Source organism: Melopsittacus undulatus, chromosome 6 (assembly GCF_012275295.1).
Source record: "Melopsittacus undulatus isolate bMelUnd1 chromosome 6, bMelUnd1.mat.Z, whole genome shotgun sequence".
Taxonomy (NCBI): domain Eukaryota; kingdom Metazoa; phylum Chordata; class Aves; order Psittaciformes; family Psittaculidae; genus Melopsittacus; species Melopsittacus undulatus.
The window spans coordinates 26,991,186-27,135,364 of record NC_047532.1 but is presented as its reverse complement, the minus strand read 5'-3'; the positions used below and the strand labels follow the sequence as shown (position 1 = coordinate 27,135,364).

At 39.5% G+C, this 144,179-nt stretch overlaps 2 protein-coding genes across 4 annotated transcripts; one reads left to right on the top strand and one right to left on the bottom strand.

Moving 5' to 3' along the window:
• Positions 1-23,993: 23,993 nt before the first annotated feature.
• PTGS2 (prostaglandin-endoperoxide synthase 2) lies at positions 23,994-30,909 on the bottom strand. The gene is made up of 10 exons (XM_005147107.3): positions 30,756-30,909; positions 30,204-30,320; positions 29,949-30,092; positions 29,344-29,487; positions 28,812-28,993; positions 27,915-27,998; positions 27,485-27,731; positions 26,190-26,476; positions 25,879-26,026; positions 23,994-25,733 (listed from the first exon to the last, which is right to left on the bottom strand). The coding sequence occupies exons 1-10, from the start codon at positions 30,805-30,807 to the stop codon at positions 25,327-25,329; spliced, it is 1,812 nt and encodes a 603-aa protein (XP_005147164.1). The 5' UTR covers positions 30,808-30,909; the 3' UTR covers positions 23,994-25,326.
• Positions 30,910-61,095: 30,186 nt separating this feature from the next.
• On the top strand, positions 61,096-140,029 carry PLA2G4A (phospholipase A2 group IVA). 3 transcript variants are annotated; one of them, XM_031047263.2, is made up of 19 exons: positions 61,096-61,204; positions 78,547-78,649; positions 78,835-78,972; positions 84,889-84,970; positions 96,485-96,633; positions 99,173-99,286; positions 103,482-103,519; positions 105,692-105,833; positions 114,163-114,299; positions 119,637-119,859; positions 121,536-121,650; positions 124,445-124,582; positions 124,911-125,003; positions 127,138-127,209; positions 128,170-128,412; positions 134,730-134,914; positions 137,356-137,551; positions 137,760-137,917; positions 139,365-140,029. In XM_031047263.2, exons 3-19 carry the CDS (start codon positions 78,940-78,942, stop codon positions 139,491-139,493), a joined length of 2,247 nt encoding a protein of 748 aa, XP_030903123.1. In that variant the 5' UTR covers positions 61,096-61,204; positions 78,547-78,649; positions 78,835-78,939; the 3' UTR covers positions 139,494-140,029. The 3 variants fall into 3 exon arrangements, with proteins under 3 accessions (XP_030903123.1, XP_005147167.1, XP_030903124.1); XM_005147110.3 differs by having other exon boundaries at positions 78,547-78,645; positions 139,365-139,612; XM_031047264.2 differs by lacking the exons at positions 61,096-61,204; positions 78,547-78,649; positions 78,835-78,972 and adding an exon at positions 84,711-84,764.
• Positions 140,030-144,179: the final 4,150 nt, after the last annotated feature.

Below are 144,179 nucleotides of genomic sequence, written 5' to 3'. Positions count from 1 at the left end.
GTGCAGTCATATAGACTAGTGACAGCAGCTGTGGGAGAAAGCTCCACTTCTGCTAGGAAGCTTGACTTCAGCTCAGGCCCCCACCTTGGTCCAGCAAGGATGGCTTTGATCACCACCATGGGCTTGTCCTAGCCTTTCCTCCAGCAAATTGGTCTTCTGCAATGATTCTTCGTAGAATGATGGAAATAGTGGAAATTACTTAAATCTTTAGTGCTTAATTATAGCATATTTCAGCAAATAAAAATTATCTTAAACACAATGGATCTTCTGCTGGTCGAAGGGTTGTAAAGGCAGATCCATGGAAGCGAAATATTCTTCACAGTGTACTAAACTGCTCATACTGTTTCTTCAGCTTTGTACTGTCAAAGCTTTGGCCAGGGCTATTTGTTCAATAGCTGCTGTGCACTGCAAAATGCTTTGCATTTTTTATTTTCCTGGGTTTTATTTCTCTTCATTTTTTTGTGTCAGCTGGTATTGGCAGAACACCCAACCTTTCTGCACTATCTTGGCATCAAGATTTCCTTAATAAAATGGATTAAACTACTGATTACAGCCCAACAGAATACTTCCTTTCACTAAATTCCAAAGCCTAGGGATGCTTCTCTTCTATCTGTATGCATTCTTACTTTCTTAAAAAAAAAAAAAAAAGAAAAAAACTTCTTCCAAAAGAGAGTTTTGCTTCTGCAGATGGAATTTTATGAAAACCTATAAATCTCCTTACAAGGTACATTTAACTAATACTGACTAAAACCTGAGGTAAAATAGACTTTAAGAGTTGAGTAGTCTCTTCATAAAAATTAATTTTCGGATTTCTTCTTTGGTATTCATAATATTTTTTTCTACTACATCATAAACCTGCATAGTTCAAACACTGGAAAATCTTGCAGATAAAATCCATCACTTTTTCTTGTTTTGCTTAAAATAATGCTGAATGCTCAGTAATTCATAGAACCACTCCAGGTGTAAGGGGCTCAAGTCTCTCTTACTGACAGCAAGTGTCAACACTAAGCTCAAAGCAGGTTACTCAGGGACTTATCCACTTGCTTCTTGAAAACTTTTAAGAATGAAGTTGCAACTTAGTCCCCTGCTTGACTGTTTGAGTGGTCAAAAAATTTATGCTTATATCCAGTCTGAATATCTACTGATTCAGTTTACGCTGGTTGTCCTTCCTCCTGCCAGGCACCACTGTGAAGGGCTTAATGCCATCTTTTCATCCACAAACTATGGAAACTGAGTGCTCTACCTTCTGTTGCAGGTCACTGAAGCAGGTATTAATGAGGACAGGTCCAAGGACAGACCCCCGTGGTATCCCACTGCAGTAGCCTTTAAAAGTTAAGAACTTTTATGGCCTGCCCTGCATTCACAGATGTAAATATTTCACCATAGGAGGCAACCAGGCTGCATGGTCAGGTTTAACTCACCCTTGGTCAGGCCATGCTGTTCCCAGTCACCTTGTTCTCCACACACATTCAGAAGTATGAACCAAGAGGTTCCCACCACGGCTTTCCAGGGACCGAAGAGAGGGTGACTAGCCTTTATTTTCACCATCCTCCTTTTGCTTTTTGCAGATGGGTATAATGTATACTGGGAGTGACAGCTGTCTTTTCAGTCATCTGGGTCCTTCCCTGGTGTTCATGACCTTGCAAGGACACCAGCCAGCACACTCAGCATCAGTGAATACGACATTTGAGGTCCCATGGACTTGCATGCACTAAGATTTCTCAATCAAGACTTGATTGTCTTCCACCACTTCTAGATCCTCTCCTCCTTGAACTGTGTCTCTATGCTTGAGAGCCTGGGAAACCTTCCTGGTGAACAGCACCACAAAGGAGACATGGAGTGTCTCCACATCTGCAACAACTGTCTCTAAATCATCTACCCCACTCAAAGTGGGCCCACACTTTCTTGGTTCAGCATTTTAGTACCCATGTAGGGATAGAAATTCTTCTCACTGCCCTTGACATCCTTGCAAGTCTCAGCTTGAGGTGAGCTGTGGCCTTCCTGATGCCATCCCTGCATGCCTGGGCCATGTTTCCACATTCCTCTTTTGTAGTCTGTCCCTGCTTCTAGCTCTGTAGGCTGTCTTTCTCAGTTTGGAGTTCAGTCTAGGCAAGGTTGCCTTGGATTACAGCATCTCCAAAACACACTTCCTTTCAGTTTTGAGTAGACTCCTTCTGTGTTTAGATCTAAAAGCACTTTGTGAGTCTAATTTTGGTTTTCTCATACTGGGAAAGCACAGTGTCTTCAGCTTCTCACCTGGATATTAACCCTGTCAAATATTCAAGATGGCATTTGGATGACTGTCACCCTAAGTAATGCTACTGAATCATAAGCTGCCAGGAGAGAGTATTTATAGCTGCCATTAATGTTTATAGAAGTGAAGAAACAGGAAACTTTGCTTACACGTTAAAAAGAAAAAAAAAGTTTTAAAAAGTGTTTATTCTAGAAGGCAGGGTTTAACTCCAATGTGATTACATGATGCTGTTGATATTCTGCAGGCCTGGGCAGATCTCTGGATATTTTTTCTAGGGCCATGGTGACCTTTACATGCTGTGTTTAATGGAAAATTAGAGAAAAAGAGACATTATTTGCACACACCATGGTAGAATAGATTAATCCATGTTTACATACATAATTTGTGAGTCACTAGATAAGTGCCAAAAATCTGAGGAGAACAGAAGATTATGGCTTTGCAAAGTTCCTTTTCAAGGTAAACAGTGCTCTGCTGCTGCTTGGTGTGTGATATTTTTATTTCCTTTGTATTGAAAGAAGGGATATTTGAGAAGTATGTGCTCAACCATCGAGCAGATTAAAGGATTAAAGGTTTTTCTGTGCTCTGTTACCTTCCATCTCTTGGGGGAGTGAGTGTCTATAAACATTTTATTTTTAGCTCCTAGTATGTGGTGCTTGGACAGATATGTCATATGTTTTCATATACTTCTAGGTATTTATTTCTGTTAGCTTCTCAGATACAGAGAACACGTACGCAGTTAACCACAAAAATACTGGAAACTGGACATTTTTGTTTACCCAGATATGCCTCTTAGGTTTGAAGGCTATTAAGGGAAGGCTCAGTATCTTTGAAAATTTGACATATATTCTGATCAGGAGACCTGTGAGGTACAGGTACTATGTCATATTAAGTTGTAAGTAAAAGTATGCAATTTCTTGATCAGTTTTAGAACAGCTTCCTAAATCTCACTTTGTCCTTGTGAGTTGTAGATGGACACATAAATGTGAATATGAATTTAAATTAAGTAAATTTTTGTAGAAAGTCTTGTTATGGGAAACCGTAGAATAGGATCATTACTGCACAACCATAGCAACAAGATGATGACATACATCTTTCAACAGCCATTGATCTACCCACTATTATTTTTTATGTTATTCCTGATGTTGGTATTTCTGAAATCACCTTTCACAGAATTACTACTCTACAGGAAATCTTTGAATTGCAACAAACCCAAGTTGAACACAAGTTGAAAATGTTGAAATTCTTTACAAATTGGAAATGCTGTGCTTTGATGTGCTGTATGTGGCAGTCTTTTCTGTTGGCCATACAATACTGAGTCAACAGTGAGGTTCTGTGACAACGACAGAAAAACAATAGTAAGCAATGGGAAAGGTCTTATTTGGCTGTTGGTGTGCGTGTGTGTGGTAGGGTGTTGGTCGTTTTTTCCATCCCAGAAACCAGTAATTCATTTCAAAGGCTTTCTCCATTTCATGACCTTGATGGAGATGACTCAGATGAGAATATTTCTGAAATTTCCCTTGGCAGGTTATTACACAGTTTTATAGCCTGTCACCATAAACAATACTTCTGTGAACACATTAAGCCCTTAAAAATACGCATTTGTTAAAGTTTTGTGTGAGCTAATGTGTGAGCTAATGTGGGTTCTGTAATAACATGGTGGCATAAAATGGACTTTCCCTGAGGTATGGCACTGGGGGTTCTTCTCATCCAGGGAGGGGTTATTTGCAAACAACTAGACAGGCATCACTGCAAATTGAAGCCCCTACACAGCATAAGTGTGGTCATGGTGTTAGCTCTCACTTTTCTGCCTTGCAGGAAATCAGAATAGCTAATGTTGCAGACAGTTAAATTTCTTGGGTTTTTATCTATGCTAGCAGTTCTTATTAGCAGATTTTTTTTTGTTCACATCCCAGGGTTGATGTTTTGCTGTCACTTGTATGGCTGGTTTTGATGGCACATTAAGGGATACACTAGCCATAGAATAATGGTTACCATTGACTTGCATCTATTTATGTTTACTAATCAAGGAATGACCCTTCTCCCATTAATCTAATTGTTAAATCTATTTACACTTTGGGTTTTTCCAGTATACGGTGGCAAAATGTTGTGTAGTTTTACAAGTTGCGTGGAAAAAGTAATTCTTTTGTTTTAAAATTGCATCAGATAATTTGAATAGGTCTAACGCTTGGTAGTGAGAAACAGTGACTACTTCAGTGCTAGTCACCTTCCAAACACCATCTGGTCACATCTGCGTCATGGATCAAAACCTGGGCAACCTGGTCTGACTGTACAGCTGACCTGCTTTGAGCCAGAGGTTGGACCAGATACTTTTTGAGGTCCCTTCCAGCTTGAGTTTTTCCATAACCTTGTTTCTCTCACTTCCCACTTGCTATCTTCAAACTATCTTATCATCTATCTCATCTCATGTCATCTCATCTCATGTCATCTCATCTCGTCTCGTCTCCTCTCATCTCTCTCCTTCTGTAGTTGCTTTTCCCTTTTTTTTTTTTTCCAATAATTTTTAACGATAGGAGGGGAACTGGTAAAAAAATCCAAGGGTCTCAGTTGCTTGCATTACATTTTCCATAGCACCTCTTCCACACAAATCTTTTGTCTACTCCTGCAGATTGGCTAGCACCCAACATTGAGATTGGGTCTCTTCAGACAACTTCATGAGTTTTGCTGTCATATTTGTGTCAGGAGTAGAAGGTAAAACTGTGCTTATGAAAAGAAATTCGGTTGCCAGAACTTTGCTCTGAAGGATTGTCCTGTCCTAATAGCACTTGTCCACACAGACAGTGCTCATGAAGACAACTAATCTGGAGAACTGCACAAACTGTATAATGGTGATGTAGACAGTGTAATGCTGCCTGGAAGTAAATCACTTCAGGTCTTTAATAGCTTCTCCCACACTTAAACTGACGATCTACCAGAGGATTTTCTTTTTTTTTTTTACTCTATCACCAGTTTCAAAAGTTAGGCAGTCCTTGGTATTTCAATTAGGGTTTTAAGTTTATGAAGAAGCCGTTATAGATTATTCCATTTCAGCATGTGGGATGTCTGCAGAGATGCCATATAAATACCAGTGGCATGGGTTTTCCCATCAAGAATGAGTGTAGGAATATTTGAATGGGTTGCAGACTTTAGATTCAGACTTGCCTTGATGTGCTAAACTTGTTTACACACACCTAAGCTGTCTGTTGGACAGACCTGATGTCCGTTTCTGGTAAAAGGCAGAGATTCAGGATTAATGATTCATAGAAGACAGATGAATCAGATATAGAAGTCAAAGTTTCTTTTAATTCAGACTATTAATGTATGCAATATATAGAAATAAAATGGGTCAGGAAGAGTGGATTACATGTACATATGTAATTGCATTACATTACATTACATACAATAATCCACTCTGTTAATGTCTTCAGAAACACTTCTGATGTCATTGTTAATTCTTTAGTGCTTGTATGAATTTTGCTTTAGATTACAATATGTATGTACTTTTTTATATATATACTGTAATACAGTACTTCTTTAGGAGAAGACAGTATTTCAAATGAAGATAGTAACGGACACACATATGATAGACAAATCACACGAAGCCAGACAGCTACAATTAGTTCAGGCTACTACAGACTTTTTCATGGGCCTGAGGAGAAAATACTGGTTTGTCCTGCGGTTTCAGACAGGTTTGCGTGCTCCTGTGTTAGTGCTGCCTCTCAGTGTGTGCAATGAGCACAGAAGCAAATGGAAAAACAATTGGTCTGTATGGCTGCATTTTTCTGAAAGTAACATTTTTTTACCATCAGAGTCCAGGAATTGGGAAAAAAAAAAGAAATTGCTGCTGTTCCAAAATGCTGGAACAAATATGGTGTTACGTCACTACTCAAGAGCTAGACAAAGAAAGATGTGGTTGCAAAAGCTTTTTGAGCATTGTAATACAAGTCCTGGCTATCTAAGCATGTATGCCTTTCACAAAGTCTTCCTAGATTTCATTTTGCAGTGTTTTGGATGCAAGCCAGAGGAATTTCACTTTGTTGGAGTTCTCATAGTAGTACTGGCTTACAATGATACGATTATACAATACGATTATACTCTTCTTACAAAATGCTTTACTCTCTGTAGCTTCTTCCTGCCTGAGTGACAGCGTTAAGGCCTGAGAGGGCAGAAGCAGTTTCTGCCTTTACAATTTTTATCCTTTTTGGTTATTCTACATATTCAAATCCCTCTAAAAGCCAGGAAAGTTGCTATTGCACATTATGCAAGGAGGAATAATTAATTTTTTATTTTATCCTTTCACTACCAAGTGACTCAGTCCATATTTCTCCCTCCTGTGCTTTAGTGTAAGTCATAGATAATTTAGGTAGCCATAGGAAACTTTATGATTTCAGACAATATAGGAATATTTTCCAAAAATCAAAGGGCTTTAGACATCTGAGATTCTCTGAATCATCCTTTGTAGGTGCACAGCTCCGTCCACTGACTACACTGGGGAGAAAAAATTCCTTTTTTGAGTCTTCTGAGTCACGGATCAGTCAGATTCCCAAAGGAGCAGCAGGAGGAAGATCAGACGGGAGGTGGACCATGGGTTCATCTCCTTCCTCAGAGAGGAAAAATGCATGGGATTTGTCAAAAGGAGCCCCACTGGTCCTCATGTCAGGTGGGAACTCAGCAGCCAGCAGTGCAAAGCAGCCTCATTCAGGGCCCATAACACAAAATCTTTCTTTCTTATATGGAATGTGGTCTCTAATGATCAGTAGAGACTCTTGTAACCTATCAGTGTAACTCGAGGATGGACACTTTGTTTTAGACCAAGGGTCTTTTTAGGGACATACCCATCTTCTCTGGTGGTGCCTGGGGAAGAACAGCACAAGCCATTTCCACCCTGACGTGGTTCCCACCAGCCACCTTTAATAAATTTTTCTGAGTACTCCTGCAGCCCCCCCCCCCCCATATAACACTTCCAGCTTGTTTAGAGATTGGAAGTTAACAAACATCTTCTGCCAGCCTTTCCACGAACCTCTTTCTAATCCTCAGTGCTTCCTTATGCCCTTTTTTGGAGCATGGTGACTCCAAAATTGTGAGTTTTCTTACAGCAGTTTTCTAGCACATCTTACTCAGGTGGCTTGCCAGTGAGCTGCAAAGAGAAGAGCTCCTGCTAATAAAGATGGGGAGATCCCAACCACCAGCAGGACAAAGGGCTCTTTCAGATGTTCTCTGCAGCTGGAAAATCTGTTGTGCTCATAGGAAAGTGACTACAATGCTTGGGGCCCCTCATATATTTATCTGAAGGAGATTTCGTTAATCTATGACAGAAATGCACCTGTTAAAAAGTTGACCTTTGCCTTAGAATCCTTTGGCAATCTTGGTCATAAGCTTGGAACAGTCAATCACATATGCTCAGCATTCAAGCATGAAACTGCTTCGTGGGACATTGCAGGCACCTCCAGGATTCAGTCACCCTTTAAAAAACATTATCTGGGGTGTTTTTTCTAAATTTTTCCCTCATGGCTTTCATGGTTCAACTTCCTTTATCAGAGCTGAGCTGTCATCTTCTAGGGAAAAACAGCTTTAGTAAAGCAATCAAAACAAAGGGCTCTTCAGTAAAAGAAGAAGAAAATAAAAATCAGGGGAAAGAGCTGGAAAGCAGAGGCAGTGGAGGGAGGGCAGGAGTTGTGGCCCCACAGCAGCCCTACAGATGTGCTGGGCAAGTACACCTGCCCCCAGGGGCAGCCCTCAGACACAGCTGGAGGTCCACGTCATATCTGCCGCCCCTTCCTGCTCCAGACGAGCATGATGTCAGGCTCCTTGCACAGCTGGGAATCTGGACACCAAGCCCACTGATGGCCACTCATGCTTGGTGCCTGTTTACGCAACCTCAGGCTTTGCTTCTCTCCTTCCCAGACACTTCCATGTGCTCTCACCATCCACTTGTGTCTCCTTTTACTATGCTGTCTTTTCATCACTCCCTTCTCCTCTTTGTGCCACTTTGCTCTAATTTTAGAGCATGTCCCTTTGCTCTATTTTTGACTCTTCCTCCTTGTGATATTTTTTGTTTCCTACACAAGAACACAATCCACTACACTGCTGATGCTTTGCTTCGCTGCTGCGTTGTACCTTTCTGAAACGGAAGCCCTTCACATGAGGGTCTGTGCTGTTTCTTTTGTTTCTGGACCACAAAACCTGCTCCACATGGAGGCCCCTAGGCACCATGAAAATATAAACAGTGATAATTAATGGAGCACTGACAGTGCAAAAGAGGTAGGAGAACTGACAACATGGGACTGATATTTTGGGAACATGTTCTGCCATTAACAAAAGGCTGCTGAGATGTTTCTCCTGCAATTTGTAGAATCACAGAATCATAGAATATTTAGGGTTGGAAAGGACCTTAATATCATCTCACACTAAACCATGTCACCCAAGCCTTCATCCAACCTGGCCTTGAACACTGCCAGGGATGGATCATTCATAAATTCCCTGGGCAACCCATTCCAGTACCTCACCACCCTAACAGGAAAGAACTTCCTCATTATATCCAATCTAAACCTTCCCTGTTTAAGTTTTAACCCGTTACCCCTTGTCCTGTCACTACAGTCCCTAATGAAGAGTCCCTCACCAACATCCCTGTAGGCCCCCTTCAGATACTGAAAGGCTGTATCCTTCCAGTATGAGGTCTCCACGCAGCCTTCTCTTCTCCAGGCTCAACAGCCCCAACTTTCTCAGCCTGTCTTCATACGGAGGTGCTCCAGTCCCCTGATCATCCTCAAGGCCCTCCTCTGGACTTGTTCCAACAGTTCCATGTCCTTTTGATGTTGAGGACACCAGAACTGCACACAATACTCCAAGTGAGGTCTCACGAGAGCAGAGTAGAGGGGCAGGATCATCTCCTTTGACCTGCTGGTCACACTCTTTTTGATGCAGCCCAGAATATAGTTGGCTTTCTGAGCTGCAAGCGCACACTGCAGCAGGCTCATGTTCATTTTCTCATCGACCAACACCCCCAAGTCCTTCTCTGCAGGGCTGCTCTGAATCTCTTCTCTGCCCAACCTGTAGCTGTGCCTGGGATTGCTCCCACCCAGGTGTAGGACCTGCACTTGGCATGGTTAAACTTCATGAGGTTGGCATCAGCCCACCTCACAAGTGTGTCAAGGTCCCTCTGGATGGCATTCCTTCCCTCTAGCATATCAACCGAACCACACAGCTTGGTGCCATCAACAAACTTGCTGAGGGTGCATTCAATCCCACTGTCCATGTCACTGACAAAGATGCTGAACAAGACTGCTCCCAACACTGACCCCTGAGCGACACCACTCGTTACTGGTCTCCAGCCGGACATTGAACCATTGACCACAACTCTTTGCATATGGCCATCCAGCCAGTTCTTTATCCACCGAGTGGTCCACCTATCAAATTGATGCCTCTCCAATTTAGAGACAAGGATGTCGTGTGGGACTGTCAAAAGCTTTGAACAAGTCCAGGTAGATGACATCAACTGCTCTACCCCTGTCCATCAGTTCTGTAGCCCCGTCATAGAAGGCCACCAAATTGGTCAGGCAGGATTTCCCCTAGTAAAGCCATGCTGGCTGTCACCAAGCACCTTGTTGTTTTTCATGTGCCTTAGCATGCCTTTCAGGAGAATCTGCTCCAAGATTTTTCTAGGCACAGAGGTGAGACTGACTGGTCTGTAATTCCCCGGGTCATCCATTTTCCCCTTCTTGAAAATGAGGGTTATATTTCCTTTTTTCCAGTAGTCAGGAACTTCACCTGACTGCCATGGTTTTTCAAATATGATGGCCAGTGTCTTAGCAACTTCATTTGCCAGCTCCTTCAGGCCCTGTGAATGGATTTCATCAGGGCCCACGGACTTGTGCATGTTCAAATTCTTAATTGCGGAAGCCTTTACTACTTCAGACTGGTGTTACCTCCCAGCAGTTACCCATTAACACATGAGCAAAGCACAGAACCACAGTTATTAAAATATAGAAGAAATCTATGCATAAGCAAGCTTAATGAACAATAGCAGCAGATGGAAGTAAACATATAAGGCTAGATCCTTGTATGGTCTGCCCATTTGCCGTTGGCTAAAGTAAACACCAGCCAAGGCTTTAAGGACTTTAACTTGCTTTTCCATACAGCAATGCCTATCAACATATATCCTCTGGCAGAATGTGACAAACAAGCTCACAATGCAATACCTTTTCACATATCTTTCTTCCAAAACACCCCCACCTGAAAAGAGATATTTCTCTGTTCCTTCCAGCATAGTGTGTTGACATGCACTGATGCACCACTAAGTGTGTTTGGGGCACTCTTTAAAAGACACTGAGCTGAGCAGTGAAATCTGGGCATTAAGACATATGTTTGCGTTGCACAGACATTACAGGAAACTTCTTGATGTGCCTGCAGAGAGATCTGCTGGAGGAGAGGGGAGTGAGGAGGTGTGGGGGAACGGCAGGAAGGAGCAGGGAGCTCTTCCACCCATATCAGGGAGTTTCTTCCCTTCTCCAGTCAAATCCCAGTGCATTTAATTCAAATCTACACAGCACAGTTAGGCTGTCAGTGCAGTGTCTTGCTGCAATGACATCTGAGATCTGCCCCATTGATATTAGACAGCATCAGGTCTCCCATTTCTGCTTCTCCTCATATTCCCTGATGCCCATGTGCACATTGCCTGACATTTAACTTGGTGTCCTGCATGGATATCCTTTTAGAGGTGTATAGAAGATGTCAGGAATTTCCCTACACTTTGGACATACTGGAATAACCCTCTCGCCTGTGTTGTAACACCACAGCATTGCTATCGCTCCACGCTGGTAGCCCCAAGGATCATGGCATCATATAAAGGTTTTTTTTTCTTATTTATATTCCAAAGTTTCTCATAACTCTGAGATCATTTCCAAGCACGCAGGAAGCCTGACTCTCTGCTTTCTGTTGAACAAAAGGCTGTCTAGTTTCCTGTGCGCAGATCACTCTGTGACTGAACTTTCTTTGTTGTGGGCTCATGATCAGCCTGCACCCCTGGCACTTCAGCACTCTGTTTTCCACCAGCCTCTGGGAATGAAGGGGAGGAGGGAGGTTTGATGGCATGTCAAAGTTTACGCTCCTTGGAACCTGCACCTGTGTGCCCGGAAGTGGATCAGATAGGCCATATATGACTAAAATAGATTTGGTATAAATGCTTAACTGGTTGGTTACTGTATCTTCGCAAGTCTACGTAAGAAAGTCTAACATAATAGTCTAGAAAAAACAAATAGTTTCATTTTCCCTAGCCAATTTAAATATATTTATTTTCCTTCCTGCAGGCTCTTTTGCTGTGCTGCCAGCATGACTTTTTGTGCCTGACAATGACTCTACTCTACATACAGGGTGAATTTTAAAACCTTTTACTTGTCCTAGTTCACTTGAGGGCATTATAAAATATCTCCAGCCTTTCCTTGGGCATCCACCCCCCAAAAAACTTATATACATGATTTAAACATATTTTTTCCTGTGATAATTTAAGAAACATCATTCAAGTGGTGTGATCACATTTTGGCTAGGGTGCTTCTTTTTAGAGTATAATAGACCTGGGATTACGCTGTCATGTCCAGACAATGCTACCTTAGTCAACTGACCCCAGTAACTATATTACAGATTATCCTTGTACAATATTCATAGCCTCTTTTTGCTGCAAAAAAAACCAAAACCCTGACCTTTTGCAAAGCCAGCATGAGCACTGCTTCTCTCTAGACTCCACTCTTTGGCACTTCTGCTCAAAAGGAGGGTTTCCCCATAGGAGGTGGGTGAGGTGGGTTTGTCAACTTGCGAAATTCTCTGCTGCCTGCCACCCTCTAGCAGGTCATGGAGAGTGTGGAAAAGGGAGAGGAAAGGGAGGGGAAAGCCAGGATACAGCAGGTGGGTCTTTAAGACTTACAAAATGGGGTAGTTCCCTTTAGGAAAGAAAGGCTCCAAGTGTAAATACTGGCATGAAAAAGGCAAGTTTGGTCACCAGAAGAATAAAGGCAAGATTTGGCTACTTCCTTGTTATCTTCTGGACCTGGCTAGCAACTAACTACATTACAGCTTGGAGGATGGGGAGATTATAAGAGGCTCACCAACAACCAGTGACTCTCCAGAGTGTTTCAATAAAGGACAACAGGTTGATCCTTGCACCTTTTCTATAATTGTAGTGTCTCATTAACTTTCCAATCCCAAATTGGTGTTCATGCTGAACTCTGCATTTTTCTTTTACAGGAAAGCTGCTTCTGCAGACAAATTAGTTTCTGTTAAGTACAAGGCTGATAATGAAGTGAGAAAACAATTGCATGGACTAGTGATAGGCAGGTAAAGATTTGTCATCCTACAAAAATTCTCCCGTTTTAGGGTGAAAGAGAAATGGAAACTTAAAGTTGTGCTTTTTTAAAATGAAACAGCAAGGAAGGAATCAGTGGGGAAGGAGTGATCCTACAACAGAAAACCTATTGGTAGCTAATGTATTTACCTGGAGGATTAAGCATTTCAAAAGTGTATCCCAAGCACTTGCCTGAGAGCCTCCATAAGAGTGTAAACCTCTGCACAAGCTATCAAATGAAGGGGAGGGGAAAGGTCTCAGCTGTGTTTTGACCAAGAAATTCCTTCCTAGACCTGAGAAATATTTCCCAAAGACTGTTCAGTTGAACTTGGCTTGTTTCCATAAAAAATGCTACATTCTGACAAAAGACAGATTTGTCTGGAAATTTCCACTGGGCTCAAGTGCAGACACTTTCTGGCTTCCCCAAATACAAAAGAGATGAAAACAACCTCTTATTTTCTTTGGAGGTGAAAAAAGGTGTCTTCCAGCTCTGAATGAGTGTGGCACCTCACGTCCACTCTTTAGTCATCATGGGTCCACTCAATACATTTAAAGCAAAATAAACTTCCCATTAAAGATGTTTTTGTACGAGATCAGGAAAAGTCCAGGACCCAGCCTGAAAAAGGTTACAAGCAAGTTTCTGCAAAACTGGTCATGGCCCAGTCTGAAGCTACTTTAATATTTGTGCCTGCAAACATTACTTTTTTGTTTAAGAGCTGTGTTTATGGGAGGGTTAAAACTTGGCTAGCAATATAAGGACTTTACCAGCAGGTCAAATGAGATGATCCTGCCCCTCTACTCTTCTCTTGTGAGACCTCACTTGGAGTATTGTGTGCAATTCTGGTGCCCTCAACATAAAAAGGACATGGAACTGTTGGAACAAGTCCATAGGAGGGCCACGAGGATGATCAGGGGGCTGGAGCACCTCCTGTATGAAGACAGGCTGAGAAAGTTGAGGCTATTCAGCCTGGAGAAGAGAAGGCTGTGTGGAGACCTCATAGCAGCCTCCCAGTATCTGAAGGGGGCCTACAGGGATGCTGGGGAGGGACTATTCATTAGGAACTGTAGTGATAGGGCAATGGGTAACGGGTTGAAACTTAAACAGCAGAGGTTTAGACTGGATATAAGGAAGAAATTCTTTCCTGTTAGGGTGGTGAGGTACTGGAATGGGTTGCCCAGGGAGGTAGTGAATGCTCCATTCCTGGCAGTGTTCAAGGCCAGGTTGGATGAAGGCTTGGGTGATATGGTTTAGTGTGAGGTGTCTGTGCCCATGGCAGGGGTTGGAACTAGATGATCTTGAGGTCCTTTCCAATCCTAACTATTCTATGTTAAAAAAATTAAAAATCGAGAATGAACTATCACATTGTTTATCTAGATGTTAAATTCAACCAAGGGAACCTTAGCACTGCCTTTTCATAGATTTTTCCTATTGTGGCCCTCTGTTATCATCAGTATATTTATTTAAATATTGATTTCATTTCACCTGTTTTGTCTTTGTGTGCATATCATTGTGAAGTAGAGCTAAAGTCATTTATTGCCCAATGTGCATTTCTTTATCTTAATAGGTTTATATTTGTTTTAAACATTAACTTTACTTTTATCCATTACAACATTCCTACATTTTACTGTATTCTAAATTAGAGTTGTTCTTTTTCTTATAATATATTCCTGTGTAAACCCTTAAGAAGTTTAAAAGAAGTCTTACTATATGCTGCTCTGAAGTATTTTAAGTTATGAAGAATAAAACTTGGAAGATGCTTATTATAACTACTTCAGTTCAGAGATGCAGGCCAATTTTTACTGAAAAGCAATAAACAAAACAGTGAAATTGGTTTTGCAACTGATTTTTGTTTTGCCAGGGCAGTAAATAGCCCTAAATACACTATAAAAATAAGACTGTTTTCTTCTCGTCTTTGTGTTGCTGCACTCCCTAAATATGAATGCACCCTCCAGCCTGTGGGATAGTACCTCTTTAGGATGCAGGCATGTACACACATGCATGTATATGTGTACACACGTTATCTGTAACATCTGTTGAGGATCTCTGGATGAATGGGCAGCTTTCACAAAAGTAATTTTTGTAGTTATAGTTTAAACCTGGAAGTTTCTTATTTGTGGTTGATTTGCTTCTCCTTGCAGTTATGAATGATCATCATATTCCTTCTTATAAATAGGTCTGCAGGCAGGAACTACCTTTGAGGCAGGGCAGTATTTTTATAGTAGAAGTGAAGGTACCTATAATGATGAGAAAAGATTTTTCTTTCAGGCAAATGTAAAATGCATGCAGTCTAAATAACAAGAATATGCCATATGCAAAGAAGGTGCTACATGGCACCTTCAAACAAAAGTCTACTTCACTACGACTGTCAGAAACCCACCCTGGTCTCCCTGCCCAACTGATACCAAGGTCCTCTGTACTGTGCTGTGAGATTTGCAGATCGAAGTAGCAAGCCCAAAGACCAAATCCCTGCAGACGACTCCAGTGGATCACCCTCCCCTTCTGACAATAAATGTGACTCAGCCATAAATTAGACCAATTTAGATTATACCAGCTTTATCTGGAAAAAAGTGGGCTGCAAATCCGAATTTTCACATTGATTACAACAAGCTAGAAGCTTGTATTAGCAGGATATTGCTGAACAAAGAATTATGTTCAAACTTGGGTTCAGTCCTTGACAGGTTATCAAATTTCTATTGGTTGTCTTCTCCCAGTAGAAAACAAAAACTGGAAGAGTTATGGACTGCAGCTAAAACCAGTAAATAACAGGCTTTTAGAATGGTAAAAACCAGATAAATAACAGGATTTAGAATAGTAAAAACTGGCTGAATAAAATAAGCTAAAATGCAAAATGTTCAGAAAAGTTTATTTTTATGCAACTCATTTTATGGTAAATGCACTTTATTTCTTAACCATCTTAGAGTCTGTGCCCTAAAGGTTATGAGAAACAGGGAGTGCAGTAGGGAAACAGGGAGGGATTTTGTTAAGGAATTGAAAGTGTGCAGTCATTAAATCCTTTTATATTAAATGTCAATAGTGGAGTAAGAAGAAGTTGACCAGTTTGAGGAGAATTGAGTGTGGTTGTGAACTAGAAGGTGGGGCTGGCTTTGTGCAAGTCACGCAAATCTAGACTAGCCTAAAATCTGATGACGGATTGCTCTGTCAAGGCTTTATTCAAGTGGGTGCATTTATGGCCTTTTAATAATAAGGAATCTTATTCATAATCTCTCATGTTGCCTACCCATTAATGTGTTGAATCATAAGTAATGTAACATTTTGTAAAGGAAGTATCTTCCTGTGAAAATGGAACTAGAAGCAAATAAATAAAAATCTTATTAGTCACTCAAGAAAATTTACATCTTTTTCTGACTTCCAGTTCCCCCAGTAAATGTTATAGTTATTGAGAATGAGCAAGCATTAACGTGGTGGGGAGTAGTACGTCCCTCTGCAAAACATTTTTTTTCTCAAGCCAATCATTATGAGAGTGCTGAAGCAAAAGGATCCTCAGTCTATCTCTGGCTCCTGGTATGTAAGTGAAAGTAAAAAAAAATAAAATCTGTATTAGAGGCTGGTCTTGTAGTGTCTCACTATGACTGAAAGCAGAAGTGACAGAAATCTCATGGGAACCCTTTCTAGTGAGCTTCCCTGTTATTTCTGCAGCCAGGAAAAGAAGATAAGCACTAGGTTTTCAGAACTTGATTCTAAATCTGATATGCAGTCACAGGCAATTTTTTTCAAATTGCTTCATAATACTGAGCATCCCAAAGTGCTCTTTCATGTTGAATGATACCTGCAGATTTTTTAGTTCTCTAACAAATTACATATGAAAATTGCTTTGTTATTCTACTGCATCCCACTGAACATGGAGGGTGGAAAGTACCATTAAAATAACTTCCCCTTGTTTCTAGGAAAGGACATAAACCTTGCAATTATGTTTGCAGCAGAACAACATTTTTCAGATCATGTGCAACTTCACCAATGTCAAATTTGTTGTAATAGCTGAAGTCATTGCAGACCTGACTATCAAATAAGCAAATATGGTGGTAAATGTTCACTTGTTTGCATAGAAGGTTTAAAAGGGGTTATGAGAAACCAAGCAACCAGGGGTGACTGAGGAAATTACTTTAAAAGGGAGATGAACTTCCTAAAAAAAAAAAACAGGGAACCTTGGAGATTTAATTCTCTATTCACAAAGCCTTGAGAAGTGAGAAATTAGAATATTGAAAACATCTTTGAGATATGAGAAATGGTTTTATTTTTTCTGTTGCTTTAAAAAATTATTTTGTGAAACATTACTGATCTTGGCTTACTGGAAAATCATTTCTTGCTTCTTATTTTTTCTGCATCTTATTTAAAATGATACTTTAACTGAAAAGCCTTGCATATTTGGCGAGTATTTTCCAGCACCCTGAGGGAGCCCTGGTCTTCAATATCAAACAGAAGATCTCTAGAGATGCTTTCGGAAGTGCTAAAAGAATTGCGGAAACCAAAACTCCGGGGTCGCTAAAACAAAGTTGTTTTTTAAAGTCTCATCTCTCATTAGACGTTCTGATATTTGTTTAGTTGTTATGGGAGACTAAATTGGTCTTCACAGAGGGCATTCATATGCCTTTTAAATTTTCCCCAAAATGAGGAGAGCAATCTTTTTCTTTCTTCAGTTTGAGGAATAATGTATAGAAATTTCAGTACAGTATTTTAGCCCTCATTGTCTATTGAATAGGAGAACTTTGTAATTGAATTAAAATATCTGATTTAGAGTGAAAGAACATTCAAGCTTACTTACTATACAGTAATGTGAGATTGCTTTTGTGTTGATTTTATGTATCATAGAATCATAGAATGGTTAGAGTTGGAAGGGACCTTAAAGGCCACCTAGTTCCACTCTTGTGCCATGGGCAGGGACACCTTCCACTAGACCAAGTTGCTCAAAAACGCCAGCCTGGCCTTGAACACATCCAGAGATGTCACATCTACAACTTCTCTGCGCAACTTGTGCCAGTGTCTCACCATCCTCAGTGTAAAGTATTTCTTCCTAATATAAATCTAAGTCTCCCCGCTTCCACTATAATGCCATTGCCCCATGTCCTATCTCTACTTGCTTTTATTAAACATCCTTCTCCAGCTTTCTTGTAAGCCCCTTTTATGTACTGACAGCTTCTGTAAGGTCTCCAAAGAGCTGTGTCCTCTGTAGGCTAAACAAGTCCAACTCCCTCAGCCTGTTTTCATAGGAGAGGTGCTCCAGCCATCTGATCATCTCCATGGTCCTCTTATGGACCTGCTCCAACAGGTCCATATTCTTCTTATGTTGAGGGTCCCAGAGCTGCACACAGTACTCCAGGTGGGGTCTCATGAAAGCAGAATAGAGAGGCAGAATCACCTCCCTCTAACTGCTCCTTTTGATGCAGTCCAGGACACTGCTAGCTTTCTGGGCTGTAAGCTCACAACTCCAGGTCATGTTGATCTTTTCATCAGTCAACACCCAAGTCATTCTCCTCAGGACTGCTCTCAATCCAGCCTCTGCCCAGCCTGTATTGGTGATTGGGATTGCCCTGATCCAGGTGCAGGATCTTGCACTTGGACTTGTTGAGCTTCATGACGTTTGTACTGGCCCATTCTCCAGCCTGCCAAGGTCCCTTTGGATGGCATCCCTTCCCTCTAGCACATTTTGGTTGATCTGTAGAAGGACCTTCCATTTCATGGTCAGGTTGGGAAATCTTTTATTCACCATTAAGAGAGTCATAAGGACAAACACCAAAACATTTCACCTAATGGTGAAAAGAAGCTGGTTTTATTGTCCCAGGTCTGGAAATACATCCCGATTTTTTCTGAAATTCTACCAATTTGTTTGACACTGAGAAACTTAAGTCAATTTATAATTCAGAAATGCATTTTTCTTTTCTGCTTTCACAGAAATTCTCTATACTCAAAAATATTCAGCCCTGATTTACTTGGAATGGCCTCTACTTCCTTGCCTCATTCAACATATTACCTTTTTTACAGCTTCTCTAAGATGTGATTGGATCCTCTTATATTACATCCCAGCCTTATGTAAGAACTAGTATTTCACAGCTGAGCAAGCTCAACGCAGTTTTGTTTTAATTATTACTTATGACTGCTACTTAGCAACTCTGCATTATTTGTTATGCAGGATTAATTAAAATTGTCTAGGCAACAGGCTTGAAAGCCACAACTGAAAGGATATAGAGTTGTGTCAATTCTCAGGGCAAAGTTTTGAAGGTGCTGGAGAACATAGCTGGAGTCAGCATTGTGGCTTTTAGTCATGATTTATTGTGCTGTCGTGGTTCACTGAAGCTTTTCTGGGATTAAAATCAGACTGAACAATCGATGCTTTTGCAGTCTTACAAAGCTGGGCTTTTATACCAAAGTAAACTTACACCAAGTCTCAGGGTCTTTGTCTCACCTCCCATCTTTGAGGACTGGTCAGCATAAATTCGGAAATACCCTTATTAGCAGCCACGCATTACGGCATTACGCTAAAGCCAGTGTGACTTGCACAATGTTTCCTTGATGAATGCTTATGAAAATATTTTCTTTCGGTAGATCTTCATGGTATAGGGGAAAGCAAGATGAGATGACACATCGTCTGGGGAACATGCCATCTCCAACTGCCACCTGGCTGCTCCATCATGCTCAGTGTGATGGGCATTGATTTCACATTTTTGTCCATTTCAAGGGGTGTGTGCTTAAAAAGTTTCATGTGCTCTCATAGCGAAGACTACCACAAATGCAGTCCTTTTGTGGAAAATGAATGGGTGTTAAAATTATCTGTCAGCAGGGCAGGTTTGAACAAAGATGCTTGCACACACCTATATCCACTACTGTGTAAGCCTGAAGTAATGAGCTACACCTGGTTACTGTGAAAGAATAAAGTCCAGAGCAAGAATTCATTTCCCGCAGGATACTCCTTTTCTTTTTGCAAGTATTTTTGGCTTAGAGATGGAAACATAAACTACTACTGTCCTACTGCATTAAACAAACATGTGATGGACTTCGCAAGCAGGCTCCTGCTAGTTATGCGATACTTTGTATTTTCCCAGTGCCCTTGTGGTAGCAGCTACTAATTAGCAACAACAAAACAGGAGATTACAGTTTGTTAGAAGATACAATGTATTTTCAACTTTTTGTAGACATGCCCTGTGGTGGGCAAGATCCTCAGATGGTATGCAGTAGGTTGGTTTTAAAGTAGATGCTTTGAATAGTATTTGACTTCCCCCTCCAGGTTTGGGGTTTCCATGTTTTCATTTCTATCTGATGGCTAATATCCACTTGCTCAGAACTGAGGACAAGCAACCAGCATGAGTCAAATCTTGAGTGCTTTGTACTCTGCCCCCTCCCAATGGTAAACTATTGAGATCGCACAAGCTTTAATATCCTGTCTCTACTGGTGGCGCTCAGCTCCCAGTTTGCCCAGGCCACCTGTGACTGTCTGGTTTCCCATGAGGCTTTAGTGTGGCTGTAAGTGAATGCTGTGATTTTCAGTATGGTCTCAGGATTTTTGTTAAAGAAATGTAAGGAAAATTTGTGAATTTTCATTTTCCTTCTCACTTTGTTGACATCAGTGTTCTTGTTTGTCTCATTCCTGAACAGCAGAGGAGTAATGTAGTGGTTGGTGGGTTTTTTGGTTGTGATCAGTTTCTTGACAATATCAGTGAAAATGTCTAGAGTTACAGAGTAAATAAGAACATAAGTCACAGGAGATTTTATGCTAATTTCAAAAAATAAGTACCAAAGGGAAAAAAAATTACAACCTGAAACCAATCATGTTGCCTCTCAGTATAATGTTATTTCCAAAGCGAAGTTCCACATTAAAGGAAGTCGAGCACTCTGCTCTTTCCAATGAGATTTTTTCCCATATGACTTTTCTTTGTGATGCTGCTGTATTTCTGCCTTGTGTGGCTCTTTTCATGCCTTTTAGCAAAAGGTGTAGGATCTCTCCATTCACCTCCTTTTCCATATTTAGAGTATATAGGTAGAGCCTGCTCCTTTCTGTCATATATGTATATATATATGAGTGTGCATATATATAAGTATATATATTCTTACAACTTGCAGATTCTTTTCCTTTCTGGTCTTCCAAAGGAAAAAGCACATCTTTGCACTAAGCTTTTCCAGACCTATTTCAGTAGGTGTGAGAAGTCAAGGAATGAGTGATATGTCCATTCCCCTCTACATGGGTTTCCCCTCTCTCCTTCCTGTCCTTTCTACACCTTGGTCAAACTGTTAGCTTTTCTGGATTGCTGCTGAAAGCTGAAGGAGTACTCTCTTGAAAAGCTGAAGCCACTTATGATAGAACTATCTCCTGAAATCTGGGTGAAGCAGATGTCTTGGGAGCATTAGCGCTCCTATCAGTGCACCTCTGGTGAGCATATCAGAAATAATAATCCTGGTCAGATGCCTGCGGGGCTCCGACTCAGCATCCATAAAGACCTCTTACACAGCAGGCAAGCAAGCCAATGATGAAAGGCAAAAGCCCTTGATAAAGGTGATGGTGTATAGTTACCTGCTCCCAAAGCACAGAGCTCTTGTAGTCTTTGATGGACTTCCCCTCCAAGGGTATGACTTAAATGCTGAGCCCCCCTTCTTTACCACATTGCCTTGGGTGAAACAGTTACCTCAGCCCAGGCTGGAGAGCAAGTATCTCATAGGGCAAGTTTCCTCTGAGGAACATTCTTGCCTTTTGTATCATCGGACATGCCCCTGCTCAGAGGGAAGGAGGAGCTGCTCCACGATCAAGCTATCTCATCCATCGTGTACTGAATCCATCTAGACTGGCCCTTCCCTAATTAGGGCAGCAGTCACCTGAAACACCTTCTGTGTGGATGACCTCACTGCTGCCTTCATGCTGCCACGCTTCCCCATGCAGCACCTTGCCATGCTGGCAGCAGCAGCCAAACCCATGCTTCTCCTGAAGTTGTCTTTTCTTTGCTCACTGCCTTGCTCCATTTCCCCTCAAAAAAGAAACATGCAAGGAATGAATCAACTTGTCAAGTAAATGCATTGGCTGGCTATTAAAGAAAAATAAAAGCCACATTCCTCATACATGGTCTGCATGTGCCTCTGTTCACCCATAGCCTCCGTATCCAGCCAGCTGAGGGACTGGAGTGATGGTCTTGGAAGGGTCCTCAAAACATTGCTTTTTTGGAGCTGAAGATGGTCACTGAAGGGAAGAAGACTGAATTTTAAGCTGAGGGGAACAGCTGGAATTGTTTAGGTTCCTGGGTACAATAAGTAAGGGAACTGTACAGTGGCTGGAGTACTGTTGGGTATATAAAGCTGTGTGTCACTGGGATGAGCCTTTAGACCAAAGACCATTTTGTGTGGCTGGAAGGAAGGTGACTCTGGGTGAAGGACTGTGGCTATGGGATTGATCTCTCATGAACAAGCTATGAGAAAACAGGGCACCAATAGTGGGATGGGGGAGTATTTGAGACAGTTAACAGTGGGATGATAGTGGGACCTGAGCACAAAAGGGTGCATGAGGTGATATTTGCTCAGTGTCTGGGTGGAGGTGGTAGGAGTTGACTGAAACAGTACAAGGTGCATGAACCCCTCAGTTGTCTCCTTCACAGCTTCCCCTCATTCCTTACCAGAGATGAAAATATAAGGAAGAAATTGATGACCTTGGAGATGCTCCTTGTACAAGAGGAATACATTGCACCAAGTCATTCAGTTCCTGCTTCTGTTATTTTATTAAGCACACCACTGTTTCTCTTAACCCCATTGCCCACCTTTCTAGCTTGCATGACTCTGCAAAGTTAGCCAGTGATTGCGATGATGATAGCAAAGCAGGACCCTTGTGTAAAGGGAAAGCAATCAGTGAAGAAGTGGATGTTACAGGTTCAGAATTTCCTGTCTGAATACAGGGACAAGCTACCACTGCTGAAAACACACTCAAGTGCAAAGGACTTGTCCAGTGGTTGCTTGCATGTAGAACTGGTTTCACCTCATGAAGGTGAAACCAGGTTGGGTCAAAGATAAGTGACTGTTGAAATGTGGCTGCAGAGTACAAAACACAGTGAACATGATTCTGTTCTAAGCTTGAAGAGAAAGATCTATGGCCTGTTCTGGCTTAGGAAAGTCTTAGCACCTACAGTGGTAAAGGGAGGTTGGTTACACCAACTTGCTGCTGTGCATTTCTGATTTTGTACTTCCCCTCTAAATCACCTACATCCTCAAGTGGCACCATTGGTGGCATCTTCACTGTTGGGGAATAGCAGCTGGCTTCTCTGGCTCTGTCATAGTGAAATCCTACCCTCTGGTCATCAGTGAAAAGGAAAAACCCTAGACAACATATTTGGATGATTTAAGTTACAGGCACCTAGATCTGAGAATTTATACAAGATAATTTAATGCTGTTTAATTGCCTAGAATTCCCCATTTAATATTGAGTGGCAAATAATGTGAAAGAATTATTTCATACTAAATACAGCTGAAGGAAATCACACACAAATAAGCCCATACAGGAAATGTTTTCAATTTATTTATATAAACAATTGCATTTTAAAAACATGATTGTCCTACAAAAATAAAATGAAAAACAATTCACAGACTTTAAAAATAAATAAACTCAAACATATATATTTATCATAAGCAACTTGAACCCAGCCAAACCCAGCAGGTTGGGTCAAAGATAAGTGACTGTTGAAATGTGGCTGCAGAGTACAAAACACAGTGAACATGATTCTGTTCTGAAGCAGCTTATAACTCAAATTACATGGTCTGAGGAATTCCTCTATTACATGCCTGAAAATAACTAGATCTGTCCAGACTCGTCTTCCTTTCACTCTAAGCCAAACACTTTTCCTTGTTACTAATAGAAGGGTGCTCTGAAGTGTGCTCCAGAGATGGATCTGAATAATAATTACATGTTTATCAAGTGTTCAAGCAGTTTTCACTTATAAGCAAATACAGTACTAACCACCTTTTAATACAAGGTTATTGAAGATTTTCCCTTCTTCATGCTTCAAACAGAAGAAGGAAAACAAATGCCCTTCTTTCTCTCAAAGCATTCATACCAAAGACCACCTCAAATCACTCACTCATACTGACTGCTATAGGAGATCTTGATTCAGCTATTCACACTAACAATTACAAACTTACACAGCAGAAGGTAATTTGCCTCTTTAAATAAATCAACAGAAACAGAAGTCACAGTCAAACTATACTACTGCCATAGCCATTACAACATAGAAGCCTCTAGAAATGTTTGAGAGATTCACGTGAAATATAAAAACTCAAGTCCTTTTCCAGTAGTCAAGAAATTTTGGGCAGAGGCACAGAATAGCAGGTTGCTGCTCTGTTCCAGTCTGAAGTGACTTTTCTTTTTATCTATAGTTCCCAAGCTGCTTTTATGGGAGGATCATCTTCTACATTTCCTCTCTAGAAATTAGAAAAAAAAAAAAAATACCCTTACAGGCAAAGTTTGAAGTGGTGGTACAAGAACCTGTGTAACTCCTTACGTACTCAGGCAGGACTACATAGTTTAGTGCTGGATCAGGACAAATATGCCTAGGAGATTCTGTGCTAGCTAGCCAGTTTTAAATAAGCTTAAGTCACTTAAAATGCCTCTGTTTATAAGTTATAAACAAAACATTATCCCTCTTCCCCCCAATAAATAGAACTATAAGTCACAGATATAGCTTGTGTACATAGACATAAGCTACCTTCAAGTCTTGGTGCCTTGAAGTTTTGCTAGACCTACTCTATATGAATTTCTCTGCTGTGCGAGTTTACACAGCTTCTCAGTTTTCACTATTCCCCAAGAATCTGGGGTTTGGGTACTAAAAGCTATCCTATAGTCACATCCTTATCTAAACCCATACTGTCCATTTATCCTTAAAGTGACAAAGATTAAAATTATATTATCAAGTAGACCAGAGAGATACAGCTACGATACCAATAATTTGGACTAAGTTTAAGACCTCCCCAAGCTTGCACAATAAAACATCTGAAGCAAGGTACAAGCAGCCTTGTATTGCAGCACGACAGTTATTTCTAAGCTCAGTACCTATTATTATCTTTTTACATAAATAATACATCTGTGACATATGCTTCAAGAACAAGTAGTATCCAAAAGAAGTTACATTTTCTTTAAATAAATTAAAAAAGTATAATGCCACATGAAAGTAGATTTACACATAAAACCAAACGTAAGTTACTACACAAAGTGCCTTATTTGCAATAAGGGAGAGGTAGTATCAACAATCAATGCAACACATTTTGCGACTTGACATGATTAAGTCTCAAGTATATGTATTTTTGTTAATCTTTGAGTGCTCATATTGAATTCATAATCTTTTCCAGCAGTTTTCATTAAGGAATTTTTTTCTTGTACTTTTACTTCAATGGCCTGTTCAAGAAGTTGCTGAGGAAGTAACCTGCTTTTGTAGTGTTATGTGACCTATCGAGTGAAGAGACAAAAACCCCACTAACACTATTTGTCAAGTATTAAAACAACATAAAAAAAATTGGAACCTTTGTCCAGTTTGGAATACATAGTTCTGTTACAGAAGACTTTAAACAAGGGATTCAGCACTGTAGAGCTCAAATACAGAAAATCCCTTTTGTAAGTAGAAACCTTACCCAAGTAAGGCATCTAGGGCAACCTCCAGAATGAAGATGCTCAAGTTTAGGGTATTTTTTTTGCCCCCCTCTTTTTTTAAAAAACACTTTAAGCCATAAATAGAATAAATTATACAGTTAAATAAATAAATAGATGGGTTTTTACAACTCAGCAGATCGTTCTTTCAGTAGTAGTGTGGGATTGATGTCTTCCATTGTTGTTTTTGAGGTACTAACATTAATGGTTGCCTCTGTGGGTTCAGGATTTAAGATGTGGAAAGCTGTGAAGGGACAGCCTTTCACATTGTTGCAGATGAGCTTCTGTAAGGATGCAGTATTGATTATTTCAAATCCAACTTTTCCACCAAAGGTGCTAGGCTTCCAGTACTCAGGGGAGCAGATAGCATTTCCCATGAGTCCTTTCAGAGAGAATGGTGCTCCAATCTCCACCATTGTTTCACCGAAGATGGCACCTGGTCGTGGCTTTTCTACAAGAAGGCCTGGGTACAGCTCCATAGCATCAATGTCTCCATAAAGCTCTTCCAGTTCAGCTGCCATTTCTTTTTCTCCTGTAATTGATTAATAAAAACCGTAAGTGGAAAAACCCTATTTTCATTTCAAGACTGTCCTGTTCAAGCCAGTAACAACACTGTAGGGCTCTTAGTAATTTTAAGAAGAGGGCCCTTGTTTGATAGAAAGGATGAACACTGTTACCTGTAAGTTCTTCAAATGATTTGAAAGGTTTCAACATGAAGCGTTTCCTGTACTCATTCAAGGACTGGTATCTCATTTGTCTGCTTTGGTCAATTGAAGCCTTTGCTACTTTCTGTACTGCAGCAGGAACGTTTTTCCCACCAGCAACCTATTTAATAAAGATGAAAAGTAGTAAGATCTCCCAGTAAGAGTAGTGATGAAGTTGTGCCTTTATAGTATTTGATTAGTCTTTGATAGCTTTATCTTACCCCCTTGTCCCACCCCTAGTTTACATTTCTGTTGGTTCACTAGCAACTTCAGAGAGTACCTACCCTGCCAGCACTTTGCTTGGAGAAAGATTTCACCATATGGGAAAGGCCATGTTCCAGCATTATGGAGTTGTTGTAGAGAAACTGCTGGAAAGTGTACTCCTGGTCATGTATTTGGAAAGTGTCAGGCAGAAGTGGGTGCCAGTGGTAGAGAGTATTGAATTCGGCTGCAATTCTGTTCTGGTATTGAAATCGCTGGTTGAACAGCAGCTCAGGATCAAACTTGAGTTTGAAGTGGTAGCCACTCAAGTGTTGTACATAGTCCTCAATAACAATCTTGATTGTTTCTCCTGTTGGTCAATGAAACAGAAGAGAACATTGGTACCAACTGCCTCACAATATTTAGGTGATTCCCCTGCTCAGAGAAAATACCATTTCTGAACTGTTCTTAAAAAAACCCCTCCAGACCTATAATTAGCAGGGTAACATGGTCTTCAACATTGTTATCTCTTCTAGAAAAGAATTCATCTATTTTACATGATTAAGGGGTGAAGCAGTACTTCATGATTCCAAAATTTTTTTGCTGTGGTGGAGAAGCATTTTCTACAGGCTGCTTCCCCCACCCCAGATACACTTCCTTGTATGTTCCACAGAACAACACACATCAGTATCTACATAGTGTTCAATTATACACTACTCTCTAGGGTGGATGTAAGGGATAATGAAGAAAGTTGGTATCTGAAAGCAACTTTCAGCTTCTGAGCTGCTTAATAGCATTGCCTTGGTTTACTGTTTCAGCCAGTTTGGGCAAGGTCTTTTCAAGCTTAGTGTACATCAGAATGTACAGAAGGCTAAACACCACTAACAGACAGACAAATATGCAGAATTACATTTTACATAACTTCCTGAACATTAAACAAACACAGCTGTTCTTTTGAAGCATACCTGAACTGACCCAACCCCTGGGAAAAAAAAAAAACCAAACCAACAACAACACAAAAAATCCACACAAGATCCAAGAGACTGAGGTCACCTAGCTTTCCATGCTTTCTCTGAGAAATGAACCTTATCTTCCTGCTTTTTCACAGCTTTCAGTTCTGTTTCCATTTGATAAGGGAATTAAGTATCACTTAGCTCAGTTTTATTCAGTTCTCTCTTTAATATAGCTATACAGGAGGAAACTGTATCTCAATACAATCCCAGTGACAGGTCAGGCAGGCTCAGATGCATGCCCTCATGTGCCAATTTAAGTAATAGCTTTGCCTTTTACTACACCTACTGCATCGGCAGTAGATAACAGGTAGAATTGTCATGCACAAGAGAAGGTTAGAGTTGCATGTAGTAGAAATGACACTCACCTATCAATATGAGTCTAGTAGTTTGGAACAGCTGCTCATCATCCCACTCTGGGTGCTCCTGTTTCAGGATGTCACAGACCCGGTTGTGCTCCCTCAGCCATATTGTAGCATACATCATCAGGCCTGGGACCAAACCAAACACCTCTTGCCCAACAGAAAACTGCAAGTGTTCTGGTATGTGAGGAGGGTAGATCATCTCTGCCTGAGTGTCCTTCACTGTTGGTGGATACATTTCTCCATCAATCATCTGCCAGGGGTAGGGAGAAAGAACAAGAGACTTGTAAGCCATGATGCTCTGAGTTAACTTGTGTTGACTGTTACTACCAACTTTAGGCTTACACTTTAGATCAACTACACCATGCACAGATCACTTGTTTTAAGAAGTATGTGTCATGCAGTAAGAAGGCAGGGATTCTGAAATAAGACATACCTGGTATTTTAGCTTTCCATCCTTCAGAAGTCTCAGTTTAAGTTGCCTCTCCAGAGTCTCTCCATAAATATGGTTTAAGTCAACCTATAAAATAAAATCATTTGCAACATGAAGCCAGCTCACATTTCTTGCTATTTTAGGATATGTCCCACTTCTATGGATGCCAATAGGAGTTCATCCCTTAGACGTTTACCCTTTAATTCTATTATTACCTTTTAAGTATCATGCAGTGATATTTAAGATGAAGCCAAATTATTTCCTGGCAACTACAGCCATCTCTGCATAATAGTAAGTTTTTAAATTGACTGGCAATTTAAAAAGGACTCTGTTTAAAGTGTCAGCAGCTTTCTATTATGCAGAAAGGTCTTTATATACACACATATTTTATTGCTTTGTTTCAGACATACACATTGCTTATATTGAAGAACTCTTTGTCCAAAGGTTGCCTGTTTTATAGATAAAGATCCTAAACCAAGTCTGCTTTTGAAGTTCTTTTTAAACTCTCTTTGATTAGCAGCAGACAACATACTTTACAGTGCTGGGTACAGCTCTTTGCAACCGAGAAGTTCTAGGTACTCAATAGACCTAACATGCTTTAGGTGGTAACAGATTCTTGGGAATAATAAAAAAGTCAAAGATCGATATGTAGATATTTTAACCAGAACCATGTGCTTTACATAAGTGGTTCTGACCCAGGGTGAGATGCTGCCAGGTGCTAGAATTTTGCCTAAGCAGAAATTAGAGAGGAGATAAAGCCATTAGTTTCTGGCAAACAGTGCTGCACAGTATGTGCACTGGTATTTGTATACCCTGACAACCTGCAAGATAGACCTTTATTGCTACTGAGCAGCTATAATGCTAAAGTACTGTGTTCAAGTTACAGAGCTATGATCATACCCCATGGCCGAGACCTCTGGTGAAGCCAGGTCCTTTCTTGTGGTCTGTCTTGAAGAACTGATGAGTGAAGTGTTGGGCAAAGAATGTGAACATCACATTTGTACCTTGTGGGTCAGGAATAAATTTTTTCCTTAGCAAAAACTTCTCCACAATCAGCTTTGAATCTGGGAGCTCTTTCTTACCTGCAAGAAATAGTGAAATATTCCAGACAACTATGTTTATGCAACACTTAATTTTGTTCCTAACAAAAAGGTTTAAAACTGTCAATAGATTATCGAGGGATAGCAGCTTCTGTATAATTATTTTCTTGATTTTGTTTGAAACTTCTAAATTCCTCAGTTTTAATATGTAACTCAGTGAGAGCCAGCATAGTTTTCTTTTACGTCTTTACAGTGTATCCAAACCAATGGCTATTCTTACAGTAACCTACACTGAAAAAAAAGCTATAAAAAGCAGGTCTGGTGGTATTTTCCAAGATAAGATACATAGAAATTCCTAGAAGTGAACATTATGCATCTGGTTTATTCCTTACCTTTCACACCCATTGGTGTTGGACAGTCAAGTCCTACTGGTGGAAGGCTTCTTGTGTAATAGGAAAGGTTGGAATAAGCTTCCCAGTTTTTGTAATTATAATCACTATTGTAAGTTGGTGGGCTGTCGATCAGGTGTGATCTTGCTGAAAAAGAATATTAAAAATTGTTTGGTTGTTTGTTGGCTTGTTTTTTTTCCCCAAGCTGTCTCAAAAAGTCATAAGGCCATATCTTTTCCATGTATTCTGGAAGAAGCTGTATTCATTGAGAAATTACACACATATAGGCTACTGATGGTAAATGGGATTACAGTTGCTGAATAACAGTATTGAGTCTCTGATTACTGAATACAGCTATTAGTATGAGTAATTTAGTGCAAAGTTTATGCTGGCAAAATCCTGAATTCTATTAGAGATCAGAGCAAAATGCATCTCCATTTCAAAGCATATTTCATACAATTCTGCATCATGCAGAAATCTCAAGTAGAGTGTTTTTACTTCAGTGCGATTTAGGTTGCTGACTTTATATACAGACTAATCAATCATCCTGGAGTTCTAGGAATGAATTCTGTCAGTTAAGAGGACTAGAAGAGAGAACTCATACTTACATGTTAATACATATCTCATAATAGCATCCCGTAAGAAAGGTATGTTGTTGATGATATTCCAGGCTCCTTTGAAGTGGGTGAGGATGTAGTGGACAGTATTTGGTGAAGGTTTCAATGTCAGCCTCAGCCACGTGAAGAATTCCGCTGTGAGCATTAATGAAAAGATTATTGTAAATTAGCTATTGAGGATGACCTGCAATACTGGAATTTAATTATCAAATTTCAGTTCCATGAAGAGAGATTTAGGATACTTACGTGTTGTACAGTTTTCCCCATAATACCCTGTCCTTGTACAGTCACATTCATACTGATCAAATCCTGTTGTCATACATACTCCTCTGTTCTGACAAGGGTTTGAGCAGCAAGGGTTGGCTGGAATGAAACCAAATGCTCCGATTAGCATTTTATATAGCTATGTCAGTATCCTTATCTCACTAAGATAACTTATCAAACTTAGGCAGGCAATATCCTGAAGTTCAATGCTTATTGGAAAGATAGAGACCTCACAATAATTCAACCTACCCTTTAAGCTGCTACGGATAATTGTTATTAGCAAAAGCATAGGAGTTTTTTTTCGTGGCAACAATAAATATCCTCAGAAGCGTTGGATTATCTAGCAAGAGGCCTAACATACTTTCTACCATATAGCAAGCATAGGAGAAATCACAAGAGAATACAGAACATTAGAAACCCCTATAAATTTTAATTCATCCGCAGCCGAAAAGAAATGCTCATCGATGGCTTAGATCAAGATTCACTCGCCGCCGAACGCGCTCCTGCCCCCGTGAGGGGAGGGAGAGCACTCACCTGCGTGGCTGGCAGCTAGGAGGACAGCCACCAGGGCGCACAGTAGGATCATCTCCCGGCGGGGCTGTGGCGGGGACTCTTGCTGTGTCTCAAGCTCTGCGGGTGCTCGGCGCCGAGAACCCAATGCCGCTCCCAGGTAGGCGCCCGCCTATTTATGCCTGGCGCGGCCAGTGAGTCACCCGCTCTGCGCCCGCCCGCCGGAAACTATCACGAAATCGGGGATTTCGCGCCGCTTCTCGCCGGCCCGCCCCGCCACCGCCACCGCCCGCTGCCACCTGCCGTGGGCCAGCCCCCGGGGTGCCGTCACGCTGCGGCGGGGGGCGCTGAGGTGGCGGCGGGCATGCGGCGGCCCCGTTCTCTTACCTCGGGTAAGGCTCAGCCGCGGAGAGCCGCGGTCTGCCAGCCGGGAGCAGCGGGGGCTGAGGGGAACCCCGGGGGGTGGGGAGGACCCTGCGGGCGACCCCCGCCCCCTTTGAGTCCCCGGTGGCTTTGGGGAAGAAGAAGAGGGGGAGGCGCTTTCGCGGAGGCGGCTCCTCAGCGACCGGGGTTGGCCTGTCGCCGTCGCCGCCGCCGGCGTCTCCTCAGGGCAGGGAGGCGGGAGCCACCCACGGGCGCCCCGGGGCTGACGGCGTTTCTCGGCGGAGCGACACGGGTGCGTGGTGTCTAGAGAGGTGCTGAAATCCCATCCCCTATTCCCTCCTCCCCCGCCCCCCAAACTACCCCTTTTCCGAGTAATGTTTCTTAATGCCTGTTCTCGCACCTGCCCGCTGTCGCCCCGTTTCCTCGGGAGAAAACGCACTTTTCTGACTGAAAAAGTGCCGTGAAAACTGTCACCCTGCAGGAGAAATCTAATGGTCAAAAGGCACGGTGCCGTTAGTATCCTGCTGACTTCCTGGTGCCCCCCCAGTGTGACACAGCACTGAGCACTCTGGGGAACGTGGGGATTAGCTTGTTAACGAGGTAATTTTAATATGTACATTAAACAAGTGGTTGGAAGACTGCTTTTCCCCATATGCATGGAAGGAGGCTCACTGCAAGACTCTTGTGTTGCAAATGGATGTATGGGGAGAGGGGGATTAGAAAGTAATACTGAATGTATTTCATTTTATTTCTAGGTACGTTATGATGATACCAAATCCCATTATTAGGCATCTTATTTTGAAATCACCAGTGACTTCTCTGCAGGCACTTTTGCTTTAAAGTACCCCCCGCTGGTCTGTATAGTTGTTCTGTAAACAGATATTTGCTCATTTCCGTCAGATTTTGCCATCTGAAGATTCTTTACCTTTTTGTCATAGGTTATTTATTTTTTAATCAGTATGTTCTACTACTATTTCTAATCTTCATTGTGCATGGAAAATGTCTTATGAAACAAGTAGAATGTAACGTAGTTGTGTAATTCTCTACAGCGTGGTGATGGGGCCTTGCAGCAGTCTTCCCATTGCTTGTACTTTCTCAATGTCAGTATTAAACAACAAAAAAACCCCATTGCTGTTTCACTAGCGATATCTTTTGAGGTTCGAAGCTGATGGTGTTTAAAATTGCAAATCAGTGACTTTACAGAAAGTGGAATGGTCCAGATTAAACAGAATCTTATTTTTGGCCCAGAGCTGTGTTGTGGTTAGTGAATAATTCGTATACATCAGCAGTAGGTCATCCTGGATGTTTTAGAGGATAGTGTACGAATGTCTGTAATCACACGATGCTTCTGGCATAGGAAAAGGCATATATTATATATTTATATATTTATATATTTATATATTTATATATTTATATGCATATGTGTAAGAATACTGGCTTTGGTCATACACTTGAAGCAGAGGATAGCTGTCGGCAGCCTGTTCCTGTGTAAAGCATAAGTCGCTGCAGGTTGCAGCTACATCTAAGTCTTGTAACTATTACTCAGACTTATCAAGTGTGAAAGGGGAATGTTTTATTTTTGCACTATGAGGGGTCATTAGCCAAATTGACTAACACAACACACTGGTGGAATAGAGTATAGAAAGGGATGTGTGGTAAACACAACGGTGTAGATCAAGGGTTTTGCTTTGTAGAGTTTAAATGCCCATTTTACAATGATTTTATTCTGTCTTACAAAGTTTTTATTGATGCTGTTAGATAATAAATTTTTACTGAAAATACTAGGTGAGATACTACATTTCAATAAGGATCGCAGGAAAATGTAAATGCAGAAAATGTTTCTAGGGTGTAGAACCAGCAATGTTAAGGGGGGAAATGAGCTAATTATGTGCTGCAAGAGAATTACCCCTAACATGATACTACAATGCTAATTATGTTATGATTTGGAGTACCCTGAGGATATAGGTAGCTGGTATTGCTTAAAGTTTTCAATTATTATAAATAACCAATGTGCAAACTGAGCAATAGAGCAAAACTTCAGCCTTGGCAGATGTTTCTCCTTAGGAAGCGGCAATTTTTGCAGCTGAAAAAACAGTCAGCACACTTCACCTTCCACCCCACCCTACATATGGTACAGCAGGAGCTCTTTGCAAGTCTGTTTTTGGCTGGGGAACATCAGTTGCACACCTGATAGCTGCAGTATAACTGGATGAATTCTTTAGCTTTCCAAGATGATGGAAAATGGGGGAAATATGGTAGTGCTGTTTTTTATTCAAGGCTGCCCTTCCCCCTTGTTGTTTTGGGACTGTCTATAATAAAGAACTGGTTATATGTTGGAATGGGAATTTCTCTGAAAAGTTTACTGTGGCAGATTTCACCACCAGGTGGAGATTTTATGCATCAACCAACAAATGCCATTTTTGGGTTTTTGTTTTTTGTTTTTTTTTTGCATATAAATCATCTTTGAAAAAAAAGACCAAAACCAAAACACACACACACACACACACAAAAACCAACAGAAAACCCCGCCACCAACCAGTGTTATTTTTACTTCTGCAATAGTCATTTAAGTACCCTTTTGTCCAAATGAAAGCAGCCTGTTGAACAAATGTAGCTAATTTTATGTTTGCTGAAATTTCTGGAGGAGATGATTCTCTGAAAACTCTTTGTTCCTTTCCTATTTTAGGTTTAACTGCCTATGGAGGTTACATATATAATATATCGAATTCGCACTTCTGCTGAGATCAGGTTATTGCTTCCCTAAGGTGAAGTATCAGGACAGTATTGACAGAAGATACAGCAACCCGTAAGGGTCAACATGCTTCAGTAATGCCACTAAAAGAAGGTGAGGTGGAGCACCAGGCAGAAAATGTTGTCCCATGGCACTGGTGCTACTCCATTTTTGCACTGACTCCCGTAAATATAAGGCAAATGCCGTTGTTTTCATAATACAAATTTTTCAGAGATGGCAGTTCTGTGGGAGGGAGCTGAAAGCTTTGTAAAGCCTATCATGTGTCCTCTTGCAAGGTATCAACAACCTTTAAGCACATGTTTCTAAGAAAGGTCTTTCCAGCAAATACGTTACCCACTCCCCCAGTTTATTTACATTAATATTATCATGTAGCTATGCTTCAGTGGGAAAAATTAGCAAATTCTTCACTTCTCATAAATATTTTTCATTATGACTTGAATGAAGAAAACCAAGTTTTCTTTATTGCCAGCTGGCTACCAAACTTAAACTGTGAACTCTGCTATTGTGATTCAGTTCTCTGGGATATTTTTTTTAGCAGAGCCCTTGTTTTTTTTTTCCCATGCAGCCTCAATATGTTCTGCATTTCTTATGTAGACATTTGATCACAGTTAGCTCTGAGAAACACGTCATGAGGTTTTGTAGCTGCTTTACAGAAAGAAGCATCAACTGACATTTTATGTGCTTTTTATCTTCTCAGAAGTTGGTTGTAACTCAGGGTAATTGCTTCTGTTATGCCTCTTATAATAAGCATTGTATATCAAAACAATCAAAAGGCTATCTTTCTGTGGAAAAACTCCACAGAAAATCTGTCCTTATACAGATTTGCAAATATTATGTTCCTCATTGCAGATGCTGGAATTTTCTGTTAACTACTTCCTGCTTAACTTTTAGCAAATTCTTTCATCCAGTCTCACACTCTTTTGTTCTGCAGCTGAAAGCTGGCCTGTTGTTATGCAGTTAATATCATGCTTTGTAATTTTCCATTGCTTTCCAGCACAAGGACTTAAACTGGATAAGGGAAACTGTAGTAGGTTCTACTGAGTAGAAAATAGTTATCTCGTAATGCGTTTTTACATAAAACACCTCTTAGGGTATTGAAGTTAATTAAGTTTTATTCATTAGTCCCTTTTCTCATTCAGCAAAAAGATATTTATTTTTTTTCCTACAAGAGCATTTACCAGATCAATTTACAACAGTGAAAAAAATGCTGGTCCATCTAGTAAGCTCTACTAAGCAGGGTTTTATAATGTTTTCTGAGAACTCATTTCATAAGGTGAGATGTCTTTAGTCACTACAAGAAGTCCACAGATCCTGCAGATACAACATACATTCGTATCAAATGCTTAAATATAAGACGTGAACCCAGGATGTGATACAAATGCTCCTTTGTCACGTAGTTGAAACTCAGTCTTTTGTTATGGAGGTGTGTATCATCTCAGATACAATCACTTCCCAAAGGAGAAAAAAGGAAAAAAAAAACCTCCTGCAGCACTTTGGCATAAACTGCATAAAGCAAACTATAATAGAGTTTACTGAAGAGAAGATTGAATCTAAAGCCACTTAAAACATCCACATACGTAACTACATACAGTGCATATAGTTATATGTTATCCACATATATAACCATATTTATAATGATATATAATGATAAATTAACTGTATTCACGGAATATTATCAAACACTCAAAAGAAAAGAAAAAAATGAAGCTGCATAAAATTAGCACTGCTTAAGTGCAGCTCATGTACTTCTAATGTAGACATTTATCTGATGGGATGCTAAGCTGTTTCCTGGAAGGCTTTGATGTGTGAGGCTATGCAGAGGTATAAAATTCTGTGGGCAGTTACACCTATGAAGGTATGTGATTCCCAGTGATTATGCAGAGATGGATTTATTAACTCACAGTTCATTGTAAACTTCTGTCCTTAAGGCAATTCTTAATAGAAGTTTGAGGAAATTTTTACAATGTGAAGTACGTAAGTACAACATTTCACCATTTTTCACTCTCTTAGCTATGGATGAGTTTTCATCAAGGTATAATATATTGCAATAAATTTTCTATGTGTGAAACTCACATGTGAATAATAATTGTGAAAGTGCATGCATACAGTGCAGTAAGACTTTGTTACGGCTTTCGCATTTTCAATACATTATGGGATTCTGATGATTAACAGCAGGATCTCACGAGGTGGATACACCCACCATGTGTATAGTAACATTCAGTGGAGATTAATTTTGGTGCAAATAAATGGATCCATGGAGTGTCCTCAACTTGTCCTCTGGTTTTCAAAAGCTGCTTTTGGTTGCTATGTTGGTTGCTGTGATGCGGCTGTACTTACTGTGATCAGCAAATTAATTTTAAAGTAACTCAGTTGGGGGTTGTAGCATGATCAAACACTACTTGTTAAGTAATAATATTCAACGCTTTGAGAAGAAGGCAGCTCTACTCTGTAACTTCTTGTTGTGAGCCTTCACTCACTGTTGAGTGCTTACAGAGGAAGAAGCCAGCACGGTATATTCGTCGAGGACTGGATGTGCATTAAAGTGTTTATATTAAGATGTTGAGTCCACTAAAACTGGCTTTAGCTCTTCACAGCTGAGAGGCTGGAGGAGTCATCTGGTGTCAAACCAACAAAAATGTTCCATGACACAGATCCATGGCAGCCCTTCGGGATGGACAGTGGACTGTGCCTGCACAAATTATAGTAATAGCTTGAACTGGGGTGGGAGGTTCCTGGAGTATGTTGTGTCCAGTGCAGGCTACCCAAAATCCCAAGTCTTCTTTCTAATAATTTCCATTTCCAGAGGTAAATTGTGAAATTGTGAGTGTTTTCCAATGTTCTTGTAATGGCTTGCTCTTCGGCTACACTTCCAATATACCCCTACAATTAAAAAAAAAGGGAAGAAATTAAGAAATAAAAAGGTTGAAATTCTATTAAATGAGCTTATTACTGGTGAGTGAAATGGACTCAGAGACCAGATAAAAAAGTGTTGCCCATGATCCTTTTCTTTAAAAGGCCTTGAGAAAATCAATCATGTGGATAACTTGGTGTAATTATTTGTAGTTGCCAGTAGGAATTGAAGGCACTTTAAAACATATTGCAAATTAAACCATTCAGGTTGGAACGAGTTTTAATCCAGGAAGATTCTGCCAAGAAAATGTACATCTCAGAAGAGAAAATCTGGAGGAATTCCTGCTTTTTTTCAAAGTGAAATTAGATGATTGTGAAGGAGACATCACATCATGTTATGTCTTGCCAAGGCATATGACTCTAAGCAAAGGCAAATAATTTAGAAATTGTTCAAATGCTTTTATGCTTTTTGAGACAGCCAATTATGTAATGACATAAAAAAATGGCTGGCTCACTGGGCTTAAAACTGAGCCTCTGAGGGAAATAATGCCATCACAATACTTATCAGGAAATAAAGTCTTACTGGTTTTAATTTCTTTTCCCTAGAATTTTCAATTAAGGAAAATATATAATGATCAAACATATAAAAATAGAAAACTATTAAGGAGTTACAAACACTGCAGTGGCTGTAAGAAACCCACAGCTCAGATAGTTTAGTATGTGCCAGGGAAAACATCTGACATTTCCTTTTAGTGCTTGAGCTGTTACAGGTTTCAGCTTGTGTGCTGTGAGCGGAAAGTCATCCACTTATCATTTCTATCTGTGTATATTAGGGAACCAGAACCTGGCAAACTGCAACACTGCAGAGTACCTTTTGCCTGTAAGAAACCCCCTTTACAAAAAGCAAAATAGGGGAATAATTGAAAGGCTGTTTTCTCAGAAAATGGCATGTGTTAATTTGATCCTGACTTGTCAGAATACAGGTTAAAGGACTAACTGATTTCCAACTTAACATTTCATTACTGTTTGTAATAGCAATGCAAATGATCTTGTGAACAGTTTTTATTATTGCACTCCACATGATTCATCTTCTATCATGACTTTTGATGGCATTTCTTTGTGGAGGAATTGTAAACTTAGTTTAATATTGACATGACTCTCTTCCACTATTTTTCTGTTTATCCAGTGGTGGTCTCTAATGTAGTTTTGGATTTATTTTTCATCTTAACTCAGTGAAGAGAAGATAAATCATACAAGTCCAACTGAAAACATTTCAGCTTTCCTTGTTTGTTTTTTTTTTTTTTTTTGCATCAGCTGTGGAAAGTCTGTGCTGGTGCCACTCTGTACCTTGCTGTGTGCTTCTTATAGGCAGTTCATTAAGTCAATGAGGGCTTTGCAACATGTTCTGGCAATGCATGTTATTTTGGTTTTTCATTTCACATGACAGTTTTCCTGGGATTGTTTTGGGGAGAGTTGCCAGAGACCTCAGGCCAGTCAGCCCTCAGCTTTGGCTTGGGGACAGGTTTGGCTGGAAATAGCAGGATATGTTGCACCATTATAGGGTTCTGTCTGAGGAGCTTATTCTGTGCTGGTGCTCCCACAGAGCCATTGTTTCTTTGCACCACCCCTAGTTCCTTTGAAGCAACTGGTTCCAGACCATTACAAAGGCTATCATAATCTTGTGATAAGCCTTCAAGTGGTTTCTAGGTCAGCAGATGGTGGCAGGGCCTGTTGGCTCCCAGAGAGCTTTCCTTCTTTGCCTGCAGCTCCTTAAGATTTTCAGCTGCTGCTGAAAAAAAAAACCTGCCTGACATGCAGTGTGTGCCTTTTGTCTTTACTTGATTTTTGTAGGGAAGGGCCATAGTGCATATGCAAATAGTTCCCCCGTGGTTTGTTCTAACCACAAACTCCACTCCCAGAAGGCCCCTCTACTCTCTCTCCTGGACTCTGTGAACTCAGATGATTCCAGGTCAGGCCCATGGGCATCTTGGGGTAGCTGTTAATGGCAGTATGGATGTGGCAAGCAAGACCTTGTGAACTTCCTCTTGGTGAACTCATTTTAAATAGCTGGCACTCCTGCCCATATCAGTTAAATATGGAGCATTTAATGCAAAGTAGTTCTTAGGTGTTATAACGTAGCTCTTGGGGATTTTTAAATGTTTATGGACTTTCCAGAGGGTAGGAAAGAGAAGAAATATTTATGTGTAGAACATTTTGTTGTTTCACTTGGCTGGTAAGAATGATTAGCCCCCTTGCCCAAGGCTCCTTGTCCCCTGCTCATTAACACTAATGAGTGTAAATGACATAAAGGCAGTACTATGAGAAGTAATTTATTATTATCACATTATGAGCAATACTGAATGGGGAAGAAAAAAACCCAACAAATGCAAAGCACTTTGCACAGAAGGAATTATGAGGTAATCTGGGTAACATCCTTTTTCTGTTGCTGTACTTCACATGGTGCATTATGGTATAATTTGATTTGTTATCCACTCCCAAATAAATCTCTGCAGCTCCACAGAGATTTACATTGCAATGTTTTGGATACTCTATGAGTTTTGTCCTAGGGATGGAGTATTTTAGTGATTGTCAATTATGACAGTTACCTAGAAGTCCTCTTCAGCACAAGGCAGTATAAAATTAATGTGAAAGAATTTACACAACATCAGAATTTGGACAGTGAAAATGTTTGTGGTGAATAGGAATGAAACAAGCCTGTAAGAAGAAATCAAATTAAAATCCAAAATATTTCTTACACTGATACAAGCCTATCAACTGGACAACACTGTAACCTGGGACCAGTTCCTATGCAAAAACCGTGATTTGAGGCATCAGAAGTAGGGTTGATTGAGATAATGTGTTTCATTTTACACCCTAAACCTATTTGTATTTCATACAGGTGAAAATTTTAAAACCTCCACTTTCCAGGGTGTTCTGATTCCAACTTAATTAGGCTTGTAGTTCTAATTTTCCTCTTGCTAAACTGTTCCTTTTTGCTTAGATGCTTAACTGAAATACTAATGAATTGTTAATCTCCTGAGGATTAAAACCAGACTTTTTCACCTGGCATAGCTATTTCCTTGTCTTAAGGTAAATCTATATCTCTCGCTTTGAATTTCAGATTTCATATAGACTTTTTAAACCATCTTTTAAAATTACTAGTATCTAGCATCAATAGCAGTATCACTCCAGGTACTGGGATTGAATGTTGAGCCCTGAGTTCTAATCCTATTGAGGTTTTTGCCCATGATCAAGCCTTCATGAACAGGAACACTATTTCGAAGGCTTCCATTAGCATATCCATATTCATATCCAGGTCTAAAAAAGTATATTTGAAGCTTGCAGAAAAACAATATATTCCTCATTTGCATAATTTTTGTTTAAAATACAGCACAATACTTTCTCAAAACAAAGCACTTTGTTTCGACAAGAGCTGAAAGTGTTTTAGTCCAGCCTGATACACAGACTCACCCCTCTGCTCATTCCATGCCTCTGTCATAGCTGAGAAGCATGGCTCCCTAGAGAGGGTTTTTAGGAGTATGGCTTATGTTTTTTCAGTTCTTTGCATTGATGCTGGATGACAACAGGCAGTTAGGAAAGCATGAAAACCAGAAACTGTACAGACAGATTTGGAAGAAAACTTGCTGTTATTTTATATCCATTTAGAACAGGAGAACTATCATGGTATGGTAGTGCTGCATGTTTTTTCAGACACAAGCTGAACTGTAGCTGAAGTGCTTCCAAACTGACTTTCATGAATTTGTGTAAGGACTTACATAATGCATTTCATTATGTTTTGCACTGAACGGAAGATTTGAAGGATTTCTCTCATCCTATGCTCACAAAAGTTATGGAACAAGAAGCTGCCCAGCATATTTGATAATTTGTGCCTGATTCCTTTCATGGATTTCATTGTCCAAGAGCTGGTTTATTTGCTGAATTAATAACTTCAAAACTGAAGTTCTCTGTTCCTGCTACTTTGAGAACAAGTCATAATTTTGTTGAGTTCTGTACAAAATGGAATAGATACCCAATCTCCTTTTTTCACAGCCTTCTAAGTTGTACCCTTATCTTTCTCCAGTGAGAAAAAAAAGGAAAATGATGATTGTGAGAGTTAGCATACTTGCTGGGTGTTGCAGCTGAGGGGGAACATACATATAAAAACTTGTGGGGAAAAAAAAAAAAAAAGGAAGCAAACTTTATTTAGGTAATTCAAAACCCAAAAGATTATAATTAACATTAAGGTAAACAACACTAACAGAAATAAATGGGGTTTTTTTGGTTTTTTTTGTTTTTTTTTTTTAGTTACTGAATAAAGTAGCATTAGGCAAATTGGATTACAGATTTGAATTGACATGAAATTGCAGTAATGGTAGCCAACTTTCTTGTTCTTTGAATTCACACCACCTCCTTTTGCCCATATGACATGACATGGCATTGGAGTTGCGTGAAAGATGATAGTTTGCCTTCTCTGGTTACAAGGAGTGTTTAATTCAGAGGTTACCAAAATCCTCACCTCTTGAAAAGCTTGGGGATTATAGTGAGCTGCAAGCTCTGCAACAGCAGAGTAGCTGGGGTAGTGTCGTCAGCTCAGAGACTGTACTTAATAAAATATGGGCATGGCTAGTTGATAATTTTTGGCTTGCTGTTGGTCTTTTGTCTGTTTCACAGCCTGGAGAATAAGGGTGAAAATTAAGTAAGACCAAAAATTATTATCTGTTTACAGATCTTCTGCTGTTGTCTTACCATTTCTTTGTACACAGATGTGATTCAGGTACCTTTTTGGTGAAGTTCATGAGAGTGTACAAGTGTTGAATAGCAGTCTGCATACATGCCCTCTTCAGTCTTGTGTCTCTGGTTCTGACCTCAGCAATCTCCTTTCCAGGTTTCTATTTTTTCATGTTTTATGAACTCTACTAGGCAAATATGTGTAAATTATTAAAAATGTTTGTTGGTTTTTTTTTCCCATTAGCTTCATGTGTAACCTGGTGAGAATTGTTCAGGCTGCGGTGCTAAATTCTTAAGCAGGAGAACAGGATTTGTCACCTTTGCCTTGTCTTCTGGGCAGGGGCACTCTTAAGTCCCTGCAGAATTAACACCTGGATTGCGGTGTCAGTGGGAGTCTGTGGTATTGTAAATTACAAATAATCTCCCTAACAAGATGGATTGAAATTTTATGATTGTAAACTCTTGACATGAGGTGTGATTTATGCTCATTGGGTTGGCCCTTTTCCTACATGTTCAATTAAGAGAAGTGTTTGGGTCCCTTTTAATACATGCTGAGAAGAAATCTGCAAACAATTGTGTTTGGAGAAAAAACCGGGGGAAGTGTTCAGTCTAAATTTAAAATGTAGATAAATATTGTGCCTGATATATGGCTGTTGTATCTCTCTTCAACAGGTGTAGGTGTGATTTAGTGATTCAGCTTTCAGGCTAATGTGGGGTATTTGGTTTTTAATAGCAGCACTAGGTGGCACACACAGTCAGGTCAGAGCACCTTCTCCAGCAGCCGGGGTTTAGCTGCTCTCTTGGCTAACTATTGAAATGACTGCACTGAGCCTGTGGCTCTCAGTCCAAGGCCCCTTGCCCAAGTTTTCCAGCTTACTGCAGAGTCCAAGAGATGCTGAAGCTGTTCTTGATGACATCTGCATTTATGTGCAATAGCTATTTGCCACACCTGAGAGTACTGTGCTACCTTCTTACAAGCACAGTTAATTCTACTCAGATTTTAAAATGAAGAGTCACCTGAGAGTGAAGTGCATATAATAAACAAAAAGCAGCCTCAATGTGGAAGTTCATGCATTCTTAATTCTCATAACTTGGAAGATGAAGGCTTGGTGGTCTGTGGAGTTGCTTGGATGCTGGATGGTTCTTGCTAAGAGAAAGCTGTGCAGAGTCTGTGCAGTGAACTCCTGCCGTAGCTAGGTGTGTACAATCAAGGTGAGATCCTGGTGCCGAAGAGCATCAGTAGGGGACCACGGGTTAACACCACCACTTTGACAGAAGCTGTTTGCTGGCTCCATTGCATGTCATTTGCATTGTTTTCTTGCACCTTAGTTTACTAGTACCAGTCTTGTAACATACTTCAAAATAAATCATAGAATCAGCTAGGTTGGAAAAGACCTTTAAGATCATCGAGTTCAACAGTTACCCACGTGGGTAACAGTTGGGTAACTGCCAAGTCCACCACTAAACTGTGTCACTGAGGGCCTCCTCTACGCAGTTTATGAACACTTTCAGGGATGCTGATTCCAGGTCTTCCCTGGTCAGCCTGTTCCAATGCCTGATCACCCTTTTGGTGAAGAATTTTTTCTTAATATCCAGCCAAAACCTCGCCTGGTGCAGCTTGAGGCCATTACCTCTTGTTCTATCATTTGTTACTTGTCAGAAGAGACCAGCCACCTCCTGTGTCTATCCCCCTTCAGGAGGTTGTAGAGAGCAATAAGGTCCCCCCTGAGCCTTCTTTTCTTCAGACTAAACAACCCCAAGTCCTTCAGCCATTCTTCATATGACTTGTTGCATTTCTATTAAGTAGCTGGCTTAGCTATAAAGACTTTTTTTTTTTTTTGGCCTCACTATCTTTGTGAAGATGTGTATATTTTTGTGTTATACCGGTTGGTGCTGAGAAACTTGCAAAGAAACTCCTCAAAACACCTGCACTCATCCTGCCTCAGTGCAAAAGGGTGATCAGCATGAATCCAACAACTGGCAGCCAAATTTGCTGAGGGCTCAGCATGCTTCAGTACTCATGAACAAAAGGATGAACCTAAAGGGGTGAAGAGCCAAAGTCTGCATTGGCTCCATTGGATGTGGAGACATCTTTGTTATGCAGAAGAGCAGCTGGCTGCCAGAGAGTGATGAGTCTCCTGATGGAAAGCACAATTCTTAATCTTCCTGCTCTGTTAACAAAAACTTCTTAAACCTGAGCAGCTCCAGCTGTGTAAAGAAAACCTCAGCTGGTAAATATTTCTCCTTTGGTTTCTTTTCTCTTTCTTGGTTGTGAGTAATTGATATGATATATGATGCAGATTGTGTTTGCCTTCCTTTTTTTGTGTCTTTCTGGCTCATACTATAGTGGACAGATATGTTTATATAGACACAGACGGTGTGTGTGTGTACACATGTGTGGCACATCCAGCCATATAAACAGGTACTGACTGGATTTTTTGAGAGTCCAATGTGAAAAAATAATTTGGTGCATTTGAAACTCTTGATTTGATTCCAATCTAGATAAGAAATTTGTAGCATGTAGTTTCTGAAAGGTCTGGCTGTAGATACAATTTTTGAAAAAATGTAGATAAAATCTTTACCATTTTTTTTAAATTGTGGTCATCTCAGTTTAGATGTAGATTATTTGAAGCTGATAAACCAAGTGATCTATGTAGATGCAGAGGCTTTGTATGGTGCCAATAGTTTCAGAGTGTCACCATGCTCTATGGAGCCCATTTGTACCAGGTGCCTGTTGCACTCAAAGAAGGTAAAATTATTGATGGTAAATCGATTCCCTGGTCTTCCTTCTCACCCTTTCCTTCTCATTTCATCCAATCACTTCAGTCTGTGGATTGGAAAATAGCACAGATATTTCTCTAATTTGGGAAGGAAGTGTAAGACTGTATCGATGTGTGCTGTGAAGCATAATTGGAGGCATTGCAGAATGACATTTAAAACATACAGAGCTGTTCTGGAATTGTCAAAGTTGGCATCAAAGATAAACAGTGTGCTTTGCTAGAACAAACAGTTCCCTAGTAAGACACGGTGTAAGCATAGGGATGTCCTCCTCCTTGAGATTCTTTCAATTCTGTGGAGCATTTACCACTGTGCTAAATTTAAATTGGGAATATAATTTCCATTTAATTATTATGGAAGGAGCAGTTAGGTTTTTCTACCTAATCTTGCCTTGTTAATGACCCTCTGTGTCTGCTGGACTACTTGGTGTTTTCTCTGAGTTATTGTACCTGTCTGGCAGATGAGTAAAATATACTGTGTATGTATAAAACTTAAAAATCTACTGATAATGGGTATTCCTAGCATGAAATAACTGAACATTGTGGGGAGTAGGAGTTAGTTATTTCCGTGCAAAATTTTCCTAAATTTCAGCAAGCACACCAGAAAAAGCGTATTCCCTTTGGCAGCCAGTGTTTTCTGACAAGAAAAGCAAGCACTATGAACCTGGATTTAAAAACTGAGCTCATTTTAAACTGTAACAGTTAGGACCTTCAAAAATGTTAGAGTTATTGTTCAGTTCTTAGAAGCACTTAAACATCTGGATGTTTTACACTGAAAAGTAAAAATTTCAAAAGAAAAATGTTTAGATCAAAGGGGTCTGGATTCAGAATATGTTTTTAAGACTTGAAAAGTGTATCAAAATTTCAAACCTTCTGACATTGTATGGTTCAAACCTTTCTTCTTATGGGAGTTTTACAAAACTAGTAGATGAAGAGATGACAGCATATGGCTATGAAAGAATGTTCTAGTGAAATATTGTCAAATGAAATAGAAATTAAATCTTGATATCTCAACTGCAAAACTCCTTGAAATTTCCAGTGGACTGATTATAGGCTAATGAACAGTAAATTAAAGATAATAAAAAATAACTGTTTTGTTATAGAATTAGCTACCTACTCAGTTGTTCTTAGTAAGTTAATTGTCTATGAGTGATTGCTAATTAAATTTTGGATATCTAGGAAAAAAAAAGTAGTAAAGATTGAACTGATCTGATGAGTATTTGTGGTTTTTCTTAAACTCATAAACTTCTTACTAGTGGTGGCTTCCTAAGAAGATGTTCTATTTGTTTGAATTTTTGGTAATATGAAAAAGGGTAGAAACTTTAAAAATATCATAATATTTCATTATGTTTTCCTGCTACTTCTGGTTTTAAGCTTCATATAGCTAAAGTGTTACAAAGGTCTGTACATGGAGAAGCCTGAAATGACACTCAATGGCAGGAAGCCTTCCAGACAGAAAGGCATAGAAGTTAACATGCTGTGGTGAATACTGAGGACATCATGACAAAAACATTAAAAAAATATAGGATGAGAAATACAAAGATTTTCAGGGAAAGAATTATTCCATTGAAATTGCAGTGTAACAATTCAGAGCAAGATTCTCACAAATCCCCAGAGCAACCCAGTATGATTTTTAGGTTGGTCCCATCACATACCAGAATGGGAGATAGTAATTTTTAATGCAATTACACTTAGATCATGGCATTCCTTCTGAGCAGAGGAGAGCTGGAAGAAGTTAAGATCAGATGCAGAAATAAAAAGGGTAAGTGGCTGGAAGGTTTGCGTTATGAGAAGTTATTGAAGTAAGTATATATACTGCATAACTTGGCTAAGTGACAATTCACTGGATAGCTAACTATCTATGGACATTGGAAGGGTATATATAAGAGGATGAAAGAACAGTTTCAGGTGCCTTCAAAAATAGCAGGCAACGTAACGGGGGAAATGTTCATCTTGCTAAAAGGGGATCGTTTAACAATAATGTCTTGTAGGCCATTCATGGTAGTGGAAACATAGGAGAGTGCTGAACAGCACATGAGGAACAAGGAATGGGAAGGAAGTGAGAAGTAAAGCAGGCATAAACAACAGGCAGGAGTGGTGGGAGAAATGTCCTGTTCTTTCCTCTTCTCAACCATGCTTGTCCTGTCCTCCTGTTACTGCACTGACTTCTAGAGGACTATTGTTCTGCTGAGCAGAAGGGGTTTAATCTGCTAGAGCCTTTCCAGGTCTGTTTTTTTTTTTAACATTTTGTCTCAGCAACTGAAAATTCATTGAGTCTTGCTTAGAACATACATTCCATATGAGTGACAGTGGATTTTTAGTTAGCAGCAGCCACCTTAACTGCCTTTTTTCCAAGTGACTGGTAGCAAGGAGCTCTGATGTTAAGACAGCCTGAACTCAAGGTTGGCATGGGACCAGATGGGATGCATGCCCATCCAGAGTAGTAAAAGCAAGAAATTCTGGTTCCCTACAGTGGAGAAGGACTTGGAGCTGTTAGACCAAGTCCAGAGAAGGGCCGTGAACATACTCAGAGGGCTGAAGCATATCTCCTATGAAGATAGGCTGAGAGAATTTGGCTTGTTCAGCCTGGAGAAAAGAAGGTTTAGGGGAGACCTTAGAGCAGCTTTCCAATATCTAAAAGGGCCCTACAAGTAAACTGGAGAGAGACTTTATATAAGTGCATATAGTGGTAGGACAAGAGGGAATGGCTTTTAAGATCGAAGACCAGAGATTTAGAATAGATATTAGCAAGAAGTTCTTAATTGTGAGGTTGCTAGGAAACTGGAATAGGTTGTCCAGAGATGTTGTGGCTGCGCAGTCTCTGGAAGTGTTCAAGGCCAGACTGAATGGAGATTTGAGCAACCTGGTGCAGTGGGATGTGTCCCTGCCTGTGACATGGCAGTTGGAAATAGATGATCTTTAATGTCCCTTTCAACCCAAACCATTCTATGATTCTATGATACAGTGACAGCAACTAACTGGGTAATTGTTTCAGAAATTTTAATATTCCATGTCTATTCTTTAGTGAAGTTTTATGGGCCAACAGAAAAGAAACCAAAAGGCTTGAGAACATAACTGGTAAGAAGGAATATGAATGGGAAAGGTTTATGGCAGAAGGATTTGCTTGCTGACCTTTAGCCACTGGTAGTGTTAAAATAAATTCTAAGGAAATGCACCTAGGAAATTGGTTGTCTGAAACAAATAATGGCCTGAAAGAGCAGTTTGCTGCCTTAGGCAAAGCTTAAAACCAAAGACGTAGTAAATTAATCATTAACCACAGTAATGATTTGTTTTCAACAGTTTATTATAAGAAAAACAGTATTTTAATGTCATGTCTGAGAATTATTACTCAAGATTTAAAAATTTCTCCTAGTTAGGCTTAGGATAATTTACACATACACAATGGAGAAAGGATTTTGTCTTGAAAAATGAATGTGTGAGCACGAGAATTAATTCCCCTGAGGGAAATACAAGATCCCATAGGATTTTGAATGACTGTAGAAGGTGGCCATCTATGACCCATTTCACACCAACCTTTAAGCATACAAGTAAAAAAACACATATGCTTAAATTTCTTTGACGTCAGTAGGGCTTCAACAAGGCTTAAATGATGTCCCTGTTAGAGAAGCTTCCATTACCTCTGATTTCTGCTGATTTAAAACAGGACTGAAATGAAAGTCCTTCGAGCCTGTGTGCCCTTTTATGGGGTATTAAAGTTCTATTTGCAAATATGTGCACAATAGAATGAAAATGCAGCTAGGAGTCATATTCAGAAGCGGAGGTAGCTGGATTGTTTATTGCAATTTTTTATCTAGCTGTTCACAAATTTCAACACAGGAAGCTTCATTTGGGGATGTACAGTAAGGTGTTTCCTTAGGGGAGAGGCAGCAGGAAAGATTTTTTACATTCATTGAATTTGATGCCGTCCTGCCACATGAGAAGGGAGGGAAGAGGTATCCAGTAAGGAAACAAGAGTTTTACTCTGATAAACAGATAACCAGTGACAGGCTGGTTTGTCTTGCTGAAACATTTCACTGTCACATATTAACAAAAAATGTTTATAATTTACTTTCCAATTATTTTTATTTCACCTGTTTTACTTGGCAACTTCACAGGAGTAAGCCCTGTTGTATTCATGGTAAATATGGAGCTATGTCCTTTAGGAGAATTTAGTTTGGGCATATCAGGGATGTAAAGAATTATAATCTTTGAGGACTAAGCTGTTGCACTCATATAGTCATTAATAATGAGGATTATGCTCTATCAAATAACAACATTCTCTACTAATTCATGTATAAGGTTTGTTTTATTTGACTGTATATTCTTTTCCATTAGACAGTGATACTTGTAAGGGGCAAGTAAATGGGAAGCTAAAATGTATTTCAAAAATTGCAACACTATCCTCTGATACATTCAGTCTGCATTTACTGAAATGGAGGTTTGCAGTTTTGTTCTTTTCCAGGCAAGAAAGCTGTTTCTCTGGTCTTCTGCATTATGAGTTTTGGTTCTAACCCCAAACAGTGAGACTTGCAGTTTAAAAGAAGGATTAAGGGGGTAGGGCCTCCCAGAAGAGTGAGAGACACTACCTGGTGGGGTTAGGAAGCCACTGTATTCTATGAGATGGTTGTGCCTTCATTCACTGCCACCTCATTGGATAGGTCAGTAACATATGCCGGAGAAAAGAAAGTAAGAAAAGGTAAAATATCGTGTCCAGCATTCAGCAAGAAATGTTTTAAGAGCTTACTGATGCTGAGGTAATTCCTGTGACAAAGCATTTAGTGTCTGTACATGGACATATCTTTCATGTACTTCTCTAAACTCTGAGTTTGCTTAGTATTTGGACCTTTACAGTATCTTCTGTTAGGGATCTCCAAAATTTTGTTATGTGACAAAAAGCTACCTCATTCTAGGAGGATACAGTTCATTAGTATAAGATGTAATAAGTGAAAAGCACAACCAGTGTTTATTTAGGAATCCCGCATCTCAGAGATTTTAATTCTGTATTCATTTAGCTACAATAGATTCCGCCTGATCACTTTATCCCAGTGCAGAGCATGCATCTTTAGAGCTGCAGAACAAGGTTCATAGGGCTGAAATTCTTGTCTTGCGTTGTACAGACATGAGCTGCAGCATTAGGGATGCAAAACTGGGGTGTGGCGACCCACTTTTTGCTGTTACTGACGTATTGTTACAGTCTGAGATCAGTCTGCACTCCACACTGCACAGCACTCCTCCCCTTTCTTGTCTCATTAGACTAAATTATTTGAGGAAACACATCTGCTAGCTGTGCTTTTGGAGGTCAGTCACACTGGGGCCTTACTCTTGGTGAAAGCCGAATAACTCAAATAACAAGAAGATAATAATAGAAACGACAACTCTTTAGAGGAAATATATATATATATATATTATTTTGACTCCAGAAACTTTCAGTCTGCTCTGGTGTTGCATCAATGGCACAAGGCACATGTTGTGTCACTCTGCCTGCAGGTTGATATAGCCTCTGCTGTATAGGTTCATGCTTTAGAGTATCTCTAGAATTAAAAAATTAAATAGAAGTTTAAGAGAATGAGGAAAGCTATAGGAAAGTTACCCAAAGTGCATTTGTAACTCAGCTGTGCAAAACAGCAAATCAAGATATTCCCAAGCCACAGCTTCTGAGCCATGCACTGCAGCCTTTTTCTTCCTATGTTGGGTTGCCCAGGATTGTCTGTAGGGTTGCAAAAAAAATATTTCTGAATATATCATGTGTTTATCAGCTCTTCTGTGTTTGTCTCTGTTTGGATATTTACAGGTTTTACTTCCATTTCTTAACTTCTACTTTGTTATTTTGAGGAGAGTGACAGATTGCCGCTGGGGTGACAGATTGATGATGTGTGTTTAGTTTTAATGTTTTCCAGCCATTTATGAGAGAAGATACCTTTAATCATTAGAATACTTTGCTTCAGAAATAAGTAACAGAAGTATTCATAACAGTGCATATAATTAATTGCCAGGATCAATTTGATAAGTAACAGCAACTCAAAAATTCAGCTTTCAGACAGTAAGAAGTCTTTGGGTTTACTCTTATTCTGGAGTGCCTTTGACCATTTTTAAAGGCAGGATTACTTGGGTTCTCAGGGAGAGATGTGTAAGTCCGTATAATCTCTGAGAAACAGCTGGCTTCTGGAGTTCTTAGTTTTATTTATATATTAAGACAAACATTTGAGACATGTTTAACTTACAAATGATCTATTCCTAGTGGTGCAAAACAGAAACAAAGCCAGAAAAAGATACAATTTTCTCATTCTGCAAATGTAAAAATTGATTATGTCTGAGTGTGTTCTGCAAATTTGAACTCAATTCTTCCCAAGCTTTAAAAATTGCGGGTTGAGAGATTGTTCCATACAAGACTTATTTTGATTATTTGATGCCTAATACCAGATAGCATTTGTACTTTGAAGTTCAGCTGTCCTAGAAGTATTCTGAAAATTCACATTCAGCCTCAGTACACCAAAATGCTTGGTTTCCTTGTAGTGGAAAAGTAGGGCGGGTCCATAACTCTTACAGGTAGAACAATCTCCTATTTGAGTTTAACTTCTTTTATAGAGTGCTTCTTCATGGTTAGAGAATATTTTTATGTGCTTTGCAATTGCCGTTAAGAGTATAATAGATTTAGGGCATAAGGTTTTCTGATAGCTGAAGATTCTTTGATGATATCTGGAGTCTTTACTGAATATTAGAACATATTCAGAAATAAAGACATCACTCTGCCTTGTGCAGTTTCTCATATTGGTCTTTGGTGCAGGTTTTTTATGTCTAACTTGCTTTATGGACATAATACAAAGTAATACTCAAAAGAATGAATGCAAACTAACACAAAGAGATTAAAGCAGAATGTATCAGCTGATGATTCAATACTTAGCAAACACATTTCTCAAGAGCTTCTTAATGTTGATCTTGCATACCTGGATTCTTGGGCAGTGAACAGTCCCTGGGGATGTCTCTGCTCTTTAGCAGCAGAAGTCACATTTTGGAAATAGCACCTGAGATTTTCACTACTCATGGGTTACGGTTATAATTTCTGATATAATTGTAGAGTCTCTTCTTGTGGTCACACTAAAGCTCAGATTGGTTTTAGTCAAAGAAATAGCAGAGGAGTAACGGACATTTGGGGGTGGAGGGCGAAAGGAACCCCCTAAAAATCACTTTCTTAACTGCCTGAGCAAATAATTCTGCTAAAACCAGAACTGTATTAATTTGAATAAGAAATAAATTTCTGGAGTATTTAAAATATTTAAATGAAACAAACTATTGCAGAAGAAGAAACAAACAAAAAAAAAAGAAGTGAGAAGAAAAATTAATGCCAAAATGAGACATTGGAGATTTTCTTACAGTGCAATGTTATAGTAGTGGAAATTTTGTTCTAAATAACATGATGAGAATCTTCACCATCACAACAAAAGAAAAAAAAAAGAAGAAAGGAAAAAAGGAAAAAGGCCATTATAATAGAAATGCACTCATTTAGAAGAGGAAATGTGCAAGTTACCCTTTAACTGGAGTGTTCCTTTGAAGAACCTGAACAAAATATGCAGAAAACCAGTGACCTGTGATGTCAATAATAGTGTGTCAAGAGAATGTTTATTATGCAATAATTCTCAAAAGGGCAAACAAGGTTGTCTAAACACTGCTTTCAACTCTTTAGCAGAAATATTTTATCTCCTGAAAAGTGTTTCTCAAATATAAACTATGTATTTCTTTCAAGATTTTTGTGATACTTATGTGAGTTCTTTGGAGAAAACATAATTTGCTTGATTGAACCCTTAGTCCTCTCCAGTACCATCTGCTCAAGCACAGGAAGTGTTCAACCTGCTCCATCCTTTCGAAGTCAGAAACTTATTTCTCAAACTTCCTTTTTTTTTTTTTTTTAAATCATGCATTTTTTCCATACATCCTCTTTGCACATAAAACACTTAAAAAGAATAAGAAAATACACCCTGCATATACCTATTGCCAAGAGTAGTAGAATTTTCTTTATTTGAATGAATTTCATGAGTAAAGATTTGTGATAAAGAACATGACAGTAAAGGACGGGACATGATGATTTGTATTCTTGTTACTGCTGTGATAAACAGAGTACAGTCCCTATGTGTGATTATCTGCTTTTCACTGATGTGGCCTTCCACACTCCTGGATATTTTTCTTTGGATATTTTGAACAACTGCTGTTTAGTAGTGAGGTTGACTTAACTTCTTTTGATTTCTGTGTTGATGCAGGTTTTTTCAGATCACAAAGTCTTAGTGAGTTACTGATTTTTAATGTATTTCATAGAGTTTTCTGCTTGCACTGTCTTTTTTTATTCTTTTAGATGCATACGAGGCGTAATAGGAACACTCAAGGATGATAGCAAATTGTAGGAAATCTAAATAAATTTAAAGCATCTATCCTCCATACAGCAGAAGTCAATAAGATTCCCACAGTTGAGTCATTCATGGGATGGGGTTAGAGGGAAAATCTTAGTAGATGAATTTTGTAACAGATTGATAACAGAACTATAAGCATAGCTCATGTAGCAAAATTTCAAACTGCTAATTTGGATGTGTGCACCCTATCACTCGATTCAGTTTCACCATGAGGCCAGTAGCTGGTGTGCTACTCATTTTTTTTAACAATGGTTGTAAGGTAGAGCCACAAGATTCCAAGGGGAAATCATGCCTTACAAATACACCTTGGAGATGTCAACCACCTTTTAGGTGATCCAATTTTATAAACTGGGCTTTTTGAAAAGAAGGTCGAATATTCACAGTCCCCTTATGGGTTAATAACTAGTTAAAAGAAGGGAAAAAGTATAGGAAGGAGTGTTGACTTTTTGTAACAGAGTGATAACCAGTGGAATCTCTTGCTGGAGCCCATGTAATTTACTTTATTCATTCAGGGAAAAAAAGATTTAATAGTGGAGGAGCCAGCTTCTAATTATTCCTGCAGCTAGAACTGCAGCACATATACACAGACGAATATTCAAATTCAGTATTATTATTTAGGAAGGAGATCTGGTAATCACTGTGGCTAGCTCAGCAGTCAGCAAAAGGCAAGTAGGAAGTTAGGAAGGGAACTGAAAACAAGCAAAGCCATTGTTACTGTATGAACTCACAGCTAGCCCATGTTTTGAATGAAACATCATTCTACTCCACTGTCTTACAAAGAATATAGAAGAAAGAAAATGTAAATGAAAGACCAGTGACTTACACACCTCAAGAAAAAAAACAAAACAAAACAAAACATGGATTCTTCAGATGGAAAAGAGGTAACAGACATAAGTCTGTAAGTGATTAGTGATTTGGAAAAAGTGTATAAGAAATTACTTGCTGTTAATTGCAGCATGACAACTCAGCTTCCGCTAATAAACCTGTACACAAACAAGGAAAAGAAAGTAAGCTTTCTATCAACTCAAACTGTGGAATTTCTAGACATAGGAAGGTATAGAGGTTGAAGGTATTCCATCAAAAAGATTAGACGGGTATGATACGAGTAACGTCCACAAACAGATATTTAAAAATCAGGGTCCTGGTGCAACACAAAGGGGAGTAAGTCCTTAGTCTGCACTGTCACTGTCAGGGAAAGGAGCACATTACACCTTTTCTCATTCCTACAGTTTTTCTTTAAGTCCCACCACTGATTACAGTTGAAGACAAGGTACGGGAAAATAAGGAAGGTTGGAAATTATAATAAGGACAGCAGATCTTCAGAGTAATGAACTCCATACAATTCATGTTATCAAAATGATTTTTCTTTTTGTCTATTGCTTCTTTTTGTGACTGATTTTTGTTTAGATGGAGGTAACTTTATTTACTTCTATAATATAAATGGTACTCTATGGTATAATTTAATAAAATATTTGGTGGCGTCATCGTCTCCTTTAAAATGAATAGTCCTAGTATAAATAAAATCAGCCTTAGTGTATAATTATTCTAATTTTTTGGAAAGTCACGTGATTTTCCTGTCAAGCATGTGGCAAAGAACCATGTATGAATTTTAAATAATATAAAACTACCTTGAAATATCAACTGCTTTGAGATTACTTAAACTGACTTGATAACTCACAAACTGGCTATGTGCCCATTCAGCTGGCCTTTTGGGTTCCATTGATTTGGGAGAATCCAAGTAATGTGTCACTTTGTGATAGACATGGCTGTTCGTCAGCTCAGGATCTGATGTGAAGTAGATCAGAATGGGTTCAATCAAGCTCTGCCTGCTGGAAGGTGGTCGGGAGGATGGAGCCAGGTCCTGGGTGGAGCAAGGTCCTTCATAGGTACATGATGGGGAGAATTTAGATAGTGGGTGTGAATAGAAACAAGAGGGGTATGTAATGGGTTTGAAGACAAACTTTTTCTACAGATCTATTACAGCTATGGCACAGGTTGCCCAAAGAGGCTGTCAACCGTGACCAGCCTTGTCTGACTCCAGAGGTGCTTTGAGCAGGAGGCTGGACCTGAAGTCCCTTCCAGACAGAGTTATCCTACGATCCCATCATTTTGTGAGGTCAGAAGTTACAGATATAATAACAGACAATTACAGAGACTAACTTCTCCCTTAATATAAAGGTTTCACCCGACATGCTGTACTTCAGGCTCTCAGAAGATATTTCAGGATCGCAGGATTGTGTCTGAAAGTTGTGTTATTTTAGCCCTTCATGTTTGTTTCCATAACTGCCATGGGTGACTTGGTCACAACTCCAGAAAACCACAATGTAGGTGGAAGGAGGGACAGAATGAAGGGGCTTGCCAAGGAGTCAGATACCTGAGCAGAATTCCCTTGGAATTCAAATTCACCTCATTCACAGTGGAAAGTCCTCCAGACTTTTTAAGTGATAGGAAAAATGTTTGTGTGTGGATGCAGGTGAGTAAATTCAGAGGTAAGCTTGCTTAAAGGAAATTTCACCTTTCTGCTGTACCAATATGTCTGATAAATCATCTTAGAGGAAAAAAAATGAAAATTAAGAGTGCATTTATTCCACCAAATGTCAATGATAGGAGGTACTGGACAGCTGCTGCAAGCTGAAAATCCAGCTTTGGGACAGGCCCCAGCAGCACCATTTGAAGTTATGCAATTGATAAGCGAATGGCTATTTTTCACTAGAAGCAATCTCAATAGTAAGATTTACCATTTCCCCTGTGGAGTTTGTAAGCTAGAGATCAGAGTGATTTTTTTTTCTGATACAGTGTGAAATGTCAGTGCTTAAAAATTACTTGAAGAAAATACTGGATTTGTGTTAAGCATCTGACAAAACACCTCTGTTTACTTGCTTGTTTTTTTGTCCTAGTATGCTCACTCTCACTATTCTACGGTTTGCCCGAAGTTGCATCTGAGCTTTCATTCTCTTGAGCAACACAGTAAAACATCCTCTGTAATTTCTCATTTCTTTCCTTACAAATCTGCTTCAGAAAAGACCTTTGCTTTGTACTTCTCAATGTCATTTCCCACACCCTCTAATCTGCAGTTTCCTCACTGCAATTCATAGCTTGTTTCCACAGTGGACCAGTCACTGCCAGGGAGGCAGCTCATGGTCTGGGGAGGCAGCTCATGGTCTGGGGCTTCTGGCAGATCAGAACATATGGAGCATGTCTTGATCAGTGGAGGGCAGAAATGACATCTCACACCATGGGAGCAGGTCTTTAGTGAGTTAAAACTGTCTGAAATAAAAAAACAAAGCAAAACAAAACTTCACATAAAAGAGAATGGAAGGAGGATTCTGAACCCTTATCCTTCACAGATTAGTTGTTGAAGCACCCCACAGAATCTAGCACAGGCACAATGAGTTAAGTAAGGACCTGCAGTGTGCTGGGAAGAATGAGAGATGGGGAAAGGCATCCGCTAAACTTGTTTGTCATAGGAAAAAAGATACCATAAAACTCTACCCATCGTTTTCTTGAGGACATAGTATTAACACCAAAAGTAACTTTCATAATATTATATGAAACAACAGGAACAGTCATAATGTAAAAAAAAACTTTTTATTCTTGTATCAAAAGGGAAGAGGAATTTTTGCTTACTAGTTAGTCAGCTGCTTATCAGGAGTCTGTGCTATTTCTTTGGACAGGGAAAAATTATAGTTTGGCTACTCAGAACTTAAGTTGGGGAGTTTTAATAGAAATACTGGAGTTCCCCTACTGGGGTTTGTGTTTATTTTTGTATTTGCTATCTGTAAAACTACAAAGAATATAAGCAGAGCCATACCCTGGGGATGTTTTACATAAATTTAAAATGCCAAGAAAGAGAGTTGGAGATTAGCTTTGGTTTACAGACAACCCTTCCTTGGCACAGTTCAGGGACAGATAAACACGCCTGTGAGCAAGATATAGTCCACAAAAGTTTCTGTGTGGCTAGAGCAGGACTGTGCCAGAGTGGAGATGCCTGGGACAAAGTCAAGCAACAAGACCCCTAGGAACACAGCTCATATCTGTGCTGGAGTGGTGGGTCCTTAATGTCACCTCTGGGACAAATGCAGCTTCTGGGAAATCTGCCTTTCCAGTACTCAGCAGTATGTAGTACATGTCTTGGACACTTCACAATAAGAAAATCTGGGAGATTTAGAGCACAGGAAAGGTGGTCATACCCTCTACCTTGCCAATCAATCACCAGCCAAAGGGAAGAAAGTAACTAATTTCCTAAGAAGCAATCATACCCATGCCTCTTGTCATTTCTACATGTCTCAAGACTATTGCTGAGCTCTTCTGACACGTTAAAGAGTACTCTTCTACCAGAAGATGATTTGATGGTGTTCTTCAGACAGTAGTTTACGTGGAAGTCAAAAAGGCCTGAATAATGACACCATAGTGGTTTTGCTGCATTTTTTTCTGGTAGATGTTCCCTCAAATAGGCATGATGAGGAAGTGGGTGAAGAGGCTGTCCACATCAAATAAGTGCTTTCTGAGCTGGCAGTCCTAGTTTTGTTTTCTAAACATAAACTTGCCCTTCTTTGTGTCAGTACTTACAGGACAGCACTTTCTTACCATGCTTTTTTTCCTTAGAAGATTAGATGGAAAAGTAGATTAAAAGTAATGGCCAGAGTTGCTCAGCTCTTGCAGTGCATCATAGCAGGAGACCAGTAAGATGGAGAAAATGAGGTTTCTGGCTTGCATTGGTTTGAATAGAGGAGTGGCTCGCTGTCTTCTAATTGTGGCTACAGTTTAGTGCACATTAAGGAACCTTGTTAAAAGAATGTGAATTGCAACTTATTTATCTCTCACTTGTGGAGATGTGCCCTTTGTTTTTCTTTGCTTTGAGGAGGTCCTAGTTGAGTCATTTAAACAATTTTCTCTATTTTTCCTTTATCTTTGCTTTTCTTATGGCCACATTTTTCAAAGAAGTTAGTTACTATTTAGATAAGTATGTGCAAAGCCCCAGCAAATTCCCAGGAATTTCAAAAGAGCTTGATGTCAATATCAAAGTGAAACTCAGTCTTGTCTTTTGGTGCATCTAGAGAACTAGCTGCTTTGAGTACACAAATTGTTGTGGTCAATGGCTCAATATCCAGTTGGAAACCAGTAACAAGTGGTGTCCCTAAGGGGCTGGTGTTGGGAACCGTCTTGTTCAACATCTTTGTTGGTGACATGGACAGTGGGATTGAGTGCGCCCTCAGCAAGTTTGCCAATGACACCAAGCTGTGTGGTTCTGCTGCGGAATGGACTCAGTCAAAGATCAATATGATCAGACAAAAAGCCATTTATTGCAAAGCATTAACTCCTTATCTACTACTGCTTACACACACAGCAATTTGGCATATCATGATTGGATACTTGTCTTGAAGACCCTTAGTGACTAACATGTAATTGGTTAAGCACAGGTGTGAGAACTTGACCTTGAAAGCTTGCCAACATTCCACAGTTCTCATAACTCGGTGAATTCCAGCTTCTTCTTATCTTGCTTGCTTAGGCTTCCTTGGGCCTCTCATGGCCTTGCTGTATCCCTCAGAGTTATTCAGAGTTCATGTACCAAATATCCATTCTTCTGTGAGGACACTGTCTCCACATGGTTCAGTTAATATGCTGGAGGGAAGGAATGCCATCCAGAGGGACCTTGACACACTTGTGAGGTGGACTGATGCCAGCCTCATGAAGTTTAATCATGACAAGTGCAAGGGCCTACACCTGGGTTGGGGCAATCCAGCTACAGGTTGGGCAGAGAAGAGATTCAGAGCAGCCCTGAGGAGGGGGACTTTGGGGTGTTGGTTGATGAGAAAATGAACATGAGCCAGCTGCAGTGTGCACTCACAGCCCAGAAAGCCAACCATATTCTGGGCTGCATCAAAAGAAGCGTGACCAGCAGGTTGAAGGAGGTGATCCTGCCCCTCTACTCTGCTCTTGTGAGACCTCACTTGGAGTATTGTGTGCAGTTCTGGTGCCCTCAACATAAAAATGACATGAAACTGTTGGAACAAGTCCAGAGGAGGCCACGAGGATGATCAGGGGACTGGAGCATCTCCCATATGAAGACAGGCTGAGAAAGTTGGGGCTGTTCAGGCTGGAGAAGAGAAGGCTGCGTGGAGACCTCATAGCAGCTTTCCAGTATCTGAAGGGGGCCTTGTTGATGAGGGACTATTCATTAGGGACTGTAGTGACAGGACAAGGGGTAACGTGTTAAAACTTAAACAGGGGAGGTTTAGATTGGATATAAGGAAGAAATTCTTCACTGTTAGGGTGGTGAGGCACTGGAATGGGTTGCCCAGGGAGGTGGTGAGTGCTCCATCCCTGGTGGTGTTCAAGGCCAGGTTGGATGAAGGCTTGGGTGATATGGTTTAGTGTAAGGTGTCCCTGCCCATGGCAGGGGGGTTGGAACTAGATGATCTTAAGGTTGTCTCCAACCTTAACTATTCTATGATTCTGTGATTCTAAGTTGAGAGTGCTAGATATGGGCAAGCAGCAGCTGAGTTTCAGCCTTCCAGGTTCTCTGACTGACTCACTGTTAAGTCCACACACCCAGGTGGGAAATATTTTTTGGGTGTTAATGATGCAGCAAATAATACAATACTCTAATTTATAAATATGCTTCAGTTTATTTCAAAATGCTCCAATTTTAAATTCCTTAAGGAAAACAGAAAATGCGTAAGGAAACTTTTAAGTTCATCTTAATTGTTCACGAAGGGTGAAAAGTGATAGAGCTAATAAATATTAATGTGTTGTAGTAAAACCAACCAAAACCAGACAGCTGTGTTCCTTAATCCCCTCCTCTGAAATTCCCATTCCTGCAGGAAAAGCCATTGCACACAGCCAAAATCTTCAGCTTTTAATTTTGCATGTATCAGGTGGGAAGCCAGTGGCATAATTTGAATAAGGTGTATTGGAGGTGTTGTTCAGACTGAAATCTTTAATAATGCTGAAGTGTGAAGGGAAGCAGTAGCCTGACAGTGAAAAGATATTGACAAGGAATTACTTCCATTTGTATGAGCTCAGCTGCTTTCAGCTGGTAAACCTTAGGGTGGTAAAATGCTACCTTGAAAGTCCGATTCTGCACTGCGGAGGCTTTCTTATCACTGAACTGAAGGATTTCCATGTGGACCAAGACACAGAGGACTTGCTGGTAGCTAGCAAGCCCATGTGCACAGCTCAGTGCAGAGCCATGCAGGTACATTAGGCTGGGAAGTATAGCTGTATGGGGCACTGATACGAAAATAATACACTGTGTCTCTGGTTGCTAGCATACACTCTTCATATAGAGCTTCTGGATTCAGACTCTCTGCTTACTGATTTACTATGCTACCAGTTTAGGTACCTCTGCATGGAAGTGGGCATAATTTCATCATATTGGTCTCCCACTTTTGATGCCTTTTTTTGTAATTCAGGTCTGTGAAAGGGAGGGGAAGCCCTTTTAAAAGGAGATTGTGATGAGGCCCTGCAGCAGGTTGCCCAAGGACATGGTAAATGCTCCATCCCTGTCAGTGTTCAAGGCCATGTTAGACAGTCGTGGGTGACATGGCCTAGTGTGAAGTGTCCCTGCCCATGGAAGGGGGGGTTGAACTAGTTATCTTAAAGTCTTTTCCAACCCTAACCATTCTATGATTCTGTGTTGTGCTTGATGGACAGAATTGCCATTCCTGTCTGTACCTCTGAGGATTCTGGATACTTTTTGAACCCTGATAAATCCCTGGTGTAAGGCCTGAAACATATTGCTGGCTCATGGACAAAAGCGCTTGTGATCCTCCACCTGCACTGTGAAGCAGTCACAGGCTGAGGAGTTAGAAGATTTACACTGGTGACCAGCAGGACTCACTGCAGCCTCTGGGGCACTGCTGAGGCAGGTACCAGTGTCCTAATGCACAGAGACTGGCTGCTCAGCAGGGGTTTGCAGTGCCTGTTCCCACAGCAGCAAATGCAGTGCTGCTGCAGGTGCTTGGGGAAGCAAACAAATGTAGTGTGAGTTAACACCTATTTATTTCCACAGGGATAGCCACAACAACAACGAAAGTCGTGGACTTCTTTTTTTTTTTAAGTTATTTCAATGCAAACTTCCATTTAGCCCCCTCTGCGATATTTTTTTTCTTGGGGGGGATGTTTTTTTTTTTTGTTGGCCACACTCGGTACCTGGTGGCTTTCTACGACTTCACCTTCACACTGCTCGTGAAAAGCCCCGCGGAGAAGCCAGTGATCTCCTGCCGGGGGGCCAACATCGCCCTTGCTGCTGCCTCTTCTCACAGGGGCGAGGCCTTTGGGGAGGCAGGTCGCCCTTAAGGCTACCCCCCTGCCCTCGGGCCTGCCTTCCAAGTGACCACCGCCGCCGACCATGGCTAAGCGTACGTCCCACCCCGGCACAGGCACGGAGCCGAATCCAATCTCACCTCACAGCCATCCCGACCAGCCGGCCGGTCCTTCGCTCCTCCTTAAGAGGCGGTGGTCAGCTGACGGCTGGCACCTCCCTCCCCGCGAGCTGAAAAGTGCCGGATGCCTGCAATGGGGACCGCGACCGTGCGTTAGCTGAGAGGGTTGGCCGAGCCCGTCGGACCCCAGGCAACTGTAAGCGCGGTGTCTTCTTATGCATTCAACAGCGGCTCCTCGGCGGAGTGAGAGGGGAGGGCGGAGGGGTGTGCGGCTGCTGCTGCTGGCCCCGCGGGCAGGCAGGGTGCGGGTGGCCCGGGCTGAGGCGCTTGGAGCAGTCGCAGGAGAGAGCTCGGCGATGAGGAGGGATGTTGTCCGCCCTTCCTCTCGCAGGGCGGGCGGCTGGTGAGCCCCCTTCAGTGAGGGGCGCCAGGAAAGGTGACTGGGGCCGAGGGGCATCGGGACGCCGTGTCCAGTACCTGCCGCCGTCGCCTTGGCCATCCGGCAGCTCCGGGCAGCGAGGCTGTGGCTGCTGAGGAAGGCGCGCTCCCCGCTCGCTTCCCTGCGCTGTACGGCGTGCGTCCTGCCCTAGGACATACGCACTTAAAACGAAGCTTTCATAAGACGAAAGAAACGGAGCAAGGGGTAAAAAAGCGTTTGCAACGCTCAGGATGGGTGCCAGAGCAGTGCAAACGTGTGCAGCGAGAGGTACGAGGGCATGCCCTTGGTGATCGTGCAGCAAATGGAAAGAGAGACTGCTAAAGTTGCATAAACTGCGTTACTCATGATGAGTCCCTCTTGAGGTGGTATGTTCATGCTTGGCCTTGGCCCAGTGTCACTGGGACTGATTTTGGCAATGAGTACTGCAGACTCTCTCTCTTTTGCTTACCCTTGCGTAGCATGCATGATGAAGCAATCAATTTTGAAATGTATAGGGAAGTAAAACAATACATCTGTTGAGGAAAAGAATTCATAAAATGCCTGCAATAGGAGATTTTCATTTGGGTCTGAAATGAAAAAAAAAATATATATATAAGCTCCTGTCCATGATTTATAGACAGGTCTCTGTTATCATCATATATCGGAAGTATGATCACAGGCTGTAATCCCTTGTTTTCATGGGGTTACATCTTTCTCTTTGGAACCAAACTTGCACACTTGCTGGTAGAGGTTAATTTGTTGTCCTGATTGACCTGTGGTCAGTCCTGCTGCATCAATTGGAGAAGCTGCTGTCTCAGTGGTATGATCATTTCCTCTGCTGGTGTTTGTGCTTATCCTCTCGAGTAGCTTAAGAGTTTGCATTGGTGCAAAGTCTGTCAGCTTCCCTTGAGCAGCCACTGACAGTGAGTTTGAACTACCGTGAAATGGAGCTGCTGAGGCTATATGGCTCCTGCAGAGCTGTGCAAGAGCTGGTCTGTTGGCACCTTGTGTCATACCTTTGAAGAAAATTACTTTGTCTACCTGTGCTGCAGAGTGTGAAACTTTCAATTTGGAGCCTTCTTGCAGATGAAGGCAAGCAGAGTGTGAAAATAGATAAAAGATCTAATCCGAAGTGAGGAGACATGGTGCAGGTAGGACTTCTAATGGCAGTGGATGCTCCTGGCAGAAAGATGGTTTTCTGCACTTCAGTAGGCTCAGATACTTACTGTAAGAAACAGTTGATTGGTAGGATCAGCTTTTTTGTGGTTACCAACAGTTATTCAACCTACTAAGAATTTCAGAGAGAAAATGTGAACCTAAACTTGAGGCATTTTTTTTTTCCTGTTAGTGGGAGGTTTTGAATACAGTACTCTATATAGTGCAATATAGACTTTAGTGTTCCTCTGCCATTGTTGTTTCTCAAAATCTCCATATTGCCCCTTTATGACAACCTTTCTGCACTCTCTTGTTCTGCTATGTCAGGGATAAATAACAAAAGAGAAATGGAAATATTTATTCTGGAATAATGGCATTTAATCTCCTCTTACCTGGCCAGTTAAACCGCACTGGAAAAATACCAGTATAACACTTGGCACCAAGTGCTACTTATGACTTGTTCCTCTTAGAAGAATTAGAGGAGGAAGAAAATAGAAGTTCAATATAGTTGCATACTTGATTTAATCTTAACCTGAATGTGTTTTATTGAATATAGTTGTCATAAGGTGCCCTTCCTGTATTTTCATGATACTTTGACTAATTACTTTTGTTAGCTGGCTTAAAATAGCTAGGATGGGAAATGTTTCAGCCAGTATGGCTTTCCCTCTGTATACTTCAGTTCATACCTTTTAGTCATACATAGGGGAAAAATAATCAGTGTGGGTGAGCACTGTTTCCTTCAGAGTTATTCCTGCAAAGCCATTGAGCAAGCTTCACTGACATTTTGGTAACTTCTACTCTTCCCTGGCATGTATTCCTGACAAAACCAAAGGACTCAATCCAGTGCAATGTAGCAATGACTTTGCAGGTGCATGTTACTTCAGGAGCAATAGGAATGTCTCTGTTTGAGTCTATTTTAATTGACATGCCATATTCGAGTATGTAACTATGGTGACTTCCCCATAGTTTGGAAAAAGATGGCATTGGCAGTAGAACTGACACCGTTCTAGAAACCTGGGAACAGCGAATTCAAATTGAATTAAGTAAATTGAATGGCTTGGGCTGGAAAACATCATACAATCATAGAATAGTTAGGAATTGAAAGGACCTTAAGATCATCTAGTTCCAACTCCCCTGCTATGGGCAGGGACACCTCACACTAAACCATATCACCCAAGCCTTCATCCAACCTGGTCTTGAACACCACCAGGGATGGAGCATTCACCACCTCCCTGGGCAACCCATTCCAGTGCCTCACCACCCTAACAGTGAAGAATTTCTTCCTTATATCCAATCTAAACCTCCCCTGTTTAAGTTTTAACACGTTACCCCTTGTCCTGTCACTACAGTCCCTAATGAATAGTCCCTCATCAACAAGGCCCCTTCAGATACTGGAAGGCTGCTATGAGGTCTCCACGCAGCCTTCTCTTCTCCAGCCTGAACAGCCCCAACTTTCTCAGCCTGTCTTCATATGGGAGATGCTCCAGTCCCCTGATCCTCCTCGTGGCCTCCTCTGGACTTGTTCCAACAGTTTCATGTCATTTTTATGTTGAGGACACCAGAACTGCACACAATACTCCAAGTGAGGTCTCACAAGAGCAGAGTAGAGGGGCAGGATAACCTCCTTTGACCTGCTGGTCACGCTTCTTTTAATGCAGCCCAGAATATGGTTGGCTTTCTGGGCTGTGAGTGCACACTGCTGGCTCATGTTCATTTTCTCATCAACCAACACCCCAAAGTCCCCCTCCTCAGGGCTGCTCTGAATCTCTTCTCTGCCCAACCTGTAGCTGGATTGCCCCAACCCAGGTGTAGGCCCTTGCACTTGGCATGATTAAACTTCATGAGGCTGGCATCAGCCCACCTCACAAGTTTGTCAAGCTCCCTCTGGATGGCGTTCCTTCCCTCCAGTGTATCAACCATTATAACTGCATCTTTCTCACTAGTCTGAAAAACAAATCCCAGAACCTGTCTTAGTAATGGAAATGATCTCATCACTGCCCTAGGTTATAACGTGATGTAGTAACAGCATACTTTTTCAAAAGAACTCTCTTTTGTTTCTTTTTTTATAAAAGGCCAACAAAATCAACAAGCTAAGGAAAACCACCTCAACCCACCCTAGTATTCAGACTTTCCTTTCAGGCTTTCATCTACTGTTTACCTCAGAGCAATGATATGAATTTCCCGACTGTACCGATTTCCAGTAGCCTGTGTGTCAATGTCTGGAGCAGGGTTACTCAGCCCATGGTGCAGGAATGGGAGGTGGTCCCTAGCACATATGAAAATGACCCACAAAGTGAGAGCAAACAAAGCACCAAAAACCTAGAAGGAATGATTTTTTATTATTTTTTTAAAGCAGGTTTTGAGAAAGTAAAAGTAACTAATGAACATTTAAACCTTAGCCTAACTTTTGGGAAATGGAATATGTTGTGGCAATACTGCATGTGAGAATTGGCAGACTCCCCTTAGGAAGTGTGGTGTCCCTCAGGGATTGGTGTTGGGACCCATCTTGTTCAACAACTTTTGTTGGTGACATGGATAGTGGGATTGAGTGAGCCCTCAGCAAGTTTGCCAATGACACCAAGCTGTGTGGTTCAGTTGATAGGCTGGAGGGAAGGAATGCCATACATGGGGACCTGACAAGCTTGTGAGGTGGGCTGATGCCAACCTCATGAAGTTTAACCATGCCAAGTGCAAGGTCCTACACCTGGGTTGGGGCAATCCCAGGCACAGCTACAGGTTGGGCGGAGAAGAGATTCGGTGCAGCCCTGTGGAGGGGGACTTTGGGGTGTTGGTTGATGAGAAAACGAACATGAGCTGGCTGCATTGTGCGCTTGCAGCCCAGAAAGCCAACTGTATCCTGGGCTGACATGAATGACATGAAACTGTTGGAACAAGTCCAGAGGAGGCCATGAGGATGATCAGGGGCCTGGAGCATCTCCCATATGAAGACAGGCTGAGAAAGTTGGGGCTGTTCAGGCTGGAGAAGAGAAGGCTGCGTGGAGACCTCATAGCAGCCTTCCAGTATCTGAAGGGGCCTTGTTGATGAGGGACTATTCATAGGGACTGTAGTGACAGGACAGGGGGTAACAGGTTAAAACTTAAACAGGGGAGGTTTAGATTGGATATAAGGAAGAAATTCTTCACTGTTAGGGTGGTGAGGCACTGGAATGGGTTGCCCAGGGAGGTGGTGAATGCTCCATCCCTGGTGGTGTTCAAGGCCAGGTTGGATGAAGGCTTGGGTGATATGGTTTAGTGTGAGGTGTCCCTGCCCATAGCAGGGGAGTTGGAACTAGATGATTTTAAGGTCCTTTCAAACTCTAGCTATTCTATGATTCTGTATCCATTAATTCTTTAGCATGAAAGTGTTGTATAGAATGAGATGATTTCTATAAGAAAGACCACAGTGTTGGTGAGGGGGAAAAATATCAGATATGTATTTATAGATGATGGAGCCATCACTGTACAAATTTTTTTCCTTATTTTTGATGTTCATAATAAAATCCATGGGCTGTACTGGTGGTATCTCTGAAGCTTGTGTTGGTCCTGTATCACCTGGCAGGTGTGGTGGGGTGCACAGACACTGAAGGCTTTCTCACAGTATGTTTTCCTTTCCTGGAAAGATCATTGCTGAGATGACACCTCCCATTTCAGCTCATGCTTTTGCTGTGTGCGGGGGCTTCCCAATCTGTCAGCATGTATAGTGATGGAGCTTTTGGGATCTGGATTAACAAATAAAGATGTTGTAGAAGCTGATGTGTGAGTTGTCCAAGTAATCCCTAGAGGAAAACCAGGGGCTTCCAGGATGAAATTAATGAAATTAAAGCAGATATCTAAGAGGTCACATAAATTACGTGCTAGGAATGCTTCTTTCTTATCTAGCTAAGCACAGATGGTATGCATTTGAGGTTAAGTGAGGTGAATCCTACCTTGGGTGTCTGTGAGTGTGCTTCACACGTCTCTTCCCAACCACTTTTAAAATTTTGATATTCAGGCCCCTCTCAAAAGAGTATTACTGTTGGCAGTGATGCATCCTAGAACTTACAGCAAAGAATACAGAACTTCTTTTTGTCTGCTGTTAACAAAATTACTGTGGCAGATGCTTATAGGCTCGATTACTAACCCAAATATTGCTTATTATTTATTTTCACCACTTTAGGATGCTGAAAGCATGTTTTTCAAAATATAAAGCAGGCTCTTTGCGAACACGGATCATTGTCTCTGTTGTTGCAGCTTCCATCCTTAAATATGCAGATTTAGCAAGGATATAGAAAATACAAAGTCAAAAGCTTCCATATAGACAAGTTCAGAGCTATACATGGCTTGACTCAGTCAGATTTGTGTTTTTTGTGGTTATCTGATAGTAAAACCACTGAACTGACTCATCTTTGATATTTACCTAATGTTTTCCTTAAAATTATCTCAGCATAAATCAGTAAAACTTTTATTCCTTTTTCCACTAGTATTATCAGTCAGTTATAACAATGCTTATATATTTAGCCAAGGTCTGTAGGAATGTGTACTTCTATAATAAATTATCCTTTCATGTTTATAATGATTATAAAGCTATATGTTTGTATACACAGAGATTGGAAGATCATCTGTACAAATATGCGTTTTCTGTCATAAGTGACAGCTGCAGCCCCCAAGCGACTGCATTTCTGAAGACATGCATGATGAACAAGAGTGGTAAGGTGGAATGCTGGGGTAGATGGAGATTATGGAGTAAGCAGCACAGTGAATGTATAGACTGTGTCATCCTGTCTAGTCCATTGCATTGACCAGACTATCAAACAGAAAAATCTGTGTTTTGGAAAGACTTGTAGATTAAGTGTGTGGCTTTGGTTTCATTTTGAATTTTATATATATATATATATATATATATAAACATTTATAATATTTATATTTTTGTAAATAATATATATATTTAGTTTTTAATATTTTTATTTTCCCTGTGTGTCTCAGGTTTATAGATTATATATGGGTCTTAACTACTAGAACTGTATTTTTAATGCATATAACTTACTGGATGCTAAAAATAAATGCTCTGAAATACAGGATTCATTTTGGCCTATTCCAAACTTTATTAGCACCAGTGGGAAAACAACACCTGTGGGCAGTTGTACCAAATACGAAGAAGTTTTCCCTGTTGTCTGAACCATTGTTTTGCATACTCCATCAGAAAAATTGTGCCTTTGTACTCTGCATGGAAAAATGTAACTTTATGCAAAATCAGCAGCTACTGCCTAATTTTGTAGTCCTGTTAGGGGAAAAAGAACCCACAGAGCTACAAATCATTTTGAAGAGTAGGTGATTGTCTAGACCTGTGGAATATAACTAATTTTAAACTGATTGTTACTGTTGTGTAATATCTTTTAAGAATAACCCATAATGGAGAATTGTAAAAGATACTGTGCTTTTAAAGGCACTTCTATTTAAAGATTCATAAATATGAATGCCTTCTTAAATGAACATCTGCATCCTATCTCAACCTATGCAATTCTGTAAAATATGGAACTAGGCAGTTTTCTGCTGCATTTTTGTTTGAATCTCTCTTTTTCCTCCTAATCCAAGGAGAATTGATAATGAGTTTTTAATCATAGCACTAAGTGCAACACCTCTTTTTCTTTTGGTAAAGGCATGAATCTGCTAAGATTTCACAATCATGATGTTTTTGGCTGTTGTCTTATGTGGAAAAATACTTCTTCATGTAACCAAAACCCTGCAGCTACAAATCGAGGACCCCGTGAAAATGCTGTGTGTGTTCAGTGATGATACTGGCAAACTTGTTTTTTTTTCACCAGGCAGTTTAAGATTCATGTAGGATGTTGGCATGATGTCTGTGCCGACAGTAATAATAGCCAGTTCTTTACTAATTGCAAAATTTTCCAACATCTTGCATTTCTCTGGTATTTTCCACTTTGAATAGCACATACCTCCCTAGTAAATGGCTGATTACATTTAACCATGACATACTTCCAGTATTACTTGGCTTTTTATACTTAAATTGCTTTCTCAAAGAATCACAAATTTATTAATTTAATGAGCTCTTCAACTTTCTTGTGGCCTAGTAAATATAGGTTTAGTTTTTATAAGGATGTTTTTGATATAGAGAAATTAAATAGCTTCTTCCTAGTCATTAAATTAAAAAAAAATGTATAAAACACTGAAACCACTTTTCATAGTCTTCTCTTATGCATTTTCCCCTCCCAGAATTCACACTGTTGTGAAAAAATAGCCACTATGATTACAAAGAATTTTATTAGGTGGTATTGTCTGGAAAAAAGTAGATGTGGTTTTTTTTTTTTTTGGCATATCTTTTATATGCCTCTGAGGATTATCTCTTGTAATTTAGGAACTAAAATAATGCAAGTATGAAGATGTTTGGTATGCTAAAGCTGAAGGAAAACAGGTTTTGTTGCTTGTGAAACTTTTTTCACCAGTGAGTGCAAAGTAAGAAGGATCATATGAACCCAGGCTAGCTTCTCTCTCCAGTTCCATCTCCTTTTTAAAATCATTGCTTTACATAGGCCTGTCTATGATCAGCTATAATGTATAAATGTTTCTGATGGAAACTGATGGGTGATGATGGGGCTAAGTAGAGCAGAGCAGGTGAGTGTTGGCAAACACATTGGTGTGTGGAGGGGGAAAGGAGTGTTCAACCTGTTTTCTGCATATTTCAGAGGAGTTTGTTCCTGAATTTTATGCATGTTAGAGTAGAATATGTAGTTGACTGTGGGTCAGCCCTGCTATTTGGTATTACATCGATGAATGGCCAGCAAAAGGATTAGCATCAGGGATGAGGGAGACTAAAATTAATATGTCTGCTTTGAAATGAATAATGTGGAAAGGTGAACTTTAGTCTTCTCTAAGAGTGACTTGGCCACATACAAGCTGGCTATTTTGAATAAACTTCGGTTTTGAGCATAAATTTGATTAAACTCTCCCCAAAAGAGTTTTAATAAAACTGATGTAATTCTCTGACAGCTTTTTGTCTTGATGAGTTGACGGCTTTTGGAACAAAAACTCTTGTTGAAAAGTTCTTGAACATCTCTACTGTGCATTCCTTTGTCCTTTAATATGTGGCAGTGATTTCCTTTCAGCACAGAGTGGACACATCTGCTGGCGTTTTAATATGCTGAGAAAGATTTTGAGTTGGCAGGGAAGGTAGTCAATCCTTAGTGTCTTAAGAAATAAATAAATTACAACTTACTTTGGTAAGAGAGTAGTCATTGTTCATCTAAGTTTTGCTGAACTTTCTCTGGCTGACCAATTCTCTATGCCTCAGAGAACAGCATGAAAGTCCCCCTTACCTCTAATTTTGCAAAGCTATTTTAACAAGGGAATATGTAAATGTGGGTTTTTTTTCTTGACTTTGATTGCTGTCCATTTGCTTCTTGAGTCATTGTTTGTGGCTCCTTATTGAATTAGATTGTTTGTATTGCATTCCAAAGCCACATTTAAGGTCTGGGTAGCTAGCAGTTACTGCTTTTTTGTTAGTTTTACGGGTTTTGATTGCTTTACGTAACCACTGGTTTAGCTAATCTCTTGCTACTGTTAAAATTAGGTTACAGTAAGGTTTGTTATAGCTTTTTGTTTATGATCAATTGAAAAAATTCCAATAATTGTATTAAATCAAAATGTTATTTTCAGTTTTAACCCATATCCAAAGCCATAGTTGGTAATGTTAATAGTAGCTTAGATCCTTCCCCTTGTCCCCTCGGGGCTTGACTTGCATTGGTAACATTAGCACTGGAGAGAGTTCTCTAAAAATGAAGCGTCACTCAGTTCAAAGCTTTCTGACTAAATTGGCTGAGAGATTGCAAAAGAGCTCTTGCAGCAGCTTGGCGTTTTTTGCTGTTGTTACTCTGAACTTGGCCAAAATGGTGAAGCAGAAAGTTCAAGTTCTTTCAACACTGCCACTATAGTCCTGTGAGGAGAGCAGGCACTTGTTGGCTGGAGCACAAATGGCAGCGGTGACCAGGGAACTGAGAGCCTCAAAGAAGTAGTGAGGGCATGGTGAAGTAAGAGGAAGCTCAAGAAGGGCCAGAATAATGTGCCACTCCCTTGTGCAGTCTCAGAGCAGAAAGATAGATTGCTGTTTACCCTTTCCAGCTGGGAGAGGAGGGCTGTGGAGGAGGTCCAACAAAGGCTCACTTGAATTCTTAGACAAAATCAAAATCCCTCAGCAAAGGCTTTGGTGGTGTATGTTTGGCTTCAAACACAAGCTGGTAACGCCAAAGCTTTTTTGTAACAGCTCAAATTCTGGATTGAAGGTCTCTCTGGCTAGAGACTCAGCTGTGTGGGGTTTGGCAGTCTTTGCCCCAGGCAGTTTGACTTTGTGTGGAGGGTGGGAGTTAGATGAAGACCACTGGTATTGAGGTACTTTCTATTGCAAAAGTGTCCAGCCACAGACTTCTTAAAACAGGACAGTTGGGCTATCATGCTAGGTCTAGTGTTTTTTTTTTTTTTTTATTAGCTGATTATAAAATTACTTGTAGATGAAAAATGCAAAGAATAATCTCATAGTATAAGTTTACCACTTAGTCTCTCCCCTCAAGAGTATAATATATGGAAGAAGGATGTCTATAGCTGCCTTTGTGTCTGTGCTTGTGTTGTATATTACTCAAACTCCAGCTGGCAGTAGCCATAAAGTATTTCCATATAAATTTTATTCACATAATTTAAAAGGCTGAAAAATCTCAACGTCAGGAGTTTGTTCATGACTACTTTTACTAGAAAGTCCTGACAAATTTCCTTGAGTCACTGTATTTTGTCATGCTTTATAATGTCATGACCATATAGACCAAAGGAAGTGCAGCACAATTATCCTCTTTATTGCAGACAGTGACCAGAGCTCATATTTTGAGTAAACGGTTCAAAACCAGAACATGAAAGTTTCAATGGTGACTCATGTTGTACAGACACGATGAGTGTGAGATGGTGAAACACACCTTCTGTGTGCAGTCCTTTATCCATCCCTGCAGAGCCTGAAAGGCAGTAGATTTTGTGTGCTGGCTGATGTTACAGTTGGCACTTAAATATCAGGAAGTTCAGAAGGAAAGAACAGTTTGGATTACTTGTTCTGTATCTGGTTAAATTAAAAAAGACCTTTAAAAGGTATTTAAAGAAAATGTAGCTGAAAGTTAGGCAAACATTTGTTTTATTGTAGACATGTGTTACCTGAAAAGAAGCCAGCTGTTAATTTCACCAGCTCCTTGCATTTTTTAGCTATTATTAAAGTTGTTCTTTTGTGTATAACCACAGCATAACTGTAATGCAGAAGGACTGTCATCTGCAATTGAAGCCTGAGGGCATTGGGCAGCTCTGTATGCTTGTCTCTTCCCCTAGAAGTCAAACATAAATACTTACATCAAAATTTATTCTAGTACTTTTCCTAAAGTTTTGTGTGTTTTTTTTTATTTTCGTTTTTTTTTTTTAATTTATTTTATGCCATCCCTATTTTACAGCAGGAAAGCGATAAAAAAAATGAAGGCATAGCTAAGTTCAAAGATGCATAAGAAGCAAACTCTCATGATTTATTAAAATCCTTTAAAGGCATTAGCCCAGAGATATTAGAAGTTGGATGACCTCCCTGTTGTCACCAAGGAAGAATGAGGGGTTTGGTTTGAGATCTTTGGAGTCTCAATATAGTGCCCTAAGACATTCAGCAACCGTTCTTTACATGGTACCAATAAGGCTTCTTAAAGGGGGCTCCTGGAAGTTTTAACAGGCAACAGTTCTTGACCAGCACAGTAGAGAAAGTGGAAAGTTTTGTCAAAAGTCCAGGTAAGAATTAAACGCATTGGAGGTTTTTCTTCCATTCACTAAAGTGTTAAAGGAATATATTCAACAAGCAACTATGTCCAGTTAGGTGTTGCACTGGAGAGGTATATGATTTAATTTTAGAGGTTATTATTTAAGTGTTTGCATTTTTTCCAATGCTTTTAAAGCTCCCACTGATATCAGACTTTTCTGCTTCTAAGAACCTAGCTTGAACTCTTGAATGTGCTAGGTGCTTGGGGCACCTATTATCTTTAAAGGTGAGGTTTTGTTCTCTACTACCTTATGTTGGACTTCCAAAAGTACAAATGACATTAAATGGATAACTGTCATACATAATTTTTTTTTTGTGGAATAACTTAAGTTCTGAAACCCTAATATACATAAATATTGGATACTTTTCAATTTTCCTTTTGCTTAATAGCAGGGTGCATATAACAAATAGCTTGCATGGATGATCTTTTTGAAATGGTTTCAATAATAGGTGGACTTGACTAGTGTACTGTGATTGTTTTGACAGGTTATATGTCCTAATAATTCTTCTTTTTCATGGAAATTCCACCAGATTTTTCACATTCTTCTTTGTGTTTTGGCTTTCTTGCTGGAAAAACAAGACAGCTGCTTCCCACATACTCTACAGGGAGCTGGACCCACACAGTAGGGATTTACTGATCAATTGCTTGAGTTTTTTTAACAAATTTTGAGACTCTGCTATCTGAACTATCTGTCTTGTGGCTTGTATTTCTGTAGCAAAAGACAGTGATCTTTGCTACTTTTAAAGAATACTCTTGGAGTCCCTCAGATGAACTTGTTTTGTTTTGTTTTTTTGCTTTTAATATTCGAGGCTTTTTTTAAATTTTATTTTCTTTCTAATTCTATTTCCAGACAAGTAAAATGTAAGTTGTTGAAGAAAAGCTAATTTGACTGTGTTAACTCAAGGAACTCTTTCATTTTCAAATAAAGTCCTTACTTTGAAATTATTCAAATCCACTTTTGCAGAATCATTCAATCCCCTCATCCAAATCATCAGTGAAGATGATAAACAACACTGGCCCTAACACCAAATGCTGAGGGGTGTCACTAGTGACTGCCATCTAGACATGCTACCATTTACCACCACTCCGGGCTCTGCCATCCGCCCAGTTTCCAACTCAGTCCAGAATACACCTATCCAGGCTGTAAGCAGCCAATTTGTCCAGGTGAACACTGTGGGAGACCTTGTCAAATGCTTTACTTCAGTCCAAATAGCCAATGTTCACAGCCTTTCCCTCATCAACCAGGTGGGTCACCTTTTTGTAGAAGGTGATCAGGTTGATCAGGCAGGACCTGCTCTTCATGAACCTTTGCTGACTGGGCCTGATCCTGAATGTTAATATTCCTCTTGGTAAAGTCATTCCTTCAAGAATGTAGAATAGAGATTTTTAATTATTTCTCTTCTTTTAGGCTAAATCCATCTTAATGAAGTATATTACAGGATTATGTCTGACTTCCTCTGACTCGCCTCCTGTTACAGGAGGTTACTCTAATGTGGAGCTCTCCAGGAGGTGGTGGACAGCTGTATATAGGGAACTAGCCTGACTGTGGGTTGTTCTTTTTTTTTTTTGTTTGGTTGGTTGGGGTTTTTTGCCACTTTTGTCTTCTTCGCTTTTGGCCTCTAAAGTAGCCTCCAGCACTAAATAGGGTTGAAATTTATCTTGTTCCTGGCTTCTGTGATGTTTCCAGACTTTCAGCCCTGCTAAGGTATTTTAATCTCTTTGCTGAAAGGAAATCTTAGTTACTCTGTATCAGCCATAGTTTCAATAATTGGTTACAGGCTAACAGGTCATCTTTCAAGAAGAGATTCACAATCTCCTTCATCTATTACATCCTCTTTAGCAGGAAGTCAAATGTGGTTTCCCAATCTCAAAATCTCCTATCTTGCTATTTATGTTGTACCAACTTCCTTGCCAAAGTTCGCCCCAGAATATGCTTAGAATCCTTCCTGCCACCCGTGGTAGCAAGGCATGGGAAGAACAATCACTGCACATCAGCAAAGCATATACTTTTAATTTGTAATGAAAATGGAGCAATGGGAGCTCTACACAGAGTAAGAGGTGAGCCTTGTTTCTTGTGTGGAAAGACCTAAATTAAGAAATATCATTACAGTGATTTTCCAGGATGCTGGGGAAAATCATGTAGAAACAGATTACTTATTATTTCTGTTAAACAATCACAGGATCAATCTAACTAAATAAATTTCTGTTATATGATAAAAATGGATGGTGACATTCATACCAAGAGCCTGAGTCAATACTGAGCTTATCCTGTACCCCTTATTCTTATCATGTTAGATTAAGCATTAATGACTGTACCAGTGAGTCACTTTTTTTTTTTTTTTTTTAATTATCCAGGTCTTTTGATTTTAAAGAATTGGCCAGCTTGATATAAACAATTTCCGTATGATTTTTCCTCTTACGATATTGAGGACTTACCCTGCTGGTGATACTTACATTGTATTGTGCTTTACCCATTTTGAGACCCTTCCCCTTGGTGAGACTAAGTGTGGAGTAAGCTCATGTTCAGCATGAAATGGGAAAATCTCATTATTCTTCTTGTCCTTTTTCCTGGGCATATCCTCTAAAACTGAAGTATCTGCAGGAATTTACTGAATCAACACAAAGGATAAAAATGTTGCAGTAATAGTCTCTCTGTGTGTGTAACTCTTTGTGGAATTGCTCTGTTATTTATTGGTCTTTAGAGACAATAATCTCTTATCCATTTCAGTCTGTCATCTCAAGTAAAAATCAACCAAGGTCACAGAATTGTCTTGATTTCAAACAGCAATTAACCTATCCATTAATAGGTTGTTACTGTTGATGTCTGAAACTGAAATTAAATGCTCTTGGATTGATAGAAGTAGAGGTCGCATTTGGATGAAAGGGAGATTTAGAAATTTAACAGAAAGTTGTCTCTGTATTGCATGACCAAGCTAAACAGTAATCTTTCAAGAGATGTGTTTGCCATGGTGTTTTGTAAACTTTGACATTTGTAAAAAACTATAAAGAAGTTGATTCTCAGTCTGGCCAGCTTAGTTAATTTTGGTGATACTGCATGAATTGACAGAATTTATGCCTCTGTTATTGCAGAGGCATTGCCTGCAAGGTACTTTTGTTAGTGCTTTAGGAAAGAATTCTATCAAACTTGGCAACAGCACAGTTCACAGGTGCTTCAGTATTACCAGATATCAGAGAAACAAAGCAATGAATGTTAATAATGTTAAAATGTCTTTGGAGACTTGCTTAGAAGTGATACTTCACCTGCAATCTGTCAAGGGCTGGTCTGCACGAGCTTCAACTACAGTTCAGCTCTGTGTGCTTGTGATAGAGTCCTTAATTAGTCAATGATCTTTCTATTAGTCTTTGTGGAATGTGCAGTGTATAGTAGCGGTGGTAGGTGAGGTAATTTTGAGGTCACAGCTCTTCTTACTGCACATGTTTGAAGTAAACATTCCTCAAGACTTTCTTTGTTGTGCTTGATGAATGTAAAAGCACTTTCGCTCTCTGCCACACCAAAATTTTTAGATGCAGAAATACATTAGTGTGCTTCACCGAAATTCTATTGATAATGTAGTGCAAGCTTGTAAAAGGTGTGGTGTAATTATATTAGGATCACATAATTCTGATTTTGGTTAAATCCACTGTAATGGACATAAGTATTCAGGTCACTTAAACATAGATGTCTGTTACCACTTCAAATGTCCTGCTGGCTTCTGGCAGAGCATGAATACCTGTACATCTGTCAGCCTTGGGGTGCCTCAGTGACACTTGCATATCTGAAATAGCACTGGATGTCTGTCTTTGCCTCTGTATATTTCATGTGAAAGACTGTAATTAAGACAGCAAGCCAAGAGCTCCAATTTGGAATAATACCAGCATGTCTAGGGCTGGCGTGTTACACTGTTGGTTAGAACTGTATGGAAACATAAGATATCAAGCTTTATGTACCACATCATGATCTATTTGCTCCCTGACCCTTTACAGAGACTCTGGCTATATATCTTTAGCTTGCCATTTGAGCATGTGTGTTTATGATACAGTTGTTAATGATGTGATTGCATATTTGTCTGTCTGCGTGATCCTTGCCTCATTCAACATGGACGACAATGGGCTGTGCTTGGGGAGTTATTATATCTCTGTAGTCAGACACTGTTGTTTTGAAAGATCACAAATGTTTTTCCTGCAGATGTTGAAATAAATGAGGCAGGGGGTTATAAGAAAAGAGAGGATGATATCATGTCTCGACCAGTTGACCAGTTGAGTGATGATCTGGAGAACTGGAACTCTGCCTTTGGGATGCTAGACAAATAACTTGAAGCAGGGTTCACATCCTAGGCCTAACCCATTTTCTTATTTCTGCAGATAGAGCAGTATCCTCAGCTTGGTTTCCTGCATCCTCTAAAAACAAGCATGGTAACTTGTTGGTAGTTGACTGTGCAGTTAGGGGAAATGGTATATTTTCTGGTTTATGACTTACAAATTTCCTCATCATTACAGTGCTTGGATAGTCCTTACTCTTCCCTTTTTTTGATTGCCCTTTTCTTGATTGCAAGTTTCCAGCAGTTCCTCAAAACCTGATACAGCAGAGCTTGTTTACCAAGGTTCTCGAATGTCATGGTTTAAGTGGGACACGAGATAAAATAAACTGGAATATAACAAACCAGCTATGCAATATGTTTATAAACGCAATGTTACCTCCCTCTAATCTTCCTGTTTGCACCACTAATGAATTTACTGGATAGATTTGTAATAAGAACAAGTATTTGCAATTATTAGTGCAGTAGGAGAAATAAAGGTGGATTTTTGTTACAGATTTTTCCTCTAAGCCTGAAAAACTAATCACTTTTTATGATAAAGATGGCTTGTTCCTGTTGCCCTGTCACTGAGCTGCCTTGAATGAAAACCATGAACTGAATGTATGTTAAAGTCTTTCTTATTCAGACTTCCCTAGACAAAAATAAAGAAATAAACTCAGAGTAATTTCTAGCCTCAAGCTATTGTTAGAGCTGACAGGATTAAAGAAAGGATATTTTAATGTTCTAGTGATCATAACAAAATTTTTATAGAAATGCCTGCATGCAGTTGCTTAAGAGTAAGGGTTTTGGAGTGACATAAATAATAATTGTTTAGGGCTTATTCTGCCATTTCAAAATTGAGGATAAGGAATTGTTTCTGTAAGACCAAGTCCCATATGGTGCTTTTTTATTTCCTACTGTGAAGCTTCTCATGGTTCAAGTCTGACTGTGGTCCACTTGAATCTGAGAGCAGTTTCTGTCCAACAGTTGCCATGGTTTAGTTGTTGGTTTTTTTATTTCTTTTGTTTTTCTTTTTGCATTTTTTTTAGATATGTGGAAAGGAATAACTTTTCTTAATATGCTTCTTAGTATGTTTTACTTTGATGCTTGGAAACAGTTCTGAAGTTTAAGGCCTCTGGTAGCCCCTGATTTCAGTAAAAATCTTTACAAAGTGGTGGGAAAACTGACCTAGGAAGAACCTGTTTAACTGCTGCCAGCTGGTTTGCAGTTTGCCCATCAAAGCCTCTTCTGTTGAATTCCCTTCCCAGGTTTACAGAGGGCATCATTGCTGCCTGTTTGTAGTTAAATGGGCAGCTGCCAAATGAACTCTCCTGTGCTGTTGCTGTGGATTAGATGCTGGAATTGGTTTTCTCTTATTTTCTTAGGTGCAGTTGGGTGTGACTTTGGGAATTGGCTCTGTGGAAAAAGCTTTCAAAGTGAACATGATATGAAAAGCTGTGTTAAAATACCTAAACAGACCCTTACTAGGGAGGGTTGCAGTTGTCTGGTGCAAGTTGCTAACTATTGTGCTTATGCTGTCTAACTGGCTTTTTAGTTCTAAAATTCATGTCCCTTGGGGCGAGTGCAGGACATAGCCTTGTACCTCACCTTGTACAGAAAGGAAGATAAAAAGAGGACCTTTGTCTTTTTCCTGACCGTGTGAGCACTTTAATACACGAGCAAAGCATGGGAACCAGGAATTTGTCAGTACTGTAAAAGGGCTAATTAACTGTGATTTTTCTCTTTTTTTTTTTAATTCCCCCCCTCCCCCCCCCCGGGATTGTAATGCATGAAAGCATATACATTTGAATGCATGGAATAAATATAGTGTCCCTATTCTTTCGTTTATCTGTAGAGCTGCTAAAAACACTTGGATGACTGGAATTCAAGACAATTGGTTCATGGTCATACACTGAAGTAGAGGAAATAAGCACAGGAAATTTTTCTAGTTCAGGCAAGTAAGTATCTATACCTCTTTAGCTTACATGAAATTAAGTTCTTGGTAAACAAATGAATTGTGGAACCTTCCTAATGTCAGAGAACTAATTTGTTACAAAATACGTACAATATATTTTGTTACAAAATATGGCTTAAAAAGAACATAAGAATTTTGAATTTTTATTTTTTTTCCTTTATTTAATAGTTAAAGGATCTGTCATACTGAAGTCTGCTTTGACAAACTAGGAAGCTTCTTCTGTGTAGGATTGGAATAGACATTTGACAGTTCTGAATAAAAGCTAAAGCAAAAATGGCCGTCATAGATCCTTATCAACACATAGTGGTGAGTAGCTTTGAATCTTGCCTGTATTCTGTCTTGTATATACTGTCTGGTATAATGTACCATATGAGAACTTGCTTGAAATATGCATGCAGCATTAGAGTTATTAATTCCTTAGAGAAATGGTAAGTGAAGTTAGAGTATAATGGAAGTGTGGTTAGAGCAAATTTCTTCAGGAATTTGATTGAAATTGGAAAGATTCAAGCTAGCTTTTCAAAAGCATGCCATGGCTTTGAGTATCGTTGCTCATGTGTAAGTCAAAATGGAATACTGGCTCCTAGCAACCACCTCATGGATATGATGTTGGAGGATATTGTTCTAAAGGATATGTCTGTTCAAAGTGTTTCATCAAAGATCCTGCAGCTATTTCATACAAGTTTTTGCACACACTAATTTACTGATTGTCAAACTGAAATGTGATCTCCAAAAGCAGTCTCTTTCTCCCTTACAGTACAATTTTTTTGTATAATTCTAATTACCAAATAACTATTTTTCTCTTTTTATTAGCATTGATAAAGTGATAAGTTAGAAATTTTGGATATTTAAATTTTAAACTAGTGTGTATCAGTGGTGTTGATTCAAAGAGAATCTTCTTCAAACTATAGCCTGCAATCTTTAAGTATCAGTGGAATGACTTGTGTCACTCAACAGCATACTGCTCCCAAAAGCTCCTGCTTCCTACTTCCTGCTTTATTCTGGTGTTCCTGCTGCATCCCTTGTACCAGCTGTCAAATGTGTGTTATTGGGGTGAGCCAACTGACCTTGCTGAATTTGTGGAAAAAGTTGGTAAAGTTTCATTCTCTGCTGTCAGAACTGGCTTGAGGAAAGAATACAACCATGTGAGAACAATTTGTATAAGTAGAGAAGTAGGGACAAGGAAAGGAGAAGTGGGAGCAGAACTGCCCTTTGCATGGCAAGCCAGTGCAGCGGCTCAGCACCTAGTTGAATGTTGGCTTCTTGCTGTAACATTCATGCATATCTTTGCTTAAATGGCTTTCCAAAGTAAACAGTGAAATTCAATTCCTACTCAAACTGAAATCTTGAAACAAGCTGGGTGTGTTCATATGAAGCACTTTTCCTAGCAGTCACATAATCTCGTGTCAGGAAAAGTGATATGTACTCAAAGATAGTTAATATACATTTGTCGTAATGTTGAACTTTTACACTGCTAAAAATACAGTGTATACTTCCTTGAACTGATCCCTTATCAGTTATGTGGTTTCTACCCCACACAGTCATATCCTTTGCATGAATTTGCATCCAGCAGATGGCAAACTGTTGTTTTACTCGCTCCATAGTTCTGTGAATGCTGCTGTAAAGACCACTTTCAGGTTGATGTCTGTATTTAAGTGTACTCTATCTTGGTCCTTTCTGCAGCAGTGCCCTCTCCTGGATGGAATGCTTCATTTGATCTGTACTTCTATGGGTGATCTGAGGAACTTAATTGAATAATTCACATGAAAGATCTTTTTTTGATACCAATATATATACAATAATGAACAAAATGGAACATAGACACAGTCCTCTGGCAATGCAGGAATGTTTAATGCCGAAACATTGCTAATGCAAGAGTTGATTGCTTGAAAAGTGAATGGAAATTTCTGAGGTTTCTTCATTTGAAAGACTTATGAAAGACTTGGAGGAATAAAATAAAGCATTCATAAAGTTACTGCAGGTACAGACAAAACTGTATCAAAAATGTTTTTAGTTTCAGAGAATAAAGAATTAAGATGTGTAATATGCCCTTAATAACATTGATATGGGAGATAAATATTGTAGCAGTGGGAAAGATTACTTGAAGACAAAATTTGTGTGTGCATGCACGAATGTTTGTCTTAATTGGCTTACCTTGTGAAAGAAGACCATGGAATTCATGACAATTTCTTAAGAAAGCAAGGAAATTGTCAGCTGAAGTGTCCTTAATGTTAAGTCTGAGCAGTAAATACTTATTGCACAATCTTTTCTATACCAGACCTTCCTGACTGGTATTTTGTGTGCAAGTGTATCTCCTGATTGGGTTACATTTTGTGACTCAGCGCTCTGGGGTATGAAAATTATTACATTAACGCATGCAAACCCCTTGCTTTCTCAGTAAGCACGGAAGGTTCATAGGTAAAACCTGATTGTGTTACAAGAGATCTTACTGCATTGTTCTGTTTCCCAGTCCTGTTGTGGGGAAGGTGGTGGCATTTATGTACATACAAATAAAGTGAGATGTAAAATAGAGGGAAATCAGTTAAGGAAATTCTACTGGGAGGAAAAAAAAAACAGGCAAAGGTGGGAAAGGAGCAAATGAGGTAGAGGGAGGAGTAAGAAGAGATGAAGAGGTGTGGTACGAGAACAGGAGATACTGAACCATGGCTGTGCAGAATACTAGGAAATTGAACCTGTGAAGGGTAGATACTCTCCATAGGAATTTCCATAATTCAGAAAATCCATGTTCAGAGAGCATATTTTAACTTTTTTCCTCCTTCTCAAAATTTATGGAGAAAGAGGAATTGAAATGAAACACATATGGAAAGCTAGATGACTTTGGGTGTTAGGAGTTAGGTTTTTGATTAAATTGTGAGCTTCTGAAATTTTTAATCTGGCTTAGATTTTTAAAGGTATGCAGATGTTGCTCTACTCAGTGTTGCAACATTTAAGTGATTTATGTACTATCATCTATTTTTCAGGATAATTGAGGAGTTGCCATTGTACAGATTTTTATCAAGGCTTAAGGTGAAGTCACTTTGCAAAATGCAGCTTTGTCATCTAAACTAGCAAGGGCTGGATTTCTAAAGGTATCCATAGGCAGTACATGTCTTGAGGTATTTCCAGGGGGCATCTGACTTCTTTAGAACTCAGTTTTCCAAAAAAACTTTAAAAAAAAAAAGCATCTGAAAGTTGTGCTAGCTGTTAATTTAGGCCTTGAGATACTTTCAGAAACTGGATCCTAAGTGGAAAATTGTCTTAATTTCTGATTGCACTTAGATTGCATGAAAAATGTTTATTTTGATGTAAGAAAAGATCTAGACTCTGAGCTCCCTGTATATCTCTGTGTATATAGTTTTTTTTGTTGTTGTTGTTTTACAAAGAGGGAGATTGTTTATTTTAATAGTGGCAAATTTCTCCTGTGTGATTATGGACAAATATTAATATCTCTAATTATAAACCTCAATGTGTTATTTTAGGTGAGGCATTGGGAAAGAAGAAGGCTGTGTGGAGACCTCATAGCAGCCTTCCAGTATCTGAAGGGGGCCTACAGGGATGTTGGTGAGGGACTCTTCATTAGGGACTGTAGTGACAGGACAAGGGGTAACATGTTAAAACTTAAACAGGGGAGGTTTAGATTGGATATAAGGAAGAAATTCTTTACTGTTAGGGTGGTGAGGTACTGGAATGGGTTACCCAGGGAGGTTGTGAATGCTCCATCCCTGGAAGTGTTCAAGGCCAGGTTGGATGGAGATTTAGGTGATATGGTTTAGTGTGAGGTGCCCTGCCCATGGCAGGGGGGTTGGAACTGGATGATCTTAAGGTCCTTTCCAACCCTAACTATTCTATGATTCTAAGAAGATACTGTTTTTCTGTTTTGCCAGACCTCTGTGTACTCGCATTCAGATTGGAGGATACCAGATCTTAAACTAGACTTAACTTTTTTGGCAAAACAACAGATTGCTGCTTAAGTGAATACAAAGCAGTTCTCGCCATAGCGTTAGCAAAACTGTTATTGACCTGTAATAGAGGGTCGTGATGGTAGGCATTTTTATTAGTTATGTGAGTTTCCTAAGTAGGACTAGGAGATGCAAGAAGTGCTTTTTGTCAGTGAGCATCTTGTAGTATCCCCATTTTATAGTCAGGACTGTAAAATGGGGATACTACACCAGAATTGTACGAGTTCCACCTAAGAGCTAAGAAATAAATCCATGTCCCATACTTGTAACTTAATTGTAACTCTGTCCTCCTCCTTGTTGCTAAATGTTCAGTGATCTCCGATTTGTGGCCTTTAGTGAGGACAGGTTCTTTCTTAACAGCAAAGAATGAGGAGGGTGGTGTGTTAGTACTTTGGGCTATTTCTTCTAATTATAAGGTTGTATATGACAAAGGAACTACATCAGTCTGTGTGAACAGAGGGCAGTGCTGAATTGTGAAACTGGCACTTCAGCAATTTGACATGCTTGTGCAGGTGGTGCACACTGATAAAACAGCTTTGAGCACTTTCAAGAAGTGTCTGGGTTCCAACTGTACTGCAGTTGATGAACCACTTGCTGTGCAATGATGATTTCAGTATACCACTTGTAATAGTTTTATTGCCACAGTTTCCCTTCCTGCCTGCTTACTTGTTCTTTGAACCAGACAACTCCTACAGCTTACAGGGGAAAAGGAGCTGAAATTTACTGTTGGACATCATGAAATGAGCCTCCGGCAGTCATCACAGCATGTAGGTGATTACAGCCGTAATAAAGATGCAACAATTCAGTGTCTGGGTTAGCCAGTGTCTGTGATGAAGTCATACCTTCAGTATCACTGGGAGCATTTTCTCCTAGTTATTTTTTGCCATGGTGATGAGGCTGTGCCTTTGAAGACCTCTAGATGACAAACTTTTTTTTTTTTTTTAACTTGTATTAGAGATGTTGAATTTGGTTCTTGTCTCTGGGTGTAGGCATGTTGTAGATGTGAAATAATGGGGCTTGGCTGCAACAACCAGTTCTGAAATTGCTATGAGAACCACTTGGAGGCCCTTATAATGTCTAGCACTTGCAGCAGCAGTAGCTTAAGTGGAGGCATGTGCCACTGTTGAAAACACAGGCATATGGGTTGAACTAGGTAGACTGTATTACCCCTGGTGATCCCTTCCAACCTCAGCCATTCTTTGACACTCTTTGTAGAAGCACAGCTCAGGTGTGAGGTAGCCTCTCCCGGTGCCTGAGTTTCTGTTACAGAAGACCAAGCTGATCACACTCCAGGTTGAACCAGCTTGTGAGTCAACATCTAGGCACTGTGTCGTAGGACTGGCTTGAAGATAGCAGTGTAGATGTATCTGCTGAGAGGCAATTGTGTGAGACCTGATGCTGGTTCAAAAACATAAAACTTACCCACAACCTCTGTACTGTGTACCTGTAAAGGCCAATGTTGTTTCGTCTCCCTTGTGATATGCCATTCTGGTAGTGGTGTTCAGTAGGTGGGTCCAGCTTATGGCTGCGTAGATAAAGTGAAAATGATGTGAGTTAGTGATCTCTTAATTAAAGTTTTAACATGTGTTTCTTAATTTCATGTCTTTTTTACTTCCCTAGTTCATTCAGGTCAGATCTGGAGTTAGAAAGGCAGCTCCTGCTATGTGCTTAGGCTTTGCAGGAAACGGGAAGCTCTAGAAGCTTCTTGAAGTTTGCTTGTGGATGTTTTAACAGCCTGATTTTTCACCTTGCCTCCATTGTCTTAAGGACACTTGCACTTTGAATATTGGTGTGTACAGAAAGGTATATTCAGTTCATTACTAACTATATCCCTTGTGTGTACAGTATGCATATATTTTTTCCAGAACATGTACTTTGAAATAATTGCACCAATTCTTTATACTAGGGGACAGTAATTACAAAACCAAGCACACTGTAAAAAAAAAAAAAAAAGCCCCCTTTTATTTATTTTTTTTTTCTTACTATACCACATTGTCCTGACTGACTAAATGCCTTGAAGCAGGCTCTGCAGAGAGGAGGAGTGTTATTCATTAAGATTAGTAGGTGTGGCTGCAGGAAAAACAAGCACTGACCTTTCAGTAAAGCTACAGGTTGCAGTTCAGCTTTAAGATGCTCTATCCAGTATGAGTTTCACTTACGTTTTGACTGGGTGATTTCTCTCAGAGTTTTTGGACAAAATGAAACCTATTTTGATAGGTTGTTTTTTGTTCTGGAGCTTAACCTTTTTGAACTCTCTGACTTCCAGGTAGAACACCAGTATTCACACATATTCACTGTGACAGTAAGGAAAGCCACAAATGTCACAAAAGGAGCGATTGGTGACATGCGTGAGTATTTCTATTTTGTCTCTTTCTTCTTAGCAGACTGTTGCTATAGGCAGGGGGAGATGACACATCAAGTTTGTCATGCGTTAAATGACTGTTAGTGGGTTGGTGGTTTTTTTTCTTGCTTGTTAAAGCTAGGGTAATGTACCCATTTCATTGCTCACTCACTCTAACTCAGAAAGCAGATTTGCCACTCCTTTCCATTGATCCAAAAAGCTGAATGAGTTGTAAACAATTTGCCTACAAGCAAGCAACACCTACATTTAGTCTTCTGGCACAGTTGAAAGTGCTGTTTTAACTATAGTGAAACTGGCAATTGCTGTATCTTCAAAAGACTATGGTTTGGTGGTGGGAGCACAAAAGAAAAAAATAAAAGCCCAGAGCTCTGCTGAGTCAATGCAGAGTAAAAAGAATAAAGAAAAGTCCCAAATGGGTAAGGATAAGCAAAACTCATGGCAGCGAGCTGTAGAAGACACCAGCTGAATCTGTAAAGAGAATATTCCTGCTTCCTAGATTATGACTGATGTCAGGTCATCTCCCCTTTTGCTGGTGCTTTATGCAAAGTGTTGCATAGCCCAAAACATGCAGGCTAGAGCTGGGAGGGTGAATGTGGTGCAACACTCCTGATCTCTCCTCAGGCTGGTTTGACGTGCAAATGTTTCTCTCCCAGCATGTTCCTAGTAACTGCTTTTAGGTCAAGCTACAGCAACTTCTCTGACACACAGCTTTGTTTCAGTGTGTTAACAGTTTTGGTTTGGGGGGGTTTTGTTTGTTTTGGTGGTTGTTTTTTTTTTTCTTTCTCCATAGTTAGTGTCTACTGTTGATACTAAACTTGAGGACTGAGGGGGAGGGTGGGGTTTGATAAGCAGGAGGAACAGTTGGAAGGGGAATGTTGAAAAACCAAAAGTATAAGGACTTTCTGGAATAGCTGTGAAAGACCTGATTAAATCTAAGTATTAAATATGTGGAAGTGCTTATTATTTTGCTGTTTGTGTGTAGCATTTTGCATTTTAAGTATTTCAGGTCTACCTTTGCTCAAGGAGTTTTTGATGACATTTACTATGCATGGTGCCCCAACTCTAGTTGGGCATAGAGGGCCTAAATGACATAGTTATCCACACCTCTGGCTCCTCAAGCCTAGGCTTGGGACATCAGCAGTACTTTCAGCAAGTTTTTCAAGATTTTTTTGAGCTCTTCATTAATGGAGAATATGGTTACATCATCCTTAAAACTAGGTAATGGATGCCCACTACACTGTAACTTCTACAAGCAGTGTTTTTCCTCAAGTGACAAACAGTTCACACAGAACACTGCTGATTCAAGACATATTTTTAGGCCTTGCTGATCTGGATGGCTGGAACAATAGAGAAAGCTGGAGCCAGGATAGCTTCCCACCCTCCCTTTTTATTTTATTTGGCTGAGATTTCCCATTGTCTCTGTAAGCTTTAATATTTTTGTAAAGGGATCTGACAAACAATGAAATCTGAATCTGGGTCATACCAGGATCTGAGTAGGTAAGCTACAGTAGCTGCTTTTGTTTCTTGCTGATAAAACAAATCAGAATAAATTAAACTGGCGATAATTGCATCACAAAGTTTCCCTGCAAATGCTTTTCATATGTGAAGGAAGTTAGGTACTTACACCAGTTTCTCATTCTGTGAATATGGGGATGATAAATGAGAATTACTGTAAGAATGCATAATCCAGGATGTTCAGTGGGGAGGGGAAAGGGGAATTTTTGAGAGCAGACTCCCTCTTTCTCAGTGTTTCATTCAAATCCCTTCTTATTTCAAGTATCTGCCCAATTACTGTTGCCTTTGCGTAGGAGTACTTCCTTTACTGATTTCACTTGTTTCAGTTTTATGCTGTCCCTTTCAAGGTGACTCTTACACTCTACATACTGTCCTAACGATACGTTTTTACAGGCTGGAGGATTTGAGATGAGGAATTGCAGCAGATGTGTGGTGGGTTGACCTTGGCTGGCTGCCAGGCACCCACCAAGCTTCTCTTACCACTTCCCCTCCATCAGCAGGAGTGGAGGGGAAAACCATGATGAGAAGATTGCATGAGTCAGGACGAGGACAGGGTGATCACTTTACTGTTCACCATTACAGGCAAAACAGACTCAACTTCAGGAAATTAGTTTATTACCAACTAATTGTAGTAGAGTATGATAGTTAAAAATTAACCTTCCCCATTACACCTCCCTTCTTCCCAGACTCAGTTTCACTCCTGCCCCCCAGGTGATGCAGGGGCATGGGGAGTGAGGGCTGAAGTAATTTCTTAACATGTCTCTGCCACTCCTTCCTCACACTTTTCCCCTGCTCCAGCATGTGATGGAGAATGTCCTTCATGACCTTCAGCATGGGTCCTTCCCATGGGCTGTTGTCCTCCAAGAGCTGCTCCAGCTTGTGGCCTTTCCATGGATTACAGTCCTTCAGGACCAGAAAGCTCCAGCATGGGTCCCCCATGTGCCAGAGTTCCTCCAGAAAATCTGCTCCTGTGTGGTCTCCTCTCCATTGGCTGAACCCCCAAAGAGAGTTTGCTGCTGCATGGGCTCTACACAGGCTGTGATTTCCCTCAGAGCTCATCTAACTGCTCTCATGTGGGATCTTCCACAGCCTTCAGTGTGAATCTCTACTCTGCCCATTGTCCTCCATGGGCTTGCAGGGAGACAAGCTGTGTCATTATGGGGGAATTTCTGTGCTGGCACTTGGAGCATGTCTTTCCCCTCCTTCTTTATTGACTTGTTATCTGCATAGTTGCTTCTTTCACATTTTCTACTCTTTGTCACATCTGCTGTGATGTGTGGCTTTTTTGATGGGTGTATGGGTTTTTTTTGTTTTTTTTTTTTTTTTTTTTTTTTTTTTGTGTTTTGGTTTTGCTTTTGTTTTTTAAATGCTTTCTTAGATACATTATTACAGAGGTACCAGCAGTGCTGCTGCTGTGCTCAGCCTTGGCTAGCAGTTGGTCTGTCTTGGAGACAGCTAAAACTGGCTTGATATGATATGGGGGCAGTTTCTAGCACCTTCTCACAGCAGCCACACTTGCAGCCCTGCTGCTGCTGAAAACTTGCCGCATAAACCCAATGCAAGATGGAATATCTCAAAATTTGTATGATTTTGGTGAGGATTTAATTACCTAATTGCTTAGCTTTCCCGTGGTTGCAGGGGTCAATTGATCTTTTAAAATCACTTCTCTGACTGGAGGTTTTGGAAATGAACTTGCTTCCAGTCCAGTGAGTTCTTATATAGTGGATGTTTAGTTTTGGATCTACTCCAGATACTGTGCCTTTGTCATAGGTCTTTAAAGACCTATTTTTCTCCCAATAAAAAGCCATTGCTGATGTCTACAAAGGAAACCAGTTGTATGACTCTACTCTTAGTGATTGCTAATCTTGTTTAATCCTGCTTTGGACTTGCAGCTTTCAGTTGCTTCATCTACTTTTGATGCTATAATAATAAACAGTCTAATTCTGGGCACTTTAAGGAAAATAGTATTTTCTTAAAAATAAAAACTTTAAAACTTTGGATAGGTAATGGCACTAGTACTCAGCTGATATCCTGGGTTCTTTCCACCCAGCTGGAATTAAGGATGTGTTTCCTTAGGCTGCTCTGACAACAAGTTACAGTACTGGGAGCAGTTCAGTCAACAAAGCTCAACCCAGATTGCAAAACTTGCTAACAAAGATGGAAAACAGCTCCTGTAGGTGGCTTTTGGCACAATTAGCCCTTACTGCTGCAACCAGCAATAGATGTCCCCTCCAAAGTCAAGGAAGGCATCCTTCTGCTGGGGCAGTGTTGCTGATATGCTTCCTATTTGCCTTCTGCCTTCTCCAAAGGAAACTAGGAATTGTGGCATTGCATAGCACAGGTATGCACATTTCCCTGCCTTCAGCAGCAGCTTGGCCCTGGCTGTTGGATCTGCTTTAGCATTGTGGAGCAAGAAAGGATGTGATGTCCAGTGTAGTTCCAGTCTCTTCATTGGCCTTTGCCCTGGAGTTGTGCTCATCATGAGCCATAGCATGTTGGTGCTGGCTTATTTTAAGGCATACTCCCTGTAGTCTAAGTGCAGTTTAGGCATATATATGAGGTAGCTGAAAGGGAAGGTATTGGGAAATTTGCCTGTTTTTATTGGAACAGGGACACAAAAGTTTGTGTTACAGCATCTCATTCAGGATTAATCCAGCTGTTCTCTGTATCACAGCTGGCCTGTCTTGTACCCTGACTTAGCTACAGTATACCTGAACTGTACTGAGCTGAACTGTTGATGTGTTACCAGATAATGCTCTTCCTGCAAGGCCCTGGGGGAAAGCAAGCCACACTCCTCTTTGCCAGCTTAACTGGCTGGAAAAAGTAGGTCAGAGGTGACCGATCTTTCAAGTTCTGCAGGCTGCACATGCAGATCTTCATGTGGCCAGGAGCTGTAAGATGTACTGTATGCTTTACAGAGAAATGTTCCCATTTGGACCCATGCTGCTCCAGTCTGTGCTAGGGTGGCCTGGATGGGCATCAGAGTTCCAGATTGACCAAGCTCTGTGGGCCTCAGCAACCCATTTTAATTTGGCTCTTCCTGACAGCCTTTGTACCAGTCCTGCTGTTGGTCATATCCTGTAGTGGTCCATCACCAAACATAGCAGCTGACTGTGGCTTTAAAGCCATAGGCTTATAATGAAGCAGTGCAGGGAGGTGGAAGTTCTGTGGGAAACAAACTCATGTGTTCCACAGTGAAACAACTGCTCCAGAAAATGCTGCTCTTTCCAATTGCAAAATATCTTTTCAATAAGAACCAAATTCTGTCTCTTACTTACCATGTAGTTATTGAGGCAGGGACTGTCTGTAAAATATTAGTGCAAACTGGTTTTCGTCCTAGATGAAGGCTTTCCTGTTACTCTGTTACACTGCAATAATATTAAAGCAGTTTTACTGGCTTAGACCAAGCATCCATGTTGCCTGATACTCTGAAGGACCTTCTTGTCTTTCTGCTTGAGGCTCTTGCCACACAGGACCAACTGTAGCCGCAGGAGAATGGTACTTGATGGTGACTGGAATCTTGTTTTATTTCATGTGCTGTCATGTCTCCAGGTAGAACTTTGTGGTGGGGCTCTTCTCCAGAGAGTTGTGGACACCACTTTCTCTAGTTTGAGCCTTTCTCTGCCTCCATTTAGGATGGGCCTTCCTCCTTTTATTCCATTTGTCCTCTGTAACAGTTTGATTTCCTCCTGCTTCTTTTCTTTTCCCTCTCATCCCCCTTCCCAGGAAGGGCTTTGAAGTTGCCATAGGGTTGGGCCAATGCCTGGTCCTAAGTGAGAATCAGGAACAACATCAGTCACAGTCAGATGCAAAGGAAAACTATTGTGAGCATGTGATATTTTCCTCTGATAGTCTCCAAGCACTCAGCTGTCTTCAGTAAGGGACTGCCTGAGCTGGATGTGCTTGTGATGTAACTAGTAGCCCTCACCGAGGTTTTCTTGCATTAACTTCGCTGCTTTTACCTGAATCCACATAAATCTTCTCATCCATAGCTTCTTTGATGACAAGAAGTTATGCAGGTTGCTGTCTACTGCATGGAGATGACTTCTTAAATTTGTTTTGAAATTTTATTTTTCGTTGAGTGTGATTTAAAGCATCTTCTGGTTACTGCCTTGCATTTGCAGGATGCTAACTATCCCATATACTAGTCTGTATCAAAGGAAAATTCTTACAAATAAACAAATGTTTTAATTTATGTATTTCTAACTGAACATGTTCTGAAAGGGAAGAGGGAAAAAAAATCAGTCTTCATCTTTGCTGTAGAAAGGAACACTTTTGTAAAGCCTGGTAGCAGAAAACTATGCGCTATCAAATCACCCAGCTGACAGTGTTACAGGACAGTTGAAATACAGGGAATGTCTGCTTAATGCTAGGTTGTGCTGTTCGAATTAGGACAGATTAACTCACATGCACAACCATCCCTTTCCCTTTATGACCATTGATTTCCATATGCTGTTCTGACTCAGTGCTTCACAATCCATTTTTCAGGCCTGTAAATGAAATGCCTGTAATAACATGACAGAGCAGTGAGGCTGGGACAGAAATAATTCCAAGGTGTCACTTTATTGTTTGGTTTCCTGTAATTGCTTGCAGTAGCAATGATGATGGTTTTACTAAGATGTGATATTTACATATTGAACCTGAGCTCTACTGTTCTGCCCAGTTAGGACAGCTCCAGGTTTTTAAAATGTTTCCGATGATTGCCTGAATTAAAAAGTGTAGGGAAGGACCTCTTCTCACTTAAAGGCTTGTAGGCTGTACTTTAGCAATATAGTAAATCAAGCTCTAGGGCTGCAAACCTCTGAAACCTCATGATATCAAACAACTCCAGTAAAACTTGTTCTGTGACTTCAGGAAATGTTGCCAGTTTAAGTTTGTATTAGCAGACTTTATGCCAGACTAGGAATAATCTATACTCCATCAACTAACATAAATCTGGAATAAAAGTCATACTGTGAGTTTTGACTAATTTACCAGGAATGTAATGATACACCTAAACCTACTCTAGCTCAATTTACCACTGCCCAGATCTGGCATTACTGTGGACCCACAGTCATAGCTGAACTGACCAGCCACTCCACTTGTTCCTTCTCTCCTGCTTGTGTCTTTGTTTGTGCAGTGAGACATTTCACAAATAAAATACCAAAACTTTTAAGAACTAGGCATTTAAATTAATTAAAACCAACCAAACAAAACCAGTCCAAAATCCACACCTCTTAGATTCTGGCATGCTACTAGAAAAGTAGGTTTTTCCCTGGGATATTGCAAACTAATGTTTCAGTCTGCTGTCTGTTTGCAAAAGGTCTGTAAAGACAACCTAAGACATGAATAATTTTTTTCTCTTGGCACTTCTACAGATATATTTGGAACCTATGAAGGGTTAAGCTGACTTACTTGTTTGGGTTTTTATTTCCTTTCAAGTCTGGATCAGTGAAACTGCTAGTGGTGTCCCACCCCAGTAAACGGGGTGGTGTTGCAGTGCCAGTGCTGGGAGGTCATTTCTTTTGCTTCACATAAGTAACACAGGAGATGAAAAGCAGCATAACAAAAGGCACTAATAAGCTCTAATATATTATGCAATCACAGGATTTCTCATAGCATGGCTGCTGCTTTGGGAGCTGCCTTACTTGTAATCACCTTCCACCCTTGACATCTCACATTGCATCATCCTCTTTGCAAAATCCCTCTTGAAGGCCAAAAGCCCTGGTGTTCCCTGTAATACGTTAACCACAGGCAACTACCTGTCATGTGGGGCCAGAATTAATAGTGGACTCACCCCTGTGAAAATGGAAATTCAGAACAAATCTAAAAAGGACAGATTGAAAGTTTGACCTTGTTGCTGCAGTGTCTTATGGTATTGAATTGAAGGCTTGTGATTGTGCAGCTGTGTCAGTTTTTAATGTAAAAATTATCTAAGGGCGTGATAGGATGCTTTTGTATGTGGCAGCCTGACACAGCCAGTTCTACTCCTGACATTCCCAGGCTCCACCTGTTCAGGCTGGAGAGCAACTTGGTTTCCAAAATCTCACCACCAGCCTCCGCAGCAAAGACTCTATATACTTGTTTGTTGTCTATGAATTAGCAGGGAGGGTACGCCAAGCTGATGTCCTATGCTGAACACCTAGCAGCCTAATCAAACTGTTCACCATCCCATCTTATGGCCAAGTAGCACCGCTGACTGCTGTATGGAGGACCTTGCAGCTCTGCCTTTTTTCCATTCCTCCTTGCTTGTCTGATACTGAATTAATCGGTTACTGTTGCCTGTGTTTTCTCCTGAACACAGGAGACATCATTCTTTAGGCCTTTGATTTATGTTGTGGTTTAGGCCCAGACAGAAATTAAGCTCCACGCAGCTGCTCACTCACTGCCCACTACTCCCAAGTGGGATGGGGAGGAGAATCAAAAAAAAAAATGTAAAAAACAGTGGCTTGAGATAAGAACAGTTTAATAATTGAAATAAAATTATCTGTGAGTACTGTTTGTAATAATTCCTTTTTTAAAAACTAGAAAATCACATTGATCTGGGAAACCCCATGATTTTAAAATCTATTACATTTTCACCTAACTATGGCAGAGAGACCATATTTCCATGCCATGCTGTGAAACATGTTGTCCAGTGAATCCCATAAAATTCACTTTTTTGAACAAAATTTATTATTTAACTAACAATAATTAATTATTATCTTTAAAGGCATATCAAACCTACATTTCTTGTCTAAGAAGAAATTCACATAGCTCACGCCATACTGGTTTCCTGGGATCGATACTAGTTAATGTTCAACCCACTGGAAACACCTTTGTGCTCCCTGCTTTGGGTTTCTGTAGGGAAACGGTAGGTTTGATAACTTCTTTAAAATACAAAGGAGCCCTGTGCTGCACAGACAGCTCGAGTCCCCTTCCCCAGCCAGAACAGCTTGTGAGTAAGGCATAGCTGGCATTCTTTAGCTTCCTTCTCCTCAGAGGAGAGGGAGGTAGTTCAGCAATTCCCATTATTAGCTTAGTCTCAGTCAAGCCTCTCAGCTGCATGTAACTTTGTGCTAAACCAGTTATACAGTAAGTAGTGTAACTGTGTAGTAAGTGTGTAGTACAGTAAGCTAAAGAAAAATGGTGGGAAGTAGACAAAGGTGGTTGTTTGGGATCTAGGAAGCTTTTATGAATGGGGTTGCACTTCATGATGGAGGATCTTGGCTAACCAGAAAGCAAAAAACTCCAGTGAATGAAACTAACATAGTTCTTTCAGGCAGTTCTGCCATGTATTTGCTGGAATATGCCTTAAATTGTATAAGCATGGTACCTGGAGATCATAGATGCAAAAAATCTGGATCCAGATTTACTTTCTATAATGGTGGTGTGTATATTAATTGAAATGAAAATAAATAAAGTTTTCTTTAATATCCATTATGATCACAAGTGTTTATGGCGTGCTCATAAAAAAAAAAAGACAAAATCTTATGGTGCAGATTTTTTTGCAGCAAACCAGATTTTGGAATACTTCAAGGACTTTGTATTTCTTTCAATTTTTGATGGACAAATAAGGTAAATTTTAATGTATGATGATAGCAGCTTCATCCTTGGTATTTTATATTCGAATATGCTTTCTGTTGTTCTTTATGTCTTTTATGCTTTTGAAGTACTTGAAATTGAAATGACTGAAATATAAATTATATGTCTGAAATATTGATTATATTACTATGGGGGCCTAATGACAGTCATCTCGACAAATTAGTAACATTAGATCAAATGGTTTCCATTATAGAAAATTTTACGGGTTTCCTTAATATAGAGATTGCTTAAAGCATTACTTATTTTTAATGTGAAATTATTTATCTTAATTATTGTCCACTGTTTCACTTCATGATTTATAATGTAATTTAGAGATATATTTCTGTAATAATTACTTAACCACGAGATATGTTGAACAAGGAAAAGACACTTCCTACCTCTCAGCCATTTCTTAATCTAGTGTGTTTAAAAATAACAGATACTGACTCTGCTTTTGTTATTGGATACCCGTGTTCAGCCCCTGGAGATCTTGTGGATGCTATAAATCTTACAAAAGGGTTATTATGAACATCTTGTTAATTACCTTTAATTCATTGAGGTATAAACTGCTAATTACAGGACTCTTATTTCCGCTGGCATCAATGTCAAAATTCTTAATTTTATTTTTTACTGTAATGGTGGGGTTTCAGATACACTTGTTCATATTAGTTTTTTTTTCTTGAGTAAAACTTAATGAAGTCTGATCCCTCTATTCCACAGCATTATCTATGCCCTTATGTAGGAAGCTCTTTGACAGTAGAAGTGTAACATTTTAGTTAAATGCACATGTTGAGGCACTTGCTTTAAATAGTCAAGGAATGCCCTGAAGACAGGAATATGGAATTATATCATACAGTCATCATCTTAAGGTAGTGCCTGTGTCCATTTGCAAATCTTCCAAGTTTTCCACTTGCAAACCTTCCAGATTTTACCTACATTACAAAGTTGAGATGTACTGCAGATAACTAGCCCACAAATTACAGAGGAGTCATGCAAGAATGCTTGTGCAAAGAATAATCCAGAGCCTAGCTGAGCTGTATCAAAACTCCATTTACTTCAGAAGTGTCCTGAGGAAGAACTACCCAATCTTGTAAGTTGCTTCTTTTTGAGTCTGTGGTTGGTATTTCAAGTAGGCTGCTAAAATAAAAGAGCAGTTCCACAACCACAAAAACATCTCATAAAGATGCTTCCTTTTAAAATTAAAATACAAATAACAGCAGTGATTAAGCTACTTTTCTCTTACATTTTCAGATAAGTTTTTTTGAAAAACATACCTGGCAAATCAACTAGCAAAAATCCAAACAGAAATAAATACGTCCATGCAAAAAGATACATACTCTGCCTGTTTTATCTGCCTTTGATAACTTTAATGTTTTCAAATACATTAAGTGTTGTAATTCAAGGGAGTTAATGTATTCAGTAAAAATTGGCAATTAGCTATATCTGCAAGTGAGAAACAGATTTAAATAGCACTTGGCGGTTGATCTCCTCTTCCCCTGGCTTTAAATAAGAGACAAGATCAGACATAAATTCTTAGTATCTAATGAAGATTGCTGTTTAAAGGCTTTCCACACTGATTCCCAGCTTCAAATAGCTACTTGTTAATTATGCAGGTAACAGTGTGACCTGCCAAATTGTATCAGTTAGCTAAGCCCCACAGATAATGGAGCAAAGTCTAGAACTCCATAAGAAATTCTGTGGAGTGTTGTAGCAGTCCAAGGAAATTCTCACACAGTGAAATCTTTGAATCAAAGTCATACATACACAATTTTAATTGAGGGAGCTCAAGTCTAAGAGAAGATTTGTTTAATGTCCCTATTTTCCCTAGCTAGAAGAATACTTATTTCAAAGCCCTTGTTATTCTGCATCTCCAGAGATATTTGAAGTACTTTATGAGCAAGTTCAGTATCTTTTATGTTTGGTGATGGCATCAGAAGGCACATTAGGTCTGTTGGATGTTCCCCACTAGAATTTCTGGGAGGCCAAGTTTTGCTTCCATTCTGCCCTGATACACATACAGAACATTCTGAGTGGTTTCAAACCTCCATTTTTGTTGTTTCTTTTCCAAAATACAGTTGATTACTATTTGAAAGATCAGACTTTTTTGGTTTGCTCTTTTCCTTTTTCTCCCAGCTGAAATGGGTTATTAAAAATAATTTCCATTAACTGGTAGAAGCATATATATTTCAATAAAATTGAATCAGTCCCAGTGCCATTCTGATTGTTAAGAGCTTTTTTCATCCCCTTTAAAGCCATGATGTCTCTTTCTTTTGGGGAGATCGTTAATACAGTTTTATCATTCATGTCATTGTATTTGTTATATTTATAGTTTAATATTCTATGTCATAGACCATGAGGTGATCTGTAGTTTCACATAGTTGCATTCATTGTTACAACCCAAACTTGAGTTATACCTAACTTGAACATGTGTTTTGCTCTGTAGTTGACACTCCAGATCCTTATGTGGAGCTGTTCATCCCATCCGCCCCTGATTGCAGGAAGAGAACAAAACATTTCAATAATGATGTGAATCCCATGTGGAATGAGACCTTTGAGTTCATTTTGGATCCTAACCAAGAGAATGTTCTTGAGGTAAATGACATGGCTGAGCTGCATCTGTAAATTGAACAAAGTCTGGAAGATTAACATGACAGTAGCTTGTAGTGTGTGGAATTTGTTGTCTTAAGATTACAACTTTTTTTAAAGCATTAAAGGCCGATTTTTGCCTTTAGGCATGATGTAAGAAAGAGGTGTTGTATAAATTATTCAAGGAGTAGCCTTGAAAGTCATTATAAGATATGCCTCTGAGTCATCTTTTGGACTGATCCTGAGGGCTAGTAGCTTAGTATTCTTCACATCAGCCATAATTTTCTCCCTGCTTCCTACACTGATTCAACTGTTAAGGACAGCAAATAGGTGGGGGTAAAGTCAAGTCTCTGCTCATTCCCTGCTTCTCCCTAGGGAGACAGAAAGCAGAAGCATGGTTCTGCTGTTTCCTCTATGCCTGGAGCCAAGGGCTGAGTAGCCCACCCAGTGATGTTTTGGGTACTCTTACTTCAATTGTTTCAATTTTGTCTGATAAAAACCTTTGTGAATTCTAACAGAAGTCCTGGGGCAGACTGTTTTACCTGTCTATTTGCAGATTTTGTGCTTCTTTGGAAGATCTGCAGGAGCAGCTGTCTAAATAGTTGATGTGATCTATGGTAGTTCTCATGAACCTCAAAGGATGAGCAGAATGGTAAACTGAGGAACAGCAAATAATACTTAAAATACAGTCTCTTAGGTTTCCTGGCATTATATAAAGACTGGGTCTGAGTCTTCTTGCAGTTACAATTAAGCAGCTTTATTAGTAATGTATGAATTTGTTGAGTACAAAATTTGGTTCAAGGAGTTTTAAAGGATAAATTATTAAAATCACAAACAACAGTGGCCAATGGCTTATCTGCTGCCTTCTTGGGAACACTACTACCTCTTATACTCTTACCTGTATGTATTCTGATGTGAAGAAGCCGAGATGCTGGCAAGCCATTAATTTCTTACTGCTACATGATCTTTTTGACCACATGGAGACCCAACTCATTTGGTTCCTTTTGCGGTAACAATGTGACTAGCTCATTTCACACCAAGGTGAGAAACCCCAGCTACTAGAACTTCTCTTGTAATTTAGGTAACATTTTGTGAGGTATTTCTCAGGCTTTATCATAGTTTTATGCAGTCATTATGAAAATTTTATGAGCTGGCACACTACTGATTTCCAGCGCAGTATGGCCACAGCATGCTGCCAGGTTCTGCAAGGCTCACCTCCCCACCCAAAATCCTCTTTGTGAATTCCCAAGCTCAGACAGACTCCACAATCTTCAACTCCTCACATTATTTTAATCTAAATCTTTAACTCCATCCCAAGTACAGTTTTGACTCTGAAGTGTAAGATGCTCCTCAAAATCCCATTAAGAAGTTTTTGCTGTTGGTTTTAAAAGACAGCTCTCATAGATTGCAGCAGGGGCATAAGGTTCTACAAGGAAATAGAAGAATGCAGATGCTATTAACATTGTCCAGAAAAGTTGTGTCTGCCCTGTCCCCGGAAGTGTTCGAGGCCAGGTTGAATGGGGCTTTGAATAACTTGGTCTAGTGGAAGGTCCCTTCCAACCCAAACTATTTTATGATCCTATGAAAATAATGAGTTCTGTCCTAAAATACAGTTCATTGTTTCAAAGTGTTGCCTGTGGCAGAGGATGAAGAAGATTCTTTATAGCCGAGAAGAGGCTGAACCCAGATGTAGGAACTAGGTACGGCCCAAACCACAAACATGATATTTTAGAAGACACAGTTCTACCAAGTGGAAAAAATTTGTAAGCCAAATGAGTTTGCAGAACTTATTTGATACAAACCATCTAAACATTAACTTGAAATTCTTTCTGACTATTTTACTTGAGAACTTGGAAGGTTGTCACTGAGAAAAGAACTGCTATATGTAGATCAACATGAATTAAAATAAAAGCAGTGAACAATGTTCTGCGGTATCCACATGCATCTTTGGATATTATTGCATTTTGAAAAGGTATATGCTCTGACATGGAGAATATGAGAAGAGACTTGAAGATCTGGCTGGATACAGAGAAAATCTTTGTGTAATTTGGAATGCTGTGCATTTTTCCAAATTATTGTTATAAAGATCTAGGTCTGTAGATACAAAGCTAAGATGTATGGATTCCATCTCCACAGAAAAGTTGCTCTATGTTTTTTTGGCATATCACAGTAAAAACTGTGTTTCTCCGTAGAGAAGTTGTGGTACCTGGAAATTTGAGATAATTGTATATTTTGTATGTCAGTTTTTAAGTTATGTCTGCTTAGAAAGATAGTGAGATTTACTGACAGGAAGATGCTCAAATAAAAAAACTTTTCTAAATGGTATTGTCATACTCATGAAATTGAATGCCTTGAAGGTGCTACCTACACTATACATGAGAATATCCTGTTTTAAAAGAACATGTCTATTGGCACTGGGTGTTGACTGGGTTGGATTAGGCCTATTCCTTTTCCATATTTTCTTTTCATATTACTTTCAGCATAGACTATGGAACTTAAAAGGGATTTATCAAAGTAAAATTGAATACCCATGTATGTTTTCTAGGTTACTTTGATGGATGCCAACTATGTTATGGATGAGACTCTTGGCACATCCACATTTCCTATATCTTCTTTGAAACTGGGAGAGAAGAAGGAGGTCCAGTTAACTTTCAATGATGTAAGTTGCAACATTCATAGCTTTGCCTGTATTGGTGCAGTTTTGAACATGATGGACATTCCTTGAAAAAACACCTGAACTGAGAGACCTAAACTGTTGTGTAAACCAGGATGTGCAACAGGATGTGTCACATTTTAGTCTTTTATCAGGTGTCTGAATTTTATCTGTGCCACATTCTTGTTAGATAAAGCTTCTTCACAAATCACCAGAGGATGGTTCTTATAAAGGCAAAGTGATGCGTCCTCATGACTCTTACTGTCTGATCTTGCTCAAGTATTCCTGTTGTCATTTTGTTGAATCACAAGAAAAGCATTTGGCCTCTTGATACTTGTCAGAAGTACATGTTCCTAGATGAAAGGAAATCCAAGACTATTTCTGATCCCATCAGACTACCTGTTTTCTTAATATAGAGCTAAGTTTTGAATTCAAGAAGGGATTGGAGGGTATCATAGCAAGGATAAGGTTGGTGGCCTTTCAGTCAGGAAATAGCTGAATATCTGGGAGCATGTGAGGGAGTATCTCAGGTGAGGATTGTTCTCTGCACACCCTGTTCTGAAGCTTTACTGTATTTATGTTCTTACAGTCCTGCTGAGAGGAGAATTAAGAAAAAAAGTGTCACTGAATGCCTTAGTGTCCCTGTTGAGAGAATCCCCTAGAAAAGTCTAGTTTCAGACTTTTGCTTGCTAAACCAGTTTCTGCACTATTTGATTCAATTCATTTTAACAGTCTTTGACTGACCTTTGAGGGATTACACGAGTTTGCTGGTCAGTATGTTGCCTGTACTACTGATGTTTGTGGGTTCTGGAAAGCTAGCAGAAATTATTTTGTTATTATATGTTTCTCTTTCAATAAATGGTTTGTTGTAACACAGTCGTGGTTAACATGCAATAATACATCTATTGGATTATTCTCTTTAAACATGTATACAAAACAGATGGACTCAGTTTAACGTTTATTGTTTGCCTGCATGTGACTCCTGGAAACTGTTGTTAAAGCTATGTGTAATTGAGGTTGTTCTGCTTATAATAGCATATCAACATTTATTGGAGTAACATATCATAGGCTATTCTGAGCATACCCCTCATACTTTGTCTGATGGAAGGTGTTCCTGCCTGTGGCAGGGGTGTTGGGGACTAAATGATTGTTAAGATCCCTTCCAACCCAAACCAATCTCTGATTCTATGATATACATATGTATATTGTATGCACATAATACGTAGAATCATAGAATGATTTGGTTTGGAAAGGATCTTAAGATCATATAGTTCCAACCCCCCTGCCTTGGGCAGGGATGCTTCACACTAAGCCATCCCACCGAATGCTCTGTCTAACCTGGCCTTGGACACTGCCAGGGATGGAGCATTTACCACTTCTCTAGGCAACCTGTTCTGTGGGAATTCTTAAAGAGCCAAGGCCACATAGTGAGTGATCCCGATACTCTGAGCCTTGTTACTGTAAAGTAAGAAGATTTTTGGCAGGCATAAGCAAGGTCAATTGTCTCATTAGGCCTCTGTAATTTTCCACTGAAAACGTGCAGAGAATGATCTCTGCCAAGGTTGTAGTTTCCCAATGTATTTTTAAAGTAAGGTATTTAATTGCAATTATAACAAGTTATAAACATGAGCTTTGTAAACGGGAGTAACCTCCAGACTAACCAATTAGAGCTCAGTATCCAAGGCTGTTACATAAGAAACCTAATGGTGTAAGGGTATAAAAGGAGCACTGTATCTGAATAAATTTTGGCAATCGCTTGATCACATTGATCGTCTCCGCGTTGTCCGTGACTCCTGCGTCAACACTGTTCCAGTGCCTCACCACCCCCACAGTAAAGAACTTCTTCCTTATATCCAATCTAAACTTCCCCTGTTTAAGTTTTAACCAGTTACCCCTTGTCTTGTCACTATAGTCCCTAATGAAGAGTTGCTCCGCAGGATCTCTACAGGCCCCCTTCAGATACTGGAAGGCTGCTATGAGGTCTCCATGCAGTCTTCTCTTTTCCAGTCTGAACAGCCACAATTTTCTTAGCATGTGTTCATAGGGGAGGTCCTCCAGCCCCTTCATCATCCTTGTGGCCCTCCTCTGGACTTGCTCCAACAGCTTCATGTCCTTCTTATGCTGGGGATACCAGAACTGTGTATAAATATTGTCTGCATTTCTGTTATGGGCTTATTATATGATCAGAAGTTGTGATTTGTGACTGCTCTGCTGTTTTCCATGTGATATAACTTTAAAAGTGTGGTTACAGCAAATAACTGGATAAGACCTTTTTATTGGAAATCACATTGTTTCCTGACTGAGCATTGAAGTAGGTCACCTTCCTTGGAGATATTCAAGAGCTGTCTGACACAATCCTGAGCAATGTGCTCTTCTTGATGACCCTGCTTGAGCAGGGAGATTGGACTAGATGACACCCAGTGGTCCCTTCCAAACTCAACCATTCCTTGATTCTGTGATATGTAAGATATAGCAATTAATTAGAGAAGTTGGAATTTTGCCACAGTATGGGCTGACTGCAGTTGCCTGGTTCTGCCAGGCACAGGGTGAGGTAGAGAGATAGAGCTGAGGAATAAATTTTGAGAACTCAGTTTACAAAGCTCATGCCAATAATGCGAGGCATTGCCGTGTTACAGATATGCTTTAATTTCTCATCAGCACTAAGCAAAGCTTGGTAGAGAATAGAGAATGGGATAAAAATTCAGTAAAAAAAGCCAAATACACTGAAATTTATAAGCAAATAGTGAGGGAACACTAAGTCAGGTTGAGCTCAATGTAGACAATTTGTATACACAACATGAATTCCTGAGATTTCTGTGGCAGTCTGTATAAGGTATAGAAAATAGCATGCTGGTTCCCTATTGGAATGTTTCACTTGAAGGGTTTATTTAATACTCCATGTGTACATTTTTTTTTTCAACCATTGGATCACTGCATGATTTCTGAAGTGCTTTCTAAATTAGTAATATCAGGTGCTAGAATAATGTAATTGCCACCCTGTCTTTGAAGTGTTTCTGTAAATGACTCTTCACTCTGTTTCTTCACGTTCTCCTTTTATTATTTCTCTGCCTTTTCCTTTTTTCCACCATTCTGTTAATTCACTACCTAATTTACCATTTCCATTCCAGAGAGCAGAGTGCCAGGTTTACCTGGCCTGTTGGCAGGTTTGTGAAATGTGGGAGGCCAGAGGCAGCTTTGCGATTCTATATGCTTAACTATTCTGTTTAAGTGTCAAGCAAATCTTCAGCCTGAGGTGTTCTAGCTCCATTCCTAGTGATCACATACCACAAACAAGGAGGATATTCCACTTATAGCTACAGGCAGTAAAACAAGACACTGTGTGTGAGTCTGTTACACTCCTAGGAGGCTGTACCAATGTGTAGATGGCCATTGCATGTGAGAGAGCTTCAGGAGATGAGAATGCCTGTCCATTTTTTCTTAGTTCTAGCAGCCTCCTACTCTTGGGTTTTGTCTTAAATGCACTTGGTGGTTTAACCATATTTTTTTAACCTTTGCCTGCAGGCAACCCCTTAAATTGCTCTATGAAAGGCAGAGGAGATCAACCCATAGCTTATGGGTCAGGTGGATCTATGTGGTCTGCAAGTGAAATAATTTTGTAGTGGCATTTATTAGTTTACTTGCCTCTTTCAGAAACCTGAAAGAAATCACACTTCCTGATTGATAATTTATTATATTAAACTGTGGAAAGACACTTGGTGGCTCATATGGAACACAGAGAATTCATTCCCTTACAAGTCTTTGTGTCAGATAGAAGTTGAATATGAAGTTTACCCAGTGAACTGGGAAGCAAGTGGCAGATAGACTGTGGCTGGTGGTAGAAGCAAATGATCATAAATGTGTGAAAACAATTAGATCCCTTCAGGCCAAAGGTGAATAGCACTGTCAAAAACCAATTATCAGGGGAAGAAAGCCAAAACAATGGGATTTGATGAATGAAAGTCAGGACCTAGCAGCATTTTCAACTGTATTCAGTGTTAGTGGTCGATTTTGGAATCACATTGTGTGCTGTAAAAAAATAAGTTAAACAGAAAAGAAACTCATTCACATATTTCAGAAATGTCCTCCTTTTTAGAAAAAATGGTCTAAATAAAAATCCTAACAGTAGTAGTTTCTGTTCCTGGTGTGTTGATGTTTTTCCCTCTGTAAGTGGTGTAACCATATTTAAATATTTCTTGTTTAGGTCACAGAAATGACTTTGGAATTGTCTCTTGAAGTATGGTAAGTGTCTCATATTAATTAAAAACAAAAAAGGGGGTGAAAAATATGTTAGCAGCAAGGGTATTTTCTTATTTTACTCCATGAGAATTTTCTTAAAATCATGTCAGGTAGACTACAAAGCTTCTTGTTTTAACACAGAAATACCATGTACTGGAATCAGGACATTTTAAAATTGAAGGTTATTTTCACATTTTAATTCTATTGTTGACTTAAATACCATTACTTGTACTAACAACTGTGTCCTTTCCAAATATTTGCAGGAACAAGGCCGTAATATATGAATTTCTTGTCCTGGTTTATGTTAAGTGCTTTCATTTTCAAGGGCCTTTTCTCTAATGAAGTCATGATTTAGCTGTTATCCTCATTATCTTCTGTGGTAACTTTGCATCTCACATTAACTGTTAGCACATATGGATACTCATTATAAAGCTGCCCCTGAAATGCATTTGAATTTTAAGACCATGCAGTACTGAAGTCAAAGGTGAAGATCTCAGTAGGGGCAGGATTTCACCCTGTGTAAAGCTAAGCAGATGCCTCCCTTTTTTTTCCCTCTCTAGCTGTCTTTCTCCCTCTTTCTTAGCCTGCCTAGGTGAAAGACCAAAATCACCTTGAGGCATAATAAGAAAAGTAACTTTAGACTTAAAGTCTAAAAATTAATTGCTGAGAGCAAAGCATTTAAAGAATCTTTTTATTGTCTGTAACTGTAAATAGCAGTGCTGAGCACTGTAACTGTAAATGTAGAAGTCTTTCATAATGATTCTGGTAACTGACAAACATCGCTCAGGGATAATTTCTCCTCATTATTTTGTACTAGCAAAGATGCATACGTGGGTGGTCCTTGAGACTACCCCTAAACCTTGGGTTTGTATATTACAGGTATTTAACATCTCTGACATTAAATAAACAGAAAATGCTTGGCTATGTTTTGTTGTTCTTAGGCAGTAGGCTTTGAAATACATTAAACTAAAGGATCTGATCAAGTTCTGCTCTGTTACTCTCGGATGGCTGCACGGATTTTGGAATCTGAATGGACCTCTTGTTTACAGTTATGCTACATGCCTTAGGCAGTCTTTTCCCCTCCTTTTCTTAATCCTATTATTTAATGACATAATTTTATTTATTTATTTTTTTTAATCTGAATAATTACTTTCCATGCCCAAATAGATCCTTTTTGACGTTTTCATAAAGGACTCTTAAAACTGCTGCCTTGTAATTAACACATCAAAGTATCCACAAACATTTTTACCCCATCTTTATGAATATGGGAATGTCAATGAGGTGGATGGATAGCAGGATGAATTTGTACACTCCTCACTGTGGTCTTCTGGAGGCAGTACTTCTGGAAGCTGTTTTAGTTCCAATCCTTTGAATGACATACAGGTTCAGTGAGTCCAAATGAGGTGACAGTTCAAATTATTTATCCTGCCATGATGCCTAAAATAAGAAGTGGGAACTGAAGTTGTAGCTTCTAAGTACAGTATTGAGGTCTTTATGCAGCCCTATGTACATTTTTGATCGCACAATATGGAGAGAAAGCTAGATAAAAAGCCTTAGTTTTCCCTGTGGTCAGCCAGTTGACGTCCACAGTTTTTGATTGTAGGACTGAATGGATACAGAGTTAAAATTATGCTCTCCTCCCTAAGCATGAACCTCAAGCTTACAAAGAGTATATTTTAGTAGGAATGTATGAAAATTTTTTGTTACGGTTCTTTGCAGGGAATTCAAAATTCTACTCTGCAGATTCATAGTTATATGAGTGGTGAACTCATTTGCTACATTTTAATTTAGTTTTTTTGAAGACCACATTATACAGCACTAGAAGCTGCATATTTTGCATTTGGTTTTCACTAGTATGAGAACAATGCTTTTTCCATATAAAATGCATAAAATGTCTTATAAATGCATAAAATGTCTTAAAGATGTAAAGATGCAGTGTGTCATTGTTCTTCGTGTCCATCACTCCATAGAATTAGCTGATGCAATTGTGTCAAATGAATAATAATTGTTTTATTTTATGCTATTTCATTTTATTGTTTGGGTTTTTTTTATCTGTTTCAGCTTATGTAAGTTTATTAGGATTTACTCTTACTTCCACTTATTTCCCCGGGTGATATTTTAAATTCTCTTTTTAATTATGCCTTTATGTTAAAGCTTGTCTTTTTTGCAAAATAGCTCTTCAACTGATCTCCGGTTCAGCATGGCTTTGTGTGATGAAGAGAAGAAATTTCGGCACCAGCGAAAAGATAATATCATGCACAGTATGAAATCATTTCTAGGAGAGGAAAAAAGCAAAAACTTGACCACTTCCCGTGATGTAAGTTTGGAGAGTTCCCATCAGGAACCTTTGGAGTCCTGCGTTTGTCTTTTAAAGGGATAAGTAAGACACATTAGGTAAAAAAGTTCAGTGTAAGCACAGATGGCAGAACCCAAAAAATTTCTTTTTTCTGTAGCGCATACAACATTTAGGCTGGAGAATAATTTTTCCTGGGCTCTAAATTTATAGCTTAAATTTTACGGAGACAAAATCCTATGCCAAAATGAAGCTGCACTTATATAATAAGATATGCCCATTATGGACAAAAGGACAACACGTGTAAATGCCATCATAAGATCGAAATCACAGCTTTTCATTTGCACTGGCACCTTAAATAAACTTCTGTATCTTTTATCTGGTTCTTTATTTCTTACACACTAGCAGGCTGTGTCTAGGTTAAAATTGGGCAAAGGAGTCCATGGTTTTCATTTTGCTCTGAGTTCCATGCTTTGTTAAGGTGTTGGTTCTGAGCTGAGATTGTCATCTGAAAAATGCCTAAAGGATGTGCAAAATACTTGCTGCACAAGAAGCATGTGGTGGCTCTGGGCACATGCCCAACTGCAGAACCTGCCCTTGCATGTTTGATATCCAGCCTGGGCTTTTAAAATGGCCCTGCTGTATGGCCTTTGTGTCTAAAAGATTAGGCAGGAAATGAGCTGTTTCAATGTTAAGTAATTTTTTAAATTCTTTGTTCTTTCCCTTTATCCCATTTTACATGATTAGGTTTCTGAAGTTTATTTCTTAGAGAATGTGAGAAGCTGCAGTTTTCATTAACTTGCTGGTGCTCTATACCAAGCCAACAGAAAGTTAAGACAACAGATCCGGATATACTGATGGTGGTTTGGGTCACATCAAAGTGAGGAAGGGTGTCAAACCCTGCTGGTCTTTTCAATGAGCTCATAAAACACTGCATTATTATGAGTTAATTAAGGATACACTTGGTACAGATCCACTTGGTTTGTAGTAGCTTTTCCATCCTTTTTCTTCCCTGCTTGTTCTCTTTCTTGTTCTGCTCCCAGAATTGTGACAGGAAGACTTGTGTGTAATGTTGGGGGTGTCAAGCAATGAACAGAGTCAATGAATTAATTGGGTTGATTAATTCACAGATATTCATTTGTTATATTTTTATATTTGATTATATTATATTGATTTATATTTGATATTTTTAGTATAAGCAGAGTGTAACAGTCTTTTGCAGAAGCTGGAATCAATACTGAAGGAATTTCTTTTAAATTTCTATTAAGTTTTGAGCAGGTGGTAGATGTGTTCAGAGTGCTTTAGGTTGGAAGGGACCTTAATGATCTTTACATTTCAAGCCCTTGCCATGGGCAGGGAACTTTCCACTAGACCAGGTTGCTCAGTGCCCCATCCAGCCTGGCCTTGAAGACTGCCAGGGATGGGGCAGCCACAGCTTCTCTGGCCAGCCTGTGCCAGTGCCTCACCACCTTCACAGTAAGTAACTTCTTCCTAATGGCTAATCTAAATCTCCCCTTTCTCAGTTTAAAGCCATTGCCCCTTGTCCTATCCCTACATGCCCTTGAAAAGTTGTGTTGTTGTTGTATGCTTTTGAGCTCTTGCCTAATAAAATGTGCTTGTGTGAGCTTTCTGAGAAAGATGAAAGAATTTGATAAGTATAATACCTGTTTTATTTTTACTGTTATAAATTGTACACATTGTAAAGAAACGTTCTTAAGGTTTTTTAATTTTCAGTTTGGATGTTCTAATCTTAACAAATGCAAATCTCTCAGGGTAGATATCTGTGAATGGGACATTGGTCTGATCTTCTACAGCAGAATAATATCTTTCCCAGAAAGGGCCTTTCCAACCCTAACTATTCTATAATTCTATGATTCTATGATTCTGCCAAGATCCAGTTAGAACTGGAGTGCACTCAGTGCTGAATTATCATAGAATCATAGAATAGATAGGGTTGGAAAGGACCTCAAGATCATCTAGTTCCAACCCCCCTGCCATGGGCAGGGACACCTCACACTAAACCATATCACCCAAGGCTTCATCCAACCTGGTCTTGAATACTGCCAGGGATGAGTTCTATGCAGGTGGCATGTGTGCATGAATGTGTAAATACTAGGTAAGATGTCATATTCTTTTTGTCATCATCTTCCCTTGGTATCCCTCACTGTCTCAACTACTGAAATATTATTAATTAAAATGAATCTTACAAGATCAGACAGTAATCTCTAATTGTAAGCTTACCAACCTTAGGAAGGACTGAAGTAATGTGATGCTCCTGTTTTTCATATATCAGGTGTGTATTTCTAAGCTGACTTGTCAGAATTTTTAGCTGCTTCTAGTTGTGGAAAAAAAAACCCGGTTTTGTTCAAATTAAAATATAGTTTAGTCTTTCTAACCTGTCATTTTTACTTTTATTGCTGCAGATGGAAGATAGCAGGAGGATTTATAGGATGTTTGTAGTCTTAACATGGCCTCAGAAGTCAGGAGACATTATGAGTATTCTTAGCTGGCTATGAGTCATTATTTAATCTTAAACAAGTCACTTACTCGAAGTTCATCTAAGTTTTTTCATCTGTGAACATGCATGCCTTGCAGGGATGCTATGAGACTTTAATGCCTGTGAAATAATTATATGTCCCTGGAAGGGAAAGTGAGTACTTCCAAATTTCCATACTTACTGTCAAGATACGTTCTGAAAACACAGGATGAGATTTCTTGTACCTGTGTCATTGTTCAGTTTATGTTTTAAACAGTTTTCTAAAAATATTGTCATCAGTGAAAGAAAGCATACAGTTCTCTAAGGCTGGATTTGAAGAACGATTTTCAAATAATAATCTCTGTACCCCATGGCAACATTTTTTTCTACCACAGGTATTCTTGTCCAGATTTTATGCACTGTGTTTCCAGGGCATTTGGGTAGAACCATCTGTACTGCTAATTTCTAAACCAAGATTTAATATATTTTAGCCTTTTTTTTTTTCCTTTTCCCAGATTACTGGAAAATATGACTGAGATGCATTTTTCAGAGCTAGCTTTTCTTAAAGCATGTCTTGTTTCCCAAATCCTTTTCATTGGCATGCCTTGTTTGATGATGAAGCAATCAGCTCTTGCTGAGGTGAGGAGTCCATTGACTGAAGTGGAACTGTGTGGAGCCGAGCTTGTACGCTGCCCCATGGATCCTAGAAACAGTACAGTTGTTTTGACAAAACACTTCATTGTTAAATCCTGTTCAATGGAGTTTGTTCATATTATCTAAGCTGAGTTCCTCAGCATTGTGCTGTGCAGATGAACCATAGGAAGAAAAAAGTCATGCTAGCACAGCCTTTTGATTGTTCAGAATTGGGCACAACCATACAGAACTGAGTGTGGCAGTTTGGATAGGGATTAGTGCACTGGGTTTTGTCTCCAAGACTTTCAAGTTTAATTCACGTTTTTGCCATTGACTCACTGCATCACTTTCTTGTGAGTCACTTACCCTTTGGTCTAAGTTTGTAAATCTGCTTGAATGGGTTTAGTACCTCTGCCCCAGTTTTACTGGGATTCTGAGGACTTGGGGTTCAGAGTACCTCAAAGAGTGGAGTGTGTTAGCCTTAGCATGTGTACATGGAGAAGTGTACACACCTTGGTATCCTGTCTTTTCTCCATTGTTTCTCAATCGTGAGATGACTTCTTGGTTCTTTTCCTATCTGCTTTGTCTGCAGCTGTTTCCCCTGTGTCTCTACCCTGTTCATCCTATAGGAAACCTGTCAGATGGGTGTGTGTAACTTCAGATTTTACCATTTCTTGCCCTTAAATGTGACAAAAAAAACTTGGAAACTGAATTTGCAATGGAAAGCTAGTTTAACAGACCTACCTGCTTGGAAATGTGCTCTACCTTCCTCTGTAAAGCTGGAAAGGTCTCTTAACCTTCACCCCTGACAACTTGTATTCAGTTGACTGAAATAAATGCATGTAAATGTGCAAGAGATGCTTCTCTTGAGTTATTTTTTCACAACTTCAACAGCTTTTTTTTACCATGGGTAGCTTACTTAAGCTGCAGCCTCTACTTTAGTTGAATTAATTTCTGGAACTGAAAACAGTGATTGCAGCTCTTTGTATTTAGCTTTGGTATGAAGAGGTACTGTATATCCACCTAACTCTACATATACGCATGCTTCCCCAGTATAGGAATCTATGATTTCTAAAATGTCTGTGGATTAAGTATAGAGGAAGCATTTGTAGTCAGGATGCTAGTGACTCCTTGACATTCTTTGTTGATCCTTCGTATGGATTTTTCTGCATCCTGAAGAAAACTCAGATTTTCCCTTGTGCTCATGCCACTTCACTGATGAATAGACTTATTGAATAGTGGTGCTTTGGAAGTCTTCTCACATACTTTCTCCAGGCTTGCAAACCACCGTCTTCATCCTGTTGGGATTTGTCTGTGTAGGTTAATTAGGTGGTGTTTGTAAAGAGCTTTCAAAGCCTAACGTACATTATTAAATTTGTGATTAGTAATATGGCTCTTCTGTTCAAAGCAACTGCTCCGTTACTGGGGTGTTGGCTTAACAAAACAGGCATGTGCTAAATCTTTACCTTTGTTTTGTCATTTTTTTGATAGATAGCTATCTCTGGAGGTGCCTGACGAATACCAATGCCAGTAAATACCTGTGGTTTCTATTACTAAAGCTTAACACTTATGAAGAAGATAATAAAATAATCTTACTGCATCCAGAATCAGCAGTTTTTGTGGACTGGAAGCCTTAAGAAATGTCTCAACTTACCTCATCATTGTGCATGTTTATTTCCATGTGATTGTGTTTTCAGTCCACAAGGATGTTTCATGGCTTGGAGTGTGAAATCTGAAGAAAGAAACCGAACTCAGTAGTAACATGGTTTCTTTTCTTATAACTAATCCAATCTATTGGCACCTTAAATTGCCTTTTAGTGAAAATTTTGACTGATTGATTACCAGTTTGATCAGATAGGGGCTTTCTGCACAGCTGCGTAATTCTTTTTATATTTAGTAACAACCAAGAGGGTGTGACTTTATCACCACTGAAGAGTGGAACATTTTTCTAGATTTTGGAAACAGAACCAGATGGTACTTTGCTTAGTCTAAAACATTTGAGGATAGTAGCAAGTGAATTTTTGTTTCATTTTATTTCACTTATTTTATTTCTAGATACTTGGGGAAAATAAGCAGTGGAAGGGAACAGCTTTGAAGTCGGGGCTGGGAAGTAAGAAGGAAATAAGTATAAAATAAAACCCCTGTAGATACATTTTCAATGTGTAACTAGGTCTGCTTTTGCTGACTTTGCCGTCTTGTGGTAGCTGAAATGGTGTGCAGGTACACATACATTCTCCTTACCTCTCCTATAGTTTTTGCAAGCTAGTTGTAACTTTAAGACTGTTTTCATGCTATGTAGTAGTATCAGATGGTTTTATTATAAAATGTGTTTTAAACTCCTAATCAAAATATTATTTTTCTCTCTTCTGTTTCTGATTAGTAACTTTTACTGCTTTTGGCTCTGTCACAAAGATACAATTTGGATTAAAGCTGCTGTTTGGATTGCTTTTAAAATTTCTGTGGTCTTGTAACTTAATAGTTTATTTAATATCTAAATTTAATATCTTCTCTATTTGGGGTTGTGGTTAAGAAGGACAGACATTCTAAAGAAATTCTTAGTATATTTTTACTTACATATCTTGCTACAAGTGGTGACTTCTTTAAATAAATACTAATTCTTCAAATACCAGGCAATTAGAGTTTTAAGTAGCAGGATATCATGGGGGCAACAACTTACTAATGCTGAGATCTGATGTGGTTTATTCACACAATTTGTAGACTTATTTGTTGCTTTTTAAGTTCTGAAGCAGTGCCCGATATCTGTGCCAATGAACTGAACTTGAAATTCTATGCATTATTTCAGTAGACAGGAAGCTAGGGAGGGGCATAATGATAGTATTTTACTTTCACTATTACATATTTTTTACTACTTAATCTGAAGAATCGAGAAAATCAGGCAGTAACTTTCTGTTCCTGTAAAGAACCTGGAGGATTATGTGCAGTGATTGTGCCCTATTAGCAAGTAGTAGTGAATAAAGAGTATGATATAGCAGAGCTGTAGAAATACTGTTTAGAAGGGACCTCTGGAGGTCAGCTGCTCCGACTTGTCTCTAGATGGAGTGCTGTTGACAACACTTAATTGACAGCTGACAGAGAAAACTGTGGGGATTCTGCCTAGCAAGTGCCAGAACAGTCCAGAGTTTAGTGAATTCCAGAGTCGTAACTCTGATGCTCATTTCCCAACCTTAGCCTGATCCTGAACTCAGTCACTTTGTGAGGACTGCAGCCCAAGCAGCTCCCAGTGGCTGCATTTTCCCTTGTTTTTTTACTATCTGTGCACAGCAGGTGAGGTACAGCATTAGTCAGCCCCTCCAACATTAGGAAATTGTCACCAAGGCTGCCTACAGATTTCCTGGATGGCTTGCACAATGCTGACCTTTCAGAAGGGGATTAAAATTCCCCCGTGAGGACCAGCACAGCCAGATCAGGAGATTTCTGTTTTTTTGGGAAAGCCTTACCCACATCATCGCATTGGTCAACAGCCTGAATCTGACTGCCACAACATCCCTAGTGTTTTTTTCTGATCATGTCCCAGGAACTCCCAAAAGACATGTCTCTGGTTGCATCCTGATGTTCTGTGTGATCAAGGGTATGCTTTCCTGTAGAGCAGAACCCCCTTACACCCTTCTCTCTTGCCTGTCTTCCCAGCCTTCACCCCTCCATGGCAGTGTGCTAGATGTGTGCTCTCCCACCAAGTCTGTGGCATTCGGATTATGTCACAGACCTGTGACTGCACTTGAACTTCCAGTTTTTCTTCTTTGATGTCTCTGTGTATTAATATTGAGATATTTGACATAAGCCTTGAACACTCTTCTTTCTGGGCAGGAACCTGCAGGTGTGTTTGCACCTTTCGCTCACTTAGGTCCTCATTATCAAAGTTAGTCTCAAGTCTTCCTTAGTAGATTAGCAAGTCAATCCATGAAGGTGTTTCCCACTCTGTCAGGTAGATTCCTTGTTTTCCCATGGACCATCTTTATCAGCAAGCAAGGCTTCTTGGTCAAGTAGGCAGCAGTCTCACTAGTGGTGCCACCTGACTCTGATGGGATCTGCTTGAACCATTCGTCTTCCAGACTAGAAAAATCAAGTCCACAGGCATTAGATGCTTATGCCCCTCATTCTTTCTCCAAAACGGGGCAAAGCACCTCTAATTTGCTTAGGGTCTTCTCTGTATCACTGTTGCCCATATGGATGACCATCATGGAGCAGCATCTAGAAGGCCAGGTGAGATGCAGCCATTTCTCACTGCTATCATGGATCTGGAGTCTGGGCAAGCAGCAGATCTCCCTGAATAATCAGTCTGGCTGGAGTGTGTTCCGTAGAAGGGGAAGTTATCGGCTACTGTTGCTTGTAGCACTGTTTCCTATCCAGTAGCCTGAGATATCTGGTCCAGAATCCTCCCTGACAGCATTTGTTCCTTTGTCATCAGGGCTCTGAACTGAGGCTAAAAGCTGCAGGTGAAAGAGGAGACTTCTGTTACTGCCTGTAAGCTGTAGCAAGCTTTCAGCATTCCCTCTTCTGGGAATTCATGCTGTCTTCCTGCCCTTGTGTTGCCTCAGTCATATCTTCCTTCTTTCCTGCATGAATTTAATTTTATTAAAATTCCCTTTATATCACTGCATGCTAGGTGCTTTGTTATATGCCGTCTGTTTGTACCTCCTGGTTGCTAATGGTCCCAGGGTACAAGATAAATAGAAAGCTGGAAGAAAGCCTGCTCTGACATTCTGTGAGTGTTCCAAGTTGGCAAAACCTCTCATGGTGCTGGCTGTTTCCAGGCTTCCATTGACTGTGTTCAGCACTGCTTTCCTCCCATGCTACAATCCAGAAGTACTCCTGCCATCCAGCTCTTAATGGCAGAAGGGTACTGAGTATGACATACAAATATTGTACATCACTCTTGGGCCTAGACAACCTAGGGGGGACTGGTAACTTCATGGGTAGGATTATGATATATGTACAGTGTTTAAAAGTCCTATCTCAAAGTGCTTTATTAAAGTATTTTGCCATTCTTTTACACACATACTGCTGAAAAAGTGCAGAATACCTTCTTCTTGGCTTGTTAGAACTCTTGTGCAGAGGTTTGGAAAACACAGGTTTCTTCACTGTGGTGAGGATCTCTGGATGGTGACCTGTTAATTGCTCAAGGCTGGTATGTTTGGCTAGTGATTGATGAATAATGTTTATTTACTACTTTTAAGTCTTTATCAGAATTAATGTGATGATATGCTGTTCTTCTCATTTATGCAGGTACCAGTGATAGCGATATTGGGTTCAGGAGGTGGATTTCGTGCCATGGTAGGGTTTGCTGGAGTCATGAAAGCACTTTATGAATCAGGAATTTTAGACTGTGCAACTTATATTGCTGGTCTGTCGGGATCCACATGGTAAGGGGTTTTCTTTTGTTTTTCTACAGGTTTTTTTCGGTAGGTTCAAGAATGAATTTTCATTAGACTTGGCTTATTTCTAAGGTTATAATTCACAGTAAATTTTATGCATACACTGTCAGTATGAGAAAGACAGAAGGAGGCAGCTTTCTTGCAGCATAGCAGGTCATTGGAGCAAGTCTGCTGCTGGAGGTGTTTTGGAATGTTTCAGGGGGGAGGGCAGCTCTATCTCCAGGTGATCTTCCTAGGAGCTTTGAGAGCAGGAATGGATGAAAAGAGGTGTTACATGTACGTGCCTACATTTCTGTATCAACCGCCAGTACTGTATGTGTTAGGATTGTGTAACTGATTCTTTCATCCTGGTAACCAAAAATTAAGAATTCAAGCTGTTGATGTAAATCCAATATAGTTTCCTGTGTTGTTTTATTTTTCTGGAAAAAAAAAAAAGAAAAAAAGGTCTTTGCTATTTGAGGATGATAACTCATTCCGTTGAAAATTTTATATGCTTGGGGGACTTTTCAGAGATTCTCAAAATCACTGAAAAATCTTTTGGTCTGTCATAGACTCTGTAGACCTTTTCTTAGCAGATTTATTGGGGATGTCTAGAAACTACTCATTGAGTCTTTCTTAATGTAAGGAGACTTGAGCAGATGTATTCCAGCATTTAGGAAAAAATAGTGGCTGCCTGCCATGCTGCAGGGCATCCTACTATGGATTGCCTTATATGAATCCTACTGTCACTGTTTAATTTGGAAATTACATCTTTTTTTTTTTGAGTAGCTTGTAACTCAGATGGAGCAAAGATCTTCAAAGATGTCTCAGTTAGAATGCCCTAATCAGGTAGCTGTGATGTCTTTTTTTCTGACTCAGTGAATACCTAAGCCCATTAACAGGAACATCAACAGGAGGAAATCAGTGAAGTCACTGTGTGAAAGGATCTCTCTGGGTGTTATGAGCTCAGGGTTTTGTAGAATTCTTTGAACCCCAGTATTACATCTGCCTCAAACACAGGGATTCTGAATGGGGACATACCTCTTCTGCCTGCCCAGTGCTATGAACCTGCAGCCTTTTGTCTTAGAATCATAGAATAGTTAGGGTTGGAAAGGACCTTAAGATCATCTGGTTCCAACCCCCCTGTGATGGGCAGGGACACCTCACACTAAACCATATCACCCAAGCCTTCATCCAACCTGGCTTTGAACACCCCTGGGGAACCCATTCCAGTGCCTCACCACCCTAACAGTAAAGAACTTCCTCCTTATATCCAATCTAAACTTCCCCTGTTTAATGTTTAACCCATTACCCCTTGTCCTGTAAGTATAGTGCATAATGAATAGTCCCTCCTCAACATCATTATAGGCCCCCTTCAGATACTGGAAGGCTGCTATGAGGTCTCCATGCAGTTTCTCTTCTCCAGGCTGAACAGCCCCAACTTTCTCAGCCTGTCTTCATATGGGAGGTGCTCCAGTCCCCTGATCATCCTCATGGGCCTCCTCTGGACTTGTTCCAACAGTTCCATGTCCTTTTTATGTTGAGGACAGCAGAACTGCACACAATACTCCAAGTGAGGTCTCACGAGAACAGAGTAGAGGGGCAGGATCACCTCCTTCGACCTGCTGGTCACACCCCTTTTGATGCAGCCCAGGATACAGTTGGCTTTCTGGGCTGTAAGCTCACACTGCAGCAGGCTCATGTTCATTTTCTCATTGACTAACACTCCCAAGTCCTTCTTCGCAGGGCTTCACTGAATTTCTTCTCTGCCCAACCTGTAGCTGTGCCTGGGATTGCTCCAACCCAGGTGTAGGACCTTGCACTTTTCATGGTTAGACTTCATGAAGCTGGCATCAGCCCACCTCACAAACTTGTCAAGGTCCCTCTGGGTGGCATTCCTTCCCTCCAGTGTATCAACTGAGCTACACAGCTTGGTGTCATTGGCAAACTTGCTGAGGGTGCACTCAATCCCACTGTCCATGTCACCAACAACGATGCTGAACAAGACCAGTTCCGACACAGATCCCTGAGGGACACCACTCGTTACTGGTCTCCAGCTGGACACTGAACCATTGACCACAACTCTTTGCATGTGATCATCCAGCCAGTTCTTTATCCACAGAGTGGTCCACCTATCAAATGGATGTCTCTCCAATTTAGAGACAAGGATGTCATGTGGGACAGTGTCGAACGCTTTACACAGTCCCAGGTAGATGACATCAACTGCTCTACCCCTGTCCATCATTTCTGTAGCCCCGTCACAGAAGGCCACCAAATTGGTCAGGCAGGATTTCCCCTTAGTGAAGCCATGCTGGCTGTCACCAAGCACCTTGTTGTTTTTCATGTGCCCTAGCATGCCTTCCAGGAGAATCTGCTCCCAGATTTGGCAGGCACAGAGGTGAGACTGACTGCTCTGTAATTCCCCGGGTCATCCATTTTCCCCTTCTTGAAAATGGGGGTTATATTTCCATTTTTCCAATCGTTGGGAACTTCACCTGACTGGCTATTACAAATATTGTCCTAGATTACACTTATTACAAATATTGCAACTATTAGTTTTGATGTTTCTTAAATGAAATTATGTAACTTATTTAAAAGCTGTATAATTTTCATCAGCCAAAGACATCTGATAGCTTCAATATGTATTTCTTAACTGTTTGGACTCCTTAACATTACATTTTTTCATTAAGTGAAAAATTGTAGTCTTTTTTTTGTCTAACTTTAAAACTTGATTTTAATGTCAGGGGGATAGGGTTTCAGTCAGGAATGTTACATTTTAAGAAAATGTTGAACTTTTCAAGGGAGTATGTCAGATGTGACAAAATATGATTTTATCATAACTGTACCAGTTTGAATATCAGAGCATCTGAATCCAGTTTAGCGCCACCCTGTACAATAAAAGTGTTGACAAACTGGATTAATTCTATCAGAGTACCACCTAGGCAATTAGGGGATTAGAACACATGAGAAAGTGAGGGAGCTGGATTTGTTTAGCCTTGAGGAATAGACAAAGATAGTGGTAGGGGAGGTATCCATGTTATCTTTACCTACCTACTGAGTAGATGTAAAGAAAACTCTTTCTGAAGATGCAGAGAGAAAGGACAACATATAATGACCATAAGTTACAGCAAAAGAAATGTAATTAGCTATTAGGAAAGTTATTTTGCAGTGAGAGTGGTCAAGCAGTGGAATGTATTACCCCATCCTTACTTGACTAGGCTGGGTAAAGTCATCCTCTCTCTATCTGACTCAGTGAATACTTCGTGTGATACTTTGTGTGAAAGCAGAACTTGACTGAATAAAGCCCTGAGCAACCTGATCTGACTTTTAAGTTGCATCTTCATTGAGCAGGAGGTTGGAATAGAAATCTTGAGGTTCCGTTAAGTCTAAATTATAAGATTATGTGAATGTCTTATTTCTTCAAAAGTAAGGGAAAAAGACTTTTGTTGGAATAGCTAAATATAGATGAGCAGGGAATCTGCCTGGGATGAGTTTTATCCCTCTAAAGAGCCATATGAATGTTGGTTCCATGTTTCTAAGGAAATACTCTAACCCTAAAGCTTTTACCTCTTCTGAAACACATAATGGACTGTTCTATTCCTTGTGGGTTTTTTTTTCAATTATTTTAATTTTATTTTTTTTAATGCCAGAAGGTGTGTATGATCCAGGGTAAGTTCCTCATTCAGATTGGACTATACTGACATTTCTGGAACCTCGGTTTTCTATCACTAGTAGTTGGGGGGCAGATTTATCACTGTCTGTTGAGAGACATGGGTGTAATTATGTCAAATTTGTGAAAAGTAGAAGATGTCGTTTGTTTGGATGAAGAACAATTGGATAGTGTAATGCAGTGTGAAAAATTTTCACTGTGTTTCTAGTGAATGATATATAGACTGTATTCTGAAAACAGCTGGCCATGAGTCCTTTTTACGAAAAACCCAGGTGTGAATACATAGCTGATCTAATGTAAACCTGTAAAATCTGTATTAAAAGAGCAAGATTATCTGAACTGGTTCAGACAGAAACATATGTTGGGAACAATTGTATTTAAACAAATTTGCTTTTGCTACTTTGATGATGTCACCTATTCAGACTTTCCTTGCCTTATGAATAAATAAATTGACACTTTGGCACTCCTTTTCTTCTCTGTTTTTTGTCCATGCAGTCTATTTCTTGGGAATAATGCTCTTTTCATTTTTTTTTTTTCTGAAGGGTGGAGAATTCCTTTCCTGGCAGGAGAGGCAGGTTTTCACTTGTTCCTTCAGATGCATGTCTAACTTAGAGTAATGCATTTACCTTCCTGATTGCTTCTGTCATCTTGCTTCAACCCTGTACTGTGTTCTTCATCCTGCATTTCCCTTTCTGTGCTCACGTGGAAGCTTGCTGCTGTGTTTGTTCCACCCATGAGTTGATATGCATGCTAAACTTTAGAGACTGCACAAGGACTGATGAATCAAGTTCTTACATCATGCAGGTGACAGGGTTCATCATGCTGCCAAATACATTGCCAGGCAGTGATCTCAGGGCCAAGCTTACAGAATGTGTATCTCACTGCTGTGCAAAGTTATACCTGCAGTATGGGATGTATACGTGAGCCAGTTAATTGAATAAATAACAGTGAAATGGGCATCTAGTAGATTAGGACAGCCTATCTTGAGCCTTCACCAATAATGTATAAGCCAGTCAAGTGCAAACCACATTTATCTGGATGTGTGTCTAACTTTTGTTTTGGGTAAACAAAGCTTCAGTTTCCAGAGTTACTACTCAGTGACAAAATCAAGATTTGCCTGATAGGCCTCTTCTGAATCCTCACAGTCAATTAAATCTCTGCATGGGTTGTAATTATAGTGCTTCATCTTATTATGAAAGTGCCTAGATCCTGGAAAGCATACCAGATACTAATGTACTTTAGGAGTTTTTGAATGGTAATAAAGAACTGGAGAGTGACAGACAGAGGTCCATTTTAGAGTGAAATAACTGCATGTATATATAGGACCTCCAGTCTGCCCAGTCTAGGTATACTCTGACTAGCTGAGAGGCTCTTTTTTCAGCTTATGATGATTCTGTCCATTATCCCTTAAACAGATAAATGAGGAGCACTTTACTCTTTTGCATCATACACATTCTGGAAATTTATGTTATTTGATTGTATGCTTACATTTAGAACAAATTGTTTAGCTTTCTGTGCCTTGAGAAAAAGGAAACGACAGTTTACTGTATAAATGTTGAGTAAATTAATTGATTTAGTCAGTAATTGTATCAAATTATTTATGAGCTTATAGTACATTTCAGGCAGCTGATATTGAACCAGGCTTTGATACTTACAGATCCTATTTTCCATTTCAGGTACATGTCAACTTTGTATTCACATCCAGATTTTCCAGAAAAAGGACCAAAGGAGATTAATCAAGAATTGATGAACTCTGTCAGTCACAACCCACTTCTGCTGCTCACTCCTCAGAAAGTCAAACGCTACATTGAAGCACTGTGGAATAAGAAAAGCTCAGGACAGCCTGTCACCTTCACAGATATCTTTGGAATGCTAATAGGTGAAACACTTATCCATAATGTAAGTTTATTTTTTTTATGATTATGACAATTGTGAAACTATTGCACACTAAACCACTATCTTTTTTAAATGACCTTGGTAACATTTAACAAAGCATGTTTAGCAGTAGGAATACTTGAAGTTACAAGTGAACAGATACTGGATAAAAAAACTTGTAAAATGCTTTCCTTGCTCTGGGACATGTTTTTGAATGGTTCTTCTTTCTTTAAGACCTAGGAAAACATCATGCATGTTTCATACAACAGAAATGAGCTCAGTCAGTGGGTACTTGCAGCAAGCTCTTAACATTGTGTATCATCCATTAAAACTACTGCTCAAGCAATTTCATCAAAAAAATTACAAAGAGGTTGTCCTGGTTTTGACTGGGATAGAGTTAATTTTCTTCCTCATAGCTGGTGCACTGCTGTGTTTTGTATTTAGTCTGAGAACAATGGTGATAATACAACAGTGTTTTAATTATTGCTCAGGAGCACTTACCTTGATCAAGGGCTTTCCAATCTTATTCTCTGCCAGTGAGGAGGGGCACAAGAAACTGGGAGGGAGCAGAGGCAGGCCACCTGACCCAAACTAGCCAAAGGGGGTATTCCATACCACAGCATGTCATGCCCAGTATATAAGTTTAGGGGAGTTACCTGAAAGTGACTGATCACTGCTCAGGTCAGGCTGGGTATCAGTCAGCAGCTGGTGAGCAATTATATTGTGCATCGCTTCTGTTTGTTGGGTTTTTTTTATAGTTTTCTCTCTCTTTGTAATTTGCCTTTTTATTATTAGTGGTAGTAGTAGTAGCATTGTATTGTACTTTATTTTAATTATTAAACTGTTCTTATCTCAACCCATGGATTTTATCATTTTTCTGATTCTCCTTCCCATCCCACTGCAGGGGAGGGAGGGCGCAAGCAGGTGCATGGTGCTTAGTTGCCATTCTTGGGTTAAACCATGATAATGATGCAACCTCTTTATGCACATTTTGCTGTAAGGCAGTCAGTGTTTGCTTAACAAAATACTAATTTCAAGGTGAAAGACCCACATCTCTATTATTACTTGTTGTTTTTGAGAAACAAGACCATAGGAGAGCTTCGTACTGTTGTGTTTTATTATTGAGTAATTGTATTGACTGAATCAGACACAAAGACTTCAAATGCATCAGGAGAGCATAACTTGGATTTGATCTGATGGTAAGATTGAAATGTATTAACAGATTTACAGGCATGTTTTATACATTTGTTTCTTCCATGAGCATATGTTGCCATTGATTTTAAACATTCTAAAATTCTGAAAAATGAGCAACATAGCTTTTAGTAACTGGTATATTGAGTAAGTTTCTGAAAATGAAGGGATATTAATGATTGTGTGAGCTTGGTTCCCAGTTACTAAGAGGTTAAACAAATGCACAGATGTTTAGCTTACACCTGAACAGTGGGTGAAAAGTGGAAATAAAGCTCTTGGGTACTCACCGATTAGACATCTTAGTACTGTAATGTCATGATGACTCTAGATCTTTCTTGATTGCAGACTCCAGAATATTTTCTGCAGGGAAATGCAGATCCTTATTTAACAAGTGTAAGCCTCTTAAGAGACTGTTTGCTTTGCTGCCTTTTCAGAAAAGTAGTAGTCTCCCAGATATCAGCAGGACTTTATAGGGTCTATTTAGACATAGTGTCTTTCTTTTCATTCAGAGGATGGACACCACTTTGAGCAACATGAAAGAGAAAATCAATGATGCGCAATGTGCTCTCCCACTCTTTACATGTCTCCATGTCAAACCAGATGTCTCAGAGCTGATGTTTGCAGGTATGTTTTCGATCCTTGGGTGGCATGGTTTAATGTGAGGTGTCCCTGCCCATGGCAGGGGGATTGGAACTAAATGATCTTAAGGTCCTTTCCAACCCTAACTATTCTATGATTCTATGGTTCTAATCCATGTATTGAGTAACTTATGAAGAGTGAAGTGTGTGACTGACAGAACAGGTTATTTTTTTAATACTTCTGAGAATAATTGTATCCTGCAACTTGGCACACTTAGAAATTATTAGTCTTATGGCATCTTATGGCTGAAAATAGTCTTTAGGAAGGAATTTGCCATGATACAGAACATTCTTTAGGGCTTAACAAAATTCACATTGTTGTAAATTAAGTACAGGGAGATTTTAATTTGTAAAAAGAATAGGAAGTTGTGGTGTTGAAGGATATACTGATCAGGCACATCATAAGGACTGTTCTGGTGGGTTTTAAAAAATGATTGGAAAATGGATGCATTTGTGTTCATTGACTTCTAGGAATCTGACAGTAGAGTCTGTTAATAAGAACTGACTCAGGGATAAGTGATCACATACTTAAGTAGGTGGATACTTATTCAGTCAGTGCAGTATTTGCATCAAGATGTGGAGAGCAGCATCAAATGGTTGTATTCCTCATGGTATATCATGGAACTGAGCCATTTATTGGTTTTTAAGATGCATTTTTTCCTGTCCATGGAAAGGCAAACAGACTGTATTTTAAGTCAATGCCTTTTGTTTCTCTGTAATTCTTGGGTTTGGAGACTTATTCTCAGACGATTTTGAAGCTTAAATTTATATTTATGTATTTTTTTTAACCTGAAATTAGGTCTAACACCATAACAGCCTCCTCAGGTTTCTGTGAACTGTTAAGTGACAGCCAAGTTTTATTCCCTAAATGTTGCAAAACAAATTACTTCCTACCAATTGACAAGAATATTGCTTATCCTTGAAGTATCTTAGTACACTGTAAGAGTCAAGACAAAAAACAAGCTGGTGTCCCTCCAACAACAGAAAGCTACTTAACACTAGTATATCAAATAGGTAAAGGGAAATGTCTTCAGCTATACAGGATTATTACTTTAAGATGAGTGAAATGAGAATTGAACAAACAAATCAGATATATTATCTGCTTTTTACTTCTCGCACAGTGTAAAGTCCTGTGGGCTTTTGCTTTTATATATTCCATGGGTTTTAATCCCAATTAGTAGCATCAGCTGAGAGTTGGTCCAGTTGTGCTAAATGCTGTACAAAGGGTATGTATATGTACATAGTTACATATAAGACTGAGAACAGAAACGCCAAGTGGCTTGCCCAAGTTTATAAGTCAGACGTATCCACATTTCCTAAAAAGATTATTTGGAAAATTTGTTGTCAAAACTTTGTATGCAATGAAAAATGAGGTAGTAAATTAGGTTATTTTTTTCACAGGAGAATGTGAAACTTTCCTCCTTAGGAAACTGAAACCTTTCTGTTTGAGAAGTATTTTGGTTTTTGATGTGCTTCTGTTCACTGATAAATTTTATTTGGGTTACTTATTTACCATTTTAAAGACAAAATTATCTTTAGTTAATAATAGCCTTCTGTACGCAAGACCAGAAGGCTGGTCTAATTTCTGTAGCTTTAGCAGTAGGCCTAAAAAAAGGTATTGACTCTGCCAAGGTATCCTGGTTTTGCTTTTTGAAGTCTATCATCTGTATCATTATATAGGATGCTAGATCTTGATAATTTCTTTTGTATGTTTTTGTTGGTTTTTGTTTCTTTTTTCTTTTAGAGCTGAATAGCTATTCTTGATGTGAAATATTTAGTAAATTTTGAATACAAATATTTATACTTTCTTATTTACAGGGTTATAGATATAGGTGAGCACTTTCATGTTGTTTCAAGTTGAAATATATTAATTATATCAGATAACATTCCTTCTGCTATGGTGCAAGATTTCATGCAGCTGCTAATAGCTTTCATGCCCCAGGCTCTGCATGTGTTTCCTACCAATAGCGTTTCTGACCCAGGTAGTGCCAGCATACCCAAACCTGCAGTGATCATTTTGACTGAGCATAATTATAGTGATTTAAAGACAGATTTTTTTTTAATTATTTGATAGCTTCTTTAATGATAAGAAATTACCTGAAGATACTGATATCCAGTGTTAAGGAGGGGAGTGGAATTTAATGTTTGGCTTTGGTATTGCGTGCTCCCATCCCTTAACAGTTTCATTCACCATCTTTGTTGCTGCTGCAATGACAGACCAGTCAAAATTTGGATTTGGCAGTTGTGCTCTTGAAAGTCACTATAATAAGCTTATGTCTGCAAGAGGGTGAGTGTGTGTCTTGCTTTGTACCAATAAGTGCTACAGAATTTATTTGGAAGAAGAGCTGCCTTGAAATATGGATTCATAGCACTGGGATCCCTCAATTGGTGCTTGGCTAGCCGTGATCATCACACATACCCGATCATGGATGTGATTTTAATTTGCCTGCATGCAGCAAGGCTGGAAATTTGGTTTCAGTGTGTTAGTACAGGCCATGCATTTATGTTCGCAATCCTGAATCTACCAAATGCCTAATGTTAGCAAAAGATTTCCTTCTGAGAATGGGAAAAATCTGTTGCACCTTCAGCTGGTACGAAGCAGTGTAGAGTTATGATCTAAGTTAAGTCAGGGCCACATCAAAAATGCAGTAAACACATATGAGAGGTGTTACTTTAGTATATTTTGGATTAACCCAGACATTAATTTATGCATTTTCACCCTCTGTTTCAATTCAGGTTGAGATTGCTCACTAAGTACAATTTTGTTTCTTATTTTGCAGACTGGGTGGAATTCAGTCCGTATGAGATTGGTATGGCAAAATATGGCACTTTCATGTCTCCTGATTTATTTGGAAGCAAATTTTTTATGGGGACAGTGGTGAAGAAGTATAATGAAAATCCTTTGCATTTCTTGATGGGTGAGTATGAGGCAGGATATGTGGTTTATTTTAAAATACACCAAATTTCGGTAGTTCATGGACAAGGGTTTTTAAATGCAGTCACAGAAAGAGTGAGATGAAAAACAGAGTTCTCAGTTTGTTGGAAGACATCCATTTGTAAGATTTCAGACATGGACTGGGATTCCCTATTTTTTGATTTCTTGTATGCACCTCTGAGCTTACAGCTTAACATGTTCCAAAATCAGAAGTATGTTCAGAAAGCAAGCAACTGCTTAAATAGTGCATTTTATGGGGGCTTGTTTTCCTTCTACCAGTCTCCATTCATTGTTTATTTTTTCCTTTTCAGGTGTCTGGGGCAGTGCATTTTCTATATTATTTAACAGAGTGCTTGGTGTCTCCAATTCTCAGAATAAAGGTCCCACCATGGAAGAAGAATTAGGTAATATTAGTTAAATAATTCTACTATGCAAGAGCGTTACTATCAAGAATCAGTGCATACTCAGTCTGTGGAAGGATGGCACTCTGCTAATAGTCATTTTAAGAATGTGGAATTCAAGCAACTTTAATTGCTGACATTGCTAGATGCTGATGAGGTCAGAGAAAGAGAGTTAATAATTTTCTTTCACTTTTGTTTCTGATCAGTATCAGAGGTACTGAAAGTCACACGCATATGTCACAATATTTAGTTGTCACAACTATTTTCATGAAGTTAGTAGAATCCAGCTCCCTTTTTTATGTCATTATGCTAATTTCCGGAGATCAGAAGTTGACAGATACTTCATAATTTCCATTTAGAAGACAGCATTTCAGGGAAATAGATAGCCAACAAATATGTTGTACTAGACACCAAATTTTTCTGAGGAGGATAGACAGAAAATGCAGCTTGAGTTGGTTTTAAAAAAACAAAAAAAAACCCAAGCTCCTTAGCTGCCTCTGTCTCCTTTTTGGTCACTAATTTTGATTTTGACCTGTGTCCTATGTCATTGCTCAAGAATTTGTACACATTTTTCATTGGTGCATGTTTGTCCATTGACGGTATTTGAATCGTGATTGAGGACCCACTGAGTATTAAAAAGTATTTAAAGGAAAATACATGATGACTAAGCTCTCCTGTTTCTGTTGTTATTTTTACAGTGTTGTACTTAAGTCTAAGAGGGCATAGTCCTCTTTAGGAAAAAAGCAACAGCAGTGGTCATCTGTATCCAGTATTCATTGCCAAGGGTAATGAAGCAGTGCTTTTTTACACTTCATACCATGGTGAATCTCTTCAATCTTCTCTTTCAGCCAGGCCTGCTTACAGGAATTAAATCTAGACTTAAACAAAAAGTGCAAAGTGTAATTGCTGTTGTTTTGATACTGCATGTATAGAAATTACAGCATTTCTTGGAAATCACAGTCAATGCAGGGTGTGCCACGAGAGACCAACACCTACATTATCATTCTATTAAGAAAAAGGTGTTATTTTATTTTCATTTTGTTAATGTTAAAAACAGTTAGTTGATAATATGTCCAAGTTCACTAGGAAAACCCCTCATTCAGTTTATTTTAACTGGCTTCAAATTTTAATTAGAGATGATTCTTGGCATATATTTTACTAGGTAATAAAGGGGTTTAGTTTTCAAAAGTCTCTCCAGTACATTTGCATCACTGAAATTCAGTGCTTGTCTCTAGTCTTTGTAGGATATAAGCTTCCAAGGTGAGACTGCTCATAAAACACTGGAAATCTACAGTATTTCAAGAAAAGCTTCCCCCCATAATTAGCAAAAATAATGTAGTTAGCATATAATCCATTCTTACATGAGTTTACCTCCACTACAAACCTTAGGAGTGGAATGTGTTGCTTTTTCAGTATTCATCTTGACTTTGAAATGTTTTAAGTTAGTAATGATTGATTAACAATGATTTTGTGATTGTTTTGGAAATAAAGCAGTTACCCCTAACAAAATGCAGATTTTTGACAGACGAGTTCACTCATTTCTGGTTTTATTTCTCCCATTTAAGGTTATGAGATAAAAATCGTTGTCTTTTCTACCCATGTAACTGTATTGGCCTTTATTTTTCAAACATACTCCAGCAGAACTTTCATAACTATCTTGCCTTTTTTTCCCCACACTATTTGTAAGAGTACCCAGTCATAAATGTATGAATGAAGAGTTCCTATAAAAAAAAAAATTAGCAGGTAATTAACAGAAATAAATGTAGTCTTCCTAGTTTACTAGGAGTTACTGAGAAGACAGAAGCTATATATCTAGGTTTTAATCAAGATGAATGAAATGTTTCAGATAGGTGGTGCAGAGATGAGTGGTAGGTACTGCTTTAGTATTACATTTTGTTTTCTCAGCTCTTTCACTCATCTGCTTACTGCAGAAGCTTTGCAAAAATTGCAGGCTAAAGCAAATACATTCTGATCAGATACTGAACATAGAGATGTCCACCGCAAATCAAATTTCTTCAGCTGTATTTTCTATTATGAAGACTATGATAATTTTATGACTAAAATTGTTTTGAAATTCTTAGCTGTTCTGACAATTAAACCCTGACAGTTTAAAGTAATTTTCTGTTTCTTTCAACAGAAAATATTAGGCTAAAGCACCTTGTAAGTAATGACAGTTCAGACAGTGAAGATGAATCACAGTACCCAAAAGGTAAGGATATCTTCACATTTTATTTCATAATATACTTATTCCATCAGCTTTCATGTATTATGGTCAAGTTTGTGGATGCTGGAAATTAGCCATAGCCAGTTTTCCTGAGTCTTACGAATAGTCTCATATAACTGAGAACTCTGTTTTCATTTATCAATGGTAAACTTAATTACCAGCTCAAGGATCCTAAAGGAGCCACTGGCTCAGCAGAACAGAGAAAACTTGAAAAAGAGACCTCAGGAGGTCCTTTGGCTTGGCTTCATGACTCTCACTCAAGGTGATAATCAAATGATTCTCTCACATATCTTCAGTCTTGATGTCAGCCCAACAGGGCTTCACAGAGGTCTGCAATATCACATACACCCCAAAATGAGTCTTGCTGAACCAGTGATACCCAGAAGTCTGTTCCCATCAAACTGCTGAGCTCGGGGGCATGTTTAAATTACCAGCTGAGTAAACTAATGCTATCCATTGTTTTCAAGGGTTCTTTGAGGAAATATTTGTCCGAGAATAGTTTGTGTTTCTATCATTCATATATGTCTTCCAGCACCTTTACAAATGACATCTGATTGAGGAAATTCCTGCTGTTTGGAACAATGTTTTAAACAGTGCCTAAATCCCCGAAGAGGTACAACCACAAGGGGAGCACTGGGCAGTGGGAAGAAAAAATCCTATTAAAAATTATTTTTAGGTGCCTAAGCCAAGTCAGGATTTCTGTGGTCTTAGTCAGGGTCTCTGTCTTATTCTAATAATGCTTTGTATTTGATTGTATGTTTGGGAACAACAGTGTTTTTCACATGAAGAAATCTGTTACGTTTTTAAAAATGCAAGCAAAGATGAAAGTGCTATCCCAGTTTCTTTTATTTTAATAGTCCTTTATTTTAGTAGACCCAAAAATCTCAGGTTTATACTTTATATGTTAACTGTCTTACCATTGGTTATTTTGATTTTCCTCCTCAGGCACTGAAAATGCTGAGACACATCAAGAATATCAGAACAGCAGCCAGGAAAGCTGGGTGCAGCGAATGCTGATGGCTTTGGTGGGTGATAGCGCCCTTTTCAACACCAGGGAAGGACGTGCTGGGAAAGTGCACAACTTCATGCTGGGATTGAACCTCAACAGTTGTTACCCACTGTCTCCTCTGGCAGACCTTCTTACTCAGGAGTCCGTGGAGGAAGATGAATTAGATGCTGCTGTTGCAGGTTAGTTCACAGAAAGTCTACATTGCTGCATATTCATTAGTAAAACCAGATACAGCTATTCTCAGTGAGGCTCACAACAGCATGTACTCCTCCAAAGGCAGGACATGCTTGCCCCTTAGTGAAGTGTGAGCAGTAGACATTGTCTACCTTGATTTCTATAGAGACTTTCAATATGGTTTCCGACAGCTTCCTCACTCCTCCTAGAGAAACTGATGTGTTAGCCCCTTGAGAAGTTGTCAGTGTGGTGGTTAGGGAATTGGCTGACCGTCTGCACCCAGAGGATGATGGGGTATAGCTCCTTTTCCAGCTGGTGACCTGTCACTAGCGGGGTCCCCCAGGGGTCAATATAGGGTTCAGTGCTGTTCATAAGTAATCTGGATTAATCAAATGTACCCTGATGAAATTTGCCAATGATAGCAAAATGAGTGGGGAAGTGGACTGCTTGGGAGGGAGAGCCACCCTGCAGAATGAGCTGGATAGGCTGGAAGAATGGGATAACAAGAACCTTATGAAGTTCAGAAAGAGGAAGTTTGTGCTCCTTCCATGTTCTTGTGTAACGGCACAGAAGTACCAACCACCCCTCGCAGTAACAGTAATCACTTCGGACATTATTTTCTATTCAGAGGAAAGAGTTGTCCTAGCTGATTATTATGCAATAGTAAATACCAGATGTCATTTAAAAGCTTAAGTAGCAGACGCTCTCTAATGTGTTTTTGTTAATGTAGCAAAGCCCTTTGAGTGGTTGTATAGTAATTTCCATCTGTACTCCACTTTCTAAATATTTTTACCATCTTAGAGGTGTTTACAACTGGATAATCTTAATATTTATAATAGTTGTAAAAGAGGCAGGAAAGCGGGTAGTAAATTTATGGTTGGAAAAAATGACAGTTGATGAGAATTTTGCATAATTAAGACATGTGGGTAATCGTCAGAATCAACTATCAACTTCCTGGGGTTTAATTTCAATTGAAATTAAGTGCTGGTTTGACAGAATGAGCCTGTCCCTCTGAGAAAATTACTTTTGAGTACCTGAAATTTCTTTGAGTAAAATGTCTGGCAAAAATTTGATATAACTGCAATTTTTTTTTAATGTTAGGTTAGGCCCACACTTATAAAATGGAACTAGCAATTCAAATCTAACAGCTATGAGTGTTTGCAATATTATGGTCAAGAATAGCTAAAAAAAACCCTTGAAATTTCAGTAGATAATATAAAATTTAATCATTCAGTAGTGTTAGAAGTATATCCACATTTTAATGCTGTGAATTTTGCTACTGTATGTAACAGTCTAGTTGATCAGAAGAGTAGATAGAAAGGAAACTTTAGTGTAAATTTAAAATACTGTATATTACCAAGGCACTGGATGCATTTAAACTTTGCATATTTATTCCTACCACCAATTTACCTATCAGCTTCAGTACAGACAGAAGTCTGAATTGCTTTATAACTTAACTCTCTTTATCCTGCAAAACACTCCAAGGTAGAAATAAATGGATCAAAAAGGTTATCAATATTTCACATCTCCAGTTGTCTCAAACCTTTTGTAGACCCACTAAGTTGCACTGCAGAGGATGTACTGTGGCAGGCCTAAGACAGTGTTACAGTCATTACTAAGGGTTGAATTTAGGGTTTGCAGTGCATACAGCAGAGATCCCAGAAAGATCTGAGAGGAATATGCTTGGCTTTCCTTTACTATCTATCCTATTTGTGCTGAGCATTTTCTTCATTGGTCTCAAATATGCTTTAAAATTTTATACCCCTTGAATGATTTCATTGTGAACTCAGAGTTGTTCAATTTCTGTGCCCTGATATTACAACACATCAAAATCACTTGAGAAAATGCCAAGTGAATAACAATAGGGAAAAAATAACTCATAATCTCTGCTTCTTTATTTCAGTATTTATGGAAACTGCTATAGTAGACACACATTAGTAGCAAATGCACTTTTTATCTCCCATACTTCCATTGAAGCTGCCGTCTGTGACAAAGTTTGGTCTCTAGAACGTGTTCTCTTTTTTATTTCCAAACAATTCTTAATTTCTATTTGTGTATCTGATTGCTGCAGATCAGATAAGCATACTGTGCTGGTTTGGCACAGAGCTGTACTTGGAAACATCTTGTGCTTCTTCCAGTTCGCAGTTTGATGGACTGAAAGCTTCTTGTAATATTTCATAGAAGCATTCCGCATGGGCTGAAAATGTCCGAGGCTCTCAGACATAAATACTCCATTCATTCTCCATACTGTTTGATGAATCATGATAGATTCACTTACCAAAGCTGTTAGAGTATATAGAATGATTGTCCTAGATTCATGTGCTGTAAAGTATAGAAAGAACAAAGCTTCTTATGCAGTCCTTTAGAATAGCTACAGCACAGGTTATAGAATATGTGGTGCTTCTGTTATCATCAGGGGTACTTACTGTACATTACAACTCTGCCAGGAGCAATTGCAGGCTCACCTATAGTGTCCTGACCTTCAGGTCAGTTTGTCTGCTTGCTTTGTCTCACCAGGGTATTGTGTGCTGCTTCTGGCCTCTGGCTCCAGATCCTGGATAAATCACATTACATGCTGAGCCTGCCTTTAAAGTCATGTCATTAAAATAACACTGTATTATATTAATTACTTTTTGAATCCTGATCCCACAAAATGGGCACAGACTACATTTCGGAATTTTTCTTCTCAGTTCAAAGATTACAAATGCACTTCTAAAATTAATTATGATAAAAAGAAAAACTTCTAAGTCGAATTTCTACTGTAATCACAGAAGACTACAACTAATAAAAGCAATCTGTGCCATCATTATATATTTATTGATGGCATTTTTGACATTTTATCATTGAAAAAATAATAAAATCATTATGATAAATTTGATTATGAAGTCATGAAGTCTGTAAGCAATAGGAACTGTCTTGTTCTTCAGTGCCTTTTTGGTGGAAGGTTTGTGTATACAGTAACATCCCTATCATAAACATTGTTATAGGTGTTACTATATTTGTTTAAATGATCACTGTTGACTTTTAAATTCAAATTTTGTAAAATAAGATAATACAAAACTTGAACAAAAATGCTGCTACAAGCTTTATAAATTCTGTTGAGAGCAAGGATTAAATTATATTTAAAATGTCTTTTTTAAAGGAAATGATTTTAAAAAGGCAGTGGTCAATGATTTGAAAGTGTTTTCTCCCTTAGAAATCAAGGCAAATATTAGGAAACTATTGTCTCATTTCTTATGAAAGTGCCCTCTAATAAACAGTGCTAGAAATAAAATGTCAAAATATCTTTTCTGAATTTATTTTTTCTGCTCATAACAATAGTTTTTTTCATGCATCCTGACATTTTATAGGAACTATAGTTTGAATTATTATTGCTATTGCAAATAAGTAGATGCTAGGAAATTTGTTACACAAGAAATAGTTATCATGCTATTCAGCTTTCCTTAGATTACACTGCCCTCTACAGGTATGAGCATTAGTTTTTAGTCAAAAGGCGAAAACACGCTGGAAATAATTTTAAGATCTAGAGCAAGAAAAGACTTTCAGGAGAAAAGTCTGAGTAGTGCAGGGATCCTGAAGTAATGCAGATTCTCCTGGAAGGCATGCTAAAGCACATGAAAAACAACAAGGTGCTTGGTGACAGCCACCATGGCTTCACTAAGGGGAAATCCTGCCTGACCAATTTGGTGGCCTTCTGTGACGGGGCTACAGAAATGATGGACAGGGGTAGAGCAGTTGATGTCATCTACCTGGACTTGTGCAAAGCGTTGGACACTGTCCCACATGACATCCTTGTCTCTAAATTGGAGAGACATCAATTTGATAGGTGGACCACTCTGTGGATAAAGAACTGGCTGGATGATCACATGCAAAGAGTTGTGGTCAATGGTTCAGTGTCCAGCTGGAGACCAGTAACGAGTGGTGTCCCTCAGGGATCTGTGTCGGAACTGGTCTTGTTCAGCATCGTTGTTGGTGACATGGACAGTGGGATTGAGTGCACCCTCAGCAAGTTTGCCAATGACACCAAGCTGTGTAGCTCAGTTGATACACTGGAGGGAAGGAATGCCATCCAGAAGGACCTTGACAAGTTTGTGAGGTGGGCTGATGCCAACCTCATGAAGTTTAACCATGACAAGTGCAGGTCCTACACCTGGGTGGGAGCAATCCCAGGCACAGCTACAGGTTGGGCAGAGAAGAAATTCAGTGAAGCCCTGCGAAGAAGGACCTGGGAGTGTTAGTCAATGAGAAAATGAACATGAGCCTGCTGCAGTGTGAGCTTACAGCCCAGAAAGCCAACTGTATCCTGGGCTGCATCAAAAGGGGTGTGACCAGCAGGTCGAAGGAGGTGATCCTGCCCCTCTACTCTGTTCTCGTGAGACCTCACTTGGAGTATTGTGTGCAGTTCTGGTGTCCTCAACATAAAAAGGACATGGAACTGTTGGAACAAGTCCAGAGGAAGGGGCACAAGGATGATCAGGGGACTGGAGCACCTCCCATATGAAGACAGGCTGAGAAAGTTGGGGCTGTTCAGCCTGGAGAAGAGAAACTGCATGGAGACCTCATAGCAGCCTTCCAGTATCTGAAGGGGGCCTACAGGGATGCTGGGAATGGACTATTCATTAGGGACTGTAGTGACAGGACAAGGCGTAACGGATTAAAACTTAAACAGGGGAAGTTTAGATTGGATATAAGGATGAAATTCTTTACTGTTAGGGTGGTGAGGTACTGGAATGGGTTGCCCAGGGAGGTAGTGAATGCTCCATCCCTGGCAGTGTTCAAGGCCAGGTTGGACAAAGCCCTGGGTGGCATGGTTTAGTGTGAGGTGTCCCTGCCCATGGCAGGGTGTTGGAACTAGATGATCTTAAGGTCGTCTCCAACCTTAACTATTCTATGATCATTTAGTAGTATCCTGAGACTTGGATAAGTGCAAAAGCACTTAGTAAAAATTACTTGGGATTTTCCTCAGCTGCACGCCGGGAATATTTGGCTTAAAAGGAAAAAATAATCTTCAGCCCTCAGTTTGGGCATTAGAGATAGGAAGCTATTTTATAGTATACCATGACAGTGCTATCAGTAAGTGGCTTACGTGTAATTCTGCACAGTATTTAAATTTCACATATGGATATGGGTTATCTTTTCTTTAAGTTCCTACTATATTAGTGAGTATAAAGTAGTGAGATTTGGTATAGGTTGAAAACCAAGACTTGATAGCCCTAATTTTAATGGAGAGAAGCTGATATAGAATCATAGAATTATAGAATGATTTGGGTTGAAAGGGATCTTAAAGCTTATCTACTTCCAGCCCCACTGCCATAGGCATGGGCACTTTCCACTAGACCAGGTTGCTCAATGCCCCATCCAGCCTGGCCTTGAAGACTGCCAGGGGTGGGGCAGCCACAGCTTCTGTGGGCACCCTGTGTCAGCGCCTCAACACCCTCACAGCGAAGAACTTCTTCCTAATGAGTAATCTAAATCTCCCCTCTGTCAGTTGAAAGCCATTCCCCCTTGTCCTCTCACTATGTGCTGTTGTAAAAAGTTCCTCTCCTACTTCCTTCTAGGCCTCCTTTAGGCATTGGAAGCTGCTCTAAGGTTTCCCTGGAGCTTTCTCTTCTCCAAGCTACACAAGCCCGTCTTTCTCTGCCTGCCTTTAATAGGAGAGGTGATTCAGCCCTCACAGCATCCTCACGGACCTCCTCTAGACTCACTCAAGCAGATCCGTGTCCCTCTTGTGTTGGGGGCCCAAGTGCTGGATGCATTATTGCAGGTGGAGTGACATAGACAAGCACCATGCAGGAGCTGAACCACATCTAGGCTTTTTAGGCAAATTTCAGATATTTGGGGAAGAAGAGCTGGGAGGAACGAGGGATTGGGTGTGAACCTGGGGAAGATATTTGGGCAGGGTTGTAGGACACTGAGGGGATGTACACTGTAAATCTGTACCTTAGCATCCCATGAACACTTTATTTTGTGTATTGTTTGTTAGGGATAACAGAGTAAAGATGGATAGGTTAGGGTCAAACCTGGGCATTTGTCCCTTTTGGTTTTGCCTTGAGCTACCCGTGCTTCTGCTTTGGGACATGATCTTCTGAGGTCCCTTCCAGCTCTGTTTTTTTCACCTCATTGTCTAGTTGTTAAGATAAGCATTAAGGTTACACATGAGTTCATAGTATGTTCAGCTGGGATACTGTGCATTTTAAAGTCTGTGTAATCTTCAGTACTTGGGGAAACACTGAAAAGCCCGGTACCATTTTGAAATGAAAATTTCACAAAGTTCTTAATGCGAGTGTTCTTGGTTTGTTTTGGTTTCATTTGTTCTGCACAGATCCTGATGAGTTTGAGAGGATATATGAGCCACTAGATGTGAAGAGCAAAAAGATTCATATAGTGGACAGCGGGCTTACATTTAACCTCCCATACCCACTTATCTTAAGACCTCAAAGAGGCGTGGATCTCATAATCTCTTTTGACTTTTCAGCGAGGCCAAGTGATTCCAGTCCTCCTTTCAAAGTAAGTGAGATAAGCCATACCTTTCTTTGTGTTCATAAATTTAAGTTGTCTCAGTTGCATTCTTCCAGTCAGGTTAGTAGCACACCTCATGGTTCCAGAGGGCCTTAGTGCTACTTTATCGACAGCATCAGAGGAATTTGTTTCTACGTCAAGACAGAATATTGCACTTTGCCTCAGTTCCTGTTTACATGACTCACATGAGATGACTGACACAAAAAGAGCTAATATGACTTATTTGAAGTATTTTCTCTTTTGTTTTTATGGAAATCTTGCATTCACACTGAATTGCAGAATTTTATTTTATGTCAGTATTAAACCATTAGCTCATTTACCATTGTGCTAATCCTCTAGCTCTGTACAGCTGTTCTCTGTGATGCTGTGATGTAAATGAATGTTTTTCTGTCGTCAACTTGCAGAAATGTGTTTCAGTCACTCTGATATTGCTAAATACATAACATTTTGGAATTGGAGCTAACTGTTCATTTACATCTCACTAGGGTAATCCCAGTACTGGTTTAAATAGAATTCCTGAATCCATTCAGGACAAGCCAAAACAGCAACACAAAAATACAAGTTAAATGGCATGGCTTTTTTTCAGTAGCAGATGTGGAAAGCACAGCTGTCAGTCTCTATAATGGGTACAACCTCTGCATCCAGACAGCTCCAACTGATCAGAAGGGCTTAATGCTGGATCGTTTTAGTAGCTGACACACAGAGAAAAGCAGCACTTACGAGACTTTTGTGAGGTTCTCAAAAAGAGGCGATATTTATTTGAAACCCAAATGGCTTTTTAAACATTCTTTTTAAGGAAACCAAGAAAACTTGCCTGTTTGAGAAACAGCTTGCATTCTTTGTTGCTTTACGCACAAATTTCAATTAGAACAATCTTTTTTCCTTCCTCTTGCTATCAAGGGACAACCTTACCAACCAACATTAGAAAATAACAGCAGTAGCAAAATGAGCTCTAGATCATTGTTGTCAAAAGCAATTTAAAACAAGTTCAGGAGAATAAAAAGGAGTAAAATGACTTCTGTAATCTCTAGATCTCTTGGGAACTACTTTGAAGAATACAGAAGTGAGAAAATTGTTGTTAGTGCTGAGATCCTTCGTTTTCCTTAATTGACTGAATCCCACAGTGTGTTTCTGTTGAAGAATTTGCCTCCTTTTTTGTCACAACTGAGTATTTTCCCCATCAGCTAAATTTACTGACACTGCATTGCCATCTCTGAAACATTTTCTTTTTACTCCCTTTGTTAATGTTCTGCATATGAAGTCTGTGCAAAAGGCTGTGTATCATCTCTGTTATTCTTAGCCTGTGCATTGAAGTTTCTGTCACCATCAGCTGCAATTTTCTGTGTCATTTTGGGTAACATACCATAACATGGAGAGCTTGATAGGAAGTCAAGTGGCATCCTGAATTGTTTTCTGCAAGCTGTAATTTTAAACAGGAGAAATCCTTTTACGCATCAAAAAGTGGTAGGAAAATCAAATGGTGCTGTAGGTTTTAATGAAGCCACTTTTGAAGGGAATTGTTCATTATTTCTGAAATGCAAACGTGTGTATAATAAAAAGAGTGACATAGCTCCAGCTAATACTCAGGTATAGTCCACAAGTATAGGCTGTATGCTAACAGCCTGAAGGACAGAAACCAGTTTTGTTTACTGGCTGTGCAATTCCATTGCTTCTGCTTGCATTACAAAGAGTAAATGCCAGTTCAAAAGTTTGCCTCTATATATAATAGCACTCTACTGTACTTTTATTACTCTAACACATAGGGAAATCAGCCAGCTGAAGTCTATGACTCTACTTTTATCATTTTACACCCACTGTTTTAATCTCTTCTGTATCCAAAACAGTTGCCCAAAGAAGGGTCCTGTTTCATTCAAAACCAACATTAAAGATGTTGACCTTCCTTCTCCTCCCTCTCACACACCCTCATTACATGCTTTTGAGTCATTATTTACCAATTATTTTGTTTACTGAGTTGTCATGAGTTTAAAAAAGCCTGTTTTCCAGACTTACTTCTTCACTTAGCATGCTTTCAGAGGCTGTTTTGTGCTATGATGTGTATCTGAACATAACAACACGTGGACTGATGTTTATTAACTCTCATTGGTTTCCATAGCACTGGTACTCAGTTTGCAAGTAAAATTACAGATGGTTTTTTCTAGCTGTCAGCTCTGTAAATTCACTAAAGATTTATGTGACAGACCAGCTCTTTTCTTCCTGTGAATCATCTCAGGCAGTCAGAATTGGGCAGGGTGAATTAGGTGCTCAGTTCACCATACTGGGTAGTCTATACAAAGATTGGCCTAATCAGTCCTTCTGTGTAAAAAAGGGTGGGTTAATAAAACTTTTTCCAGTAACCAATTTGACCTGTGTCTCTCTACATAAAATCTCACTTTGCAGTGGATGCTTACATGCACTTGTTATCTTTTCAGGAAATTTTGCTTGCTGAAAAATGGGCCAGAATGAACAAGCTTCCTTTTCCTAAAATAGACCCAAATGTATTTGATCGAGAGGGCATGAAGGAGTGCTATGTTTTCAAACCAAAGGATACCTCTTCAGAGAAAGACTGCCCGACTATAATCCATTTTGTTTTGGCCAACATCAATTTCCGGAAGTACAAAGCTCCAGGTGACCACACATTTTTTAATGCTCAATCTAGCTGTTCCTTTGAAGCTTTGTAATGACATGGTGATTACGTACCAGAAATGGTCTGTCTCTGAAATAACTCTGAAGTCTGTCTGTAGTAGTTAGGAGTTCAAAAGCACCATTAAAAATAAGATGATAAGTTCTCAGACCTAACATGTAGATTATATTTTTGTATTTGTTCTGTATGCAGGTATTCCAAGAGAAACACAGGAAGAGAAGGATTTTGCAGACTTTGACATTTTTGATGATCCAAATACACCATTTTCTACCTTCAACTTTCAGTATCCCAATGAGGCTTTCAAGAGGCTTCATGATCTAATGGAGTTCAACACCCTCAATAACATAGATGTATGTATGACAGTGTGGAAGGGGCTTAAAGGCTTTAGGTTGTTAAATGAGAAGTAGGTGATGTGAGTAGAGTCCTAAATCCATGATCCACTGGTACAGGGGGTTACTTCAGTATTTGCCTGATTGTTATGACTAAAAAGTGCTTCTTGAATTTGGTTATGCCCCTTGCTATTCTTGAAGTTGAAATTGGATTAAAGCCCATTATAGAAAGTGGAAGGGAACCTGCTTAATTTTAATGAGGAATAGAGATAACCAAGGTAAGTTCTTTATGAGCCCTGTACAAGCATGCACAAACTCTGGCATGGTTAACTTGTATCCTTCCAGCCTTGGGAGGAAAGAAGTCCAGTCACTCTAGGTAGCACAGTGGCTGGAGTTACCTGAAGAGAGCTGGATAAGATACACAGTGAGAATCAGGTGAAGAGGATTTGATCTCTTCACGTGTCTTCTATTTCTGAAGTACTGAAATATCAGTGTTGAAAGAAGTATTAATGTATATCCTCTGTCAATAATAAAACACTAAGCAAATATGCTGCTGAAAAAGCCAGAGGTGCTTTCCAGTGGGGGAAAGAATGAAAAAAAGAAATATTTCTGGGGCTAAGAAGATTGATACATTGTTGTGGTCATCTTCCGAATGGAAAAACTACTGGAGTGTAGTATATGTGCTTTTCACAATGTTTGAGCCTGTGCTTGTGAGGATCCATTCCAATTCATATCCTTTTCTAATTTGGTTCCTGTGTTGTTTTTTCATTTTACCATCAAAATCCCTGCAGGGTAACAGCAAAAGTGATTCTATAGGATGCAGACATTATGTTCAGGATTTTATACTAAGTTTTTATATATGATGATTTTCTAACTAAAAAAAGGAAAATTGGAAATTTTCTATAAAGTTCTGTGGAAATTTATCAACTCAGTAATAATTTTTTTTTTAACGGATGCAAGCTGTAACTCAACACCATTATCCCATCATCTATGGAGTGACTCGCCTTATTCACAAGTGTAAATGATCAGCCCAGATAAAGAAATACTTTTTTTTTCTTAATATAATAAAGAAATCTTGTTACTTCAGGACAAAGGAAGCAAAAGTGAAGATTTAATCTTTCTCAGTATAGTAATTATATTCTATATCCTTTAAGTATGGATGTTCTCCATTTTGATTTACCCATCAGAATTTCACTGGGACTTGGTTAGATGGTGTATGTTCTTTTCTGACTTCTTTGACCTTGGTGGCATCCAGTTGTATCTTTATTAACTACAGTAAAATCAATGTTTTATATAATCAAGAAAAGGTATTCATAATAATACTCAGCAATCACTTTGTTCAATGATGGAGCAATGTTAAAAGTAGGAGAAATAGTTGCTAACATCTGAAGGATTTTTTTTCTATCAGTTAATAAATCATTAAAGAGTTAGTTATTTCCCTGGCTGACATGTTGTTCACTGTTTTCAGGTGATCAAGCAAGCTATGGTGGAAAGCATTGAATACAGGAAAGAGAATCCATCTCGCTGCTCCGTGTCCCTCAGCAGTGTTGAAGCAAGACGATTCTTTAATAAGAACAATATTAACAACAACACATAGAGGATAAGTCATAGGTCCTTCTCCTTCAAGAAACTGGTTCTACCTTTATAACTGGAGTCAAAAAGACATTATCAAAACATCACTGCTGCTAAACAGGGCTGCGCAAAACTCCTGAAAACATTTTCTTGTGGATTTTCAAGTTTCAGTGTAATTTTGTACTTTTTTAAATTTTTTTTTTAACTAAAAACATTGGAAACATTTCAGTATGCTGATATCCTTCTTTTTAAAACTATGGAATTAGTTTATTTTGACTATGGTTATTGGGTTCAGTGTCTATTTTTTTTTCTTACAAAATAGTAAACACTGTTTACTTGTGGGGCAATCGTCTGATGTTTAATTGAGGTAAACGGGGCATATTGTGAAACATAAAATGGAATTAGAAACACAACAGAATAAAATTTTAGTAACAGAGGCAATATATATAGAATCATAGAATAGTTAGGGTTGGAAAGGACCTTATAGCAGCCTTCCAGTATTTGGAGGGGGCCTACAGGATCGCTGGTGAGGGACTATTTATTAGGGACTGTAGTGATAGGACAAGGGGTAATGGGTGGAAACTTAAACAGCAGAGGTTTAGATTGGATATAAGGAAGAAATTCTTTACTGTTAGGGTGGTGAGGTACTGGAATGGGTTGGCCACGGAGGTTGTGAGTGCTCCATCCCTGGCAGTGTTCAAGGCCAGGTTGGATGAAGCCTTGGGTGATATGGTTTAGTGTGAAGGGCCCAGATTCCAGACTGCTTTCTATCAATAAGAAGATTTCCTCTGACTTTGTTTTGAAAAGTCAGTAATTGCTGACCACTGCTAGGCAGCAGCAGCTCCCTAGTATATGAAGTTGCTTAAATGCCTACTAGCTCTGTTAAAGTCAATTTTTCATACTGGAAGGGGTTTTGCTCACTAATATTCATTGTCTATATTGGCCTTACCAAAACTCCATCATCAAGCTATGTTTAAATTTCACTTTTCTTGCATGAATGGTGTCTCTTTAAAGAATTAACAAACTGCTGATAGCAAACAGGTATCAAGTAGGGTTTATACATCTTCAATTATTAAATATTAAAAATAAAGTCCTTGGTTGGTTATTAATGCTAGTAGACCTTTTGTAACTGATGCTAAGAAGGATCTGCTCTTGAATCTTTTAATCTTAAGTATTTTCACAAAAAACTGAAGTCCACTTTACTGCTGTTTAAGAATGTATATATCCACTCAACAGAAAATCCAACATCTTAAGTTTTCTTTCTCTTGTTCCACAAAATTAGATTGCTTGAATTTTTGAGCTAGTAACACCTGTGCGTAATCGTTAATTGATGTATTTCTGACCAAAATGTTGATAGATGAATAAAAAGTGATTTTACTTTTAATCACGATTAAAACCATCACATTTCTGAAAAGGGACAGTGGCAATGTTTACCTGGGGGTAGATAAAATGTTCCTAGGTAAGAATGTGAGGTAGTTCAAGTATTAAGGGCTATTTTTAAAAATCTATTTTTAGTACACTGAATAATGAAAGACTGTGCACAGACATATTTTATTGTAGCAGCATCTCAATAAGTGCTGAGGTAACTCTGCAGGTGTCACACCTCGGAGAACTTCCAGACTCCTTTGAAATAATATAATCAGCAACCATGTAACCTGGGAAAGAGCAAAAGGAACTGATGCGGTCACTGTGTGCAAGACCTGGGAGCCACACACTTTCAGGATACTTGGCAGGCTCTTTTTTTAAAGTCTGGGATTATCTCTCAGCAAATAGGCCTGGCAGTCCCAGCACTGGTTCCATAGCTGCTTTCTTCTGAAGTTTGAAGAAGGTAGTAGGGGCTGAATAGGGTAGCTCTAGGTAAGATTGCTGGCTGTAATGCAAAAAATAAACATAAAATGGTGTGCACAAGGGTGGGAGGGGAAGAACGCACCCCCAGTTCCCCTGTGGACTGCTTGTCCCATGCTCCACAGCAGATGGAGTGAAAAAGCACTCCTTCCACTAGGATTATCAGCATGGTGGAAACAAAGCATGTTTTCAGTAGGATTATTTGTAGTCTTATGGTCAGAAGGAAAACGTATTTTTCTTCAAGAGCTAAAGTGGAATTTTGGTCTCAAAATTTCTCTTGACGTTATTAGAGTTCAGATTTCCCCCTCTTATTTTGCTGATAGGGCTATCAGGATCCTAGCAAGTGCAAAGATCATGGTATCAGGGTATGCCATCACATTGTGCAGTCTATCTGAAGCGTAGCTGATCTTCTGGTTGGTAGTTTTCTGACAACTTTTATAATAACTGCTGATTTATCAGCTAATTCCTGGCTGGTCCTTTTATTGTGAATTATTGAGCTATTTTTAATTTCTAAAATCTGTAAGCCTGTGAGAAGAGAAGTAATTATAATGCATTTCTTTTAACAGCCACTGCATCATCCCTTGTTAAATCTACATGCAGTGTTTCATGATTAATAACATTTTCTGTATTGATCAATCGGTTTTATTTCTATTTGAGTTATTATACATATAAAATCAAGAGAGAAAATAAAAGTAACTTATCTTAGTGCTGCATAATTTAAACATTTTCAATAAATTTTGGAATACAGGAAGAAACTGGTACTGTTATTTTGTTGTAATATTTTTTTTTATGTTTTCATTTTCCTTTTGTTATTATATTTTGTTATTATATTCCTTTTGTTATTATATTTTTATTTTATAATATGTACCTACTCTTATGGAAGTACTTCATCATGCTTTTTACAGTTTATGTTATCACAGTGTTATCAGACAATAAAAAATAAAACAACTATATTTAGCACTTACTGTTTTCAGACAGTTTAATCATTTGCATGGTATTTTCATTTTTATTGTGAAGAGATGTAGAGCAGCTCGATGATGTATGGAACCTGGTAGGACAGCTCACAAGCAGGAAATTCAAGGTTTTGCATGTTACTTTGATTTTAGATGTTAAAACTACAACTTTTTTGAGCAATTCAGAGTGTGGAGACAGCACATCCATCTGTTTTTATTCCAACTGACATATTTTGTTATCAATACTCTGCCACTTGGATCAAATAGCTGCTGGCCTGTTGCTTCTCTTTGCTGAAAAATAGCAGCAGTCTGTCATTTGCAGGTACTTCAAAATGCAAAGGCATCGTTCTGTTGTTCTGTATAAATAAATGTGTAAATACTCTTCTTCCATTACTGTACGGTGAATATGGCTACAAGTCAGGATTGACAGCCTCTTGGATCTTGTCCTGATTTTTTTCCCCTCTGGTTAAGGGTTGCTAATATACAGAAAAATGTGTATAATTTAGTATGTTGCAAACCAGCATCAATTTAATTTAATCACCATATTTTCCGAATATGTACTGTAAGATCCAGAGCATCAGTAGGTTTCAGTACTACCTACAAGAACTCTGCAGGGAGACTTTTTGCAAAGGAATGTAGTGACAGGACAAGGGGGAATGTCTTTAAGTTGACAGAAGGGCTATTTAGATTAGATATTAGAAAGAAATTCTTCCCTGTGAGGGTGGTGAGGCCCTGGCACAGGGTGCCCACAGAAGCTGTGGCTGCCACATCCCTGGCAGTGTTCAAGGCTAGGTTGGGTGGGGCTTGGAGCAATCTGGTCTAGTGGAAGGTGTCCTTGCCTGTGGCAGAGGGTTGGAACTGGATGAGTTTTAAGGTCCCTTCCAACCCAAACCATTCTATGATTCTATGGCTAATAGATCTGAAAGTATTAGAGGCATCAATACCTTGCTGTCTAAAGCATCTGTGGACACAGTAACAAGTGTCCCAGTATGCACCAAACTCTTGAGCCAACACTGCTGGCACCTTGCAGTGCTGCAGATGCTGATATGAGCTTTCTTGTTTTGGAGCAGTGTCAGTCTGTCAGGGCAAGCATACCTCTTACAGAATCAAAAGCTGGTCTTTTGTTTCTTATTTTCCCTTCAATTCCTGGTTCATCTTGTTTATTCCTGCAACTGAATGTATTATGCCTAGAAGGCAGCAAAAGGTGGGTTTAGAGAATGAATTATTTCAGATGTCAGAAATTATTTAGGTGATGCCTGCAGGAAATGGAAGTGCCATCATGCTAGCCCAAAGTGACTGCAAAGACCTCAGCATTGCAGATAAGTGCTGCTCCTGAAAAGCAGATGTGGACAAAGTGTCTGTCCCATTCCAGGGAAACCTGGCACCAAACCTGGCCCTGAGATCCCGTTTCTTGTCTGTAAGACCTTTAGGCAGTTCTGTTGGATAGGCATCTGAAACTCTACTTGCCTGTTTCCTTTAACAGCAGAAGTGAAAACTCGGAACAAAATCCTATTGACCCAGAAAGCATGAGAGCCCTGACCTCAAGAGTATTTGCATCAGTGAGAAGAAAATTCATTTTGGCAGGGAAACAGGGCCGTGACAAACGTGCTTTTTTGGTTTGACCCTGTGTATTTTGTCAGTGAGTTGAACCTTGAGAAGTCGGTGTGAATGGTTTGTGGTGTCCTCGTTTAACACAGCTCAGATCACCCACAGATCTCTGCTTTTACAGCACCAATAAGCTCAGTTTTGAGGAGAGCTGTTCAGCCACTCTAGACACATGAGCGGATGTGAGATCAGTAACACTGGGGAGAGTGTTGTGCAACCCCATGCATTTACATAACACATCTTTGCTCTGATCTCACTCAAAACAAAGGCATGTAGATGTTTTCTGAAGCTCTAAATTCACCCATCAC

Coding starts and splice junctions, on each gene's coding strand:
- PTGS2 (XM_005147107.3), bottom strand. CDS start 30,807: ATGATCCTACTGTGCGCCCTGGTGGCTGTCCTCCTAGCTGCCAGCCAC. Junction 27,999..28,811: donor CCAGAGGTCTCGGCCATGGG/GTATGATCATAG, acceptor TTTATTTTATAG/GTTGACTTAAACCATATTTA. Junction 27,732..27,914: donor ATGGAAAGCTAAAATACCAG/GTATGTCTTATT, acceptor TACCCCTGGCAG/ATGATTGATGGAGAAATGTA.
- PLA2G4A (XM_031047263.2), top strand. CDS start 78,940: ATGGCCGTCATAGATCCTTATCAACACATAGTG. Junction 103,520..105,691: donor GAATTGTCTCTTGAAGTATG/GTAAGTGTCTCA, acceptor TTTGCAAAATAG/CTCTTCAACTGATCTCCGGT. Junction 105,834..114,162: donor ACTTGACCACTTCCCGTGAT/GTAAGTTTGGAG, acceptor TCATTTATGCAG/GTACCAGTGATAGCGATATT.